The sequence below is a fragment of the Biomphalaria glabrata genome, chromosome 9 (genome assembly GCF_947242115.1).
Source record: "Biomphalaria glabrata chromosome 9, xgBioGlab47.1, whole genome shotgun sequence".
Lineage (NCBI taxonomy): Eukaryota > Metazoa > Mollusca > Gastropoda > Planorbidae > Biomphalaria > Biomphalaria glabrata.
This window is the reverse complement of record NC_074719.1, coordinates 36,651,680-36,795,858: the sequence shown is the minus strand read 5'-3', so window position 1 is coordinate 36,795,858 and position 144,179 is coordinate 36,651,680. Positions and strand designations below refer to the sequence as shown.

Genomic DNA, 144,179 nt, shown 5'->3' with positions numbered 1-144,179 from the left:
TCACTAAATGCATTAGAATCTAGGACAACTTCCTGAAATGTATGAAAATATGTTATGCTATGCTAAGCTTTGCTACGCTATGTTATGCTATGTTATAACAAATATGTAAATAGTGGGCTAAGCCAAGACTTAGCCGAGACCAATCATTATAGAAGGCCTGAACACTGACCTGCTACGTTGCAACCTGTAGGCAGTTTAGACCAATAGCTCGTTACCACGTCAAAGGTCCGACGTCACGAAGTGTGACGTGGCATCGCGCTATAAGTCTAAACTATCCACAGGTTGTGACGTCGTAGGTTAATAATTAGGTCTTCTATAACGATTGGTCTCGGCTAAGTAATAGTGTGTCTCATTTGAAACTGTGACGCGGTTAGGGGCGTATCATGTGAAAATATTGCGTGTTTATGCGGGGACATTATAGTGCCTACAACTATCTTCTTATCTTATCTTATATAATTTAGACGTTACTTCAAAATAGAAGATGATTACGTCCTACGCTTCATGCATTCAGTCATGCATATTAACCAATGACTTAAATTCTACCAAGTCACTGGTTTTCCTTGCTAGCTCAGGCAACCCATTCTATGCTTTAATAGCACTAGGGAAGAAGGAGTATTTGTACAAATTTATCCTAGCATATGGGATGAGGAATGTGCCTTTATCTTTGTGTCTTTCTGAGTATTTTAATAAATTTTGTTTTTTTGTATTTGAAGATTATGGTTCAGTGTTTTATGTATAATTGCTACTTTCAAAAGTAAAGTCTTCTGTCCTGAAGGATTTGTAAATTTAGTGATTTTACTAAAGGTGTTACTATAGTCAAATATGAATATTCGTTTGTTATGAATCTCACTGCTCTATTTGTGTCTGTTTCAGCTTCTTAATGTTTTCTTGAGTTGAGTGGCCCCAAACAGATGATGCATATTCTATTATTGGCCTAACTATGGTTAAATAACATTTTAGTTTTATGTTCTTATTTGATTTAATTTACAGAAATTTCTTTTAATAAATCCTAATGCTTTGTTTGATTTTTTGATAGCTTCATCAATATGGGGATTCAATGACAGTTTTTCATTTATTATAATACCTAGGTATTTTGCGTTTTTAGTCTGTGCTACTGGTTTACCATGAATAAGATAAATGGAATTAATTTGTTTTAGTTTTTTTGTTACTCTTAACAACTTACATTTTTCTGGGTGGAAAGACATGCTCCAATTTGATTCCCATTTCTGTAATTCATCTAATTCTCTTTGTAAAATTTCTGTATCTAGTGTTGTTTTATTGTTCTATATATTATGCAATCGTCTGCGAATAATCTGACTTTTGTTCCTTTACTAATGCAATTTGGTAAATCATTTATGGAAATCAAAAATAGTAGTGGACCTAAGACTGTTCCTTGGGGTACGCCTGATTTTACTGTTATTAGTTTGATTTAGATCCATTTATTACTACAGTTTGTTCTCTCCCTATAAGAAAATTTTTAATCCACTGATGCAGTGGACCATCAATGCCAAAATATTTTAATTTTTTAAGCAAACTATGGTGGTGAACTTTGTCAAAAGCTTTGGAAAAATCTAGTAAGATTTGCTAATTGTTATCTAAACCATTTTAACTCATCAATTAATCCTATTAGTTGTGTTTCACATGATTTATATTTCCTAAAGCCATGTTGGTATGGAGTAAGGACATTATGTTTATTTAAGTGGTTTATGATGTTGCTACATATTATGTGTTTTAGGATTTTACATGTGATGCTGGTAAGTGATACTGGTCTGTAGTTTCCTGGGTCTGATTTTTCTCCTTTTTTAAATAGAGGGGTGACATTAGCTTCTTTCCATTCCCTTGGTACTCTGCCTTGGTTAAGAGATGCCTGAAAAAGTATTTTCAACACAGGTGCTAGTTCTTTGAGTAAGCTAGCTGGAATACCATCAGGACCAGATGCTTTATTAGGTTTGATGTTTGCTAATAGTTTTTGGATTCCCTTTTCTTGTAATTCTATATCTCCTATGTTGTCTACTTGGTTCTAATTAAGAAAGATGCCTTTGTCTCCTGTAGCAGAGAATGCTGATGCAAAGTATTTGCTTTGGATGTTAGCTTAGTTTCATTATCATTATGTGTTTAGTTGTCTTCTCCTTTTAATGGCGCTATGCCTTTTGTTTCCATTTTCTTAGACTTGATGTATGACCATAGGTTTTTGTTATTATCTTTAGATATTACATTGTTTATGTATTCACTCTGCAGCTGTCTGCTTACTTTTTGGGTTAGGTGTTTAATTTTTATGTACTTTTTATAAACTCTTTCTGCCTTAGTTTCTTTAAATTTTCTATATAGGTTTTTTTTCTTTTTACAAAGCTTCTTTAATTTATTATTAAACCAGAATTTATTTATTTTATTTGATGTGTATTTAGTTGGTATATGATTTTCTATAATGTTTTTAAGATAGTTTTTTTAATGAAATTCCAGAGGTTATCGACTGGTTGGTTTATGTCTTTTTCTGATAAGAATGTTTGTTTAAAGTTTAATGCAGCTTGGTGTAGTTGTGTTATGTTACATTTATTCCAGAGTAAGATTTTTCTTTTGGGTTTTGTATTGGCTACTGCTTTTATCTGACTGTGTATTTTATGATCTCATGGTCTGATAGACCAGGGATAATATCATAATCTACTACTAATCCAGGTCTGTTGGTTAAGAAGAGATCTAATGTGTTGTTTAATCTAGTTGGCTTTTTAATGATTTGATCTAAACTTAGGTTGTGTAAAGTTTCTACGAAAAGCTCATTTATGTCGTTAAGGTTTAGGTGTTTATCTATGGTTAGTGTTTTCCAAATTTATATCAAGGCCTAAGAAGTGTTTCTGTATAATATATAATAGAGGTTTACGGACTGTTCGATTGAAGGATGAAAAAGATAAAACAAAGTGGACTGCTACAATTGGAGAGCTACAAAATTGTGTTAGCTGTTGGTTAGCCTTGTAGTGCTGGCAGTTTTATTGCGAAAGTTAAAAGGATTCGGGAAAAATAAACAGATATACAAACTATCAATTATATTTGACTAAAGGTTTCTTAATGAACTTGAATTTTGGAAATAACTGTAACTGATTGATATCAGGTGGATGCAAGAATAGATCCCTATGTAAGTTACATAAAACTATAGTACTTTTACTTTACACAAATAACGAATATTGTTATCAGAGATAACATTAATTTCACGTATTTTTTACCAAAAAGGAAAAGAGTGTTATAACGATATGTAAAAATTTAATTATTTATTTTTCTTTGAATAACTTAAATGGGCCTACTAAATTTAATTAAAAAAAAAACTATTTTTCACTTGGACAAAAAAATAAATAAAAAAAAGTACTTCTCTTTCCGTTAGTTCAGTTTTGGTTTGATCTCTCTTGTTCAATTCAGCACCAACAATGACACAAAACAGACACAGCAGAGATAGGGTTAAGATTGAAAGATTCATTCTGCTATGTAGTCTGAACACTGCTGGAAGAAAAGTTTATACATTTATATAACGTCACTCTTTATAAGTAAAACGAAGTTCGTTCTTTTTTTTTTTACAAAGCTTATATCAAATCACTCTGTCTGTCTGTCTGGCTGTCTGGCAAAAAGTTTGTACACGTTATTTCTCACATAACGAAGTCGAAATTTTGCACAATAGTTTCTTGTATCTGAAAAAAAAAACAAGAATCAATAATAAACACCTTACCTTTACCTTTACCTATCCCTTAGTCTGTTGGACCGTTGGGGCACCAGGCAAGATTTGTCGAGCGTCTTTCTCCATTCCTCCCTTTTTTTTTGCCTTGTTCAGAACCTCTCTCAATGGCAGGCCTGTCCATTCTTTAATGTTGTCCTCCCATCGCTTTTTCTGTCTGCCTCTTCTTCTTTTCCCTGGCACTGTTCCCTGAAGAAAGGTCTTTGCGAGCCCCGTAGATCTTGTAATGTGGCCAAAGGTTTTAAGCTTTCGTTTTTTCACAATAGTAAGCAGGTCGTCATGAGCTCCGATCGCTACAGTAACCCTGTCTCTGATTTCTTGGTTTGTGATGCGGTCTTTGAATGTGATGCCTAGGATCCTTCTGTAGCATCTCAATTCCATTGCTAGGATCCTCCTCTCAAGCTCTGCATTCAACGTCCACGACTCACAAGCATATAAAAATGTGGCCATGACCAGAGAGCGCATCAGTCTAAATTTGGTGCCGAGGGCTAAGCCCTTATCTTTCCATATTATTTTAAGTTTTGAAAGGGCTGCTGTGGACTGTGCTATTCGGGCCAATAATTCGGGTTTTGTTCCCTCATCTGAGACAATAGCTCCGAGGTATTTGAAGCTGTTAACACTAGTTAGCTTTTCACCTCCATTACTGATGCCTCTTTTAAAGCCCTGATGGCTATTGGTCATAATTTGAGTTTTTTCGGCATTTATTTGCATGCCATATGCTGCGGAAGTCTTGTCAATGCGCATCACCAGGTCAGCTAGTTTTTCTTCTGTCCCTGCTAGGCCGTCAATGTCATCTGCGAAGCGCAAGTTAGTAATTCTTCTTCCTCCAATGCTAACAGTACCTTCATAGCCCTCGAGGGCATCTTCCATTATCCTTTCAAGGAAGATATTGAAGAGTGTTGGTGACAGTAGGCAGCCTTGTCTTACTCCAACTGTGGTTTTGAACCAGTCCCCAATATTATTGTTGAAGTACACCGCACTGGTGGCCTCCTTGTAGAGGTTTTGGATAACTTTGATTATGTTTTTATTAATGTTGTACTTTTCCATTGTCGCCCAGAGTGCTCCGTGCCATACTCGATCGAAAGCTTTCTTGACACCCTGTTAGTTAATTAATTATTTGTAATTAATTCTTTTGTTTGGTATCGAACAAGGGAATGAAGTTGTTGTCGAAATAGGTGGCAGTATAAGTTGATTTAGTCCCCCTTATACACTGTGTAGAGAATTAGCTAGCCGCTTAAAAGTTAAAAACTAACAACAGAAAGCGTTGAAACCTTCTATTTTCATAAGCACTTCGCTGGCACAGTAGTTAATGTATTGGCTTAAGGAAGCTTGAGCCTTCGGGTTCAATTTTAAGTCGTACAATTTTCTTTTACATTTTTGTTTCCCCCAGATACTCCCTTCTTTTATCACCCTTTTCCAACTGGTCCAAACAAGTGATAGGATCATCGCGCATTGAGAAAGCTAAAAGTATTGGTAAAAATATTTCTAATGACACAGATTTATTATTTTTAAAAAAGTATTTTTGATTTTTTTTTTTTTTACATTTCTAATGTCGCTTAACGACTAATATCAGGTGACCGAGCCTTGCTCGGATGAATAATTTGTGAAGGAAGGATATATAGGCCTACCCGAAGTCATATTGGGAATATTTTTGTAATTACGAAAATGAACGATCTGGTAAAGACTATCAATCCGAAGAGTTGCTTTTTCGTTTTGTCAGTTCTTAATGTAATTGTACATGGCGATTAGAATAGAAAGTCCCCCCAACAGTAGGCCTATAGAAAACCACAGCTCACGTCTTAATGTTTTACATTGCTTCTTTCGTGTAAAACTATTGGGCTATTATAGGCTTGGAAGAAAGTATTTTAAGTATAACTTCTAAAATGGCTACTTTCTGACATTTAATATTGCAATTCATATATTCATTATGGCTCTTAGACATGGATACTATACACAAAACAACTAAGACTTCTTGAGTGCTTTCACCAAAGATGCTTGCACTCCATCATGGACATACGGTGGCAGGACCGCACTACAAACAGCGATGTCCTTGTCAACGTCGGTATGGACAGTATAGAGGGACTTCTTATGGTCCGACAGTTGCACTGAGTAGGGCACGTATCCCATATGGGAGACAAACGTATGCCAAAGGCAGTCTTTTTTTGGTGAGCTAAAAGGTGGTCAACGTAACAGAGGCGCCCCAAGGAAAAGCTTCAAAGACCAGCTAAGGCGTCAACTTTCCTTGACTGACATAGAAGAGAGCACCTGGTTGCATGCGGCCTAAGAACGAAACAGCTGGAGGTCACTCACGAAGGCCGCGGGATACACATTTGAGACCAAAAGAAAATACGCAGACGGCGAAAAGAAAATCTAAATCGACCACCTGCGGACAATGGTTATGCTTTCCCTGGATGTGGTAAAATATGTAGGTCACAGCTGGGGCTGCGCTGTCAGGGGGAAATACTGCATTACTCACTAATCTTCGGACTTGAAGACAAGCCATATTATTATGGCTTTAGTAAGAATCATCAAGTGATGCAAAATCTCTACATTATAGTGTAAAACGTGCACCTAGTAACAAAGTAAAATCGAGCATTTTTTTCTAATAGACTTAAAAACATCGCGTTAGTATTCTAAAGAAGCGTTATTGTGAGGCATCTCTGTTACTCCGACAACCTTTCAGCTTACTAAAAAAAAAGATTGCCAAAATATGTTCGTGTCCCATACGGAATAAATGCCCTGCAAAGCGTGACTGTCGGATTAAAAGAATTTCATACCATTTTGCAAGAATATCGCTGTTTGTATTGCGGTCTTTGGTGAAGTCGTTCAAGAGGTCTTAGTTGCTTTCTATAAAGTACTCATGTCTCAGATCCACATAGAGGGGTTGAAAGAATCACTGGTTGACACTGATTTTTGTAGACAGGCGGAGCTATTTATTTCGCCACACTCTCGCTTGGAGGCGTCCGAAAAGCACGACTATCCCTGATCACAGATCAACCTCTCTTTAAAGCAATGCGTCATTTGATACTATGCTTCCCAGATAATGTGAAGTTATCTACCACTTTAAGGGATGTCTATGCGCGGTGATCTTTAGGCTAAGTAAGTTTTATTGGGTGACTTCTGGAACATGACTTCTGTTTTAACGAGGTTTATAGGTTAACCAAAAAAAGCAGCAGCGTGATGAAAATTCGTTGACCGCGAGCTGGATATCATCAGGGCCAGCCTTAGGCCTATGCAGTGGACCCTGAAGCTCAAAAGCACCGCACTAATTCTAGGTGTAAATGATTAAATTAAACCATTATAATTTATAATAGGGTTCCCGTGGGCTCCTTGTTCTCAAGGAGCTCCTGGAAATCTCCTGAAACTCATAAAAATGTCCTTAAAAAAGACAAAATTATCATTTTGAGGTGTCAATCAATATGGTAAATGCCAGTCCTACGCGTGATATAAAAAAAATGACATCGTCAGCTTTCATTTAATAAAAATGTAATGCAAATACGAATTTATTTTCTAATACAAAATCTTTTATTTTACTTATTATCCTTATCCTTACCCTTACTGGTTAACGCGCAATCCATTTCACATAGGGCCCCGCAAATGTTAGGGCCGTCCCAGGTTTTGCAAGTAAGGCATAGATAAGCTGTGTTATGACCATTTCCTATGTTTCGGTATGGGACAGTAGACTTCGAAGCTTGAACACATTGCAATAATTCACCAGCAAAATAATAACAAAGTAAAAGCTACCTACTGGTGTACGCAATTAAAGTGTAAACAATTTATAAAGCCTTTAAAACACAATAACTAATCATACATAAAGATATTTAATTTCATTATTTTTCTTCCATAGTTTCATAATAAGATGGTGCGCAAATGTTTAATTACGCCAAATGAATCATTAAAACGTGTTCTTGTTTGCGAAGAAATGTCTTATTGTACTGCTGTGAGCCTAGTGACGTAAGCGGTGTCAAGTTTTTTTTTCCATTGACGTCATATAGAAAATTTCATTCATAAAACATTCCATCCAAAATTAATTTTTCGATAATGAGCCATTTTCAAACCGATATAACGGTCGACTTCGAGTTTTGCCGATGTGGCCAATGAGCTGAGATTTTTTTTCTCATCAATATACACGTACCTTGAAATTTTAAAGAAAATCGTTAAAGCCGTTTTCGAAATAAAATTTATATATATATAAATATATATACATACATACATACATACATACAAGAATTGCTCGCTTAAGAATATAGGATTATAAAGTACTACTATATAGCCTATAATAGATGAAAAGTTACAATGACTACGACAAAATAAATGTACCTTTAACTAAAAAGTATCAAACCTACCAGAAACCAATGGTTCTCTTAAGCTTGGTTGCTTTAGTCTGATGTTCTCTTACAATATAAATACTTTGAACCTGTGAAAACTAGGTGACAAAAGCAATTAGTTTCTGTCACATATGTGTCACGTGATCTGTGTCATCACGCAACAGGCACTGTAACAACATAACATTTCATCAGGTTCTGTAAGAAGAGTAGTGGTTTTGTAAGGTTATCGTAAGCAATGTCACACCTTTTTTTTTCCGAAAAAAATATATACAACAACAAGCACTAAAGCACGTAAACTAGGTCGCAATGTTTTACCTTAATCTGACTCGCAGTGTAAGCCCACCTCGTGGTACCCTCATTAAATTGCAATCTGCCTGAGAGCAGAAGCGTACTCACACCAAGTAGGTTTGTTGCCTCTAGTGAGTGGCTAACAGACGTGTTCGCTCTATGCTGGTAGAAGTGCGTTGTTCCACCTGACTTTCGAGATTCCGTAATCATATCCCTATACAAAAAGGGAGACAAGCCTAACTGCTCCAACTATCGAGGCATTACACTTCTGTCAGTAGCAGGAAAGATCTTTGCACGAGTTTTGCTTGACCGACTAACTCACTCTTTTGTGGACGAGTTGCTGAGATCCAATGTGGCTTTAGAGCCGGTAGAGGTACATGTGACATGATATTCGTTTTGCGACAATTACAAGAAAGATGCAAAGACCAGTGGCTTTTCTTTTGTCTAATGTATATGTATTGTTGTAACTTCGCTTCCGCGCCACGCTGATGGTGCGCACGAGAGCACCATTCAACACAAGTAGTAAAAGACATGTTGATACTAGGAAGAAGAACTAGACAAGACTACTTTGGATTGTGTCCCACCTTAAAGACCTCTGTCTATCGTCCATTGTGTACTAAGAAACTTCGAAGTTTGATAACTGCTACCAGGAGTTAAAAAAAACAAATGTACATGCAGTGCTTCACGGAGGGAATGCAAATGTCAAGAAACCCACCAACAGGGTCTGAAACCAGTGGACTTCTATACTTCTGTTTTCACCAGTGAGAGTAACATGGACGATGGTGAATTCATTTCAGCTGGACCCGATTCAACACCTTATGAACTTTTACACACTGAACATTGCAAGGGTGCTTCATGGGCCTACCTTAGTGACACGGCTGAGAATGACAATTTGTTTGCAACCATGGCTACGTGTGGTTCTACAAGTATGTCATGGGACGTCCATCGAGAGGGTCTGCTGAAGCGGCGTGCAGGACCAACTGCTCTGATGACAACTACATTGATCACCACTACCTCTGTACGTGTCAGAAGGCGAGCGTCTGTAACAACGGTCATGAAGAAGTCAACGCAACGATCACGACGTCGGCACCTGCAAAGAACAGTTCAGATGGATTCGTGGGGCTCCCCGCCGTCTGTGGCTCCCACAGACCGACCTCCACCTGCACTGACCAACGTCCACTACTTTGTAGTGCACCTGAATCTGTTAAGGACGATCAGAGCTTAGAAGAGGGCAATGTTGTAACTCCGCTCTCGCGCCACATTAATGATGCGCATGAGAGCACTATCAAGACAAGCAGTAGAATACATGTTGATACTAGGAAGAATGAATGTTGTAGATCCGGCTGGAGTGATCAGTAAGTTATTGGAGTCTGAGCTGTCTGTGATCAAGGGCCGTCCTTTGTGCTCTCTGTGAACTGTATTGAGGAACTTGGGCGGCACTGGGAAGTGTGTCGGTGGTCTGTACTGGTATTTAGATAGAAAAGGACTGCTGTCACTTAAGATAAGACACTCTGGGACTTGATGGTTGAAGTCCATGCCTGGTTGTTTATACTATCTGAAAATAAATACATCGGCTGTTATTACCTCCTTGCTTTCGTTGACTGCTTGCCTTAGATTTACAACAATATATATTTATATATATATATATATATATATATATATGTATATATATATATATATATATATATATATACTTATACTAAAAGTACTCCTATCAGATCTTGTGATATATTGTCATCTAGGTCATCTGTTTGTATGGTAGACGGTAAACTATGGTGTCATGTCGCAGAACAACGATCAACTGATTAACTTTCCCAATAAAAGTCAGGTGTCCATTATAGAATTTGGTGGATTCAGGGGCGACCTTAACCCCCCCCCCCCGCCCCCCCCCAAAAAAAAAAAAAAATTAAAAAAAATAAAATCAGAATCCAAGAGCTTTATCTCTTGAGGCTTATACGTTCAATAAAATCACCAATTACCCCCATTATAAAGTTTTCAATCCGCCTTTGATCAAAGCATAAGGACCAGGTAGTTATATTTAGTAGTAGTTTTAGCATCAAATAATAACATTAAAGTTTAAGTTGGCTTTACTTATTTAACATAAAGATCCATATCATTATGTTTTATAAAATTCGGTTTCTAGGCTTCAACTACTTTGAGACTTCCCATACAAACGAAAGAATTCTTCGTATTTTTTTCCAGTTATGGATGTAATGGATACTGTAGCATATTGCCGGATATTGGGTTCGTCGCCGTGCCTCTCTATAAAGTCACCCAAATGTCGCCGTGTTTCTCTACGAAGTTACCCAAATGTCCCCGTGTTGCCACGTTGACTTAGTGGCGTTACTTCTAATGGGACGTGTTTTTAACAGGCCCAAAGTTAATTAAGATCTAAGTTCACAGTCAGCAATAAACAAACAACAACCATTAGTGTCATGGCGGAGAATGATACTTTATTATATTGAACGCGTGCACCTTTGCGCACCATATCAACATTCCCTTTTCTTTAAAAAAAAATAAAAAAAATAAAACATTTCGCATAGTATCATAAAAAAAAAATAAAACAAAACCACAACATTGAATCTTGTCGGTTTCTTCAACTGATCCCTTGGTCGCAGGGAATGATCTCTTGATGAGTGAAGAAAGTGTTGATTACGAGTTCTATTGTCCTGTAAGTTGTCACCAGTATCGGGGAATATATCTTGTTCTTCTGTTTCTCTTTGCGGGTTGATATGCACTCTATTTCTTTGGTACACTGCACCATTGTCACCTCGAATAATGTAAGCTCTCTGATTGACTTGAGACTGGATTCTTCCACGTCTCCATGTAGGGTCATTAGGTGATTGGAAATAGACCGTCTGTCCAGTTCTCAGCTGACTTAAATTTCTTGACCTCTTATCATAAGATGTTTTTACACTCATATGACGTTTTTCTTTCCTTCTCATAATGTCCTCTTGACATGTAGAAATCTTAATGTTACTCCTTTTGCTTGGTATTAGTGTTCGAGTCATCCGACCAAAAAACATCTGAACTGGGCTTAGATTTGTGTCTTGCCTTGGAGTATTTCTAAATTCCAGAAGAGCTTCATAAGCATCTGACTTTGATTCTCTAGAATTCTTCATGATGTTCTTCAAAATTTTAACTGCTGACTCAGCCTTTCCATTGGATTGAAGCTGTCCTACGGAGGATTTCAAATGAGTCACTCCCTATTCCATCATAAATTTTGAAAAGTATTCCGATGTGAAGTGGGGTCCGCTATACAGACCTTGGGCACCCCATATCTTGCAAATAAAACTTTCAGTTTCTTTATAATTGCGAGTGTTGTTCTCAACCGCATGTTTTCTACCTCTTAGAAATGTTAATTATAAGTCCACTATGGCTAGACATTGTTGGTCACACATTTGGAATAAATCAATTCCAATCTTGTCCCACGGATTAGAACCTATTTCGTGCTGTATTAATTCTTCTATCTGATTCGCTGGTTTGTTTTTCTGACAAATGTAACATGAGTTGGCTATTTCCTTTATTCGAGCTGATAATCCAGGCCAGAAAACTGTTTCTTTTGCTCTTCTTTTCATTGAGTCTACTCCCAGATGTGCTGCATGTAGTTTTTCTTCTATTTCCTTGCGAAGTGATATCGGTATGATTATTTGTTCTCCCTTCAACAAGAGTTCATCTTCATATGTTAACATGTCTCTTAGTGAAAAAAAAATTGTTTGAGCTCAGTTAGACAATTATGTTTGTCTGGTCATCCATTTAGGATATACTGAATCAGTGTTTGTCTGGTCATCGATTGAGGATATACTGAATCAGTGTTTGCATCGATCTCTCTTTCTCGATTCTGACTTTCTCCAGCACTGCATCTGGTATTGCCAGTCCGACTGTATTGACACAAACATCAGGGATATCACTCTTTTCCTCTGATGGGTCTCTACTCAAAGTATCAGCTATGAACAAATTTTTGCCTTTGACATATTGAAACTGGATATCGTAACGATAAAGACGCATCATTAGACTTTGTAGCCTTCTCGGAGCAGAACTGAGTGGTTTTTGAAGGATGTTTTCCAGTCGATATTTTCATGGAAAGACCACCTTGGAACTCTGACAAAGAAAACAGCCCAGCGACTCTTTTTTCTATACAAACTCAACAGTTTTAAATTAAACAAGAAGATCCTTGAGACATTTTACGGCGCAACTGTACAAAATCTGCTAACATACGGAATAAGTTGTTGGCAAGGCAACGCCTCATCTAAACTGTTGCAACGTCTAGAAAACATCATTAATAAAGCATCAAAAATTACACTCACAACATTACCACATTTAAAAGAACTTTTTGAACAAACGTGCCTAAGAAAAATCGAAAAAATCTTGGAAGACAACGGCCACCCGCTCCATCAGAACTACGCCAGGTCGTCGCGAAGTGGGCGACTGCTGTCAATCAAAACAAGAACGGAGCGGTACAAAAACTCGTTCGTACCTCACTCGGTGAGACTCTATCACCGCCACTCATTGATCAGGGAACATGAAATGCACCAATATACCTGTGTGTAGTCGCTGAATGAACTCTTCATGTTGTCTGTTGTATTTATGTGTATGTTTCTGTTGTGTTGTATTTATATGAAAAACGAGTCCTTGTAATCACAACAAATTTCCTTAAGGATCATTAAAGCAGTCTTAGTCTTAGTCTTAGTCTTAGTCTTATCTTGATGAAAGCTCGTGTGCATTGATCAGACCAAACAAATGGTGTGTTCTTTCTGATCAACCATGATATGGGCTGTAAATCTGTCGACAAGTCTGGAACAAATCTTGCAAGATATTGAACCATGCCACAGAGTCTTCGGACCGATGAAATATCTTTTGGATATATATGTGGTCTTTGCAAGTGACACTTAGGATTTAACTATATCTTCATAACTATAATTCATTGAATATATATAAAGATTAACAATGCAATAATAATAACAGCGTGAAGTCTCCGTATCCAGCGGTATCAAGTCGTTAGTCGAGCTAACAATAAAACAGTATCGGTAACACTGCGACAAGAGTTTGTCCCTTCTTTTTGTATCAAAGGGGATAGGGTCGTAGTTGTTGATAGTTTGTAGTTCATAGTTTCTGTTATTCTATCTGAAAATATTGGAACATGCCTTTTTAACTGCCTGAGCGGACCACTTCGGGGGCTGATTCTGAGTTTGAGATTTCACACAAACTGTCTCTGTAAACTTTTTATATTTGTATTTTGAATAAGACGCGTCGTGACGGTTGAGGGGTAAATCTCTTGGCTTCCGAATCGAGAGGTTTCAGGTTTGAATCACGTTGAAGACTGGGATTTTCCATTTCATGATTTTGAGGACGCCCTTGAGGCCAACCAACTTTTAGAGAAATGTGAGAATAATTGGGAAAAATAAAGGCGGTAGATAATTGGGAAAAATAAAGGTGGTAGATAATTGGGAAAACCCTTGTTAGACGTCTGCCCTAGAAACAAGAAAATATTTACATCATCTGCCCTATAGATAGTAAGGTCAAAATTAAAACAAATACAACAATTCTGAAACAGATTGCTCTATAACAAGATAAGTTGACTGTCTCTGTTTTGTCATACTTATGGTGTTTTGAATATCGTAAGTCTAAAACTTTACTAATTGCTTTTTTTTTTTATTAAACAAAAAGTTTAAACCTAAATCGATTTTTGTAAGGGCCAATCACACACACTCATACACACAAACCGCACACACATACATTAAATCAAAACACGTTGACATGTTTTACCTTTATTCAAAATAATTGTGGGTGGGTGTGGGTGTGTGTGTGTGTGTCATAGTTCATACAAAAAAGTATTTTGGAGAATGCAAAATTAACTACTTTAACTAATGAGACAATATTAGCCTATAAGTAAGTTTTGCATAGTAGCGAATCCGTCGTGCACGTATTGACATTGCAGAGTTCAACTTTTAAAACTCTTTTATTGTAGTATTAAATAATTTCAAAATGGAAGAACCATTACACTTTCAATTTAACAAACAAATGAGCGACTAACTAGAAGTATCAAGGAAATTGGATAAGGAAATAAAGTGCCACGCATTGAGATTTTGTTAAAACTAGAGTTCAATTCTTTTTTAGTTGGTAACACTAAAGTTCAATTCTTTTTTAGTTGGTAACACTAAAGTTCAATTCTTTTTTAGTTGGTAACACTAAAGTTTAATTAGCGTCATTGACATTATGTAGTTTTCTTTTCGTAAAAATCTCCATTACTAGTGACAGTCTCAAATGATGTTTTAAAAACTACCAAATCTCTTTAAAATCCCTTCTATCGACTTGATATTCAGTGCCCGAGTAGAGGTCCTCCACATTCTCAGTGTCCCTCCCAATACGATCTAACCATTTGCAAATCTCTCGAGCACTATTTAACAACCAGTTAAAATTCCTTTTCTCTGGTTGATGTTCCTCTTCATCGATGACACTTTCAGGGCTCTGGATGTCTCTCTTACCAGCATTGATCACTCGGCAAAAATTTCTGACGTTATTCAGAATGTTGACAGCTGTATTAGCAGTGCAGATAACTTTACCAACAGTGACGAGGGTAGCAAGGGTCAAGGCTCTTTTATCGGTTTGAATCTCCTTCTTTTCGGTGAGATCAACATCAAGATCATCGCGGATACTTCGTCCACCAAATATTTTTAACAATTTACAAAATGACTCAACTACAAACTTCAGCGTTGCCATCAGAGCTTTCTTGTTCCTGGCCAGTGTGACATCGTCATTCACATTGTAAACTGTATCGATTTCTTGGAGTGCAGTCTGAAATATAATATAATATAATATAATATAATATAATATAATATAATATAATATAATATAATATAATATAATATAATATAATATAATATAATATAATATAATATAATATAATATAATATAATATAATATAATATAATATAATATAATATAATATAATATAATATAATATAATATAATATAATATAATATAATATAATATAATATAATATAATATAATATAATATAATATAATATAATATAATATAATATAATATAATATAATATAATATAATATAATATAATATAATATAATATAATATAATAATATTAAATAATATTTTTTTTTATTATTATTTATTATTTTTATTATTATTATTTATTATTTTTATTATTATTATTTATTATTTTTATTATTATTATTTATTATTTTTATTATTATTATTTATTTATTTATTTTTATTTTACTTTATTTTACTTTATTTTGTTGTTGGCTTCGTTCTAAAGTGGAATGACTTTGGCTTATCTCATAGAATGAAATGAAAGTTTGACCCTTGGCTATGGTCGGATCGTTGTCGCCTACACAGCAGCCCCCCCCCCCTTCTCTATCCATGTGGCTGTTCGTTTAAAGTAAAGTCAATAATTAATACTGTTTGGGATGGGCGGCATCGCAGGTTCTTCCAAAATGTACCTGTGTGTGCTACAAGCTGCTTAAGTATCAGCGGCTCCTGTTTTTTTCTTGGGGCTGACTCCGGAAGTATTTCTAGTTTGCATCCAGGATTGGATTTAGACTTTTCCTTCTCCCACGTGAGTAGCCAGCCGAGGCTAACGAAATTCTCTTTGTTGAAGTTTATTGGCTTAGGCGCCACTTGCTCGACTTCAACCCTATTGTCACTCATCGCAGTTCCACATGACCCAATATCTATTTAAGTTATGCCAGAAGGCCAGGAGTTAGACTTGTTGTCAGATGCTATTTGAGACACATGCCAGTGAAAGAATTTCATAGGTAGTAGAGTGTTTATACCTATTTCCAGTCTGGCAAAAACAACCTTACAGAACTTATATTAATTCATATTATATTATTTTATCTATGAACACAAAAGTCTTTGCATTATATTTTAAGTACGTTAAGGATTATTTCGATGAAAATTATAATTAATAAAGAAAATTACTGTGCCTAACCCATGTCTTTTTTACTAGCGGCAATGGCCAAAAATTGTAGGGGTGATAGTAAATTTTTTTGAAAAGGATAATCTGGAAGACTGCAACAAATGGATGACCACACTCTATTCAGTTGATCAGAGATGAAAGGCACAGGAAAGAGCATTGAAGCTCTCAAAAAAGGGAGATTATTTACTGAGTAGTTCTTCGTTCTGCGGAATCATCATAGAACGAAGTCTGGAATACCAAGAACGGAGAATGATCAGTTATGAAGACTTCAAAGAGTGTCCGCCGAGTTTCATTATAGGAAATAGAGAATATGGTATTTCTGAAACAAAATCTCTAAAGTCAATCTAGCTGTTGCATTTAAACAGAAGAAAGAAACAACCGAGTTCCTTCACATCGAAAGAGAAACAGGTATGCATGTTGTCTCCCTTCCTCTCCTTCCTAGCCATCAACTACAAAAGTGAGGAGAACAATGAACAAACTGCCTATGGAATTACATGGCGTGAACTGACTCTATTTAAGGACTTGGAACTTGCTGACGACGTTGCATTGCATACAAGACATGATGGTGACGCCAAGAAACCAAAGGCCAAATGATGTTACCCAGAGACGAATTTTAAGAGCCTTTTAGAGAGCTCGGCTCATAAATTTAAAAAATTATATGCCGAACGGGCACAGGAAAAGTTAATGGAGCTGTGACCGAGCATCGCTTGAGATTTGTGGGACATGTCCTCCGACAGAATGAATCGCGCATTCTAAGAGAAGCAAAGACTTGGAGGCTGATACTTGGTAAACGCAAACAGGGTCGCGCCTTTCGGGAAGACCCCAGGACAGTGGACCTCAACTGGAGGAGGTTGCTGAAATTGATCGACACCGATTTCTATAAAGACCTCTTGTAACGAATGGCGGCGGAGGATCTAAGTCTAAGTAAGTCTAATGTCCAGAAATAAATGTAAACTAAAACAGTCACTATTTACACTATCAAGCTTAATAATAAAGAAAACAATAATTACCGTTGGCGCTTCTTTCAATTCATTGCTAGTTTGCTCATTATCAGTTACATCGATGCCAGTAGCAAGACCATGAATAAGCAGCAGTAGAAGAGTCAACAAGTAAAGTGTCATTTTGAAATTAATTTTTCACCAACCAAAGGTTTGGAACTCCCTCCCCATTGATCTCAGACAGACAACATGCTATACCACTTTTAAGAAGAACATTAAGACCTACTTGTTTAAAACTTTTTTAGATTAACTGTTATTTCGGCAGTTGTGTTTATGTTTGTAATGTTGTTACAGCGCCTTGAGCCTACATTTTGTTTGTTAACAGCGCTTTATAAATAAAATTATTATTATTATTATTATTATGTATTAACATAATTTGTAATTCTGTTCATATGTGCAGTTCTTCCATCTTAATACGATGATGACCACTTTTGTTAAAGTTTCTCCACTTGTGGCTTGTGCGAGACCAATCGTCATTGAAGGCCTGAACACTGACCTGCACGGTCGTAACCTGTGGGCAGTGGAGACCAATAGCTCGTTGCCATGTCAAAACAACGTGCTACTGGTCTTAACTACCTACAGGTTATGACGTCGCAGGTCAGTTTTGAGGAATTTTCTAACGAATGGTCTCGGTTGGTGAGACATTTGTGAGACCAGACTATTCGGCTACACAATGTGCAAAGCTTTTCCAGCTGTAGCTGAAGCTGGAGCCAGGTGCCTTGATTTTCTTCCTCTGCCAAGCTGTTTTTTTCTCTACAGTTCTCACAGCGTGTCACCATAATACTCTGTCATGTGCTTGCATCTCCCAGGTGGCAAGGTCCATGTTAATTTTTCTCAAAGACATGTCCCTGAAATGTTTTCTTTGTCCACTTTGAGCTTGCCTTCCTTCCGTTTGCAGGTCGTAAAGGAGACTTTTAGGGACGCGGGAGATGACCATTCTTCAGACGTAGCTTGATTACGGCTGCATTTTGATTGTCTGATGTCCCCAAAAAACTAATAAAATACACACTAAAACCAAAAAGTTTTCAGAAAGAATTTAACTATTGTGTTTCGATTTCGCCTGCCCAGAATGCTAGATCTCAAGATGAAATAAGGCATTAAAATAGGTTTGTAAAAAAAATCAAAATTAAACTTATATAAACACAAACTACCACAACGAATACAAATGCAAATTAAAAACGAATAGAAAAATACAATTACTATTGAAATGATCAAAATAAAATATATTTCTTTAGTTATCATAAACCTGTTCCACTAAGTTAAAAAAAAAAACTAAAAAGAAAAACATTCAATTTTTCATTTAACTGATAATTTTAAAAAGTATAAATAATGAAGAAGATTGTTGTGAGCCGAAATGAAGAAATTTAAAGTCCATAATGATTTTGTCTTATCAGAGCAACAAGAGTATGCTACAAACTCAATCTCATATCTACAGATGAGATGCTTTGTAAGTTATATCTTAACGTAGTTTGACGTCTTTATACTACAGGGCAGCACGTGATGATGGTCTAAATCCTAGAACATCTCCAAGCTACCCCCCTCCCTCTTTGTTTTGTTGTTGTTAGGGTAGGGGGTGGAGAGGAACTAACGTATAGCCGTTCAAACTTGTTTTTTTTTCTTCTTACATTGCCATTTCTTACATGTTGTGTGAATTATAAGAAGATACACTTTATACTTTCAACTATTTTTGGAAATAGTCCAATGGGTAGTTCAAACAATGTACATAAGCTTATACAAATGTTTACAAAATTTGTAATCGACTTAATCTTATTAGTAATAATAAATAATGCAGGCGGACATTTGTTTAAGAACACACCATTAGAAAGGAAGCTATAATGTATGTGAAATGTAACGTTTTTAAAAAGTTCATGTTAATGTTTTTTAGAAAATATAAGAGTATTAAGCATTTACCACTTATCTCATGTGATTCTGATCTGACGATGGTATAGAATTTCCAGCCAGTTATATACAGTACATTTACAATATATTGCGTGCGAAGTACAATTACTATCTGATAAGCAATGTGTGAGACAATTAGCGTAACAACACTGCTTCAGTTTTATCTCTACATTATTTAGTGCCAGCGGTAAATCAAGAAAAGATAAGCTAGACAGAATTGGAATTATTAACATGGATATCGTTAGTTGGATTTTAGATAGAGAAATAGAGAAAGAAAGAGAGAGAGCATGATTGTTTTTTTAAATAAAAAGTTTATACAGACTCATTTTTTGTCAGTCTGGTACAAATTTTGTAAACTTGCTATTCTAGGATCAAGTTGAAACTTTGTGATATGCTAATCAATAGAAAAACAAATTAGTTAATTAGTTGATGGTAAATAATTTTTGTGGTTAGAAAAAGTGAGATAAATTTTGCAGCATTGATAGATATTATCGTTGTTTTGTCGTCTATAAATGTATTTTTTTTGTCTGTAAATCATTGTTTTGTTGTGTGTAAATCATTGTTTTGTTGTGTGTAAATCATAGCCTTGTTGTGTGTAAAGCACTGTTTTGTTGTGTGTAAAGCACTGTTTTGTTGTGTGTGAATAGTTGTTTGGTTATTTGTAATTCATTGTTTTGACATCTATAAATCATTGTTTTGTTATGTGTAAAGCATTGTTTTGTTGTCTATAAATTATTGTTTTGTTGCCTTTAAATTATTGTTTTGTTGTGTAAATCATTGTTTGGCTACATGTGTTTCTGGATATCAATGTAACAACGCATCACTTTATTAATGTATTACCTCCCCTAGTTTAATTCTTAAAAAGAAATCTGTTTCGCTCTTCTCTCGATCAAAATAAAAAAAAAAAGAAGATGTTTACAGTAGAAATTAGCTATTTATTCAAAATTCATTGCTAAAAATTAAACAACGTCTATGACAGGTTCTACTTACATAACATTTGCAAATAAAAATATGAACATAGAAGTGAAGCACATAAGCACATTTTTAAAGATGTTAAATGTCTATATTTTAAAAAAAGGGAAATTTACACGTAGAATTGTGTGAATTTTTCTCTAGTACAAAAAAGTACAATCTACTGTATACTTGATTTAAAGTTGGCAGCTCTAATGTCGCAATAGCCTCTCCCATTCTCTCTTATCTTCCTGACTCTGCCTCGTCGCTTTGCTCTTGAAAATTGGCCAAATCTCTACGGAAGTTGTTGACCACGGAACAAAATATTCTAGCAGCGTTCTCCAACAAGACATCCAAGAATCCTCTTCTGTTCACTTGGTGCGCATCAGTTAGATCATTCAGACTTTGGGTTTCTCGTTTGCCTACATTGTCGGAGCTGCAAAATGTTTGGGCAGCATTCAGCAACCCTTGACCATCAGTTGCCGCTTGGCAGACTGCCTTAGCATCTAGAAGAAGGGAGTTAAAGTCTCTTTTTTCTGTTTGCATTTCCTCGGTTATTTCCCTTTTAAAAGCGTTCACCACCTTACAGAATATGCTGGCAGCAGTTTGTAGAGTTTCCAACAAATCTTTTCGTTTTCTATCCAGCTCTGCATCTTCAGGTTGATCTTTGAATTCTTCTAACGTTTCGGCCACCTGAAAAAAAATTCCTCATGAAATGGTCACTTAATATTATTAAATCCTTACTTAGTACTATTAAATCATCACTTAATATTATTAATTAAACTGCACATAAAATAAGGGGAATTAAATCTTACCACAGAGAACTTTCTATTCTTACTGTTACGGTCGTAGCGCAGCACGGTGTGCATGAATAAAAGGTGCGAATTTGTGTAATGAATGGAAGGGATGTTAAAAGGGGAAGCCGGGAGAAATTGACAGGAAGAGAAATGAAATGTTCATGTTTATATAACTTGTAATATTAAAGTATTTTAAGAGTAATAACCTGAGAGAGTATTATTATTTCGAAGAGAGTCTTGTGTCGTAACAAGTGGCGCCCAACGGAAAAGGCAAGACCTGCGTTATATCGGTATCTAATTCCTGTCTACTGATGTATTACTATTACTATAAAGTGTAACAAAATTGCTAGATCTCTAGATCTACTAAGATTGAGAGAGTTAGGGTCATCTAGATCTATAAAGCTACGTACTAAACTCACTGGTAAACATAAACCTTTAGTTGAAACTAAACTAAAAACATTATAGCTGGATTAATCAATTGGATTAACATTAACATTTAAATCTAGATTTATATCATTATAATTATTATGACAGCCAATTCTCTACTTTATACTACATTCACCAATATTTGAATCTACTATGAATTTATTGGCTATAAAAAAATAAAAATCATGTCAGTGGATGCTGAAGTACATGTTCATTATTCTGACTGGTCATAGTTCTCAACAATAACCTTTAACATTCAATATTGATGGAAAATTGGTACAATTATTAGTACTGCTGTGGGCAACACTGGTGAATTTTGACTACGGTGGAGAACAGTGCCCATTTAGGACCAACGGATATACACTGACTACGGCATATAGACAAACAACGAAAGACTCATATCACCGGCGGAGAATATACACTGGCGTTGGAAGTTATACCGCAAGAAGAAGAGTATTCCGGTAAGTAGATATATATTTGTATTCGAATGACAGTAAACGTTTGTTTCATTACATTACATTTAGATATGAACATTGTTGGGTCCAGGCATTAAATATATGAGAATCAAATATATTTAATTGATATGGTCAGATAACTCTATAAAGAAAATTTACAAATGGCGGATAAAGCTGAAATAGTTTGTAAGAAGAAGGGAGACTATTGGAATTAGAAGGAGCAGAGCTGAGAAAATATGTACAAGAAAGATTAATAGAAAGAGAGAAACTAGCCATGGAAAAGGAAATAGAGAAAGAGAAGTTAGCCATGGAAAAAGAAAGAGAGAAAGAGAAGCTATCCATGGAAAAGGAAAGAGAGAAAGAGAAGTTAGCCATGGAAAAAGAAATAGAGAAAGAGAAGTTAACTATTGATAAAGATAAATTAGCTATGGATAAAGAAATAGAGAAAGAGAAGTTGGCTATCAGTAAAGAGAAATTAGTTACGGATAAAGAAATTGAAAAAGAGAAGCTAGCTATGGAGAAAGAAAGGTTAGCCATAGAGAAAGAAAAGTTGGAAATAAAAAAAGGAAAAGCTAAAGATGAAGGTAATGGAAAGAAAAATGACGTGTCTGGTAATAAATTGGCTAAATATAAAGGTACAATGTTTCATGTGAATAAAATAGACATAGATATTTTCTTAAAGAAGTTTGAAATTGAAATGAAGGAATTGGCTTTTCCTGAAGATAAATGGACATTTTTGTTATCGAAGTCATTTGCAGCAGAGGTACCGTCAAAGATTTGCATGAATCAGAATAATTACCAAATAGTAAAGGAGCAATTACTACGAACATTTGGAAAAACTGAGGCAACAATATCGTCAACAATATGTTAATTGCACCATTGAAACCAACGAGGATCCCCAAACATTTTTAAACAAGATGAATAGCTACTTTGACAATTGGACAGAGTCATCAAAAATAGAGAAAAAGTTTGATGGACTAAAGGTATTTCTTATGCTGGATAAAGTCATTTACGAGAGTGAGGACGAACTAAAAATATTCCTGTTGGAGAGAAAGCCAAAATCTGTAGATGAGATTGTAAAATTAATAAGGGCTTACAAAGTGGCACATCCGGAAAAAAAGTTAAACAGAGGTAGCGATATTGAAGAAATAGTAGCATTTAATAGAGCTAGAGAAACACAAGACAGTTATAGCAACAATAAAAGATTTAGATATGAAGGACAGAATAGGTTTAGAGGACAAGGAAGGAGCCAAAAAGATAGTAGACAAGGCCAGTATAATAGCTACAGAGGGAGATATCAAGGAAACAGACAGGGAAGATATGACGGCAGAAGAAATGGAAGAGATCAAAGTTTGTCGTTATTGTCGAGTTCAGGAAGTCTAGATTGTTTTCAAACATTGGTAGGAAATAAGGCCAACACTGGGAGCACTATTGTTGGAATAAACCGAAAATTGGTTGAAGATCATGAATATACTGGAAAAAGCAAAGCATGTATTATGTTTGATGGTAAAACAGTTCGATTACCCGTGGCCCGAGTGAACATTAAAACACCGTATTATACAGGGATCGTAGATGCATGTGTTATAGACCATGATCAAATTGATTTGATTATTGGCAATATTACAAACATAAAGAAGTGCACGGAAAAGGAGATAGAAGTTTGGAAAAATTGTTGTGGAATGGTCACTACTCGATCTTGTAGTAAAGATGTAGAGGAAGGAGATTTGGCAAAGTTGTTCGAGTTATCAACTAAGGAAAAAGAGCAAGATAAACAACTTGAAAACACAGAAACAATAGAAATCAAAGATATAGTATTTAACAAAGAAAAATTTATCACAAAAAAAAATTATCCAGAGTTACGTCAGTTGGCTCAGAAAGGAGGTAGAGGAGGAAGATTTTTTTATAGAAAGAGGAGCTCTTGTTAGAGAGATTGAATGGCATGGGGAAAAATAATCCAGCTTGTGGTACCTAGAGAATTTAGACAGCTTGTTAAGGAAAATGGGCACGATGTAGCGCACGCAGGACATATGGGAATACATAAAACGAAACAAAGAATATTCAAGGATTTCTATTTTCCATCTATTAGTAAGGACATCAAAAACTATGTGACTTCGTGCAGACTATGCCAAATAAAAGGGGCAAGAAAAATAAAAGCACCATTACAAAAGGTGGATATATCAGATAGACCTTTTAGTAAAATAGCAGTTGATTTGATTGGTCCAATGCCAGTAGTTTCGAATAGGGGTCACCGTTATATTTTAACTGTGATAGACGTGTGCTCAAGATGGCCAGATGCTATTCCACTCAAAAGAATTGAAGCCAGAGACATAGAACAAGCATTATATACGTTGTTTACAAGATTTGGATTTCCCAAAGAAATATTATCAGATAGGGGCACTCAATTCAACTGTCAGCTGACTACAACATTCTTGAACATGTTTGGGATTCAGTAAAGGTTTACAGTCCCTTATCACCCACATAGCAATGGTATTTGCGAACGCTTTAATGGTACGCTAAAGAAAGCTTTATCTAAAGTAGTGGATGATAAACCCAAAGAGTGGGATATGGCAATTCCGTCAATACTATTTGCATACAGAGAGAGTCGTAATGAAACAACAGGGTTTTCACCATTTCAAATGATTTATGGAGGAAATCCGCGAGGTCCAATGACAATATTGAAAGATTTGATAATCTCTCATGAACATGTAGGAACTAATGACAGTTATGATATTGTAACAGAAACTAGAAATCAGGTTATAAGGCATGCGAAGAAGTGGGTAGACAGGTGCTAGAGAAAAATAAATTAACACGTTCCAGAGTGAATGAACATAGAAAAATGACGGAATTAGAGGCAGGACAAGATGTTTTGGTCTTACTCAAGGATAAGAATAATGTACTGTTCACAAAATGGCTGGGACCGTACAAAATAACAAGGAAAATTAGCGATGTGGATTACGAAATAGACATTGATACGAAGCTCAAAATATTTCATGTAGATTTGTTAAAAGAGTTCAGACCAAGACAAAGAAGTGAAGAAAGGAATAAAGATGAGTCAATGACAATGAGTGCCTGTGTGACGGAAGAAATGGAGACAGAGGAAAGGTTTAGACCAATAGAGACAGTGGCAACAGAAAGTAGGCAAACGTGGAAGGATGTCACGGTGAATGGAGTTTCTCTTGATAGAGCTAAAGAAATCAAGGCACTAATTGAGGATTATAAGAATATTTTTACGGATTTACCCGGAAAAACAAGTATTATAGAACATGATATCAAGTTAACTGGCAAAGTACCGAATAAACAGCCACACTATACGATTCCATTACACCATAGAGAAACATTACAGAAGGAAATTGATGAGCTACTAACACTTGGAGTGATAGAACCATCTAGTTGACCATGGGCTGCACCAGTCGTGCTTGTAAAAAAAAAGTGTGGGAACTTAATATTGTGTGTGGATTATCGACAGTTGAATAAAGTCACACAATTTGATCTATTTCCAATGCCACAAGCAGAAGAAATGTTTACTAAGCAAAGATTTTTAGCACGTTGGATCTGTCTAGAGGATACTGGCAAGTACCTCTAAAACAAGAAGCTAAACCATTATCTGCATTTAAGACACCTTCGGGCATATATCAATGGAATGTGATGAGCTTTGGCTTGGTAAATGTTCCAGCCACGTTTAACAGAATGATGGCAAAATTATTCAGCCATAGAAGAGACACAATTTGTTATTTAGATGATATATGCATTTTCAGTGAGCAATGGGATGAGCATATACAAAGCCTTGGAGAGGTTTTTAAAGTTATTAAAGAAAACAATTTAACATTGAAACCAACAAAGAAAAAAATTGGTCTCAGTGAAATTTCATTTTTGGGGTATAAGATTAAAAATGAGTACATTACACCACTGGAAGAAACAGTATCAAAAATATTGGACATTAAGGTACCAAAGACAAAGAAGCAAATTAGAAGCCTTTTGGGTCTATGCAACTTTTATAGAAAATTTATTTCAAATTTTTCAGAAATAATTGAACCACTAACAAATCTGACAAAGAAAGGAAAACCTAACAATATAGTGTGGACGGAAGAATGTCAAGAAGCACTGGACATAATTAAAACTTTCTTTTCTGGGGCACCAATTTTGAAATTACCTGACAATACTAAGTAATTTATTTTGGCTACAGATGCATCAGCCATTGCAATAGGAGGCTGTCTAATGCAAAAATGGAATGATGTCCCACATCCTGTTTTATATGTGAGTAGAAAACTGACAGCATCTGAGTTGAAATATGTCACCATTAAAAAGGAAGGACTAGCCATTGTATGCTGTATAACAAAATTAGGGTTCTATCTACTGGGAGCTAAATTTGAACTATGGACGGATCACGCTCCTTTGGCCTTCATTAATACAAATAAACTAGGGAACAACAGAATAGCCAGGTGGGCATTGCAACTTATGGATTATAACTTTGAGGTCAGGACAAACCAGGGAAAGACAATGTGATAGCTGACACATTATCACGGTGTACCTAAGAAGGAAAAGAAATGGAAGTAAGGAAAGGATCTAGGCCACGTCAATTTTGTTTCTGTTGGTTGGTCAAAAGAATAATGTCAGTAAAATCATTTTGGTGAGAACACAATGAATAGCAGTGTAATGAATAGACATCTATAACAGATTGGAACATTTTGAAAATGTACACATATTACATGTATGTGTCATCGAAGACTGTATGGATTGACGAAGCTTTGTTACATGTGTGAGGTGTCGAGATATTAATATATAGTGTTATATTGAGAATTTGATGAAACTATTGTTAGATATTTAAAATATATTATTACAGTTAATTAGTTAATTATAGTTTATAATTGTGAATTATGAGATTCAATCTGATTGGTTCTTTGGGGAAGTCTAGACATTATACATTGTGATGGAAGTAATTTTGAACCTAAAATAATAATGTAGAGAATGGTGATATGTAATTTTGCTGTTGGAATTTTGTTTTGTTAATGTTGATTTTTACCTTGTTTAAAAGAATGAGAATTAATGAAGATAATATAATTATATTGAACAGTGGTTTATAATTTTATTTGATATTTAAAGGACGTTCGATGTACATCGAACTTGTCAAACAAGGGGGGTGTTACGGTCGTAGCGCAGCACGGTGTGCATGAATAAAAGGTGCGAATTTGTGTAATGAATAGAAGGGATGTTAAAAGGGGAAGCCGGGAGAAATTGACAGGAAGAGAAATGAAATGTTCATGTTTATATAACTTGTAATATTAAAGTATTTTAAGAGTAATAACCTGAGAGAGTATTATTATTTCGAAGAGAGTCTTGTGTCGTAACACTTACTTACTTAAGCCTCCTTGCAGTTTAAAAGAATGAAAATGCAGTCGAAAAGTAAAAAAATAAAATAAAAGTAAAGTCCCCTTTCAGACCTTGTGGTCTATAGGGCAGATGATGGAAAGGTCATCTATATCTATGGCCTACGGTTAACGAGGGTATCATGTGGCCAGTACAACGACCAACAGCCTTTACTTTTCACCAACTAATGTCAGGTACCCAATAGAGCTGGGTGGACAGAGGAGCCCCAAGATCTCTAAATTAAAAATCCCCAGTCTTCACCAGGATTTGAACCCCAAACCCTCGGTTCGGAAGCAAAGCTATTTACTGCTCTGTCACCATGCCTCCATAATGCAGTCAACTAAACGAAAAACAAAAACAAAGGTAACGCTGATGAGATATACTTTTTAAACTTAAATTTTTTTTTTACTAATCATTTGAAAGTTTTTAATTTTTTTCCCTCAAAATTTTAAATTATTATTATTAGGATTTTTTAAAATTTTATGTTTTATTGTTTTTTCTATGAGGAATTAACGGTGAAGACATCACGCTGGCTTTTGTCATAATAAACGGTGAAGACATCACGCTGGCTTTTGTCATAATAAACGGTGAAGACCTCACGCTGGCTTTTGTCAAAATAAACGGTGAAAATCTCAAAAAGCCGTTCCCATACCTAGACAATAGACTTGTATCATTCATTTACACACATCCTTATCAGAATAAAATATAGTAATAGTAATCTACTTTGTACTAACTATCGAGGCGTCAGAATACGCTCAAGACTTTGGACACAATGGAAAGATCCCTCTTTTATTTTTGCAACTCGGACGGACTGAGTTATCCTAGGTAATTTAAGAGACGAAAATAAATGACAATTTTCGACTATATATTTTAGGACATTTGTATGAGTTTTCAAAAGATTTTAATAATTTAGAGATATTTCCAGGACTTTTTCGTATATTTTGCAATTTCAGGAGATTTCCAGGACCTCATGTTAAATCGATAGGAGGCCGCGGAAAATCTGTTATAAGTTATAAAATTGTTTTTATTTAATAATTTATACATCTAAAATTAGCGAGGGTCCTTATAAAAGCGCGGGGCCCACTGCGGTCGCATACATTGCAGTGGTCTAAGGTTGGCCCTTCAAAATAGCGCGTATGCTACGCCGCCGGTCGACTAGTAGTAAATAATGTATTTATCTAATGAAATTGTAAGTTGTAACTAGCTATCTATATACACTAAGAGAATTAATTCTTTATTTTCTGACCTTTCTTAATTCCCTGTAAGTAACTTCTTGCTCATTCCTACTCAACTTTTCTCCCGCGGCTAGGCCATTGTGCAAACACAGGAGAAGAACTGGAAACACTTGAAGAAGCATGGTGATCGTACGTACATATATTAAAAACGGATTGGACAAAATAGATATAGTAGTATAGTTAATATTTTAGTTGATATATTTGATATACAAAGTAGTGGAATCTATTTTATGTTTTTAAGCATTTTCTGGATAATAATTCTAAAAAGAAAACATGTATAATATATGTCCCGAACCAGGGCTTGCCATAGGTAATTGGAGGCCCTAGTCGAAGTGAATTTGGAGGCCCCAAATAAAATAGAAAAATAAAAATGAACACCATAAAATTAAAAAAACAACAACAAAATCTCAATTGTTTGGTTAAAAAATTTAATGTTAATATTTAATAAAGCCCATCTTTGCATTCTCCGCTTTTCTTTTGCCTTTTGATGTATCAGACTCGAAATCACGTTTTCACATATTTACCATTGGAAATAAACAAGGTTGTTCTGACATAGGTAGTCTAACAAATAGATCTAAACACTCACGTATAGACCTTGAGCTATAGCATAGACTATATATATACAGGACTGCCAACACCAAGGGTAACTAAGCATAAGTTTCGTTCAACACCAAAATGTGAGATGAGGTACTTCTGGTAGAAACTTAATGTACAACAATCACGATGTTTGAATTATGATGCCAGCTTGGATAATATATTTTTTTTCTCTTTTCATCACAATTAACAATTACTTTTTACATTGTATACTAATTAGTATGAAATGAATACGCGATAAACGGAAGATAAACGGAAGAGTCAATACATTTTCGAGAGTGTCATTTTACTTATATACCAACTTTTATTTACACCTATACCTATTTTAAAAATTTATTTAGAGTTTGGTTTACAGAAAGTACGCATTATATATATTTTAATAGAGAATTAACCATTAAAAATAAAAAGCAATAATATATTTATGACTAAATGAAAAATATGCCTAAAAATTTGGCTCTCCAAATTATTATTTTTTTAACTAAATAAAATTCCAAATAACATCCTATTCTTCTAAACATAAATTAGCCAATGTTGTGGCTATGCGAGAATACAGAGAACTATTATGGAGTGTATGATTGTGTGTACTGGATAATTTTTAAAGGACTGCTGGCATGAGCAATGCGTATAAAGGGACTTAGAAAACAGTAGATTTGAAAATGAAGTGAATAGAAGTGATTTGAAAATTGAAAAATCTATCTTATCTTTTATAATACAAAAGTTACTTCAGGACAGAAGGCTCAAAAGTAAAGTAGCAATAATACATAAAACACTGAACCATAATCTTCAAATACAAAAACAAAATTTAATAAAATACTCTGAAAGACACAAAGATAAAGGCACATTCCTCGTCCCATATGCTAGGACAAATTTGTACAAATACTCCTTCTTCCCTAGTGCTATTAGAGCATGGAATGGGTTGCCTGAGCTAGCCAGGAAAACCAGTGACTTGGCAGAATTTAAGTCATTGGTTAATATGCATGACTAAATGCATGACGCGTAGGACGTAATCATCTTCTTTTTTGAAGTAACGTCTGTATTATATAAGATAAGATAAGATAAAAAGAAGATGATTACGTCTTAATAAGAAATATTTATTACCCTTTAAGCTGTATTTATTTTAATTTATCAGGAGATCAAAAGCATGTAGATATTTGTTACTTTAAATATGGCTTATGTTGCTTATAAAAGGATACACAAATAAGGGCCTACTTCATAATATTACTAATGTAAGAACATAAGCTATAATAAGTAGTATTACAATTTCATCATCATCATCATATGTTGTACAATCTGGCTTATTATGATTAGATCTCTAAGGTAAACAAACAACTCATTTTCCATTCATCATTTGGTGTAAAATTGATGGTTTCTTCATATAGTAAACTAATTCACCGGAAGTCATTCTTCTAACACTACACTGCAACCAAGGACGCCTCAGTGTATGGGACTTATGTAATTGAAAAATATAGGCGTGGTGCGCACAGTTGGCAGTCCTGTATGTATATAGTCTATGAGCTATAGTGAGACTTAGAGCTGTTATATTTGAGATTAGATCAAAGTTTTGCATTTTTTATATCAAGAATTTTTTTTTTTCTGTGCGAGGCTCTCATCAATCGGAGACCCTAGGCGGCCTGCCTTCTTGAACACGCTATAAACAGATTGAGTGCAGAATGAACAGTTTGGATACATTACTGAGGGGACTGGAGTGGAAATCCTAATGTGTGCAAGGGATTTTTAATTATAGATTTTACTTGATGCTTGGCGCATCATGAAAATTTCAAGCTAACAATTTCACAAGAGACTGTGCTAAAGCGCAAAGAACATACTTAATGGACCTCATTCACCAATCGTAAACAAACAACATTTAGTCACGTGATCTTATTGATAAAACAATGAAAAAAAACTGTCACGTGACAACCATCATGAATTAAACATGAGATCGTAAATTATATAGAAGAGATAGAGCACCACGTGCTAAATGTTGTTTGTTTACGATTGGTGAATGAGGTCCATTATCATGGAATAAACGTTTTAATAATTGTAATAATTCCACGTAAAACAGAGCACGTGACAAGTTCTTATAACATGTTGTAGAAAACAAAAAAACTGTCTAATGTAAAGGAAAATAAACAAAAACAGTAGAGTTCTTTTTTCAGACCTTGCAATCTATAGGGCAGATTATGTAAAGGTCATCTGTTTCTGATGCAAACGGTTAACGAGGGTTTCATGTAGCCAGCACAAAGACTTTCCCCCAACTAATGTCAGCGAAGTGGACTCAGAGCCGCGCTAGAGATCCCGATATAAAAATCCCAGTCTTTACCAATATTCGAACCCAGGACCCCTCGGCTTTACCACTCAGCCATGCTCTCTCTCTCTTTTCTCTCTATCTCTTTCTCTTTTAACTCTCTCTCTCTCTCTCTCAAGTATATTACCGTACGCCGTCTCGCCCTTTCGAGTCGTATGAAACCCGTCTTTGTATCCACTAGTTAATATACTGTAAACCTGTGAAAGGCTGGTGAGAGAATCAATTATTATCTCATCCTGCTTTTTCAATTCTAATCTCACTCTCAAGCTTAGGCTCTATTATAATCAGTAGAATAAAAAGCATGTCAGGAGTATCAAATGATTGGCATTATTTTAGGTTTCCCTTTTTTTAGGATAATGGCAATGTTAATGGCTATGACGGTATTAATGTCAGGGCTGTTCGTTTAGTGGGGTGTGGGCTTAACACAAGGAGGTTCTCGAGTCTATTGATCATCTGCTGTACTGGGATAGACCTATTTGGACCGACTAAACGGTATGTGTTAATCGCCTTGATCTTTTGTTCAATGATAAAAAATAAAAAAGCTACTATTATTGACTTCGCCGTACTACTGTCTCATAATTTAAGAAAAACTGAAATGGAAAAACAAAGAAAATAAGGGAACCTAGGCTTGGAGATTAAACATTTATTTAAGCTATTCAAAATAACTATATATCCCATTGTTATATAAACCGAGGGAATCATAACAATTGACGTCACAGATACCTTCGACAGAGATGCCTACATGCCAAAAATGAAATGCGTATTCCCAGACCTGGAAATGCGTATTTTGAGGGACAAATGCGTATTTTCCTAAATATCAAGAAATATACTCAGGAGAGACTAAAATTTAATCATTCAAGCACACAACTAAGATAACATATTGGAAAGGCAGTAATCTAAAAGTTAACACAGCATAAAGTTATATAAGACATTTTGAACAGAATATTTACACTTGTAGTCTTTGTCATAGACTTTTCTAGATTATGTCAGAATAAGAAAGATCCTGTCACTTGGCAATGATCTTATGATCATAATGATCTCTAGTGTATTTCACATTCCATAATAGCGGCAACAGAAAATTCATTCGAAATCATGGGAATTTGTGTTACAAGTGAAATTAGACTTAAACCAAATGTAATGGTTTGCTTAGCCCCATCAGTGATATCTAGTTTTATAAAATTAGTTTTGTTCATAGGAAATTTCTTTACAAGGTATCCAGACGGTGAAAATATTTTATATCACTCAGATTTTCTTCTTCCAGACTTTTTTTTTTGTAGAGTTAACAATGAAAGATTTAACACCCTCTACAGTGCCCGTGATTTCATTCTTTGAATTTAGTCGCTGGTGATTATAACAGTATCTACCACAGAAGATACATTCTGCAAGTTTATCATACTAGATCTAGATCTGATTGTGTAATCTAAATATATCTAGATTGTTCTAGATTTAGAAATAGATCTAGATCTAAGTATTTCTTCTATGAAAACCTCTGCTATTCTCTAGGATGAATATAGATCTGTAAGCAGCTTCATTAAAAGTTTTTTTTTATGTGCATCTAAAGGTATTTTAACAATTCCACAGAATTGTAGGCTCTATCGTCAATGTGAAATACTAGATCTAGACCTGTACAAAGTTAGCTTAGAACAGCCAATTTTGCACCATTTTAAATTTTAGATTCCATAAATGATAAGAAATTGCTGCGTTTGAGTAGACATAGATCTAGATCTAGTTACAGATATCTTGAGCCTACCACTTCTAGGCCTACTAGATTCTAGAGTGACTAGACCTAGACTCTACATCTAGCCAATAGTCTACATTAGTAAATCTAGGCCTATTACACACATGATCATATCTAAAATTAGAATGTAGACTAGAATTATATTTAGATCTAGAAAAGTGGAGGAAATATCGACATCAATAAAATAAAAAAATATTATTTTCTAACATTTTTTAAATATTTTTTTTTACTTTAATGAAAGTATATTAATTATTACCAACAAAGCCCAGTGGGTCACCTGTGGAACAAATCGAAAAAGTAGGTCACGGTCACATGACCTAAAAAATTATTATTGATATTGAATTAGGAGCATGTTATACATATGTATACCAAAGGAAATAATTTTAGAACCGCTGTAAGATAATGTGGGTCTCTGAGGGCTAGATCTATTTCTTAATCTAAAACAATCTAGATATTATATTTAGATTACACAATCAGATCTAGATATAGATCTAGTATCTAGATCTAAATCTGTATTTTAAATCTAAATCTAGATTTACGTAAATTCTATTATAGGTGCCTGACATATATTGTAAAATATCTCTGGTTCTAGATCTAGTCTAGGATGAATTAGAACTAATCAATCAATTAATTCCTAATTATTTTGAAGACTTCATATAAACTGACACATTGAAAGGAACTCAACTTTAATTAGATCAGTAAGATCTAGATCTAGTAAGTATTTAAATCTTCGCGCGAAAGCGCGCGCGATAAAAAAAAGCGATACTTTCTCGTGGTACATCTACTAGGATTAGTCCATTTCCAGGCATTGACGGACTGATCTATGATAATCAAAAACTCTTTTTTTTTAATTGATTAATTTTTTTTTAATTATTTTTTTTACTTTAGAGGGGAAAATGCATATTTTCAGATGTTAAAACGTACACGCGTATTTTGGCGTACTTGTAGGCAACTCTGCTTCAAGGCCCTTAACATTCCTAGGAACATTCTCGTTCCCTATCAGAGGGCGGTACTTCTGCAGACCTGCCACATCACCAGAATTTTCTCAGTGGACACTGATATAGGGATTACAATGAATTTTTGTCTTTTATTTTCCCTATACTGGTAAAATATTAAAATTCCTGACCCAGGGGTTGCTTTTTATCTTTTAGAGCAGTGATTCCCAAAGTGGTCTATATAGACCCCAAGGGGTCTACGAAAAAATCCAAGGGGTCTACGAAAGAGAAAAAGTTAATCGGGGGTCTATGAGATGACCATGGGGGTCTACTTAATTGTCTAAGTGCCTTTTTATCTTATCTTATCTTATATAATACAGACGTTACTTAAAAAAAAAAGAAGATTACGTCCTACGCGTCGTGCATTTAGTCATGCATATTAACCAATGACCTGAAATGCTAAGTCACTGGTTTTCCTGGCTAGCTCAGGCATCCCATTCCATGCACTAATAGCAAATGGAACGAGGAATGTGTCTTTCTGAGTATTTGATTAGATTTTGATTTTGTATTTGAAGATTATGGTTCAGTGTTTTATGTATAATTGCTCCTTTACATTTGAGTCTTCTATCCTTACCATATGAAACTAATAACATTAGAGGATTATTTGAGACGATGCAATCCTGATAAAAAGATAAAAGTATGAAAAAATTTCGAAAACTCAAAGATAAAGCTCAGAATAGACCAACAAAATCTCTCTTCAACATCATATAGAAAAGATGGTTTGTGAGCGTCTTACAAGATCTCTTTACCTATAGCCAATTACGGAAAACACTATAGATAAAACATTGATTTTACCACTCGTCGAAGTAGTTTTAAGACTGTTTTACACTAACCTACATCTGATATTATGCAAGGAATTTCTTTAAGCAACACTATATTTTAAGGAAACATTGGTGGGATAGTTCTAGCATTAAAGCTACAAACTGCCTAATGGTCGTCGGCTCCACATTTTTCCTCAGGGCTGACCCACGAACCTTTTCCACGTTTGCGTGTATATCTATTTTCTTTCGGCTAGGTGGGCTGCAAGCCAAGACTACTGAGTCCCTCCTGCCCGAAGCTTACCGATTAAGGCGCCAGTAACTCGTCTTTGACCCTTCTCATGTTAGTGAAAACAGTTTCGCTGACCCAATATTTGAGCAACACGTGAAAGATCAAGAAATACACGAGAAACTACTCTTTCGAAAACTTTTACAATGCTACTTAAGGCAAATTAATTAATTAATCTTTAATGTTTGAAGGACTACTTTATAGAACACAAAATTTCTATATGAAACATAGAATATATGTAGCAAAAAATGATAGGATGATGAACATGCGAAAATAATTTTTTTTTCAGTGTGTTTGGTAATTCCAGTAAAACATATTAATTGTTGTTTTAGTTGGTTTAAATAAGAATTTTATCAGTAAAAAAGACAGATCTCTCTAACTTTTGATGTAGCTTTAAATTACTTTTTTACTCTTTGACTCACTGCAGTTAGAAATTAGTTTAAAAATTGGAGTTTATAAATCTGCAAAAATGCAATATAAGTAGGGGGTCTACCGAAAACCAGAAAACATAGCAAGGGGTCTACGAGACAAAAAAGTATGGGAACCACAGTTTTAGAGCTTGTTAGATTTCTTATGAATTTCTCAAATAGATGTTCAAATGATGTTTCTTTGTTGCCAATGACCTCAATTGTAGCATTTAGAACTTTAGTAAGTTTATTCTTTTTTTTTTTTCATTTTAAGATTCCCAAACTAAGCAGTGATGTTGAAACTTAAAATACTGCCGTCGACTGTCGATGTGATCATGGTAAAACATTGACAAGCCTTTTTCCCTAACACTGAAGAGGACAGCTAACTTGATGTTTGTTTAGTTCTGTGTTTGCAGTGAAAATGAATTTATTGATTAATCGTCTACTACATTACCAACATGCTTAAATGTTTTAACTTTTTTTCAATATTCTCTCCAGCTATGGAAGCGATGTCTTTTTTCCTTCACCTTTTGCATGTCGATTGTCATTTCTTTAGGAGGGGGTCGAAATGTAGGCCTACTAGTTTAACAAAATCACACATACAATATTTTTGTAACTGGGAGTGTTATTTATGTGTGTCGTTAGATGTAGCATTTTTTTTACTCTAAATCTCTTAAAACTTCACGATCTCGTAGTGGGAAGCGTGAACAAGAGGCTAAGTACGCTTGAGCTTTGCTTAACTGCCTATGAGAGGGGCTCGAGGTTCGACACCCGACTCGAGCAGATTAATGTTCACTAAGCGCCTAAAGGCAGCACTGTAAACCTTCTCCTAAATACCCACAAATGTCCACAAATGAGATTTGAGATCGCTCTGAGATTTCTATAAATATGAATGTAGTGCTATATAAAAAGTTATATAAAAAGTTATATATATATATATATATATATATATATATATATATATATATATATATATATATATATATAAAAGTGCTTTTTTCTTTGTAAAAATAAAAATAGGTGCCAGTACTCAGTGATGGATTGCATAAATTTAAACTATTAATAAATTAATAATAAACGTCGTTAAATTGCAAGAAAAGTATATTTTCCCCCACATTGAAAAAGGTGCAAGCACCGTCACAAAAATAATATATATATAGTAATATCCTTCCATGCACACAGCCATCTAAAATAGCGCAAAAGATGCGCACTAGACTGAAACGGATGTTGACATAAGAAGGAAAAGTGGTTAGGGTTTAGGAGCTTATGCTAACAGTACTCCTTTCAGATCTTGCAATCTATTGCCATCTAGTTCATTTGTTTTTAAAGTAGACGGTTAACGAGGGTGTTATGTCGCCAGAACAATGATCATCCGATTAACTTTCCGCAATAAATGTCAGGTACCCATTAGAGCAGGGTGGAATTATCGGCTCTCTAAAAATCCCCAAAATAAAAATCCAATCTTCACCGAGATTCAAACCAGGACCCCTTGGTTCGGATTCTAGAGCTTTACCTCTTGGACCTTATGTTTTCAATAAAATCACCCATTGCCCCCATTAGAAAATAATGGATCAAAGCATTAGCACCAGGTAGTTATATTTAGTAGTAGTTTTAGCATCCAATAATAAACATTAAAGATTAAGTTGGCTTTACGTGTCTAACATTTAGATCCATATTTTTATTTTATCTTCTATAAAATTCGGTGTCTAGTCTTAAACTACTTTGAAACTTCCAATAGAAATGAAACAATTCTTCGTATTTTTTGTTTTCTCTTTAGTTATGGATGTAATGGAGACCGCAGCATATTGCCGGATATTGGATTCGTCGCCGTGCTTTTCTATACAGTCACCCAAATGTCCTCGTGTTGTCATGTTGACTTTGAGGTGTTACTTGTAATGGGATGCATTTTTAACAGGTCAAACTTTCCAAGATGTCGTCTCAGATCTGGATCAGTAGACCAATCATTGTTTAAACAAGAAAAAACATTTGAAAATACTTTTAAAAAAAAAGACAAATCTCTTTTATACAAATAATAGAGAGATTATTTTGCACTTAATAAATAATTAATGTTAGATTTAAAAAACAAAGAAACACAAGGTTGCAAAGACAGTTTGTGTGGAAACACAAACTCAAAATCGGCTCCCGAAGTGGTCCACCTAGAGTCTTCACCAGGATTCGAACACTGGATTTTCGGGTCCAAGTGCTTTATCCATCAGCCGCAGCTTCTACATATATTCATCTAGCGTAGACTTATATTTTTTAAAATAATAATTATTAATGAAGACGTCCATGACCTTTTAAAAAAAATTGCCATCCCTGAAGTTTTTCATTGAAAAGTGGTGTAATTGTTTTAAAAAATCCGCTTGCATAGATAATTTAAAAAATTAGATGGTTCACTTTCGGAAAAGAAAAAAAGTAGCCGCTGCATTAGAACTTTGAATGATCAATTTTCATTTTCTCTTATAGTTTCTGAGATCTAAACGGGACGGATACATGGACAGACAGGTCAAAACTATCGGGGGCCGCTAAAAATGAATCATTTTTACCTCCCCCCCCTCCTTTAAAACCGAGAAAAATCCTGGTTTAGGGAATGTATAGATCTAGTTGACTTTACAATATTCAGATGTTAAGCTTTAACATCTAGACTTAGAAGACGATGTGCACAATTTTCCTAAACATTAATTTATTTAACGCTTTAATGAATAATACATACATTCCGAAAACCCGAAGACGTGTAGTCCGTTCAAGATAAATAATGCCTCGTTCTCTAACCAATTTTTTTTTTTACTTTGAAAAAAATATAACAATCAAACTAGAGTTGTGGACCACGAGATAGTAACCCTTTTTCCAACGATACACAACAACTGTGAAAATTTGTAATACAAACCGAGGAACTGTTATCGAGATCTGTTTATAAACTTTTTAAACCCACCAATGAGTTAAATTAGAGTATTGTAATTACTTAAAAAACATTTAAAATACTTAGGCTAAAACAAAAAGACAATAACTCCTTATGCAACTTATAGAGAGATTGTTTTTCTTTTAATAGCTTATTGTATAAATAGGCCTATAAGGCTTGTCTTCAAGTTGAAGATTAGTGAGGGCAACAGTATTTCAGGTAACTGCACAGCCCCAGCTGTGACTTACATATTTTGCCACACCAGGGCAAGCATAACCATTGTCAGCACATGGTCGATTAAGATTTTCTTTTCGCCGTCTGCGTCTGTCCTTCCGTGGGGCACCTCTGTTACGTCGAACACCTTGCAGCTCACAAAAAAAGACTGCCTTTGGCATACGCTCGTCTTCCATACGGGATACGTGCCCTGCCCAGCGTAACTGTCGGACCAAAAGAAGTCCCTCCATACTGCCCATACCAGCGTTCGCAATGACATCGCTGTTTGCAGTGCGGTCTTGCCACCGTATTTCCATGATGGAGCGGTAATAAGTTAACATATATCAGTTAACGAGATTTTTAAATACAACAGTTTACTGAATCGATGATAGAATACGAATGATGAATAGGTACAGAATAACAATTACAAGTTAGGTAAATTACTCAACATAAATCTACCACACCTTTATCACCGTGCAACATTCCAACCTGGGCTCGCGCGATGCCCACACACCAATGCCATAGATGATAGCCAAGTAGGGTCAGTGGCGCAGCTAGGGTATGTGATGCCCAGTGCGGCAGCTCCTCGTGATGCCCCTAACCCTTTTAACAAAAAACGAAATAAAACCGCGAAATGACTTTTTTTATCGACTTAATGTGTATTTATTTTTGTTTCTATAGTTTTTTAAAAAATGAATCTATAACCATCTTAACGACTTCTCCTCTGGCGCTCCATGTTTGGGTCATTATCACCCAATTTAAGAATAAGTTCGTTTTTGTATTTGTGAAGGCATGTACGTGTTTGGTCTGAAACTAAGATTAGTTTGAAGCTTCTCTTTGGTGAAAGCGCTCAAGTAGTCTTAGTTGCTTTCTGTATAATACCCATGTGTCAGATCCATTGTTGATGGTCTGTTTTGTTGATGATTATAGATGTTGATGTTGCATGCGAGTTCGTTGAAGACACAACAACAAAATAACAATGCATATATTTGATAACGCAGGCTGATAACGTCAACAATTTAATGAACAATAAAAAGGGCACAGTCCTCTGTCGTCGCTAGCCTAGCGTCGTCCTCCAAGGCGTCTTGTCCGTTACTGTCTCTAGTTCGTATTCCTACTTTTTAATTACTCGTCACATCACTAAGGAAAAACCCGATTAAACTCAACTTCTACGCGTCTTGTGTCATTACACCATATACAAGGGTTGAGAGAACCACCGCTTGGTAGACCATGATTTTTGTAGGCAGGTGGAGCAATATACTCCGCCAAACTCTTTCCTGAAAGCGTCCAAAATTACTACTGGCCCTGGCCAGACGGTTATCTTCCCTTGAAAGGCAAAGAAAAAAACAATGACACATTTTTTAGTCCGACCCATTTCTCCCTTGCCCCTTGAGAAAAAAAGTTTGGCTTAGCGAATGTATCGATCTACTACAGTTTATAATAGTCCAATGCATTCTAGTAGCTAGGGATATGGGGGCACTGGGTGCTTGACTTTATTAGCGATCTCTGCATTTTGACATTAGACGTCATGACATGACATAATGTACTTAGTAAATATATGTCTTAATTCGTATTATTACAGCATATACGTAAAATTTAGAAAAAAATAATCAATAAGACTCTTTAATGAATAATACCGTTATTTAGTGGTGAGATAATGCACAAACTATCTGGGCTCTATCATATCCAACGATGCTATACTGGATAAAGACATTAACAACAGGAAAGCCAAAGCAATGGGCACCATGTCACGGTTTCAGAAAAGAGTGTGGGACAACATATTGCTGACTAACAGTACTAAAGCCCTACTCTACCGGACATGTGTGATAAGCACTTTGCTATACGGAAGTGAAACATGGTCAACCTACTCATGGCAGGAAAAAAGCTAAATGTCTTCCAACTCTGATGCTAAAGCGGATCTTTAAAATAAAGTGACAGATAAAATCAGCAATGAGGAAGAGCAGAGTGCCAGGACATCTGCTGTGTTATCAGCAACAGACGCCTTGGCTGGCTTGGCCACGTTCGTAGAATGCCAGTAGGTCGACTTCCACAGGACATTCTGTATGGCAATCTAAGAGAAGGCAGGAGAGCCGCTGGTATACGGATGTATACAAACGCGACATGAAGCTCTTCGAAATCGACACTTGCAGCTGGGGAAAAGTGGCACTGGATAGATCTACATGGAGAGAGAGCATAAAGGAAGGGTCTCGGATTACAGATGGCGTACACAACAGAAGCAGAAAAATGGTGATAATGCAACGGCGCCTGGTGATTATATATGCCCAACCAATGACAGCAGCTGTGTATCAAGGATTGGTCTCTTTAGTCACACAAGAAGTTGCAAAGGGAAAAGATCGTCTCTCGAGACGTAAAATGCCACAGAATGCTGTCTAATAGTTTTGACTCCACGCGAATAGAAGATTACATGGTGGTGTCCTAATATTTAATATTTAATTTTTAAAAAATTAAGACACTTTATTTGAGGGCCCCTCTCAAGTGTTTGCCAGGGACTTTTGAATTTGGATCCCTTCTTCTACCCTAGCCACTGTTCCAATGAAAGGCTTTTAGATCTAGACTTAGAAGACGATGCGCAAAATTTTCCTGAACATTAATTTATGAAACATTTCAATGAATGCGGAAATACCCGAAGACGTTTAAAGCGTCCAAGATATTTTATCGTTCTCTAGCCAAGCACAAAGTAAAGTTAATACATTTTTTTTACCATGAACAATTTTAAAGAATAAACTACAGTTTTTCCCAGTTTAGCCAACGAGCTAGTAATTTTTTCCCTAATGAATTACAGCAACTGTCAAATTTCAAGGAAAATCGTTAGAGCCGTTTTCGTGATCCGTGTCCACCCTCCCTGGTTTTAGTTTTTTGTTTCTGCAAAGATACGAATGGAATACTTGTATTGTAAAAAAGATGTATTTAATTGATTGTTTGTAAAACTCTTCATTCGTGATGTGGTCTTTGTAAGTGAAAACTTGGATTTAACTTTATCTTCATAACTATAATTCATTGAATATATATAAAGATTAACAATGCAATAATAATAACACTGGTAAGTCTCCGTATCCAGCGGTATCAAGTCGTTAGTCGAACTAACAATACAACAGTATCGGTAACACTGCGACAAGAGTTTGTCCCTTCTTTTTGTATCAAAGGGGATAGGGTTGTCGTTGTTGATAGTTTGTAGTTCATAGTTTCTTACATTCTATCTGAAAATATTGGAACATGCCTTTTTAACTGCCTGAGAGGACCACTTTGAGGGCCGATTTTGAGTTAGCGTTTTTACACAAACTGTCTCTGTAAACTTTTTATATTTGTATTTTGAATAAGACGCGGCGAGGCAGTTGAGTGGTAAATCGCTTGGCTTCCGATTCGAGGGGGGTCTCAGGTTTGAATCACGTTGAAGACTGGGATTTTCCATTTTAGGACGCCCTTGAGTCCAAACAACTTTTAGAGGAATGTGAGAATAATTTGGAAAAATAAAGACGGTTGGTCAATGTGCTGGCTTCATGACACCCTTGTTAGACGTCGGCCATAGAAACAAGACGATCTTTACATCATCTGCCCTACTATAGATTGCAAGTTTTAAATTTAAACAAACACATTCTGAAACAGAACTCTGTATAACACGATGCGTTGACTGTCTTTGTTTTTTTATATTTAAGGTGTTTTGAATATCTAAAGTCTAAAACTTTAAGAATTGTTTTTTTTTTTATTTAACAAAAGTTTAAACGAAAATCGATTTTTTTAGGGCCTATCGCAGACACTGATACACACAAACCACACACACATACAATAAATCAAAACACATTGACATGTTTCACCTTTATTAAAATTAATATTGTGTGTGTGTGTCATAGTTCATACAAAAAGGATTTTGGAAAACGCAAAATTAACTACTTTAACTACTGAGACAACATTAGCCTATAAGTAAGTTTGCATAAAAGCGAATTCGGAAATGAGTCCTTCGTAGTATAAAATAATTTCTTAGTGGAAGAATCATTACATTTTCAATTTAAATAAAAAAACAAATGAGGACTAACTAGAAGTATCGGGGAAATTGGATACGAAGATGAAGTGCCAAGCATTGATATATTATGAATACTACAACTCAATTCTTTTTAACTTAATTGGTAAAACCAAAGTTTAATTCTTTTTCAGTTGGTAACACTACAGTTCAATTCTTTTTTAGTTAGTAATACTAAAGTTCAATTCTTTTTTAGTTGGTAACACTAAAGTTCAATTCTTTTTTAGTTGGTAACACTAAAGTTCAATTATTGTCCTAGACATTGTGTAGTTTTCTTTTCGTAAAAATCTCCATTACTAGTGACAGTCTCAAATGATGTTTTAAAAACTACCAAATCTCTTTAAAATCCCTTCTATCGACTTGATATTCAGTGCCCGAGTAGAGTTCCTCCACTTTCTCAGTGTCCCTCCCATTACGATCTAACCATTTGCAAATCTCTCGAGCACTGTTTAACAACCAGTTAAAATTCCTTTTCTCTGGTTGATGTTCCTCTTCATCGATGACACTTTCAGGGCTCTGGATGTCTCTCTTACCAGCGTTGATCACTCGGCAAAAATTTCTGACGTTATTCAGAATGTTGACAGCTGTATTAGCAGTGCAAATAACTTTACCAACAGTGACAAGGGTAGCAAGGGTCAAGGCTCTTTTATCGGTTTGAATCTCCTTCTTTTCGGTGAGATCAACATCAAGATCATCGCGGATACTTCGTCCGCCAAATATTTTTAACAATTTACAAAATGAATCAACGACAACCTTCAGCGTTGCCATCAGAGCTTTCTTGTTCCTGGCCAGTGTGACGTCCTCATTCACATTGTAAACTGTATCGATTTCTTGGAGTGCAGTCTGAAATATTATATTATATTATATTATATTATATTATATTATATTATATTATATTATATTATATTATATTATATTATATTATATTATATTATATTATATTATATTATATTATATTTTATTATATTAGATTAGATTAGATTAGATCAGATTAGATTAGATTAGATTAGATTAGATTAGATTAGATTATTTAGTAGTTTTTTTTTAATTTAATTATTTTTTACTTTATATTGTTGTTGGCTTCGTTCTGAAGTGGAATGACTTTGGCTTATCTCATAGAATGAAATGAAAGTTTGAGCACTGGCTATGGTCGGATCGTTGTCGCCCACACAGCAGCCCCCCCCCCTTACTCGGCGGCGTCGAAGGTTCTTCCAAAGTGTACCTTTGTGTGCTACAACCTGCTTAAGTATCAGCGGCTCCTGTTTTTTCTTGGGGCTGACTCCCGAAGTCTTTCTCAAGTTTGAATCCAGGATTGGATTTTGACTTCCCCTTATCGTACGTCAGTAGCCAGCCGAGGCTAACGAAATTCTCTTGCCTGAAGTTTACCGGCTTAGGCTCGACTTCAACCCTTATGTCACTTGTCGCAGTTCCACATGACCCAATATCTATTTAAGTTATGCCAGAAGGCCAGGATGTGGACTGGTTGTCAGATGCTATTTGAAACACATGCCGGTGAAAGAATTTCATAGGTAATAGAGTGTTTATACCTATTTACGGTCTGGCAAAAACAACCTTACAGAAATTATATTAATTTATATTATTTTATATTATATTATTTTATCTATGAACACAAAAGTTATATTTTAAGTACCTTAAGGGTTATTTTAATGAAAATTAAAATCAGTAAAGAAAATTACCTTGCCTAACCCATGTCTTATTTACTAGCGGCAATGGCCAAAAATTGTAGGGGTGATAGCAAAATTTTCTGAAAAGGGTAATCTGAAAGACTGCAACAAATGGATGACCAAATGGATGACCACACTCTATTCAGTTGATTATGGATGAAAGACACAGGAAAGAGCATTGAGGCTCTCAAAAAAGAGAGATCATTTACTGAGTAGTTCTTCGTTCTGCGGAATCATCAAAGAACGAAGTCTGGAATACCAAGAACGGAGAATGATCAGTTTCGAATACTTCGAATAGTGTCCGCCGAGTTTCATTATAGGAAATAGAGAATATGGTATTTCTGAAACATTCGTCCAGAGTCTACACCATCTCTAAAGTCAATCTAGTTGTTGCATTACAACAGACGAAAGAAACAACCAAGTTCCTTCACATCGAGAGAGAAACAGGTATGCAAATTGTCTCCCTTCCACTTCCTTCTACCCTTCGACTGCAAAAGTGAGGAGAACAATGAACCAAACTGCCATCGGAATTCCATGGCGTGAACTGACTCTATTGAAGGACTTGAACCTTGCTGACGACGTTGCATTGCATACAAGACATGAAGGTGAGGCCAAGAAACCAAAGGCTAAATGATGTTACCCAGAGACGAATTTAAAGAGCCACTTAGCTCGGCTCATAAACTAAAAAAAAGTATATGCCGAACGGACACCCCAAATGTTAATGGAGCTGTGACCGAGCATTGCTTGAGATTTGTGGGACATGTCCTCCGACAGAATGAATCGCGCATTCTAAGAGAAGCAAAGACTTGGAGGCTGATACCTGGTAAACGCAAACAGGATCGCGCCTTTCGGAAAGACCCCGGGACAGTGGACCTCAGCTGGAAGATGCTGCAGAAATTGATCGACATCGATTTCTATAAAGACATGTTGCAACGAATGGCGGCAGAGGATCTAAGTCTAAGTAAGTCAAATGCTCAGAAATAAATGTGAACTAAAACAGTCACTATTTACACTATCAAGCTTAATAATAAAGAAAACACTAATTACCGTTGGCGCTTCCTTCAATTCATTGCTAGTTTGTTCATTATCAGTTACATCGATGCCAGTAGCAAGACCATGAATAAGCAGCAGTACAACAGTCAAAAAGTGAAGTGTCATTTTGAAATTAATATTTCACCACTCTGAAAGAGAAAGATCTTGATTTTTGTAATTATTTTGTTTATGTATTAACATAATATGTAATTCTGTTAATATGTGCAGTTCTTCCATCTTAATACGATGATGACCACTTTTGTTAATTAATGCTTTCTTGTGAGGCTGGTGAGAGACCAATCGTCATTGAAAGCCTGAACTTTCGAAGTCGATGACCATTCTCCAGACGTAGCTTGATTACGACTGCATTTGGATTGTGTGATGGCCCAAGAAACCTCATAGTGGCGGTATAAAATACACACTAAAAACAAAAAGTTTTCAGAAATAACTTTACTACTGTGTTTCGATTTAGCCTGCCCAGAATGCTAGAACTCAAGATGAAATAACGCATTCACAATAGCTTTGTAAAAAAAAAATTAAAATTAAACTTATATAAATACTAACTACATTAAGAATACAAATGCAAATTAAAAACGAATAGAATACAATCACTATTGAAATAATCAAAATAAAATTTATTTCTTTAATTATCATAAACCTGTTCCACTCAGTTAAAAAAAAATAAAAAAAAAAACATTCAATTTTTCATTTAACTGAAAATTTTAAAAAGTATAAATAATGAAGAAGATTGTTATGAGTCGAAATGAAAAATTTAAAGTCCATAATGATTTTGTCTTATCAGAGCAACAAGAGTATGCTACAAACTCAATCTCATATCTACAGATGAGATGCTTTGTAAGTTATATCTTAACGTAGTTTGACGTCTTTATACTACAGGGTAGCACGTGATGATGGTCTAAATCCTAGAACATCTCCAAGCTACCCCCCTCCCTCTTTGTTTTGTTGTTGTTGGTGTAGGGGGTGGAGAGGAACTCACGTATAGCCGTTCAAACTTGTTTTTTCTGACATTGCCATTTCTTACATGTTGTGTGAATTATAAGAAGATACAATTTATACTTTCAACTATTTTTGGAAATAGTCCAATGGGTAGTTCAAACAATGTACATAAGCTTATACAAATGTTTTAAAAATTTGTAATCGACTTAATCTTATTAGCAATGATAAATTATGTAAGCGGACGTTTGTTTAAGAACACGCCATTAGAAAGGAAGCTATAATGTAAGTGAAATGTAACGTTTTTAAAAAGTTCATATTAATGTTTTTAGAAAGTATAAGAGTATTAAGCATTTACCACTTATCTCATGTGATTCTGATCTGACGATAGTACAGAATTTCCAGTCAGTTATATACTGTACATTTACAATATATTGCGTGCGAAGTACAATTACTATCTGATAAGCAATGTGTGAGACAATTACCGTAACAACACTGCTTCAGTTTTATCTCTACATTATTTAGTGTCAGCGGTAAATCAGGAAAAGATAAGCTAGACAGAATTGGAATTATTAACATGGATATCGTTAGTTGGATTTTTAGATAAGAGAAATAGAGAAAGAAAGAGAGAGAGCATGTTTTTTTTTCAATAAAAAAGCTTATACAGACTCATTTTTTGTCAGTCTGGTACAAATTTTGTAAACTTGCTATTCTAGGATCAAGTTGAAACTTTGTGATATGCTAATCAATAGAAAAACAAATTAGTTAATTAGTTAATGGAAAATAATTTTAGTGGTTAGAAAAAGTGAGATAAATTTTGCAGCGTTGATAGATATTATCGTTGTTCTGTCGTCTATAAATTTATTTTTTTTGTCTGTAAATCATTGTCTTGCTGTGTGTAACTCCATTGTTTCATTGTCTGTAAACCATTGTTTTATTGTGTGTAAAGCACTTTTTTTGTGTGTGTGAATAGTTGTTTGGTTATTTGTAATTCATTGTTTTGACATCTATAAATCATTGTTTTGTTTTGTGTAAAGCATTGTTTTGTCGTCTATAAATCATTGTTTTGTTGCCTTTAAATTATTGTTTTGTTGTGTAAATCATTGTTTGGCTACATGTGTTGCTGGATATCAATGTAACAGCGCATCACTTTATTAATGTATTACCTCCCCTAGTTTAATTCTTAAAAAGAAATATGTTTCGCTCTTCTCTCGATCAAAATAATAAAAAAGAAAATGTTTACAGTAGAAATTAGCTATTTATTCAAAATTCATTGCTAAAAATTAAACAACGTCTATGACAGGTTCTTCTTACATAACATTTGCAAATAAAAATATGAACATAGAAGTGAAGCACATAAGCACATTTTTAAAGATGTTAAATGTCTATATTTTAAAAAAAGGGAAATTTACACGTAGAATTGTGTGCATTTTTCTCTAGAACAAAAAGTACAATCTACTGTATACTTGATTTAAAGTTGGCAGCTCTAATGTCGCAATAGCCTCTCCCATTCTCTCTTATCTTCCTGACTCTGCCTCGTCGCTTTGCTCTTGTAAATTGGCCAAATCTCTACGGAAGTTGTTGACCACGGAACAAAATATTCTAGCAGCGTTCTCCACCAAGAAGTCCCAGAATCCTCTTCTGTTCACTTGGTGCGCATCAGTTAGATCATTCAGACTTTGGGTTTCTCGTTTGCCTACATTGTTGGAGCTGCAAAGTGACTTCGCAGCATTCAGCAACGCTTGACCAACAGTTGGCGCTTGGCAGACTGCCTTAGCAGCTTGAAGAAGGGAGTTAAAGTCTCTTTTTTCTGTTTGCATTTCCTCGGTTATTTCCCTTTTAAAAGCGTTCACCACCTTACAGAATATGCTGGCAGCAGTTTGTAGAGTTTCCAACAAATCTTTTCGTTTTTTCTCCAGCTCTGCATCTTCTGGTTGATCTTTGAATTCTTCTAACGTTTCGGCCACCTGAAAAAAAAATCCCTCATGAAATGGTCACTTAATATTATTAAATTCTCACTTAATACTATTAAATCATCACTTAATATTATTAATTAAATTGCACACAAAATAAGGGGAATTAAATCTTACCACAGAGAACTTTCTATTCTTACTTACTTTCGCCTCCTTGCAGTTTTAAAGAATGAAAGTCCCCTTTCAGACCTTGTGGTCTATAGGACAGATGATGGAAAGGTTATCTACATCTATGGCCTACGGTTTACGAGGGTTTCATGTGGCCAGCACAAAGACCAACCGCCATTACTTTTCACTAACTAATGTCAGGTACCCATTACAGCTGGGTAGACTCATAGGAGCCCCAAGATCCCGAAATTAAAAATCCCCAGTCTTCACCCTTGGTTCGGAAGCAAGGCCCTTTACCGATCAGTCACCATGCAGTCAGCTTAACAAAAAACAAAAACAAAAGTAACGCTGATGAGATACACGTTTTAAACTAAATTCGTAATTTTTTGCTAATCATTTGAAAGTTTTTAATTTTTTCCCCTCAAAAATTTAAATTATTATGATTTTTTTTTAAGTTTTATTTTTTATTGTTTTTTCTTTTGTCAATAAACGGTGAAGACCTCAAAAAGCTGCCTGGTCATGCGGTTTGCGCGCTGGACTGTCGTTCGGATTTATCGACGGTCGAGGATTCAAACCCTGCCCGCTCCCATCCCCCGTCGTCCTGAGGGAGGTTTGGACTAGGAAGTAAACTATCTTCAACTCTGAAGGAACATCCGAAACATGTCAAACATTTGACAAACAAACAAGCTGTTCCCATACCTAGACAATAGACTTATATCCTTCATTTACACAAATCCGTATCCAAATAAAATATAGTAATTGTCGTATAGGTTTCTGTGGCCTATGGCCGGCCCTGCAAAATAGCGGCGTAGACTACGCCGCCGGTCGACTAGTAGTAATTAATGTATTTATCTACTTCAATTGTAAGTTGTAACTAGCTAGCTATATACACTAAGGGAATTAATTCTTTATTTTCTGACCTTTCTTAACTCCCTGTAAGCCTCAATAACTTCTTGCTCATTCCTACTCAACTTTTCTCCCGCGACTAGTCCACTGAGCAAACACAGTAGAAGAACTGGAAATACTTGAAGAAGCATGGTGATCTTATCAGCTTTCTCTCTTCGTAGTTTGCTGTCTTCGAAACACAAGAAACGTGACTAGAACTGAAAAAGTACGTACACATATTAAAAACGGATTGGACTAAATAGATATAGTAGTATAGTTAATATTTTAGTTGATATAATTGATATACAAAGTAGTGGAATCTATTTTATGTTTTAAGCATTTTCTGGATAGTAAATCCTAAAAAGAAAAAACTTTGACATATGTATCAAACCAATGCCTGCCTTAGGTAATTGGAGGCCTTAGGGCCTAGGCGAAGCTAATTTGGAGGCCCCAAATAAAATAGAAAAATAAAAATTAACACCATAAAATTAAAAAGAAAACGCAATATAATTGTTTAGTTAAAAAAATCAATGGTGATATATAATAAAACCCCTCTTTGCAGTCTCACACTTTTCTTTTGCCTTTTGATGTAACAGACTCGGAATCACGTTTTCACATATTTACTATTGGAAATAAACAAGGTTGGTCTGACATAGGTAGTGTAACAAGTAGACCAAAACAGTCACGTAGACCTTGAGCTAGAGTGAGACTTACAACTGTTATATTTGAGATTTGATCCAAGTTTTACATTTTTGATATCAAGAATTATTTTTTTTTCTGTGCGAGGCTCTGATCAATTGGAGACTCTAGGCGGCCGGCCTTCTTGAACACGCTAAGAAATACGTAATAATATAAACGTATAAATTTGTTTCTCTTGACATTCAATGCTGTAGAAGGCGTCTCCTGCAGCACTCTGTTATATATAGTGTGCCCTCTTCCTACCTAGTCATGTCTTACACACTTTATAAGCTCAAATAAGTACAACAATAAAGGTCAACTAGTTTGTGCATACACAGGCACTAGTGACTCAAAACAAAAAAAACTTATCTAATATGATACAGATGTTACTACAAAAAAGATGATGGTTACGTCCTACGCGTCATGCATTCAGTCATGCATGTATAACAAATGGCCTAATTTCTGCCAAGTCACTGGTTTTCCAGGCTAGCTCAGGCAAACCTTTCCATGCTCTAATAGCGCTAGGAAAGAAAGAGCATTTGTACAACTTTAGTCTAGTATATGGAAAGAGGAATGTGCTGTTATCTTATTGTCTTTTTGAGTATTTTATTAAATTTTGTTTTTGTATTTGAAGATTATGGTTCAGTGTTTTATGTATAATTGCTACTTTACTTTTGAGTCTTCTGTCCTGAAGGCTTTCTAAATTTAGTGATTTTACAGTTTGAACAGTTTGGATACATTACTGAGGGGACTCGAGTGGAAATCCTAATGTGTGCAAGGTATTTTTAATTATAAATTTTACTGGATGCTAGGCGCACCATGAACATTTCAAGCTAACAATTTCACAAGAGACTGTACTATAGCGCAAAGAACTTGATTGATTATCATGGAAGAAACGTTTTAATAATTATAATAATTCAAAGTACAACAGAGCACATGACAAGTTCTTATCATATATTGTAGAAAACAAAAAACTGTCTAATGTAAAGGGTTCCAGCCTTTACTTTTCCCCAACTAATGTCAGGTAACCACTAAAGCGAGGTGGACTCAGAGCCACGCTAGACATAACGATATGAAAAATCCCAGTCTCCAGCAATGTTCGAAACCAGGACCCCTCGGCTTTACCACTCAGCCATGCTCTCTCTCTCTCTTTTTTTTTCTTTCTCCTTCTTTTATAACTCTCTCTCTCTCTCTCTCTCTCTCTCTCTCTTTCAAATATATTACCGTACGCCGTCTTGTCCTTTCGAGTCGTATGAAACCCGTCTTTGTATCCACTAGTTAATATACTGTAAACCTGTGAAAGGCTGGTGAGAGAATCAATTATTATCTCATCCTGCTTTTTCAATTCTAATCTCACTCTCAAGCTTAGGGTCTATTATAATCAGCAGGATAAAATGCATGTCCGGAGTATCAAATGATTGGCATTATTTTAGGTTTCTCTTTTTCAGGAAAATGGCAATGTTAATGGCTATGGCGGTATTAATGTCAGGGCCGTTCGTTTAGTGGGGTGTTGGTTTAACACAAGGAGGTTCTCGAGTCTATTGATCATCTGCTGTACTGGGATAGGCATATTTTGACCGACTAAACGGTATGTGTTAATCGCCCTGATCTTTTGTTCATTGATAAAAAAGAAAAAAAACGCTACTATTTTTGACATCGCCATACCACCGTCTCATGATTTAAGAAAAACTGAAATGGAAAAACAAAGAAAATAAGGGAACCTAGGCTTGGAGATTAAACATTTATGGAAGTTATCCAAAAAAACGATAATAACAATTGACGTCACAGATATCTTCAAGGCCCTTAACATTTCTAGTAACATTCTCGTTCCCTATCAAATGGCGGTACTCCTGCCGACCTGCAACATCACCAGAATTTTCTCAGTGGACACTTATATAGGGATTACAATGAATTTTTTTTATTTATCTTTCCTGTACTGGCAAAATGTTAAAATTCCTGACCCAGGGGTTGCTTTTTATCTTTTAGAGCTTGTTAGATTTCTTATGAATTTCTCAAATAGATGTTCAAATGATGTTTCTTTGTTGTCAATGACCTCAATTGTAGCATTTAGAACTTTAGTAAGTTTATACTTTTTTTTTTCATTTTAAGATTCCCAAACTAAGCAGTGATGTTGAAACTTAAAATACTGCCGTCGACTGTCGATGTGATCATGGTAAAACATTGACAAGCCTTTTTCGCTAACACTAAAGAGCTACGGAAGCAATACCATTTTCCTTCACCTTTTGCATGTCAATTGTCATTTCTTTAGGAGGGGGTCGAAATGTAGGCCTACTATTGAACAAAATCACACATACAGTATTTTTTAAACTGGGCGTGTTATTTATGTGTGTCGTTAGATGTAGCATTTTTTTTACTCTAAATCTCTTAAACCTTCACGATCTCATAGTGGGAAGCGTGGTCGAGAGGCTAAGTACGCTGGAACTTGGCTTAACTCTATGAGAGGGGCTCGAAGTTCGACACCCGACTCGAGCAGATTAATGCGTCTAAAGGCAGCACGGTAAACCTTCTCCCCAATACCCACAAATGTCCACAAATGAGATTTGAGATCGCTCTGAGATTGCTATAAACATGAAACTAGTGCTATATAGAAAGCTATAATTATTAATTATTATTTCAATAAGAATGTGACTTTGAAAGCAGATGAGAAATGAATGAAGAGCAATCGTGTGTAAGTGTTGGGATGGCCTATGTATTTGTAGATACTATTTAAAATGGCATTGCCTACACATTTACCGCTCTGGTAAGCAAATTGTAACAAGTAAAACTTTGTACAAATATCATTCATTAAAACATCTGCTCAAGAAATATAAATATCTCTTTAGCACATAGCGAGTTTAAAATACAGATATCCCATGTTTATATAATGTTACCTTTTTTTAAAGATCTATTTAATGCATTAAAATCTTTATTTAAATATATGAAATTATGAAGCAAGCAGAGTGAACAACATGAAAAATAAAATAGTCATTTTTTAAACAAAATCAACAAAACTATTTTTTTTTTAGTTTTCAGAAAATTAATTTTTGTCGGTAAATGATAAAAATTTTAAATTCTCAACTTAAACAAATATCGCTCTATTGCTTAAAAATTTTCCATATCCATACCTTATTTATGTGCCTCTGAAATAATATAATAAAATATTTTTTATTATTCAGTCATGTTTCGAATTTTTATCATTTTGTATAATCAGTTTTTGAAAATTCATTTATTTAAAAAAAAAATTCCTTCTATCTTAAACATTCTGTCCGATGCCCTGGAAACTAGTCTGCTAAATATAAAAGCCAACAGTTAATTAGTAACTTAGTAATTAATGCTAAAAATTATAGTTTATTTTCAGTAAATGTGGTGGCCATATTGGAGCCAAATTTGCATACATTTTTTAAATTTTAATTTATAATATAACCTAACCCTTACCCTAATTCTTCATCAAAACATTTCATATAGAAATAAATATTTAGAGTTTGATTCTAGTTCGCATTGCACATCTCTTGGTGTACGTTTGTGGTGCGGTGTTCAATTTCATAATTTGTTTAACGAATACTTTTTTCAGTCGCATTATGTAAAAAGGCATACCCTAATATAACGAAAATTCACTTTCGGAAATAGCGAATAATGGAGTAGATGATGTAAAGGTCATCTGTTTCTATGGCCAACGCTAATCGAAGGTATCACGTGGTCAGCATAGTGACCAACAACATATGTCAGGCACCCATTAGAGTTTGGTGGACTTCTAAGGATTCCGAAGTTTGAGATCCTAGAGCTAGAACCCCTCGGCATGCCTCAAAAAGGGTTAAAGGAATTGAAATTAAGACCAGTGTGATGTTGCTAGTTCAAGCTGTCTTGAAGTCAACCAATTACTCTGCAATCGTTTGGGTGTAATTGTTCGGGTGTATTACGTGCAGTTGAACGACAATCCAAACAAGGACTATACAACATCTATTTTAACAAGTGAAGAGATGTAGTCAACTCTGATGAACAATTGTACATGGATTTATTCTGATAAAAGGCCACAGTAGAAGTCTCTGTCACTAAACACGTCGTTACCCTGGAGTGTTCTATCGCTAACTGATTTTTCAGTCTCTAACCCAACATATCCCAAACGTCACTAGTCCCGTTCAATATGCGTCTTCTATGGTGCGTCGCTAAATAACTAACCTATATAAATAAGGTGTCTAACAGATTCCTCCCCCCCTTGAAAAAAAAATATGTCAATATTTTTCCACTACTGTCAAGTCTTACAAGGGCATTTTCAATTTAAGGGGAAGACAAACAAACATAAAATCTTGACATCTTCATCTTGACTTCTTCATCCTAACTTGACAGTTCCTCATATTCAATGTCAATGTTCATAACATTCCAGAATCATCTTCATTGGTACACAGTTCATCATGTAGGAAAATGTGGCATCTTATGGACACGTCATACACTCACAAAAAATGTTCTTCACTGGCAGTAATCTGATAAAATACAATATTTCAAAAAACAATTATAGACTTTATTTACACATTCAATAAATTTTTTTTTCTTACCACCCTTTTATACGCTTTTGTCCATTTTTCTTTTATACTCACCCTTTTCCATAGAACTAACTTTCGTCAATGGTATATGAAATGATTCACAAAAAAAAAAATATCCATACTTACTTTTAAATGCTTAACATCAAATTTACTTATCTTCCTTTTTCATAACATATAAATGGTGTCAATATATTAATATATATTACATACTCAATATAATCATAGTTTATTTACAAAATTATTTCACTTCAATGTCATTCTAGACAATAGATCAGCTACAATATTCACAGATCCACTAATAGCTTTCACTTCAAATTTATATTCCTGTAGTGCTAAGAACCATCTATAAACACGACTGTTTTTCATGCTCTTTTGCTGTATATACTGAATAGGTTTATGATCAGTTAATAAAATGAATTTCCTTCCTATTAAATAGCTCTCTAGCTTAGTAATTACCCATATTACAGCTAAGGCTTCTCTTTCAATGACACTATATTTTTTCTCTGCCTCTGACAATTTTCTACTTACATATAATATAGGATGTAAGTTATCATAGTTCTGCATTAAACAACCACCAATAGCATTACCAGATGCATCAGTTGTGACATAAAATATTTTGTCTTTATCAGGTAGTCTTAATATTAATTCATGACTAAAAACATCTTTAATTCTGTCAATAGCTTTCACACATTCCTCATTACAAACTACTTTTTGAGGTTTTCCTTTTTTAAGTAAGTCATTTAGTGGATTCACTATTTCTGCTAAGTTCTTTATAAACTTTCTGTAATAATTTACTATTCCCAATATGCTTTTAATTTGTCTTTTTGTTGTAGGTATTTCAATATTAAGTACTTTCTTTATGTTATCTTCAATAGGGCTAATCATGTTGTTATTTACTTTATGTCCTAAGAAAATTATTTCCTCCAATCCTATTTCTACTTTTTCTGCTTGAATTGTAAGTCCACTTTCTTTTATTATTTTGAACACTTCTTTTACATCTACCAAATGTTCCTCCCAACTATTATTAAAAATACATATGTCATCCAAATAGCAAATAACATTTTCTTTGTTTCCAATTATCATGTTCATCATTCTATTAAATGTGGCAGGTGCATTTACTAATCCAAAACTCATATAATTCCATTGAAAAATACCATATGGTGTTACAAATGCTGTGTAAGGTTTTGCATTTTCTGTTAAAGGTATTTGCCAATAACCTTTAGTTAAATCCAATTTAGTAAAAAATTTTGCTCCATTTAATTTATGTAAAATATCCTCTATATTTGGCATTGGATATGGGTCAAATTCTGTGATGTTGTTAAGTTTCCTATAATCAATACATAATCTTATATCTCCATTCTTCTTTTTGGCTATCACAATTGGTGAAGCATAAGGAGATGTTGATGGCTCAATTATACCTGATTCTAGTAAATTGTCTATTTCTTTCTTTACTTTGTCTTGTAAATGTAGCGGTATTCTATATGGCTTAAGCTTGATAGGTTTTGGATCTGTTACTTTAATGTCATGTTTAATAATATTTGTTTTTCCTGGTATGCTGGAAAAAATTTCTTTGTATTCCTGTATTATTTTAGTTATGTCTTTTGACTTTTCCTTAGTTAAATTATTAAGATTAATCTTTTGCCAAGTTTGATTCTCTTTTGTTTCTATTACAGGTATTTCCTTAATATCATTTTCATTGTGATTTTCATTTGTTATTATCATTAAGCATTCTTCTCTTTCTGAAAATGTATTTTCTATTTCCTCCTGAATGTTTTGTATTAACTCATCTTCTCTATCATAATACAGTTTCAAATTATTTATGTGATATGTTTTAATTTTCCCATTTATTTCAATTTGATAATTCACATCATTAATTTGTTTTATCACCTTAAATGGACCTTTCCATTGTTTACCAATTTTATTTTTCAGGTCATTTATCAATATTAATACATTGTTTCCTACTTCTAGTGTTTTCAATTGCCTTTTCTTATTTATATTCTCATGAGCACTTTGTTTGTACTTCTTATTGTTGTTATATGCTTGAGTCCATATTTCTTTCAATTCTGTTGTGATTGTTGTTTCACTGTCATTATTTAATTTATTCTCATTGTTTATTAGATTTTCTTTGAAAACATCTAATTCATCTCTAGGTTTTCTTCCATGTATTACTTCATATGGTGAAAATTGTGTTGCTTCATGGATGTTGTTTCTATGAGCAAATAGTACATAGTTAATGTAATGATCCCACTTGTTCTGATTATTCTGAATTATTTTTGTTAGTGATCTTTTTAATGAACCACCATATCGTTCACATAAACCGTTACTCTCCGGGTGGTAAACCGAAGAGTATATGTGTTGTATATTGTATTGTTTAGGCCATTTCTTAAATTGTTCTGACTTAAACTGAGATCCCTGATCACTCAATATAATTTTAGGTATACCATGTCTTGTAATTACTTTTTGAGTTATGGCATTAATGATATTCTCTGCACTTGTATTTGATAATGGGATTGCCTCTGGGTATCTACTAAACATGTCTATTACTGTTAGAATGTATTTGTTATTATTTTCAGTTTGAATTAAAGGTCCTATTAAATCAATAGATACTTTCTGAAATGGTTCTGTAGGTTCATCCATTTCTTGAATGGGTGCTTTATTCACTAAGCTTTTGTTAGATCTCTTTTGACATATGTCACATGAGTTTATGTATTTGTTGATTGTTGCTTTCATTTTGGGCCAAAATACTTGTTTTGACAAATTCCTATAACATTTCTTTACTCCCCTATGTGCTGCTAAATTATTATCATGTGTCATGATTAAAACATCTTTCCAATATTTCTGTGGTAAGACAAGTTGTTTTATTTTCTTGTTATCATTACTTGTTTGTCTAAATAATATTTTATTCTCTATACAAAATTTCTCCATTGGATTATTATTGTTTTATCTGATATTCTTGAATAAATTTTCCCAATAATATTGTCATTCATTTGTTCTAATGCAAATGTGGGTGTTGTTTCTTTTTCACTTTGAAATATTTGTGTTTCAAGACTATTTTGTGTTTCATTTTCTATCTCTCTTTCCTTAACATCTGTATTTTCTATTTGTATTACATTACTGGTTTCTTTTTCTTTATCATTACTTATTACATTTATTGTATTTTCCTGTTTCTTATCTTGTTTATCCATTGATCTTGTTATTACCATACTTGTTATATTTTGTGTTTCTATGTTTTCATGATTTTGTCTTATGTTTTTGTATTTGTTTTGCCAGTCTTCTAATTCTTTTCTTGAACATTCTTTAACTCCTTTTATGTTTCCTACTAACATATCATATCTCATTTCTGGTATTGCAATGCCATCACAATAACCAGTGAAAAATGGAGTTTCAATGTACACCCTTATAGCTTTAAATTCCCTTACCGTGCCATCTGCTAATTCTACTTTCTTAGTAAACCCTTTATACCAATGAGGTTTGACAAATTTAGTTTTTACTGCCAAAGTGTTACAACCTGAATCCCTGATTAATTCCACAGGAATTCTATCTACAAACCCTGGGTACACTGCAAAATTGTTCCTATTTCCTTCCATGAAATATACCCTATCTGTACCTTTATTTTTGTATTCCCTACTGTAACTCCTATATCTATAATTTCCCCTGTCATTCCTATCTCTACTCCTATATCTACTGTTATTTTGTTCATTGTATCTATTTCTACTTCCAGACCTGCTATTCCCTCTTCTACAGTTAGCTGCTATATGACCTTTTCCTTGACATTTAAAACAGGTTATTTCACTATATTTTCTATTTCCACTATTTGATCTGTTTCTATTTCTACTTCTATCAACATTTTCTTTGGTGTATCCTATTAAATCTACTTTGCTCTTATCTCTATCAGAAAATGGTTTATTTGGATATGCATTTTTGTAAACTCTCATTATTTCTGTTATTTCATCTATAGTTTTTGGATTTCTTTCTCTAATAAAAGATTGTAATTGAGGATCACATTTATTTACAAAGTTGTCCACTAGAATAAAATTTTTTAATCCCTCATACGAACTATTCACTTTTTCTAATTTTACTCACTTATTGAAAAAATCCTTTTCATATTAATAGTAGTTTGGGGTTCTATTCCTAATGATGGTATATTGTCAAAGTATTTCTTTCTGAAAGTTGTAGCATTATGACCATATGCGTTCAATAACTCTCTTTTTAAGACCTGATAGCTATCATCAATATGATGGTCATGATTTTGGCATATTGTTAGAGCTTGACCATGAACAAAGTCTATCAGTATTTCAGACCATTCTTCTTCAGGCACATTAAATGTAGACATTTTTGCCTCATATCTTTTCAAAAAATCACCAATGTCATCCTTCTGTTCATCAAAACTTTGTATCTTCCTTTTTAGCCATGTCTGCGAATTAGGGTTGTCTCTTTGAGTGGTATAATTATTTGAGTTATTTGTGTTATTTCCTTGTTCAGTTTGGGCTCTGGCTTGTGCTGCGTCCAATCTCATCTTCTCCATTTTAGCTTCATGTTCTCTCTGCCTTTCTTGGTCCTCTTTTTGCTTCTCATATTCTTCCTTTCTGATCCTATCTTGTCTCTCTATCTCTTGTCTTTTTTCTTCTTTCTGTCTCTCTATCTCTTGTCTTTGACGTTCCGTTTCTTCCTTCACAACTTGCTGTACATAAGCTGCTAAATCCTTTCCTTTTAACTCCATGGCCTTTCCATCCTGTATACCTGTTTCCTTAACCTCCTTAAGGTCCACATATGATGATGTAGCCATTGTATTTTATATTTTATATATATTTTTACTTAGCCTATATTGGTTATGGCTATACTTTGTACTTATTTTATATTTAAGTTTTTACAAACTTTTATATAAGTTTAAGTCTCTATCTATAGATTTAGTAAATGAGTAAATCTAGTCTGAGTTATATTCAAATCTGCATATTAGATCTAGTATCACACAAATTTAAATTTAGTATATTATAGTATGTATAATAATACCATTTAGATCTAGTTATCAAGAGCACTATAACTTTTAGATCTAGTATGAATAACTATGATCACTTTTAAAACCTGGTATGACTGAAGTTACAGTGAAGTGTTTAGAGTAAATTCAAAGACTATCTAGAGTCTAGATCTAGAGTAGATTATGGTTCTATTTAACCATACGAAACAAATATGTGTATACAATGTCAAATATATCTTCAACAAGATATATATATCTAGAATGTACTACCTTCATTCATTTTTCAATTCATAATATTTCAAATTAGAGTCTAGATAATCAAATGTACCAAAGAGATGTACAAAATTTGTAGATCTATATTTAGCCAGACGACAGTGTTTGACTACATAGCCAGTTTCGGCATTATTCTCATGGCAAAATCATATTTGATTTTAACCGCTCAAACTAAAATTATTTTAGTCTGATTCACAGTAAAAGAATCCTACCCGCACTTTCTATCATTAAGTGAAAAAAAAAATACAGATCTAATTAAATTAATAAAAATAAATAATTTAAAATAATATAAACAAATGAAATAATTAAATGAGACTATCGCTATGGGTTGGGATATGACAATATGGCACACAATGATAACGTCACGAAGTAACTAGGCAACAACGGATATGACGTTTACACAAACAAAACAAATTACAACCCTAACCGTATAATATAGTTTTTCATCTAAATTATGTCTTTACCCCGAACGGGTTTAAGGCTTCAGCACCACCTGATTTTACTCAGGCTAACATACCAAATTTAGACAAAATCTATTTCTAAGGGCAATCTAAACATATACTAATAAGAAAAATGGCACTTAGCTTTTGATAAGAAAGATCCCTTTGTTCGGACTCCCGAATATGCTAGATCACAACAAATTCCACTGCCTCTCTTCCAGTTCTGACTCTGTTCTCCGGTGCTACCCGTATCCCACGTAATGCCACAGATGTCCTGATATGTCACAGCAAAATGTCCCAGTTTCTTCGATGACTGTTGATGACCGTATGTGTAGTTCCGACGACTTTGTGTACACAGTTACTGACGAATAGGTTAACGGTTCTTCTGGCGATGACTTGACTTGTGTAGGCGACTACTGACAAATAACAGTCTCTTGACGGCAACTTGATCTGGACGACTGACGAATAACGAATTTCTTGACGATGACTTGATCTGGGTTGACGAATAACGGCTTTCTTGACGATGACTTGATCTGGGCTGACGAATAACGGTTCTCTAAAATAGTTCACTGCTTCTGCTGCTACTCTGGTAGTACGACGAAGTTTTCTGTTGTACTCTGCTTCACTAGACCAAACTGTCCAATGTAGACTAGGTGAAACCAAGGTCACCTCCGACGACGTTCCGTTAGACGACTAACGGTTTTCAACGAAATTAAGTGGATGTAGCTGTTTCCACAACTTCACTGCTAACAAGTCTAGATATGGTCTAGACCGACGAATACTATATATATCAATGTTCAGTACTGATAAAGATTACTTCACTAACCTTCCAAAGGTTAAACACAGTGACCGTTATAAACGTGGTAAGCAACCGGTTCAATGAGCAAACTGCTCCACAAGAATCTCTCCAAGGGTAAGACGACAGAGCGATTTCGATTTAGTTAGCTACCAAACTTGTAGTACTCACAATACTTCTGACAGCGGGCAAACTGTCCTTCTCGAACTGACGAGGTAAAACTTGATACTCGATGTGGCTCCTATGACGAAGAAAAAAATATGTCCAACAGGTTCACCAACGATCTCTCACCCGTTATGAATGAACGGTTTCTCTGGTTGTAGGTCGATTCAGCATATGAAGATCAGGCGTTGATAATATACTGGTTAAGTAGACCAGACGTTGCGATGATTACGGTCCTGACGAAGGTCACCCTGAGTTAACGGCTCGTTGAACGTGCGATCAAACAGGCGACGACTGCATGTAGATCTAGAACAAAGTCACTCTGCGATGATTCTGTGTTCAGCCGTACTCCGATGAAATCTTATAACTTCGAGTGCACGACCCTCACCTGAGTAAACGTTCTGCTTCGAGGTCCGGTTCGATGTTCGGCTTCATCAGGGGTCCGGCTTCGAGGTTCGGGGTCGCCACTGTGATGTTGCTAGTTCAAGCTGTCTTGAAGTCAACCAATTACTCTGCAATCGTTTGGGTGTAATTGTTCGGGTGTATTACGTGCAGTTGAACGACAATCCAAACAAGGACTATACAACATCTATTTTAACAAGTGAAGAGATGTAGTCAACTCTGATGAACAATTGTACATGGATTTATTCTGATAAAAGGCCACAGTAGAAGTCTCTGTCACTAAACACGTCGTTACCCTGGAGTGTTCTATCGCTAACTGATTTTTCAGTCTCTAACCCAACATATCCCAAACGTCACTAGTCCCGTTCAATATGCGTCTCCTATGGTGCGTCGCTAAATAACTAACCTATATAAATAAGGTGTCTAACACCAGTTTAGTCCGGCATTTTAACTCGGGACACTTTGTTTTGGAATCCAGGCTCTTTACCACTCGGTCACCACTCCCTATCTCAGAGAGAGGGGGGGGGGGTGAAGATGATGCAAAGGTCATCCATTGATATGACCAACGGTTAACATTGGTGTTCAGTGCCTTGTACATGACCAACTGCCTTTAACTTCCTTAACGTATGCAAGGTTCCCATTAGCTCTAGGTTGGGGGTTCTCAACCTGTGGGTCGCGACCCCCTTGGGGGTCGATTGACCATTTGCCAGGGGTCGCTTAAGACCATCGAAAATATGGATTGTTATTGCCTACTCTTCTATTGCTGTATGTGTGTGTCGGGGGGGGGGGTCGCGGCAGAGTGGGGGGTTGTAAAAAGCTTAAAAGGTTGAGAATCGCTGCTCTAGGTGGACTCGGGGGACTCCCGAAGTTTAAACTTTGCATTTAAGACACACATTGCAGTCAGCAGCACAAGCTAGAAAAACTCAAAACGATCAAAGGTTTCATTGCTTTAGTAAACATCCAAGCCATTAACGTTTAATGACATCGAAGCGATTGGAGATTTTATGATAATTTTAGCTTTTATGACTTGAAAAGTGTTCTACCTACTTCTGTATTTGAATGCAAACAAAATACATTAACTAATTGTCCTTAATAAGAATACAGCGCGGAACTGGTCATTCACAAATACCACAAAAACTGTGACTAAAGAAATAGGTTGCTACATAGGTCTTCTTCAGTCGTGGGTCGTCTGGTAGAGCCATTGCAATGATTCATTCTAGGTTGTAAAACATTCATTTACTAGTCATAGATTAATCATAAGCTAATGCAAGACTGTACTTCTGCATTATTATTTATTTTAAAGATTTATTCAAAGAAATATAAACAAGCAAACGATGATTTCGTTTATTCTTTATATCTTTTTTAATGCAATTTCTACTGTATAGAGCCGACGGTGGTGTACCATATCTCATTCTATTTGTTTCTTATATTGAAAGGAGTCTTTCCAGTAAGTTAGGGGCAATTAAGTTCTTCTTTTAACAGCCCTGCTAATTATTTCGTTAAAAAGAAAGACGCTTCTCATGAAGGTCTGTTCATTTATTGGACTCTTCACTGAATACAAAGAAACACTTGAGAGGAATGCAGAAATTCCCGCTCAAACCATGTTTTAAAAAAAGTAGCCAATTTTAATTTTAAGATGATTATATTTTGAACACTTATAACGAAAAGAGCTCTTCTTCTGTTGTCAATTTGTTTGGTTTTTTTTTGTTGTTTTTTTTTGTTTTGTTTTTTTATGTTAGAGCCATTTTCAAAATACCCATCCCAGTTTCCAGCCAGTTTCCAATGTTTGATTTTTTATAAAATACAAATTTAAAGGAGAGATAGGGATTTTTATTGTACCCCAATTGAACTAAATTTTAAACCAATTTAACGCATATTTACTTTTTTTTATGCATGAGAAGGGCATCGGTATATGCGTAAGAGATGCCTCGTTCACGATTTTCACCCGTGAGTCGGTCAGTTCTGCAAAATATCACATTGGCATATCATGTAGTAACTACTATACAGGTTTCGCGAGGCTTGTAATTCAAGTCTTTCCCCACTGTGACATAAGGGGGATGCACAGTGAGAAAACATAGATTTAGGTCAAAAATATCGATATTTTAAAATTAATTGATTTTAATAGTTTAAAATGTCTAGAATACGAATTCCCTATCAGAATACTAAAAAAAATACGTTTTATACATCAATTTTGTATTTTAAATGTAGATATATAAGCAAAATTTTGATGTTTTGGTGAAAAATCAACATTTTGTAAGCTATAGTTGATAAGCTAATGTACGCTCACATCCCTAACAGATGGTATCGATACAAAGGTCTACTTTTCTAGTTCCGATTATGTGCATGGTTTCTCATTCTATAAATAAATAGTACTGCAATAAACTTTCAAAATACGTCACTACCTCTTTTTTTTCCCTATATCCTCATATACACACCCACAAAGCCATATTTACGCATGCGCACCATCAAAGCTTCTCTGGTTACTGTACATACACGCATGCGCACTGAAAAAGCTTCCGTAACAACAAGTATGCACGCATGCGCACATGACGTGAACCGGTCCTTCTTCTGTAAACTTTCATCACATCAACAATCGATTCATTATTGAAACTCAGAAATGCCAACAAAAGGTTATATGTTTGGAAAGAAAAAACGTTACTGTAAGCCCAGAGGACGACATGCTTCAAAGACAAATGCACAATTACAAAGGTAAGTCTAGATCTAGAGTTTGCTTTTTTTTTTATTTACTAGACAAGCGTGTGCTGACACATAAAATAATGAAACCTTGGCTCTTTGAGTTCGACAACGTGTTTATCCAATGAATCACATCTAGATCTAGAATCTAGATTCTATAGACATTAAATAAATATCATGAAAATGATTGCAAACATAGAGATCTATCCTTTTATAGATCTAGTCTATATTAGGAGCATAGATCACATTAGAACTAGATAATCTCTAGAGATTAGATTATCATGTATGATGATGTATTGAACAGTATTGTAGGACTTCAACTTCAACTCAAGTCTTGGTCTTAGTTGGTTTTTTTTAGATCTTGTACATATTGTCATATATAGATCTACATTACATGTAACATGTCTCTATACATTCTTTACTTTTTATGATTAATACAATATATGATTTCTAAAATGCATTATAAAATTTAAAATAATCTTCATGTTGTGATAGATGTGACGTGTACTTTCATACTATTGAATTTTTTTTAAAGACCCTCTAATTTATTTTTTATTTGTTTGCAGCTCTGTTTTGGATACAGCTGGATCTGAAGCAGCAACAACACAGCCTGCAAGTGCAGCTGAGCGAAAAATATCCCTAACTGCAGTTACTAACGCTGATAACACCAATAAGAGGCTGCCTGAAGATTTCATATACGTCATGATGAATTCAATGCAATTGACCACAATGGTCTCCTTGTTGTGCTGTCCACATTGCTTTGACAACAAATTAACATTAACTATGTGCATCACACAATCAAAAGGCATGGCTCATTTGATTAAAATCAAATGCCTAAATTGTGAAACATATTTGTGGTCCGACTGGACCTCAAAAAAAAAGTAGTGATGTTCATCTGGATATTAATGTCCGCGCTGTCGCTGCATTAAAAGAATCTGGAATCTCGCATTCTAAATTTGATAGGTTTTGTGGACTTATGAGTATGCCCTGCATGCACAGAAATACTTATAACAATCTAGCTAACATAGTCAATACTGCTATAATTGAAGCTGGTGAAGAATGTATGATTAGGGCATCTGCTGTTGTGCATGGAAGAAACATTTCACAACCTCTAACTACAGATGAAAGAATAAGTTCAACAGGCTGTCCTGTTATTACAGTTTCTTTCGATGGGACTTGGCATAAAAGGGGCCATTCATCTCATTCAGGAATTGGCACAGTTATTGATTTTGATACTGGACTCGTCGTCGACACCGAAGTCCTATCAAATTATTGCCATGTTTGTGATTCAAACTCTGCAGAACTAAACTTTGATGCCTCTAAGCATATGTGTCAAAAAAACTTCAGTGGCTCAGCAAATGCAATGGAGGCCGCAGCAGCATCCAAAATCTTTTCGCGCTCTGTGGCATCCAGAAAACTTGTTTATAATAATAATTTTATTTATAAAGCGCTGTTAACAAACAAAATGTAGGCTCAAGGCGCTGTAATAACATTACAAACAAAAACACGAGAGCTAAAATGACAGTTAATCTAAAAAAGTTTTAAACAGATAGGTCTTATTGTTCTTCTTAAAAGTGGTGTAGCATGTTGTCTGTCTGAGATCAATGGGGAGTGAGTTCCAAACCTTTGGTCCGTGAACTGAAAAAGCACGCAGACCGTAGCTTTTGAGGGAGAAACGTGGCACTACTAAAAGCGTTGAGTCCATTGAGCGCAGGGTTCTCTGGGGGACATATGGAGTAATCAGTTCGCTAAGGTACAAGGGCATCTCAATGTTATATATACACTGATGACAAAGTGTGGCGACCTTGAATCGATTCTCGCTTTCACGGGAAGCCAATGGAGCGTGCGCAAGAGCGTAGTAGCAGAATCTTGTCTAGTTTTTTTAAGGACTATTCGAGCGGCGTTGTTCTGTATACGTTGCAGTTTGGCTATTTTGTCATCAGGTATACCTGCTAGCACGGCGTTGCAGTAGTCAAGGCGGGAGAGTATGAATGCCACAGCTAGCGTTTTTGTTGACTCCGTTGTTAAATATGGTCGGATTTGGCCTAATCTGCGCAGCTGCAGATAAAGACCTTTGCAGAGCTGATTTATGTGTGGGTCGAAAGATAGTGTTGAGTCGAAGAAAACTCCAAGATTCCGCACTACATGGACAAAAGGAACATGGCAGTTAGTGATAAAGAGAGAATCTGTGCTTTCAACTTTTGAGACATTGTTCCTAGTGCCAATCTTAATTATTTCTGTCTTGTCTTCGTTCATCTTGAGTTTATTTTCAACCATCCAATCGCTCACCCTTGCAACGGTACTACTGATTTTCTCTGCCAGATGCGACACCTCTGAGGGTACTGATGAATCGTATAACTGTGAGTCATCGGCAAAGAAATGGTAAAAGATGCCGGTTGGCCGTATGACACCGCTGAGTGGATATGTGTACATAGTGAACAGTACTGGGCCTAGAACTGATCCTTGGGGTACTCCGTACTTCAAAAGTAAGCTTGTTGATTCCGTCCCGCTAACAACGACACTTTGGGTGCGTTCCGTCAGGTAGGATCCAAGCCACTTTAGGACGACTCCTGCTAAACCAAAAGTTGCATAGAATCTGGCCATCATAATTTCATGGTCTAGCGTATCAAAGGCTGCGGACAAGTCCAGCATGGAAAGAATTGATATGAGGCCTTTGTCGGAATTGTGAAGTAAGTCGTTTAGTACCCTGACCACTGCTGTCTCTGTGCTACGGCACTTCCTATATGCAGATTGAAATTCTTCCAAGAGACAGTACTGTTCAAGATGAGAAAGAATTTGCGCTAACACGATGCGCTCCAGAAGCTTTGACAGGAAGGGAAGATTTGATACCGGGCGATAGTTTTTTAGACATTCCGGGTCAAGACTGGATTTCTTTAATAAGGGCCTGACAAGTGCATGCTTAAATTGCTGTGGTACAATGCCTGAAGTCAGTGAAGAGTTCACAATGTTGGTAATTGTAGGTACAAGCTCATCTAAACATTCAAGGAGCAAGGAGGTTGGAATGGGATCAAGGTCACATGACTTATTTGGCATCTTTAAAATAGTACTTTTGACATAATCTTCAGATACACGCTGAAACTCGCAAAAAGGAGTATTTTGAAAAATTGGAGAGTGGTCAAGCTGTGATGAGAGGGATGGCATGTCATTTCTAATCTGCTCAATCTTCCCAATGAAGAATCTATTGAAGGAATCAGGAAGTTCAGATACTGGGATAGATGACGGCAAACGTTCGTTATTTGCTCCCCCTAACATTTCAGCGGTGATCCTGAATAGCTCCTTTGAAGAATCAGAATTTTCGATTTTTTGTCGAATATGACTAGCTTTTGCGTCTCTAATCATACGGTTAACCTTGTTTTTTTCTCGTATGTATATTTGTCGATGTATCGTCAGACCTGTCTTTTGAAATCTACGTTCGGCACGTCGGCGAATAAGTTTGGCAGTCTTTATGTCTTCCGTCAACCAGGGCAGATGGCCTAACTGAGACTGTACGAGTGACAAGAGGTGCATGGCTGTCCAGCAACTTTTTCAAGCAAGAATTGTAATTGCTGAGAACGTCTGTGTTGCTTTGTTGCAACAGCAAAGAGGTCACGTCCATTTTGAAGGAGGCAATATCTATGGCTTTAAGTTTACGGGAAGTCACGTTTTTCTTTGGCTTTTTTGCTTTTGATAGGCGCATTTCAAAGTGTACAAGAAAATGATCTGATAAGCCGCGGTCTGAGACATTGAGTTTGGCTATAAGCTCACTTGCATTTGTAACAATACAGTCAAGAGTATGGCCTTTGACGTGTGTCGGAACATTTATCAGTTGGTCTAAGTTGCGATCCTTTAGCGCATTTTTCAGCGACACCGCGTATGTCTCATTTTCACTGTCAAAATGCAAGTTCACATCGCCTATGACAAATAGAACTTTTGTTGATAATGACTGTCAAGGAGGTCTTGAAATTCTTCGATGAAAACTTTTGTTGTCAATTTATTTCTCTTGCTTATGGCACGATGCTGTGTGATGGCGATAGTAAATCGCATTCATCTGCCATTACCAACTCAGGATATGATGTAGAAATCTTAAAAGAGGACTGCATTAACCACATCTCAAAAAGAATGTTTAATGCTTTGAACAATTTAAAAATGTCTAACAAAAAAGAACTAAATTATAGGCTTACAAAGCCAAAAATTGAAAAAATTACAAATTACTATTCCAAAGCTCTGCGCCAAAATGCTCCCGACATTCAAAAAATGAAGCTGGCTGTTATGGGCTCATTTTTTCATATGATGAGCTCAGACCTAGATCATAACCACAGGTTGTGTCCTGATGGCGCTACATCTTGTTGTCACTTTATGAGATCAGAGGCACTAAAACAGCCATATAAAAAACACAATCAGACCATCACATCAGAAATAGGTAAACTGTTATTTCCTATAATGAAAAGACTAACAGACACAGATCTGTTAAAAAGATGTTCTAGAATGGGAACACAAAACGCCAATGAATCTTTTCATTCCCTCATTTGGCAAAGATGCCCCAAAACAGAATTCGCAACATTAAAAACGGTAAGGGCTGCGACATACCTTGCTGTTTTAGCCTTCAATAATGGACCTTTTGGCATCAGATCAGTTTTTGACATATTAGGCATTCCCTGGACACTAAAGAACATTTCTTCTAGTGAGAAAAAGCAAAATGTCAAACTACAGCTTGTTAGAAAAAGAAAATCAATCGCATTAGTGTCCAGGAGAAAAAACTTGAAAAAACAAAGAATTGAGCATGAGCACCGGGCAGAGGTTCTAGAAGGTCCAACCTATCAATCAGGCCATTTTAATGAATAGTTTTTTTGTTTTTTTTATTATCTATTATGTTGTTTTATGTTAATATTCCCTTTTTTTTCATTTTTATGGTTACAATAAATATTTTATATCATTTTAAAAACTTTAAATGCGTTTTTCTCAAAATGTATTTTTAGGTGCATGTTGTCCACAAGAATCTCAAAATCTTTAGTTCTGTATAAGTTAGACTAATAATTTTTCACATGTAGTTTATTGATAGTATATCATAGGTAATAGGCTGCAAAAATTTTCAATATGTATAATAAATTTCATTAAAAAATAAAAATAATGATGTGACCTCAGATGAAAAATGGGGTCGGAAAAAAATAAAAATTTTAAAAATTCATAAAAATTAAACCAGTAATAATTTTCAAAACAAAATTAGCCAGTTACCTATGGGATTCAAATATCTATCAGGTGCAATCAAAAAATTTAAAAAATTTTGAGTACTTTAGAATATTTTAAGAATTTTGTAAACATTGTTTATTTTCAAGATGGCCGCCATTTCCATAGCAACCCAAAAGGCTACACTCATAAAATGTGTATGGTTACTCATGTCTCTATATGTTCTATCAAGTCATGCATAAAGCTTTTCTATTTATCTGTAAATTACAAAAATTGAAATTTCATTGTGCATCCCCCATAACAATTGATACGTAACAGCACATATCAATTACTATTCAAACGATTGCCTCATACACTAAAATGTCAACAACGCTGTATTCATTGTATCTGTCAAGGGATATATAACAAAGCAATCAACCTTACATCCTGGTTTTATAGTACACTGTCAAAAATATTCATATTTATTATATAAAGCAGAGTGTAAAGGATATGATTGTGTGTATGTCTGTAAAGTCGCTTTTGGTAAATTTAACCGCCGCGGTTTCGATCAGGAAATATTCTAGAAACACGAGAAATAATAACATGTTAAATTTTCGTGTTTTTTTTCGTCCACAGCAAGTGGAAAAATGAGTGATAGGTAAGCCGGGTAATCATTCAACCAATCAGGGCCCGTATAAATATAATATAGGTTACTGTTTTAGACAAGCGCTTTTAGTATGCTCAGTGCTCTATGGTCCAAACATTTTTGTGAACCAGATAGGGGTGGGGGTGGAAAGGGGAGGTTGTCTGGAAGAATGTTTCCATGCTGCATTTTCAAAAAAAAAAACAACATTTTTTCAATAAAAAGTAGCTCAGTCTAATTTCAAACTCGAGGTCTCAAGTCTACATGATGGAGAGCAGAAATGCTAAGGAGGTACTTATAAAAAAACAACAACAAAGTTTAATAAATATTTTTAAGAAGTTTCAAATTTTTAGCAAACAACTAATTCTGTATGCTAGGCTTGTCTCCTTTAGTTAGTATTATCTCTATATAAAACAAAATTACTTATTTACTACTAACTGATCAAATAATAATTGGTCAGGTCAATTTCTCGATTGATTCGATAATAGTATTAGGTCTGTGCTTGTTTGACAGGGTTCACTTTGGGGGGGAGAGCACCGTTCAATCGCTATTATATTGTTATAAACTTGGTGGTGGCACAGAGAGGGGTAGTGGTGTGTGTGTAGTCAGCCGACGCAAATCGCCCCAGGCCAGCGCTAGACGAGCGGTCAACCGTGACGAGCTAAGACGGTCAGCCGAGTCGAGTGTCAACAGGACAGTTCGGGAAAGATCGCCGTCGTGAACAAGAGCTCAGGAGCGTCACGAGAGTTGTAGTCATCTGACCACCTAGAAACGTCGAGCGGCGTTCTGTCCGGTTCGAGAAGGCCAGTAGGGACCCTATATAAGAGCGGAGGCGACGCAGTCAAGACGGTTCGGAAAGCGAGTTGACGACAGGAGTTCAGAACACGGTCGACTACAGCACAGTTCAACGGTGTGGTTCTGTACAGAGCATTACGACGGTTCAGTGCGGAGTACTGTCAAGTACAATTGAGACGAACGGCGTCTTGATCTTGGTCTGTGATCGAGTCCGACACAACTTTCCGATCTACAGTTCGTTACAACGGCTCAGTACAAGTCCGAGACGAGACAGAGAGACCAGGCAAGAGTTGATACGGCGGAGAGATATTTGTACAGTCTTGTGTTACGTGCTGCCAATTGTACAGTGTTTGGCTGTTATTTATTGACATTAAACTATTACGTTACTTTGAAGCCCAGAGTTGTCAAGTTCTTTAAGTTGTTGGTGTCGTTTGGTGCCATTTGCAGCGAACCTGGATAGGGAGATTCGTAACAATATCCTTCATTATGACAAGGCTTATCTGCCCATGGCTTAGTGATTTCTGCATAAACACTTATTAATTACAACTAGTTGATTAACGTGATGGTTACATTTTTGATCCTTCATGTTTGTCTTCGACAATGAATAAATAAGAAATAAAAGGAAATAAACAAATGAAGTTTCAGCTTGATCTGAGTATATGGGAAGTGGGATAAACCAGGTATAAAACATTTTGAGGGACAGACTGAGTAAGGGGATATAAGCTCGGTCAAGCGCTTAAGCAGATCTATCTTTGGTTTCACAAACTCTGAGTATAGGTCATTGCGACATGATAGCTGACTTATGGTCGCAGCTTCAAACATCAAAGATCTGTAATGTTAAACAAACAGATTTAATAAGACAAAGAGACACAAACACTATTTTGTTCCCCTGGCAATCAAATCATTAGAAACAATCTGTTATAAACTTTTCACTTGTAATCTATGAGTGAGTCTGGTGTGAATGCACATTTTTTTTTTTTAAATAGTTACAATGATTTGTTTGGTGTGATGCACAAACTGTAAGACAAATCCCTTACGGACAATAAAGAATCCCAGCTGCTAGTGTTCATTTTGAAGAGCTTCATGTCGCGTTTACCGTATACCGTAAAAGTGGACGACCAGCGGCTCTCCTGCCTTCTGTTAGAATGTTTTGTGTCGACCTACTGGCATTCTATGAACGTGGCCAAGCCAGTCAAGGCGTCTGCTGCTGATAACACAGTGGATATCCTGACACCCAGCTCTTCGTATCACTTCCTCATTGGTTATTTTATTTAGCCACCTTGTTCTAAACATCTGCCTTTGGCATCAGAGGTGGAAGATATTTAGCTTTTTTTCAAAAAAATGAGTAAAGCAGGGCCGGCCCTAGCTATTGCGGGGCCCTATGTGAAACGGATTGGAGTAGGACTTATATTTATGTATCTTTTGTTCCCTTTGCAATCAAATCATTAAATAGAAACAATTTGATATAAACTTTTCACATGTAAATTATGAGTGAGTCAGGTGTGAATGTACATTTTGCTTTTTTTATAGTTACAATGTTTTGTTTGATGTAATGCACAAATTGTAAGACAAATTTCCTTAAGGACAATAAAGATTATTATTATTATTATTATTATGTTAGAAAAGGACGAGTATTCATTCTCTGGCGCAGCCAGGGTCGAGTTTCGTTAAAGGGAAACAGAATTCGTCGTAGTCCCTTTATTAGTTTCCACCGAGGAATTTTCTGTTGATGTGGCAGGTCTGCAGTAGTACCACCAACGAGAATGTTCCTAGGAATGCCAAGGGCCTTGAAGGTATCTGTGAGGTCGGTTGTTATTATCCCCTCGGTTGATATAGCAATCGGGTATAATGTTGTTTTAGATAATTTCCATAGACGCTTAATCTCCAAGCCAAGGTTCCCATATTTTCTTTGTTTTTCTATCTCTGTTTTCTAAATTATGCGACAGCGGTACGGCGATATCGATATTGGTAGCGGCTTTTTCTTTTTGCTCGATCAGAAGCAGATTAGGGCGATTAAAATCTACCGTTTTGTCGATCAAGATAGGCCTGTCCAGTACAGCAAATGATCAGTACACTCGAGAACCTCCTGCGGCAAGTATTTATAATAAGGAGGAGTTTCCATACCGATCAATTTATGTGTCGAAGCCAAGTGCTGGTGTATTAGCTTTGCAACTTTGTCATGGCAGCCTAGGTAGGCAGATTCCGATAGGGCTGAACATCCTGCCATTATGTGTTCCATTAACTCACACACATTTCCAAATTTTCGACATTCTTAGCCTTTATAAACAAACATAAGTGTTTTCTTTTAATTTTAGCAGCTAGGTAACCAGAAAAAAAACTTTAACTAATATTTACATATGTTGTGAAAATGTCTTTTACATTTGATACATATATTTGATTTAGTGATACTGAAAATACACTAAGCATTTGCCCTTCTTTGTTAACATATTAGAACATTGTCTCCCTAACATTTACGTAATTGTTCTAGAATTGGTTTATTTTTATGAAAAAATCGCTTTAATTAATTAATTTTATAGATTAAACGGTCTGCTTTTAGAAAACCAAAAGTAGCCGTTGCACATAAACTTTTCAAGCCGCATCGCATGGTGAAATAATATTTTTCATATCTCTTCTAGTTTTCGAGATCTAAGTGTGACAGACGGACAGACGGACATTTTGCACAAACCTAATAGCGGTTTTTCCCCTTACGGGGGCCGCTAAAAAAAAGGAGCAGAAAATCAGTAACAAAAACTATTGCTAGAATCCTGTGCAAAAAATGTAGTAAAATTATTAATATTTTCTCGCAAGCACAAGATATTTACCAACTTTATGATGACAGCATTTACGAATGAACAGGCTTAACGTCATAAGAAACACTAGTGCTAAGGTGACAAAGTTATTGACTGAAGTCGAAATATAAAGAGGCTTTGCTAAAATATGAGATTATCTTGGCAGCATTTGTTTTACTGAACGTAAGGATATTAAAAACACGTGGACATTTTCTGTTGTGTGTGTGTAGCCATCTTTAAGATGCAGTCAAACTAGGTTTCTGAGTTATTGAGAAAACTGTACATGTGAGTAAAGTAAAGTTCTCTTTCAGACATTGCGATCTATAGGGCAGAAAATGTTAAGGTCTTCTGTTTCTTTGCCAATGGCTAACGAACAGGGTGTCATGTGGCCAGCAGAACGACTAACAGCGTTTACATTCTCAGCTGAAGTCAGATACCAGTTAAAGTTGGGTGGACCCAGGGAAGCCCTAAAAATCCCGAAATTCAAAATCCTAGTCTTCACCGAGATTCAAACCCAGAACCCCAGGTTCGGAAGCGCTTAACCACACAGCCACCGCTCCCCCTTGACCATGTGAGATGGGCAGTTAAATAATGGAGGATTAAGAGTTGTATTTGTAAACTGAAGTCCATATGTCTGAGAAAATGGCGAGGAGTGAAACTGAATCATAAACAGTATGTTCGCTGATGGAGAATTTTCAGATGCCTTGACTGGAAATGCTAATGTATATGGTAGCTAGAATTTTCCACTACAAGAGATTCCCCATTCCGAGTGTTATACTTAATTCATTTTGTAGTATAGATTACCAGTTTCAAAATTATCTAATAAATTATTCCTATACTAACTACTTTCGATGCATTATTAAACTTTACACAATACTTTTGAGAACAGCTAGGATTTGACGCTCATCATGTGGCATACAATCTGTGGGTCGGATTGCGTAAAAATGTCCGGGCCGGTTTTGAAACCCAGTCCGCCCCCTGTTTAGGGAAATATGTATCCATAAACATGTATCCACCGTCTGAGCTCTAGACAATTGTTATAAAGGATTTTGTTGAATTATTAATTCTGTTCGGAACTGTTTTGTTTTCTTTCGTCAAGTCTGCAGTCAAAGTTTTGTGGATTGGTTTAGAAGTGAAGTAGCCTATCAGGATCTAGTGTTGTGTGGGTTTTTAACGACATGGTTTCAATGCAAAATGTGAAACACCTGTTTATCACAATATTAATTTACAATGTTTTCAACTCATGTTGAAAGCTTGAAATGTTTTCATTGTATTTGAAATTATTTATAATTACTGTTGAAAGACATGTGGCCAGATAAATCTTCTCAACGGGTCGGACTCTGCCCATCACTGGATTTACCGGTGTTATTAATTAAACGGATTCGACTGTACCTTACTTAGTCCATTTATTCAGATGCTTAAACACCAAGCTATTGTTTTTGATTACAAAACATATATTTAGAGAAACTGTTCCCCGGTTGATTATCACTCATAATGTAACTATATTAAGCTGTAGGTTATGAGTAATACTTGTGAATTATGATAACTTACAAATAAAAACATTTAAAAAAAAGCCCACAAAAGAGGCAAGATGGCCCATAAAAGAGGCACATAAAGCCCAAGAAAAGAGGCCTTAGGCCCAAGGATTCCTATGATGATAAAGCTAAAACTGAATAGCGCAAATTCTGAGATTTCCTTTAAAAAAAAAAAAGTAAAATGATATTAACAGAGTCATTGTGTTAATGGATTCAGGATTTTCTAATAGGGAGCGATTAAACTATATTATTATATGGTTCATAATCAACACACATAATATTAAGCTCAGATGTACCTCAAGGAACAGTCTTAGGCTCACTACTGTTTCTACTTTACATAAATGATTAACAGGCATGACTAGATTCCCACAGGAAATTCCTAGAATGTAATTATCTTCTTTTTGAAGCAACGTCTGTAATATATAAAGTAAGATAAGATCGAGTACCTAAACTCTTCTAATGAGTCTCTGATAACGATATAACAACTTGTATCGATTATATAATGATTTGGGCAATGCAATCTTTTCCAAATACTGAATAAGAAAAATTAAATTAAATTATTAAATTATCTCAGTATCGTCTGTTAACTTCCATGCATGCTAATGTGCAGTTCTGATTACTTAATTTAGATCATCAGTAGGTCCTTTGTGTGTTCAATGTTGGCATAAGGGGGAAGAACCCTATCTGCTGAGTTCACTCGTGAAGAAATGTAATGCTGGTAATATTAGCTTATCAATTTATTTCTTTTGATTAATCAATATCCATACCGATTAAACTCTTATATTTCATAGTACTATAAAAAGATAGAGAGGGAGAGAGAGAGAGAGACAAAGATAAAGAAAGGGAGAAAAAGGAAGAGAGAGAGGGATATGCTAAGGTTATCTAGTTTGATGTTATGATATATATTATATTATATATTATAATGTTTTGTTTGTATTAATCCATGTGTATATGATTATAATGTATAGTGTGTATGCGTTTCTCAAACTGGGCGGTCTGTCCCCATATGGGGCACGAGGGGAAGCCGATCAAACTATTTTACAAGAAACAAAATTATTATAAATATAATCAATGTTTCAAAAAAAAAAGTTTAGGAAAGAGATGTCAGTTTACAGTAGATTTAAATTGTATACCATCCTAGCGAAAGGTGCCTGTAACAAAATCGACTCTTAACCGGTGTGCTTTGTAAGTGGTACTGTCCCCTTAACCGGTCCATGGCCGTTACTTCTGGAGGCCCTAGGACAGAGCTTGTGATGAAAAGTTCCCGGTTCAAGCCTTTCGTTCAATTAAGGTCTTTCCCACGATCAACGGGATAATAGCGACTTCGGCGCCGATCCCCTACTGGAGTTTATCGAAGGTTGATCGGTTTTATTGGCTTCCTTGCCCAAATCTAACCGAACGTAAAATACTAAACATAGTAATATGAGGTATCTAATATCTAGAAGTTGATCTACTTTGACATGGAGTTTGGTGATATTAATGATGGGGCTCAGTCATCAAGATTATACTACGCTATGATGTAATAAACTAGACATGAACAAAATAATCTTACTTTCAAAGCTTTATTTAATGTGAGGAAAAAATCCATCTAACTTTTGATGTTATAGACATCTCATTAGAGTCACTTTCCCAAAGTGTTTATTTCCTGTTGGAGAAATGACAAACTCCAAAGTATGTTCACAATGTAATTTAAACAAACACTCGACTATCAGTAAATATCGTATTTTCCCAGATTTGGCGTTAGCTTTCTGTTTGTTTTACAAACTGTTCTAAGACCAATCATCGGTATGAAAAAAAAAGGGGAAAGCTTCCGTGGTAGTGGAGTTGTCCAGTAAGCCTTGCTTCTTTGTACATTGCTTGTGAGAATCGCCTGTGTACTACTTAAGATCGGAAGTGTGTAGAAAGAAAAGCCACTAGATCTAGCTTGCTGTGAAGTGTTGATTCTAGGAATACTTCCATAAAGTGAGACTTCCTGTAAGAACAGAATGAGGTAAAGAAATAGTTTGAAATATTTAGATTCTGTTTTTCTCACGTCGAGGAAATTCTTGCAGTTCTAAATACAATCTAAAAAACAACAATATCTTGACTTTGGACCTACGTTCTTTAATTAGAAACTCCACCAAGCCCGGCTGAGAAAGAAGGAAAGTTGTGCGTAGGGCTAGCTACCCGACCCTGTAGAAAAACCACTAGCTACAGAAACACCAAACAGCAAATCAACAGAAGTCATATACCTGGGAGAAGATGGACCTGGGGATAATTAGAGAGACTTGCCCAGAACCGAGACACCTGGGTGAAGTTTGTTTTGGCCTATGCGACTATTCCATTTTTGGGGCCGCTAAAAATATTTTTAACATAATAAGTAGAACTTCAATTTTACTTATTTACTTTAAAGTCACTATTATAACCACTCATTCCTTAAATGGTCTTGGACATGTTTTTTTCTGAAACTGGCGTCATTAATGGAGACGTTGAATCACTATCAATTATCCCTAAGTCTGTTTAACTACTGCAGTGCCACAAATAATCTGTGCACAGTCTTTCTCCATTCCTCTGTGCCTTTTGCATTAAGTAGAATCTTCTCCAGTGACAGACCTCTCCACTCTTTGATTATGTCTTCCCATCGCTTTCAGTGTCTGTCTCTTCAGAATTCACTACATGCAGAAAGTTATACATCAAATTACATATTTCTGATTAACATATCGATAGCAGGGTTGTTGTGGACGGACGTTGACTTGTAGCAACAAATTGCTGGAAGACAACGAAACTCCTGTATACATATACTACTCATAAAACTTGAAATAACATGAATGTGAGCAATATAATCTAAAAATATAAAACTTTAATTACGATATAGATACATTTTAACTTGAGATCAAATAAATGTAGTAGACTTTAATATTATCATAACATGTTTTTTTGTTAACAAGATCAAACTACATTTCTTCTTCTTCCTTGTTCTTATTTTTATGTTTAAGCGTTCAGATGACTAGACCACTATATAAGAGGAACTGCGCAGTGGTTTCCAAAGCAGGGAGATCTCCATATAGTTTTCTTTCAAATTGGGGTGTTTTGGGGCCAGTGTCTTGTATGGGCCTCATAGTAAAGAGAACAATTTTGAAAGACATGTTCAACATTCTCTGGTGACACTCCACATGGGCAGATTTCACTGGTTCCAATTTTGAGCTTCCGGAGAGTTACCAACTTCTGCCAAGCGCATCCCCAGGTGGCGAATATGGGAAGGACCCTTAGATATAAGGGTTAGCTGTGAATACCAATTAAACATCCGCGGAACAATTGGTTTGCAGTCATGGAGGATGAGGTGGAGTATTCCTGTGGTTAGAATATTTGCTAAAAACATCTCAGAAATCCAGAGAAATGATTGCAAAAAGCGAGTATAGGGCGCTCTAGCTCTAAACCCGGGTAGATGAACCTCGTTAGCTAGGGATAGCAGTTCATCTAGGAGAGAAAACTCCGAAAATAAACAACTGCTGCCTTGCAGATGATCTTGGATGATCAAAGGCTATGGGAGCACACCCAGAAAGAAAAGCAGGCTGAAGTCGGAGTCAATGGGCCTCATGGCACATAACACATTGACACGCAACCTCATCTATGTGGCTAACTACAAAACACGTCTTTTCAGTCTGGCTTTCTGGAGTCGTCTGTCCTCCTTAAAACAGCTGACAACAATGCCGCATATCTTGCATCATTCACAACGAATCGCTAACTTATTCCCTCAGTCAACATAGAAACACACACACACGCTGCAAATCAAGAGTGCTAAAACAGATTTGACGTCCTAAGGACTAGCCTAGGGTTATCAGATATTGCGCATTCCGTAGAAAACAAAAACTTTTAACTCTTTCTCTCCCAATTGACAATGCCAACTTTGATTTGACTCCCCTTAAACAAAATTAATTTTTGGATTTATAAACTTTAACTTGTGTTGTGTAAAAAGAGCATGTATTCTCATATAATCGAATACCAAATATAACATTTCCTGATAACAATCAAATAAGTTATTGAAGTTTAATCAGAACAAGATAGTGAAATACAAATGAGCAAGACGAAAAATACTATCGGAAAGAGAAAAATAATTACGGAGAGAAAGAGTTAAAGCAATACAGTTGGAGTTAATATAGGTTATTTTCTTATCTTATTGTTAAAATGTTTTTTTAAAAAAAGAAATTCTTATGAAAGAGGAGAAAGAAATAAAAAAACAAATAAAAAAGTTAACTTTAAAAAACAAACTTAAAATGAAGTATGTCGTAAGTCAAAGCTATAAACCTTAAGTACCCTATTAATCAGTCAAGGGAATTTCGAAAGGAGACATGGACCACTTGTCGAATGGAGTTCTTTCTGAGTTAATGGAGAGTCTATTTCTCATTTCTACACTCTGCGTTTTGTTGACTAAATCATTTCCGAAGACGCTTCCGAAACATATACAGTTAAAAAAACATTCTCTGGGCACCAGATGGAAAGAGCATTTGGATAACGCCCATGATCGCTCTCTGTGGAAAGAACATTTGGAATTCGCCCATAATCGCTCTCTGCGGAAAGAGCTTGAAGTCCTATGCGCCGAGTTACAAAACGCGTTTCAAAATTAATAATCTATTCTATAAACAAGCAAAATAGAAAAAATAACACATTTTAAAAAACAAAGCTTATACAAAGTGTATCAATTAGTTTGGATCGCTCATGTATTAAATTTGTAATAAGTCTCACACGACAATCTATAAACGGGACTAATTCAGCTTATACCACCTCTTCGGTCAAGCACTATTCTTTTTCCCTTGGAAAGGGGACTAATTCAGCTTTTACCACAAGTACTATTTTTTTCCTTGTTTGAGATACCAAACAAAGTAATTTATTACCAATTAACTAACTTTTTTTTTTTTTTCATTTTTTTGTGTTGTCATGTAAAAGAAATAATTGTGCGAAATTTCAGCTTGATCAGATTTTGGGTGTGGTAGAAATAACGTGTACAAACTTTGCCACACAGACAGAAATACTGGGTGAGTTGATATAACCTTTGCAAAAACAAACTGATTTCCAAGAAGCCAAATTTATTTAAAACTCTTTATCTATTGGATTCCTTTGAATACTGACGTAATTAATTTTTGTTTTTCAATAAAATGACCAATTGCTGAACCATTGAAAACGTAGATAATTGATGACTCACCAAAGACAGATTAAGTTTATTACGTATTGAGAGGAAGCTGGTCAATCCTCTCTTATTTTTTTTTTCCTTGTGTTACTTTATCGTCGCAAGGATTTTCCCCACTGGAGATGTTTGGCGTAATGTGTCATCATTTCTTCGGTGTCATTTGTACACATTTCATTTATTTAAAGATGTCATCCCAATTTAAATTTAAAAGGATTAATATTGCTTTAAAAATTGTAACGGTAAAACCAGAGTTTTCATAGCGTAACCAATTCGCTATTTTCCCCTAAAATATGCATAAACTGATACATTTTAATGGGAAATCTTCAGATCCTTGAGATAAAAAATTATTTTATATACATTATTTTTTGTCCTTTAAATGTTTTGCATTCACCCACTCTAGCAGCACTAGTAGTCAAACGGAATTTCCATTTGATTGGACCAATAAAAGTTATCTTATCTTATCTTATCCAGGCTAGCAGAAGGGATTGTAATCAGAAAGAATGTCTTTATTTTGTACAGCTCAAAGGTCAGAATCGACAAGGAACAGTTTGAAATTCAAGATGTCAAAACCCAGAATGTCGTTTACGCACAAGTGGTCAAGAAGAAACCTAAGCCTGGTGTTAAGCCAACTAAACCATCGCCCTTTATCGACGATGGTCCACCGCCGTTGTTGCTAGATGGTGGGTATGTTTGCTACTCTGCATTTTGTTTACATTAATGCCAACATTCTTTAAATATTATGAAGGTGAAAGGAATACAAAATGAAGAACTCAGTCCTTTTAATTCCTTAAGAAAGAAAGCAAATGATGCGGTATCATGCGGCTCTCTTTTCCCTGTTTTCAGAGAGCTCAAACCAGTGGCGTAGCTAGAGGGGATTTGAAAATTCAATTAAGGGGGACCCCAAATGAGTGTTTTTTACTTTAAATATTAAATATTACTCAAAATGAAGGGGTCTCCAAAGAAGTCAAGCCACCCATGCCTCACTAAATGATGGCAAACTCCTACCTACGCCCCTGGCTCAAACTATTCAACTATTTCAAAGAAATAACCAAAAATTGAAAACAAGAAAAACAAGTAAATAAACATACCTTTCAAAAAAAAAATTATTATATTAAGTGTAATTGTTACAATTAGTTTGGATCAGTTATATTATAGTATTCAACTCCGACCTATACATACTTTAACTGTGCGATTAGAGATATTTTTTACCAATGGACCTCATTCACCAATCGTAAACAAACAACATTTAACCACGTGATAATATTGATATAACAATGAAAAAAAACGTATCACGTGACAGCCTTTATGGGTTAAGTAATTTGCATAGAAAAGATAGAGAACCACGTGGCTAAATGTTGTTTGTTTACGATTGGTGAATGAGGTCCATTGTTTCGTTTAGCTCGTACATTTCTCAATACTCTACGATCCTGTCCCTTGTTTGGACCAGTTGTGAAAAGGGGGGGGGGGGGTATCTTTGTGAATGTTTGCATGATGGTTTCATTGCCAATAGTTAATTAAATTGATTCTTGTGTTGTCAGATCAAAGAAATAATTGTGCGAAATGTTAGCTTGATTCGAGATAAGAGTGTGGGAGAAATAGCGTGTACAAACGTTTTGCCATTCAGACAGACAAACAGACAGACAGAGTGAGTTAATATAAGCTTTGTAAAAAAAAATAAAAAAATTCAGTAATAATATTTTTTTAGTCCATCATCATCATCATCTGTCCCTTGACTTTCGTGGTAGCGGTGCTGTGACAGCTGGCGTGACCAAATCCCTTCTACTTTTCCTGGTCAGCAGGTGAACGATCTGGCAAGGATTTCAATAGTTTTGTCTTTGTCATGGCATTTTATTGGGTTTAAAAAGTCTTGGTGGCACCCATCTCCTCTCCAAGACCATTTTTCCTTGAAAAACTCCCGAAGATGGAAAACACATTGTAACAGTCTAAACTTTACTCTCGGCACTGTCTTAATCAATAAATATAACATCACTGCACACAGATTGTGTTACCAAAACAAAAGCACAGATTAAGATTACTTAGGTAAATTTTCTCCTGTAGTTTGCGAGGGAGAGTCTTAAACTGATTTACCATGCTCAAAGCTACAGCAATTTAATTTCCAACATCTCTATCAGTTGTGTAGCTAGGAATTTCCCATCATTTGGGGGTTCGGGGGGCTTGACCTCTTTGAGGATCCATGCATTTTTCGTAATATTTAATATTTAAAGTAAAAAAACACCCATTTGGGGCCACCCTCAAGTGGGGGCCCGAAGGGGTTCAAATTCTCCTCTCTCCTCCCCCCACCCTAGCTACGCCACTGATTTCTATTTGCTTTGGGAATCTGAACATTAGAAATAAAACTAAAATTTATAAAATTCTAAATGCTGCTAGTAAGATCATTAACAACAAACTAATCGACATTGGACACCTGTTCGAGAATTAAATTTTTAAGAAATAGCACAAAGTTTTAACACGACTTTAACACTTTATCATCACAAGAGAAATATAAGTCATTGATCACAAGTAGAAACCATCACTATTTTAACCTCACTTATTCATATCTAGTATATTGATGTACAATTTGTAATGTTTAAGAGAAACTGTAGTATGGACGTGTGCTTTGATAAACTTGGTTTTCTTTTTTACAATACCTCTATTCAAGTCAAAACTTCTTAGAACCTGGAACCAGTCAGGAACCTTCATTTACAGCGGATCTCAAAAATAGCTCTAACGATTTTCTAATGAATTTAACATTTGATGTATATCGCTGAGAAAAGAATTATTAACTGTTTGCATCACTGAGAAAACTCTAGTCTGACCGTTATCATGTTTCAAGTAAAAAATTTAATAAATTCAAATTTAGAGATTTAGATATAGGTCTAAGTGCTAGATCGGTTTTCAAAGGCTATGGCGTTAAAAGGACTATTGACTTCTGAAATTTCCGAATGTAAGGCTTGATTGATTCAAGAATTTAATAATAAATGTTTAGGAAAATTTTGCGCATTGTCTTGATCTAAATGCATAGAATATTAAAAGGTGTTTTATATCTATACATTCTTTAACCAGGATTCTTTTTCTGGGAGAGGGGGAGGGGCGGGGTAAAAAATTGTTCCAGTGATTTTAGAGACTCCCTAAAGGGGAATAGATGCTAAAAGTTTTGTTTGGTCTGTTTGTCTGTCCGTCCGTCCGTCCCGTTTAGATCTCGTAAACTAGAAAAGATATTGAAAATTTGAAATCATGATATATTAGACCATTTAAAATTCTGATGCAACGTCTATTTTTTTACTTTTCTGAAAGCGAAAAAATTAGTTTTTAAAATCCACTATGCAAGAAGTTTTTTTTTTCATAAAAACAAAAGTTTTTTTACAACTATTCACTATTAACATTAACAAACACAGGAGACTATTTAGTAAAGGATAAAACTATTTACAACATTTTTAACAAATTTATGCAAACGGTTTTAGATTATCTGTTGTTTTTTTTTAATTGTATTACTTAGTTAAGTAGTCTCAGTCCTAAAACTACCTATGCCTACAAAAAAATTTTAACTTTTATTTTTAGGAGAAAAAATCTGTTTAATATGCATACAAGTGGAATATAATTTAAAACAACAATTAATAAGTAGGGTTTTACACGTGAACTGCATGTACATAAAGTGCAACGCACATATTACAAAGAGAAAAGTTTTTTTGTTGTTTTTTTTTAAAGATAAACGTTTTATTTATTGAGGTTTTGATTTAGAGAATCCCCCTTTACAAAACAATTAGATATATTAGATACTCGTTCAATAACATCAGTTAGGCCAGGATCACATTTAGCTTCATCTTCACCTATCCCTTAGTCTGATGGACCAATGGGGCACCACACAAGATCTGCCTACCGCCTTTCTCCTTTTCTCTATGTCCTTTGCCTTTAATACAATTGTATTCACTGTCCATCACTATCTCTGTCTTCATCTTCTTCCTGGTACTGTTCCCCGACGAAAGGTCTTTGCGAAGCTTATAGCAATGTCTTCAATTCCAAAGATAAAGGATAATTACAGTCTGTTACATGGCAATGCAAACTAATCTACGACCTACAGTCGACGCAGACAAAGTCGTTGTATATAATAATCATATAATATTATCCTTAGGGAAATTTATCTTACACTTGTGCAATAAAAATAACAATACCATACTACAAGAAAAATATTTAAAATATTATTATAGAAATTTATTTTTTACAAAGGTTATATCAGCTCACTCTTCCTGTCTGGTAAAACTTTTGTACACGTTATTTCTTCCACACGCAATCTCGGATCAAGCTTAAATTGTGCACAATAGTTTCTTTTATCTTATAACACAAGAATCAATAAAAAAATAAACAAAGTATATAATTAACTATTTGTAATTAATAATTTTCTTTGAAATCATGAACAAGGGAAAGAAATCGTATTTGAGAGATCTGGTGGTATACGTTTAAGTAGTCCCCTTGAGGACTCTAGCCGTAATCGATCATTGTTTATGTATTTAAAAAAAAAGATCATGCAAACCTTTACAAAGATACCCCCTTTCAGAACTGGTCCAGATAAGGGATAGGATCATAGATCATTGAGAAATCTTAATGCTAAACAAAAAAAATTTATAAAAAATATTTCTAATCTCACTGTTTAGAATTTATAGGTCGGTATTGAATACTATAATATGACTAATCCAAACTAAAGTAGATGCACTGATGACAATGTGTGGCCATCTTCGAGAGCAAGTCATATAGGAAATAGGCTAGCGAGTCTCCAATCTCTCAGTTATGTCTCAGGAAGATTTTATTCACTTTGATCGAGTATCAAGGGTGCCTTGACTCTTGACTCTCTCTCTCTCTCTCTGTCTCTCTTTCTCTCTCAAAAGAATACTTAGCTACAAGGATGGCAATTAAGATATAACAAATAACTCTGCTTATTAAATGTTCTTTCAAAAAGGCGTGTCATTTTGTGCATAAAATATACATTTGCTTTAAAAAAAATTAGGTAAATAGAAGCTACCAAAAGAACATACGAATTAGTATTATATAACATTATTTTTACACTCAAAGCCATGCAACATGATGTATAATTAAAAATAGAAACTGACATATGGGTTAGCCTTTGTTACTATTGATAAAATTTTTGTTCTTTAAGTCTTCTATCTTTTGTTAAAAATAGTTTATTTTGATTTAAAAAAAAGAATTTTTAATTTAGCAAATGAAGGGGATTTCTTTAGGCAGACGTCAGATAGTAGTCTTTGTACCTAAACTTAGCAACTATAAAAGATTATAAAATCGAATGTTTTAATAGATTTTCTAGTTATTGAGATCTAGACAAGAGAGATAGACATTTTCGCACTAACCTAATAAGATATTTTGGGGTGACGCTAAAATAGAAAAAAAAAAGATATAATCGTTTAAGAAAATGTTAAGATAATCCAGAAAGCAAATTGTTAATTATTCAATAATATCACATAGAGTTCCATAATCTGCAAAGAAGAGAAGTTCATTTTTATCAATGGTTGTTGGCATTGCTCCTAAATGTTTATTACATTTATGAAAATTGTCTTGAAACTCTCTACTCATAGAAATTGTTCTATTCAATAAAAGTTTCGATCTATTTGAACAGGATGTTCGCCATAGGTCTATCGGTGAAGACATTGCACATTAAAACACTCGCTACGTGTACAGCTGGGCCTAAGGGAGGCCACTTATGCTAGATATAATCCATCCCTCTGTTCATTCTATTTTAGCAGCCGGTAATATTCATGTCTATTTGTTGATTGAAGCTTAACTAAACGCTCACAAAAGCTCGCTATTCAAGAACACAGATTGATTTAAGTAAGACATGGAAAGGCGCCAGTATCTAACACAATGTTCTCCGAACACGACTATAAAAATAATCGAAGAGTTTCAAATAGGAACAGTTGAGTTATCTTAGCATATAGTCTAGATGCGATATAAAAACTATCTGAGTTCATTGTTTGACATGGATCTTCTTCCCTTGTTTCTCGCTCTGGACTGTTGGGCAGACGTAGCTGCTGACGATCAGGGATAAGGAGGTGACCATGTGCTTGTGGTTGTTGCTGACCTCTTGGAGCTCTTTTAAAACGCTCATGAGCTGTCCGCCCAGGTGGTCAGCCGTTTCCGTGAACTGGTCATGAACGCTGAGCGCAAACTTCTCCTGCTGGTCGATGGATTTTTGAACGCTCATTTGGAGCTGCTCCGTGACGATATGCAAGGCTTTAACAGTGTCAACTGAAATTTTCTGGTGATGTGGTGTTAAGAAGTGTGTCTGTATCTTTGGTTGTTTCTAAGGTGAGGATGGGAAGAAGTTAGCGATTGGTTCCGAATGATGCAAGATTGGTGGCATTGTCTTCATCGGTCTTAGTTAGGACAGATGACTCCAAAACGCCTGACTGAAATGAAGTGTTATTGTAGTGAGTTAGATTTTGTATATAATAGCATTTATATCATTACAAAAGTCTACCATATTTATTTCATATATAAGATAATATATCTTTCTATTTATCTGTACTCTTTTTTTTGTTAATTAGAGACAAATGGCAACGCCTTTCCCACTGGAAGTCTGGTCAAAGAATCTATTTTTAAACTGGTGGACGACGGCTATAGAAAATTTATTTCATCTCAGGTAATGGATGAATGTAAACTAGTTTTAGAGAATCTGGAACTATCGATATCTAAGCGTACAAACTGAGAGCAGGTAGTGAAACTAACAGTAACTATCATTAGAATTAATACAGGTGATAGAATGAATACAAACTAGTTGTATTGTACCAATAGGGGCTCTGAACGTAAATGTTTAGAGCAGGTAATTAGGGCAATGTTAGAATTAATACAGTTAATGGAATGAATGCAAACTAGCTTTAGTTATTTGCTGTAAATACCAAATAAGATCAAATGTCATAAGTTTACTTCCGTCGGAATGTTTACCGAGCGTAATTTTTATTTGAATAAAATGTTTGAAAGACTAATTTATTTCGTATACTTTTAGTAAAAGTAAAGTAAAGTTTCCCTTTCAGACCTTGCGATCTATGGGGCAGATGATGTTAAGGTCATCTTGCAGGGTGTTATGTGGGCAGCACAACGACCAACCGCCTTTACTTTCCCCCACAAAAGTCATGTACCCATTAGAGTTGCGTGGACTAAGGGGCGCACTAAAAATTCCGAAATTGAGATTCGAACCCAGGACCTCAGGTTTGGAAGCCAAGCGCTTAACCATTCGACCACCCCACCACCCTGCATACATTTAGGGTGGATAAAAATGCAAAATAAAATATTTTATATTATCAAGGAATATACGGTACCTTAGTTTGAAGTTTGCGTAAAAGACTTTTGTATCTCCAATAGGTTAATATTTTTTAAAATCATTTTTCTTTCTAACAACCAAGGGTACATCTCATTTCGAAAAGTATTGTTAGTGTTTATATTGATATCAATTTTGAAGAACATTTTTAGGACTTATTGTTTGTCGTTAAACACACCCTACTGCAAAAACATTCTCGACATAGTAAAGTTACGTAACTTAAGTGCTCCTTTCAGGCCTTACGATCTTTTGGATGCCATACTCATCTGTTTCTATGACCGACAGTTAACAAGGGTGTCATGTGGCTATTAAAACGGCCAAGGGTCTTTACTTTCTCCAATTAATGACAGGTAGCCATTATGTTGGAGGGACTCAGGGGGAGTCCTAAAAATCCCGAAATTTAAAATCGGAGCTTTACCGTGATTCGAGATTTCGGTATAATTAATCCTAAAGATTTCCTTCATTTTAAAATGAGAACATCTCCAAACACTGAAATATTATTTCTAGAAGGAAAATACTATAAAAGTTTTATCAAATGTTTTTTACAATACCTCATTTCAACTCGTACCTTTCTGGAAATAAAAAAAAAATGAACACGGATCTCGAAAAAGGCTCTAACGATTTTCCTATCAATTTGACAGTTGATTTATATCACTTAGAAAAGAATCACAGACTCCTTTGCCCCTTGCAAAATATAGTTTGACCGATATAATTTTTCAAAGTAAAAAAAAAAAAGAAAAATTTAAATTTGGCCAGAGAACTAGAAAATAATTATCTTCATATAATTGTATGTCTTTTTCTGCATTTATTCAAGAGTTTAATAAATTAATGTTTAGGCTCATTTTGTGCATCATCTTCCGAGTCTAGATCCAAGGACCTATCATTTAAATAGTACAAAGTGTAGTAGATCTATACATTCGCATTTCCAGTATTCTTACTCGGGGGGTGGGAGCGTGGCGGGCTTAAAATGTTTATTTTTTTTCTTTTTAAACCTAAGATTCATTAAGTACTGAGAGAAAAACAATCGCTCTATAAGTTCTATAAAGGAGCTATTGTATTTTATGGATCTAGGCCATGTTTACAATGTTGACATGAGAAAAGATCCAAAGGATTTAGATCTAGATCTAATTTTAAGAACTAAACTTTGCGCTTATCGTTTTTTTTGTTTTTTTTTTGACATATGAAAATACAAAATATAGTTTACATATTTTATTATTTAATAAAATTAACCTTCAAATTTGTGTTTCAAAAGCATTTTTACATTAATTCGTTATTTATATCTGCGAATTTAGATATCCCGATGCACATTCTTTCATTAGACATTACCAAATGGTTACACATTAACACATCTCTCTACTGAGTCTATTCCTAGGCCTAGGTCTAAAACTCTTATTGGACTCTAAGAGGATAAAACTTCTTTTCGCAAAGATAGTTTTATGCTTTAACACATGAACTTACTAATTATAGTCCATTCATTTCATATTTTAATCAAATTAACATTCAAATTTGTTTTTTTAAAGCATTTTAAATACATGAGTTCGCTGTTCGCTAAAACTGCGTAGCCGTGTTGAGATAGGCCTATATTCATTCATGTTTTAATATAAATATTTTTTTACATTTTTTTTGTTTTTATTTCAATTTGTAGCTTAAAAAAGCTGATGACGTGCATCAAAGACTTGCTACACTGGAACAGACCCAGTCCAAGCTCAGCACAGACTTCACTGACTTCAAAGAGCAAGTGCTGAAAGACATGCAAGCCTTGCACATCGTCACGGAGCAGCTCCAAATGAGCGTTCAAAAATCCATCGACCAGCAGGAGAAGTTTGCGCTCAGCGTTCATGACCAGTTCACGGAAACGGCTGATCACCTGGGCGGACAGCTCATGGGCGTTTTAAAAGAGCTCCAAGAGGTCAGCAACAACCACAAGCACATGGTCACCTCCTTATCCCTGATCGTCAGCAGTTACGTCTGCCCAACAGTCCAGAGCGAGAAACAAGGGAAGAAGATCCATGTCAAACAATGAACCCAGATAGACGATTAATGTATTGCATCTAGACTATATGCTTACATAACTCAACGGTTCCTATTTGAAACTCTTCGATTATTTTTATAGTCGTGTTCGGAGAACATTGTGTTAGATAGTGGCGCCTTTCCACGTCTTACTTAAATCATTCTGTGTTCTTGAATAGTGACCTTTTATGAGCGATTATTGACGCTTCTATCAACAAATGTACATGAATATTAAAATAGAATGAATAGAATTAGTCCCAGCCGTACACGTAGCGAGTGTTTTAATGTGCCATTTCTTCACCTATAGACCTATGGCGAATATTAATTTATCCTGTTCAAATGGATCGAAACTTTTATTGAATAGAACAATTTTAATGAGTAAAGAGTTTCAAGACAATTTTTATAAACGTAATACACATTTAGGAGCAATGCCAACAACCAATGAAAAAAAATGAACTTCTCTTCTTTGCATATTATGGTACTCTATGTGATAATTGTGATATTATTGAATAATTAACAATTTGCTTTCTGGATTATCTTAACATTTTCTTAGACGATTCTAGTGCGGAAATGTCCACCTGTCAAGACGTCTACTGTGTCTAGATCTCAATACCTAGAAAATCTATTGAAATATTCGATTTTATAATGTTTTTTAAGTTGTATAATGACTACTATCTGACGCCGGCTGAATAAAACCCTCTTCATTTTCTAAATTAAAAGTTAAATCTTTTTAAAAATTAAAATGAACTAATTTAAACAATAAGTAAAAGACTTCAAAGTAAAAAACAAAGTTACTATTAATAGTAATAAAGGCTAACCTATAAGTAGGTATGTGTATGTGTAAACAGATGGGAGCACATAGTTTTGAGTGTATATTACTAATTCGTATGTTCTTTTGGTAGCTTCTATTTACCTAAAAGTTTTTTTAAGCAAATGTACATTCTATGCACATAATGACACGCTTTTTTTAAAAGAACATTTAGTAAGCAGTTATTTGTTATATCTTGTTATCCTTAAACTAAAGCATTCATTTGAGAGAGAAAGAGACAGAGAGAGAGAGAGAGAGAGAGAGAGAGAGAGAAAGAGAGAGAGTCAAGTCACGTTGTCATCAGTGCATCTACAAGAAAGAAATAATCTCGAGCCTTAGTGAGCATATCACTCCATATGTGTCCCTCCCCCACCCCAAGTGCGCTTCTGCATATTCGTCTAGTTCCTATTTTGGGTGCCTCCAAGCAACCTATGCGGCCGCAGTGGGCCCCGCACTTTCATAGGCCCCGCGCGATGCGAATTCTAGGTGTAAATTATTAAATTAAAGCATTTAACTTATTATTAAAAGGTTCCAGGAATTCTCCTAACGAAGAGTCTTTGAGCATGAAAGATTGTAAAGTTATCTATTGTTTCTATTTCATGTTTGTGTTCACCAAGCCTCACACGACAATCTATAAAGGGGACTAATTCAGCTTATACCACCACTTCAGTCAATTACTATTTCCTTCCCTTGTTTTAGATTCCAAACAAAATAATTTATAACCAATAGTTAATTAACTAATTGTTGCTATTTTTTTTTTAATTCATTCTCGTATTGTCAGGTAAAAGAAAAAAATTGTGCAAAATTTTAGCTTGATCCTAGATTGAGTGTCGGAGAAATAGCGTGTACAAACATTTGGCCAGGCGGACAGACAGAGTGTGCTTTGTAAAAACATTAAACAAACAATGTTTTAATTCTTTAAAAAAAAATCATTGTGCGCTGGGGCAGGAAAAATTTTATCGGATCTATGCTCATTACGAATTAGGACTTTCAATGTTATTTTCCTCAGGCAAACAGAACATTCTACAACATCACTGTATAACTCTATAACAATTACTAGCCGGCAAAATGTCTTGCTATAATTTAACCGTTCTCTTCTCGCGGTATCTACTCTCTTGGATCAGCATAAGTAATTCATAATTGGGTATTTCGTACAAGTTATACTTCCTCATTACAGTCAAAGCGTTTGTTGTTCTCTTGTGTGTAGTCATTGTTTGGTTTTACATTGAGTATACAATTATTTTTTTGTTGTTATTATTAGCTTCTTTATAAGCCTTCCATCTCAAGCTAAGTTAATCTCAACAGAGCACTCGCTAACCCCCTCGAGCTGAGTATCTAAAGGATACTTCCTCCAATGTTCTAATTAATTCTCTATGGTCCACTTAATACACTCAAGCTGTTAGTTTCAATAGACAATGTATAAAGAGAACAGAGCCTGTATATGACCTGGCTTCTGCTTCTCTTTTACAAAGCATATATTAGCTCACTCTGTCTGTCTGATAAAAACGTTGGTACATGTTATTTCTCCGACACCCAATCTCACATCAAACTGAAATTTTGCAAATTTTCTTTTACCTGACGAAACAAGAATCAATAAAAAAACAAAACAATTATTATTTAACTATTAATAATTAATTATTTTGAATTGTATCTCGAACAAGAAATTATAGTTGACTAAGTCGGTGGTATAAGCTGAATTAGTCCCCTTATGGATCACCGCTTCAAAGCAAGTTTGAAACAAACAATAGATAACTATACAATCTGTGCTTGGTAAGCACTTCACTAGCAGAGTGGTTATTTTATCGGCTTAGGGAGACCTTAGACAAGAATTCGAATTCAGGTCGTCAACCCACCCCTTTTGTTTTTTTTAAATAAATGTTTCCCCAGATATCCCTTTCGTTATCCCCTTCCCTCATTTTCCTAAAGGTACAGATAAAAAGCTAAAAGCATGAAATAGCGTTTAACGGCAGCAGTTGGAAAAAATATTTCTAAATCTCACATTATTGTTGTTGGTCTTAATTAATTGATACAATTACCCTTCGATTAAGAATTGTTGTTGTTTTTTTTTTAAGTATTTTTCATGTTTTTCTTGTATTTGTCCTTAGAGTTGAATCTAAGACTCTTGGAGCTCCAGGCCAATGGAGCATGCTACCCTGCCTCATTTAGGGTGGAAACGATCGTAGGAGGAAACGATAAGCCAAAGGGTAGAAAAAGAAGACTCCCGTGGGTTTGCCTAAGGGGATGCGAGAGCATCCTCATTGCACTGTGCGGGGTTGTAAAAGTTATTGTCACAATCCAGGCGCCGTTCATCAAAGGGCCGTTTCATAAATGGCGTGTCCCATACGGTTAGCCTGGTACAGAAAAGGAAAATGGCGGGGTCCCAGTGAACGCGGCCTCTGTCCGTAAGTCTGACCTCCCCGGTCAGGCCGGTGAGAGGGAGCTCTTGTTCACTTTTGCTGGCCTAGAGTTCCAACAGCCGAAGGCTCAACTCTACCTGACAGTTTCAAGAAGACAAGAACTTGTAGAGCTTAAGACAAGACTCCCTGTGACGTGATAGCTGAAGTCTATGTCTCACTGTTTATTGTATAACTGTAAATAAAGACATCGTCTATTATTACCTCCTTTCGTTGAGTGCTTGCCTTGGATTCACTACAATATTTTGATAATAATAACTATAATAATAATAATAGTAATAATATAACAAATACAATTATATCGGGTGAAATTGTGGTTTGTGACTGCTGCATTATGAGGCACACTATAGAAGAAAACAGCGTTGGATCTACATTTTAAAGATTAAATAAAATGAATTCACTTTCAGTATAAAACCCTGAGACTTACATTCTCCATACGAATAGAACCAGAACACATTAGAAGAACAATTCTTAACTGTAATTATACTAGTACACGTTATTATACATGCGTCCCTAAATAATAAAAATTAAACATTCCTTGACATCTCCAATCCCAAGATCATAGGACCAACGAATTTCGAGCTACGACATTCAGAAAGCAGTACAATAAACTAACTTACCCAATACTGGGGAAGAAAACACCCAAGAACGCAACTCAGCCAAGTCAGCACAACCCCAACAAAGGCAATGACGTAATGACAACAAAGCGCACCCTTAGGAACAGAAACTCACGAAACCTTATGGTGCTCAAAAGAAAATACCAAGCAAGATGAGCACGACACTCTCTTTCTATTTCAACTATAAACTCAAACTTTCGTCATTGTCAAAATTTAAATTATTTATTTTGACCTTTTCTCTCTGTCCTATCAATTTTTAATTTTTTTTTTCATCTTTTTTATTGTAAAAGCTATGGGATTCAAGGGAACTCATAATTGCTCCACACATATCTTACTACTGAGTATTAGTAATAACCCTTTAGCATATGGTCGCCCCCCAGGCAAAGGTAATATATATTATTGGTACATAAAGTAGGAATGGATATATCTTATGTACATCAATTTATTACTAGTTTTAAATCGAAGTATCACTGCAGACATTGGCTCACAGTCCAGTAGAAAAATTATGAAAATGGCTTCCCCTGGTTAATCATGGAGTTAAGATTTACTTTCAGTTTCAACCAGTAACGTAATAATGAACTATTAAATCAACCTTCGTACCACAACGTATCAAACAGGAAGTCATATCCATGACATAAACAGCCGATAGTCTGTTCGAATGGCTTGTAGTCCTCCACCTCTGCTTTAATATGCACAACGTTCAACTTGTTAAGTAGGCCTTGGACCAGATAGTTTGTTTTTTTTAACGTCGAGTTCTCAAGCGCGTTAAGTGTCGGCGTTTTCCCGTAACCTACTTACCAAAGTGTATAGATCAGGTTCGAGCTAGAAGGTTAAAGTTATTTTATAAAGTATACACACTTCTAAGAAAACAACTTATAAGAAGGACAGTATTTTTTTTTCAATTAAATACAGTTTTTAAATTTTAATGGACATGTAGTGGTTGGAGACTGTTTATCAAGAGTCAAGTTATTTCGCTTGATGGTATATCTGCAAAGGTAGGATTAGCGTTGTCTAGAATTATAATGTTAATATATAATTGGACTTGTATATATGTTTAAGCGCTTTTGCTTAAGCAATTGTGTTAAGCGCTTGCTTATGTGGTTATGAGTGTATTTTTTTCTTTTTTCCTTGTCTTTAGAGACAATAGGAGCCCTATATTTATATATATATATATATATATATATATATATATATATATATATATATATATATATATAAATGTGAGCAGGTCAGGCAGGCGCGAGTGTATAGATCTATTATCTGCTGCTCAACATTAAAATTTACCAACAGTAGGCAGATGTTAGCGCTACTGGATGGGCTCAATCTGTGACACCTCAGTCCACGACCGAGGGGCTAAAGTCGCCTAAGTAACCAGACAACTAACTATACTAACTTAACTAAATGAAATCAAGATAACAAACTTTAGTTTACGATAAATAAAACAAAAAGAAACTTTATTTACATACAAAAATAAATCAATAATAAAATATAATATATACACTAACTTGACTAATCACTACTACTGAACCGATCAACTAACTAAAACCCTCTAAATCTACACCACTACAAACACTAACAAACTAACCAAAGCAACTATCTAACACAAACTGATCAAAACAACTATCTAACTAAAGAGAACTAAATCACTACAAGACAACTACTATACTAGACCTAGATCTACACAAACACACTACAATAAACTAATCTAGATCTACAATATCCTACTACTACAAACAACTCATACCTAAAACTAAAACAAGAACATCTTAGTATTCACTAAGAACAGAACAAGACTATAACTAAGCCACTAAGCTAAGACTACACTACAAAAACAAAATAACACTTGTCTAGATCTACAGCAACACTAACAACACTACAATACTAGATCTATCAATAGCTGTTTAGAGCAGAAACAAAATTAGAAAATAACACTAGATTCCCTAGAATTAGAATAGATCTACAACAGCAATTATAGCAGCAATATTAGATACAGTAGCATGTATTTCAGCAGTAATATTCATCAGTAATATTCAGCAGTAATAATAGCAGGCCGTCCCAGGTACAGAATAATAAAATAATTAGACGACAGACCACAAAGATCTTCGGCTGTCACACAGACATACTATACAGACCACTGGTCAACTGTACACTGAACTGTTTTAAGACAGCATGTAGTACATTACTTTTATACTATCCCGCACTAACCTATATAAATATGCGGAAGTACAATTATAAAATCTGACACTAACCTATAAAAATAAAATATATAAAAATAGATCTAACCTATACAACAAAAATACATTTAAAAAATAGCCAAAATTGCATATAAAACTAGCTCTGGGAGCGCAAGCTCATATATATATAAAACATATAGAGAGACAGAGAAAAAGAGAGGAGAGAGAAAGAGAGAGAGAGAGAGAGAGAGAAAGACGTGTGTGTGTGTGACTGTGTTTACGTAGGATACGTACTTTAAAAAAAAAATTTGAAACCACCCTGAAGTAATAACGTCTTCAAATCAATTTTTTTAACCAATATTTACTATAGAAACGAAAATCAGTCTGTTAAAACATTGAATGGTACATTTAGGAAAGTAAACATTTGGCTACTAGGGTGTAAGTGTGTCATCGAGAACAAGAAAGCTTGATATATATAAAACTTGACCCTTGGCCTGATACCTTATACGAGTTTGTGAATGTTAATTAAGGAATTAAAATCTGCCAAGTTGTGGGTTTTCCCTGTCTGATTCACGCAATCCATTCCTTGCTCTAATACCACTTGGTAAGAAGGAGCGCTTGTACAAGTTAGTCCTAGCAAATGGAATAAGAAATGTGCCTCTATTATTTTGTCTTTCTGAGTATTTTTTTTTGTTGTTTTTTTTTCTATTTGTAAATTAAGGTTCAATCTTTTAAGTATTACTGCTACTTTACTTTTGAGTCTTCTAGCCTGAAGGGTCTCTTAGTGATTTTACTGAAGGTGTTACTCTAATCAAATCTGAATATACATGTATTATGAATCTCACAGTTCTATTATAGCATCCTAGTTTCCCTGATTTAGGGGTTCCCAGATAACTGTATAAGCTAATATTGGTCTAGTTTAGGTTAAATAGCATTTTAGTTTTATATTCTTGTTTGAATTGTAGAAATTTACATTAAGAAGATCTAATCATTTTATTGTCAATTTGGGGATTCCATGATAACTTTTCATTTATTATAACTCTTTCGTATTTGGAGGTTTTAGTTTTTGTAAGCACGTAACCGTGACTCACGGAAGTAGTTTTCATTTGTTTTAGCTTTTGTGTTACTCTCATAGACATAAATAAATATAGACTGGCCGATTAAAGAGTTTTATGAAACGAAAATTTGTGACTTGCAATTTTGTGTACTTTATTATACAGCATTTATAAGCAGTATAAAAGTTAAGTATTCATATCTATTTCAGCCATAACCTATATAAGTATTACAATATTTTCACTAGTGTTTTTTTTTTAAATCTCTAAGAATGAAGATCATGTAATTTTTCATAATTCGGAAATCCGAATACAATAGATATACACGTTTTTAAGTTACATGAAGTTACTTCCTTCGGCCAGTCTATATTTCTTTATGTCTATGGTTACTCTTTATAATTGGCATTTTTCTGGTTGGAAAGACATATGTCAATTCGATTCCCATTTCTGTAATTCATCTAATTCTCTTTGTAACAGTTCAGTATCTTCAGGATATATAGTGCATTAGTTTGCAAATGATAAAACTTTTTCTCCAGACCTAATGTAGTTTGGTAGGTCAAAATGTGAATTTGAAAGAGTAGCGGACCTAAGATTTTTACTTGAGGTAAACCAAAGTTTTCTAGTATTCGTGTTGATTTGGAACAATTTATTTTTACAGTTTGTCTTCTCCCTTTAGTAACAATAATATTAATTTAATTTATAGAGCGCTGTTAACAAATAAAATGTAGACTCAAGTACCGTCACTCAAGGCATTGTGATAACATTACAAACATAAACACGAGACCTAAAATGACAAATAAATCTAAAAAAGTTTTAACCAGATAGGCCTTAATGTTCTTCCTGAATGTAGTGTAGCAGGTTGTCCTCTCTTAGATCAATGGGGAATGAGTTCCAAACCTATGGTCCGTGCACTGAGAAAGCCCGCGGACCTTAGCTTTTGTGAGAGAAACGTGGCACTACTAGAAGCATTGAGACAATTCAGCGCAGGGCTCTCTGTGGGACATATGGAGTGATCAGCTCGCTAAGGTACAAGGGCATTTCTTTATAATAGATACACTGATGACAAAGTGTGGTCATCTTTCGCAATTCATGTGTGTTTTGACTCTTTTGAGTCTCTTTTTGATTGCTTCAGCCTCATGTCGTTTTGTTTACAGGAAATCCTGAATCCATTGATTTAGTGAACCGGTTGTACAGAAATATTGTAACTTTTTAAGCAAGCTATGGTGAGATGAACTTTGTGTTATGCTGTAGAAAAGTCCATAAAATAACATCTATATGGCTCATTATTATCTTAGCCTTATGACAAATCATGTGAGTTTCACATGACCTATATTTCCTAAAGCTATGTTGTTATGGGGTAAGGACTTTTTGTTTGTCTAAGGGGTTTATAATTTTGCTACTTATTATGTGTTCTGGGATTTTACATGTCATAATGAATAGTGATAAGGTCTGTAGATCAGATTTATCTCATTTTTTAAATAGTGAAGTGACAGTAGCTTTTTGGTACTCTGCCCTGATTAAGAGATGCCTGAAAACGTTTTTTAACACTAGTGCTCGCTCATGGCTTAGTTCTTTGAGCAATCTGGCTGTAATACTATCGGGTCCAAATGCTTTATTTGTTAGCTAATAGTTTTAGGATCTCCTTTTCTTGTAAATCTATTTATCCTATGATTTCGACTTGGGTTAAAATAAGTCCTTGTTTTTTAGGGGCTGAAAATGATGGTGCAAAGAATCTATTTACAAGGTTGATTTTAGTTTCATTATCATTATGTGTTATGTTCTCTTCTCCTTTAAGGGGGGCTACACCCGCTGTTTCTATATCTTAGATTTAATGTATGACAACATAGGTTGTTATTTTTTTTTCACTTACGTATTCGCTCTGCAGCTGTCTGCCAACGTTTGGGGTTAGGTTCTTAATTTTAAGATACTTTTTTTATGAACTTTTTTGCCTTTAAACTTTTATCATAGGTTTTCATTCTGCACATTTTTTATTTGTAATTAAACAAGCAGTTCCCCATTCTGTTAGGTATTAGATTTTCTATTATGTTTTTAAGATGGCTTTTAATGCAATTGTAGAAGTCGTCATCTGGTTGGTTAGTGTTCTTTTCCGCGAACCAGGACGTTTTGGCGACGCCGTTTTGGCATTAAGTATGTAGAAACATAATGTAAATTAAATTAGATTTTTTTTTTCAAAAGATTCATCCATGTTTTCCTTGTCTACTTGTCTATCTGTTACAGGAATGTGTGTTTGTAGGTGTAAGAGTTTAAATTGTATTTTGTTGTATTATTGGTTCATTCCTCCATGTCAACATTTTTTATGAAGATTTTCATTTTTGTATCTTGGTATAATTGAATTAGGTTGCTTTTATTTGAAAGTTATGCGTCCCTTTTGGTTTTAGATTGATTACTGCTTTTATTTGATTATTTATTGTAACAATATCATGGTCAATTAGTCCTGGGATAATGTCATAATCTTCCACTAATCAAGGGCTGTTAGTTAAGAGGAGATCTAATTCTAATGGATTGTTTTATCTAGTTCTTTTGTTTTTATAGTCCTTTTAGGGACTTTTACTATGAGTGTAGATATTCTGCCTCTTTTTGGTTAATCCAGCCTCATACTGTTTATTTTTAGTTTATTACCTAGGTTGGGGGTTTATTGAATTAGTTGTTTTTTTAATAATGTGATATACACTTACATTGTGAAATGTTTCTATACACTTCCTTTATATCCTTAAGGTTTTGATTTGATCAATAGTTAATATATCCAATGATATATATTGGAGATCAAAGTCCTACATAATCAATTAAATATGTATCATATCAAACAATATTTATACACATTGAATATAGCGTGCTGGTATCAAAAGAAAACATGTTTAAAAACTACATCACGTGACTTCTTCACGTTGTCTTTTAATACATTAAGTTTTAAAGAAAAAAAGAAAGATTATATAAAAGACTGTCCTTGAATCGCGCTATAAAGGTCATATTTGAAAACAAATTATTTGACTATTTAAGACACTTTTGGAGTTCGGAAAGTTTTTTTACTTCCTGGACCGGCTAAATTTGAAACTCTTGCGCAAGCCAACACCTGGCATGTCCTTGTCAACCCCTTCCCCAATTCTTTTATTCTTTTGTAACACACGCTACCCTCTGGCTGATAGTGACATATATTAAATATAGTTGAAAGATAAGGTACATTTAAATCGTTTTCATTCCTGCATGAGTTACGTCACATGCCCAAAGCAAACGCTTGATTCATGTCGACAGTGTAGTGTGTTCTTATCATATGCGTTTTTTTTAATAGGAAAAAGTCCTCTGTAGACACTTCTGGCTGTGAAAAGCTAGTTTCTGACAAACGGTTAAAAAGATTTTTTTTTCCAAACATACATTGCATTTGTGTCGGTGTTTTTTCATCTGCATGGGTATGAAGCTCGTTCTTCTTTATTATGCAAACCCTTGGTATTTTTGTTTCATTGCGTCTTTACTTACATCTCAAAGCTCTGGCGGATCCAGGGGGGGGGGGGGGGCGATCGCCCCTACCGCCCTCCCCCCCACTCGGCCACACACACCCCCCCGAAGGGGGGGGGGCGGACGAATTTTAGTATAGAATTCACACAATTTGTATACGAATTTATTACTTATGTTAAAGATATATACTAATTATTTATATTTCAACCTATTTTTAGATTATTTCGCCGCCCCCTTTCTAGTATTATTGCCGATTTGGTAGGGTCGGGAGGGGGCGATGGCATCAATCCACCCCCCCACCATAAACTTTCGAGTGGAAGGGGGCGGTCCTATTTATTTGTAGAAATCACAGCTTGCTAACAAAATCAATTAAATATCTTTATGATTAAAACTTGTTATTGGTATTTTAAACGGTCTTTATATTATGTCGTTCACCTGTTGGCCGATTGGATATGGGGGAGCGAATACCTCTACTGCCCTTCCCATCTAAACCCTTTGAGGGGGAAGTCCTACTTTTATGGAGAAATCATAGTATGTGAACAAAATTAGTCGAATATCTATATAATATAAACAGGTAGAAGTGCGATACATGCAATCACCTTCCAACCCCCCCCCCCCCCATCGGACAAACCAATACTTTTTTCTTTTTGTATTATAGTAAGAAATTACAAAATTTAAAAAATCTATCACTAATAAAATTTATATATGCTATAAAGTAAATTCTTATATCGAGTCGCCCAACCCCTATTCTTTAATGCAAAATGCAATCATTAGCAGAAATTATAAAAAGCGAGGATTAATCGTTTTCATTTTACCGCCATTCCCATTTCCATACAGAGTTTGTGTAATTTCACATGAATTTATCATAACTATTTTAAGAAAGACTTTGCTTTGGAAAAGTTATAATTCAAATGAAATTTCCAATATAACAGTCACGGTTGAGATGAGTTCAAAAGCCAGATAATCTTTTCCTAGTCGACTTTTTCCAACCTTTACTCTATCTCATATTTTTCTAGTTAAATAAATTTAGGACACAATTTATGCTTGAATTATATCGAATATTATTAATAATTTTTTTTTTCGGTGGCGATCCTGAAAGCCTTAATCTAAATATGTGGGGTATCTTATCTTTTCAAAGAACAAATCGGTTGTATTTGCAATGTATTAAGGGACTATAAATTCATATTAGAATATTTTTCCACATTATTCAAAAGGTCCTTTAAAATAGAATGAATAATGAGCTGTATGTCAGGAGAATGCGTTACTGCAGTGAAGAATGCCAGAAAACGCTTTTAGCGTCGGGGCTTCGCCCCGAACCACAGTGATAAATAATGAGCTGTAGATGTCAGGAGAATGCGTTTCTGCAGTGAATAATGCAAGAAAACGCTTTTGGTGTCGGGGCTTCGCCCCGAACCCCTCTAATAAGTAATGAGGTGTAGATATCAGGAGAATGCGTTTCAACCGTGAAAAATGCAAGAAAGCGCTTTTGGCGTCGGGGCTTCGCCCCGAACCCCTCTAATTAGTAATGGGCTTTAGATATCAGGAGAATGCGTTTCAGCCGTGAAAAATGCAAGACAATGCTTTTGGGGTCGGGGCTTCGGCCCGAACCTTACTGAGGAAGCTTACAGCGCTCTCCCAGACCCCCAAGCTTGCAAATAAAAGAGCCTCAACATGACTGTTTTTTTTTCTTTTTTTTTTCGCCGAAGATTGAGAAACAGTCTTATTTTATTCTCATATATCGAACAAAAAAATATATATATTAATATATATATATATATATATATATATATATATATATATATATATATATATATATATATGTTGTACGCACGTTTATGCATAGGGTTAGGGTTTACTGGGCGATAGGGTTAGGGTTTGGAAAAAAAATCGCCCCCCCCCAACTCCAAAGTTCTGGATCCGCCAGTGTCTCAAAGTGGTAACGAACAAGCAATAACGGAAATTACAAAATTGACATTAGTTGAAACTGGAATTTGAAAAAGAAACGAAACTAAATAGAACAATGTAATGGTATAAAATGTACATTATTGATAAAAAAGTTACCCCTTTCAAACATAAAAGTCTTCTGTTTCTGTGGCCTACGATTAACGATGGTGTCATACGGCCAGCACAATGACCAACCGCGTTTACCTTTCCACAACTTATGTCAGGTCCCCATTAGAGCTGGGTGGACTCGGAGGCTCAGAGATCTAATACAAGAAAAATTTCAGCCTGATCCGAGATTGGGTGTAGGAGAAATAAAGTGTACAAACTTTTGGCCAGACAGACAGACAGACAGAGTGAGTTGATAAAAGATTTGTAAAAAAAAAAAAAATGGGATGTGAATGTTCTAAAATACATCTGTTTAATTCTTTTGCTTGAGTATGAGTCGGATGAACTTAGGTGACAGCTTAGTTGACAGATGAAAAGAATCTTTCTTATTCTCTACTTCTAACTGCCCCTTTACCCCAATCGAGACCAATCGTCAACACTGACCTGCGACCATGATACATGTGGGCAGTGGAGACCAATAGCTCGTTGGTACAGGCCTGTCACGTGGCAACAAACTATTGGTCTCCACAGCCCACAGGATGTGACGTTGCAGGTCAGTGTTAAGGCTTCTAGGACGATTGGTCTCGTTCAAATCCGTTCCGCATCGTTTACAAGCGCTTTCAAATTTAACATTTTTTTTTTGCTTCACCATCTTTACCTCAATCTTTACCTCAATCTTTACCCCAAACTTTTACTCCCAATCGTTACCTCAATCTTCACACCTCAATCTTACCTCAATCTTTATCTAAATCTGAAACGAAGCTTGTATATAACTAACAGAGTGTTTCTGATTGATTTAATAAATTATCTTGACAGAGGAACTATAACCTAGTTATGTATTTGATATAATATGTTTATAACATTTATTTAGAAAATACTGTCTTATATTAGAATACAATTGTATCTTGTGATCAATAACTTTTTTTTTCTCATTACTTTGTTTCAGATGTCGCAGCTGAAGTATTTGAATAAAGAAATTAGCACTGTAAGTATGGGGTACATCATATTAATATTACTAAAGCTAATCTTTAAAGCTTTAGGAGGCACCAATGTTGCGCCTACCACGTATTTTGTCCATTTATCCCTGTGACGTTGTAGGTCTGCCTCTACATCCTCAAGCCACCGAACTCGTAGTCTGCCTTTGGAGCGCCTGTCTTTTTGTTTTTTAGGACAATCTTAGCTCCTCTGTTCTCTGGCATTCGTCCGAGGTGACCTGTCCCCAACGTCATGTGTTCCCTTATTATTTCCGTCACTATAGAGGGGTCTTCATAGAGCTGGTAGATTTCCTGGTTGGTGCGAATCCTCCATCCTACCACTTCTCAGCTTACCAAAAAAGAACTGCCTTTGGCATACGATCGCCCCTCATACAGGATTTGTGCACTGCCCAGCGTAGCTGTCGAACTTAGAAGTCCCTCAATACTGTCCATTCAGTGCAGTCTTGCCACCATATCCCCATAATAGAAAGCATGCACATTTGATGTACTTTTAAAAATGTAAATAGTGACAACATTATTTAAATTGAAAACAGTAATGGATGAAACGAGAATGTCACGAACGCATGTTTAAATGTTTAAAAAAAGCGAAAGTTTTAAATGTTTTCGAAAAGAAAGATAATCCATCATTGGGTTTCAAAAGTGAAGGAAAATTTGGTGTTGGGGGGGGGGGGGATTAAGAAAAATAGTTTGCTGAAATGATGGCTCCAAAATATCAAATTAAAATATTATACAAGAGAATATACTGCAACAAAATATTTCAAATGTTTGAAGCTTTAAAAGTAAAAATGTCCGCGTTCAGATCTTTTGCGATGTATATCTTATATCTTAAAGTGCTTTAAACAAAAAGAAAATTCTACTCTCTTGAATCCGCTCTGTTCCCCCCCCCCTTTTTTTTTAAAGTTAACTTTCACTGGGTTTACTAGACAAATCACTTGGTCACATGACATCAGCGTTTAGCAATAGCCACGAATACATGTGAACTTTAGCACCTCCGTTTTATTGACATTTATGCAACAGGGAACTTTGCACAATTCTTTAGCACCTCCGTTTTATTGACATTTACGCATCAGGGAACTTTGCACAATTCTTTAGCACCTCCGTTTTATTGACATTTACGCATCAGGGAACTTTGCACAATTCTTTAGCACCTCCGTTTTATTGACATTTACGCATCAGGGAACTTTGCACAATACTAAACATACGAAAACATTTGGGGCGAGGCGCTCTAAGAAGCAAGGTATATTCTTAGACATACCAGAGTACCCAGCTTTGTTTTTCTGGTTACACTACCTCTATTCAAATCAGAACTTTATGGAACCTAGAACAAGTAATCTTGAACCAGGAACCTTTATGGACGCTGATCTCACAAAATGGCTCTAACGTTTTTCATTAAATTTAACAGTTGATGTCTATTGCCGAGAATAGCATTACTAGCTCGTTGGCCACACGGGGAAACTCTAGTTTGACCGTTTTAATTTTCAAAGTTAAAAAAAAAATTTGGCTATAAAGCTTGACCGACATCTAGATCCCGCATTGGTTTTGAAAGGACCATCGCTTTCGGGCATTTCCAAGGGTAAGGCTTAATTGATTACAGAATTTAATAAAATGGTATTCATATAAATTTTGCGCATCGTCTTCTAGGTTTAGATTTAAAGGCCTATCACTGAAATCGGAATTATTGAAATTGAAAAAAAAACCTTGGCGTAGTAAGCAGTATTTTCGTTCGATATATTTTAAGACGAATTGGTACTGAAGGGAAAGTACATACAAAATATAACATCCTTATTTATATAAACTTTGTTTCAAAATGACATGCTCAGATGATGTCATGTGTTAGTCTGTCATTTAATTAAAAAAAAAGCATTTATTTTTACAATTCCTCTTATCAGTTAGCCTTTTTTTCATGGAAACCAAAAAAAAAAAAAAAAACAGCACCAAAAACTCAAAACTGGAACCTGGGTGGACGCTTATCTCAAAAGTGACAGTAACTAGACTGTTCATATATATGTTTGGGACAAGAATTTCCAGATCATCGGCCACGCTGTGAAAACTCTGGTTTGGCCGTTATAATTTTTCAAAATATAATCTTCTTAAATTTATATTTGGTCTGGTAGTCTAGACAACCTTTATCTTAAACACTTCTACGTCAGCGGGTATTCCCGCACGTATTCATTCAAAAATGCACTAAATAGACGCTCAGGAACATTTTGCGCACAGTTTTCAAAGTCTGGATCTATAGGCCTAGCATCAAACTTGAATCTTCTTCATCTTATATCTAGATCCAGTATTCTAGTCTGCAATAGGCTGCATGGTCGTGCGTTAAGCCGAGACCAGTTGTCATAGAAGGCCTGAACGGTAACCTGTAACGTCGCAACGTGTGGGCAGTTTAGACCAATAGCTCGTTGCCATGTCGTAGAGACCTGTGACATGGCAACGAGCTATAGGTCTAAGCTGCCCACATATTGCGACGTCGCAACTTAGTGTTTAGGCCTTCTATGACCAATAGTCTCGGTTAAACACGCTGGACTGTCGTTCGATCGTCTTGGTGTTCCTGGGCTCATACCCATCCCTCTGCGATCCCCCGTAGATGTAGTTCATCTTCAATTCCGGAAGAACATCTGAAACATATAAAACAAGATTTTTTTTACTGTCTTTTCATTTTGCCTTGTCGGGATCTGCATCACTAAACTAGAATTGTATGTGATCTGTGTACACGCGATTAACCAGGATTGTATTCGTGGAAGGGAGGAGGGGGGTCTTCATTTTTTTTTTAAATCTATCATTCATTTGTTATTAATAGCTAAGTAATCAGCTCTTACAAAAAGTTACTTTAGCAGTTTTATCTCGATGACGTGACAAACCAAGCTTCAATTTCTTTTTCTTTTTTTTTTTTCACAGAACAAGACGATAAGAAAAGATCCTCCACCCCCACCTGTAGCGATCACATCACAGAAAGGTAAACACACCTCTGGTAGTTACAGGCTTACACACTAGAACAGTAGACGGTTTCCTATTGGCTGATAATGAGACGAACTTGACATTTGATATCAAAACTCATAGAGGCAGCAGTTTATTTGGGTTTTTTTTTGTTTGTTTTATTTTGTGTTAACTTCTTTTAGATTTTCAATCATCATTTTTTACTTCCTCTTTCCCCTTTATGTCTTTTAAGTTTTTTTTCCTCAGGAAATGTACCTTCAAGTTGTAAGGGATTTATGGGTCATTGTCTTTTTTTTTTGTTTCTTTGAGGTATGGCTGGTCTACCAGTATGAAAGTAGTAAATAAAGTATCCCTTTAAGACCTTGCGATTTATAGGGCCAATGATCTAAAGGTCATCTGTTTCTGTGCCTTGCGGTTAACGAGGGTGTCAAGTGGACAACACAATGATCGACCGTCTTTGCTAAACCTAACTAATGTCAGGTACACAAGTGAGTTGGATGCACTCAGGGGCATCATAAAAAACCTGAATTTCAAAATACAGTCTCTGTCGAGATTCGAACCCGAGAAACACTCAGCCACCATGCCTCCAACTAAAGCGAGATTTCTCAAAAATATATTTTAAAATATTTTATGTTGTATGTTGTTTTTTTTCACAATACCTCTTTTAAACTCGTAACTTCCAGAAAACTTCTGGACGGGGAAAACTTTCTGGGTGGAACCTGGACACGGAACTTCGATGACGGCTCTAATGATTTTCTAGAAATTTGATAATTGTTGTATATCGTAGAATTACTAGCTCGTTAGCCAAAGTGGGTAAATATACTAGTTTAAATACTTAGAACGTGCAAACAGAAAGGGATGGGACACAGACCTATATATATATATTATACCTAGACAGGATATGGAAATCTCTTTTCAATATGTTCAAAATTTAAAAAGATGTTAAACAGTAACGAATCAATTGCTCCATTTAAATTTTTTTAAAAATAAGATCTAGCCTACTTCATGTCACATTACTCAATTACTCTTGTGTTTTAATTATCATTATTGTTGGTTGGGGAAGAAGTTGAAATATTTGTGTCAATAATCAGAGACAAGTATCTGACTTATTCGTATTTTAAGGACATTTTCACAATTTTTCTCTCCCACTCCACCCCCCTTCTTAGCTAAAGCCCAACAATCTAGAAATCGTTTCTAAAATTTATTAAATAGGCATTTTGTCAAAAAAAGGAGGCTGGCATGTCTTTTTATGTTTATAAATACCCCCCACCCGCTCACGGCTCTAATATGAACAGTATGAGAAAAATGGGGGGGGAGAGGTAACTCTTGGGGTTGGAGGCTGTAGATGCAGGTCTCAAAAGAGTCTAGAATTCATATTGAATTGAATTAGAAGTACTAATAGTTTTTTTTGTACAAAGCTTATATCATCTCACTGTCTATCTGTATGGTAAAAAAGTTTGAAGATGTTATTTCTCCCACACCCAATCTCGGATTCAACTGATATTTTGCACAAATATTTCCCTTACCTGACAACACAAGAATCAATTTAAAAAATTACCAATTGGTTAATTAACTATTGCCAATGAATTATATTGTTTGGTATCTTGAGCAAGGGAAAGAAATCGTACTTGACAGATGGGGTGGAATAAGTTGAATTAGCCCCCCTTGAGGACTCGAGCCCTAAGTGAACATTTTTTTATACATTAAAAAAAAAATGATCATATATACCACATTCTCCCCTTCCCCTATCACAACTGGTCCAGACAAGTGATAGGATCATATCGCAGTTGAAAAGCTAAAAGCGAAACAAAAATAATGGACCTCATTTACCAATCGTAAACAAACAACATTGAGTCACGTGCTTCTCTTCTATACAAATTACAATCCTATTTTACTTTAATCAACAATGACATCACGTGACAGTTTTTTTCCCGTTGTTTGAACAATATTATCCCGTGACCGTTCGTTTATGTGAAAGAGATCCATTTGTAAAAATATTTCTAATCGCACATATTTATTATGTTTAGGATGTACATAACTGATACAAATAACACTTTTTATAAGCTTTGTTGTTGTTTTTTTTTAAAGAATTTTTTAAAATGGTTGTCTTGTCAGTCATTTGATTCGCTGTCAGGTGTATGAAATTATTTCGCTATATTTAACAAGAAAGAGACTGCACCTTATTAGAATTACAGACCTTCATGCAGATAAGACAATTGGTATTCCTTTAAATATATCATTTACAACTACTTCCCTTTTGGTTGTCGAGATTTAAATACACTTGTTTAAATCACATATTTTTTTAAAAATCTCTTTCTCGTAGACTACATACGTTCCTTTAAAAACAAAAGGATGTATCGATGATTGAACATAATTATTTTTTCCCCGACCCAATAATGAGTGGCCGTCATAGTTACATGAGCAGGAACTTCTTTGAAACCTGTGAGTCTTTCAACGTCTGATGTCAAAATTGCTCAATAAGAACATTATTGGTTTTGATCTTTGACCTTTTAAAAATTTCCGACGTACTTCCTGTCTCTAAGCCCCTCCCCATGTATTACTACACTATGACGTCATTTCCTGATTGCGTATTTCATAACATAGATTCGCCTATTTAAATTATTTTTTTCTTCCTTTTGTTGATTATTTTTCGCTAAAAAAATATAACAACATATTTATATTTGTTCTAATGTTCAGATGAGCATCGCTATGAAGAAGTGGCCGTTGGTCAGAAAGAAGAAAACCTGTACGATAAGCTGGTCTACACTGAGGTAAGTAAGGTTGAATCTGTAAGATGTTTACAAAATGCACTAATATATTGGTGTGCCTGTAAGATGTGTATAATAATAACACTAGGGCTTGTCTTCGAGTCCGAAGATTAGTGAGGAAAGCAGTATTTCCCGTGGCTGAGCAGCCCCAGCTGTGACCTACATATTTTGCCACATCCAGGGCAAGCACAACCATTGAGTCTGTAAGACGCGTACAAAATGTACTAAAACCTATGTTGTTGTTACCTTTCGTTATCTTGTAGCAACAATACTGCTGGTAGACACCTAATCCGTCGTAGACATAATATATCGTAATCTTAACTAATAAATTTGAATTGACTTGAGTAACTTTCTTGAGAACAATACTAAAATACTAAATAGAAATTTTATTAAAATATAGTCAAAATAAACTTGTGATAAAATGAAATAAATGTACTAGGCTTTTGATATGGTACTTATTTTACAAAATTTAAATCGCTACAATAACACAATCTTTCATTCTCTCGTTCTGGAGTCGTCTGTCCTAACTAAGACCAAATGAAGAGAATGCCACCTATGTTAAGACCAAATGATGAGAATGCCACCTATGTTAAGACCAATGTCGAGAATGCCACCTATGTTAAAACCCCATGACGAGAATGCCACCTATGTCAAGACCAAATGAGGAGAATGCCACCTATGTTAAGACCAAATGACGAAAATGCCACCTAAGTTAAGACCAAATGAGGAGAAAGAAGGAGAACTTCTTTTTAGTACATGTGGAGGCAACGAGAATCTGGGAGAATATTTTAGTGTTTTATTTAGGCATGCGGCAAACCGAGACCATCCGTAATAGAAGGCCTCAGCACTGACCTGCTACGTCACTACCTGTGGGCAATGCAGATCAATAGCTCGTTGCCACGTCGTACAGACCCCGCTCAAGGACTTGTGTGATAGGTATCATATGTTAGGACTTATGTAATAGGACCCGTGTGATAGGACCTGTGTGATAGGACTTGTGTGATAGGACCTGTGTGATATGACCCGCGTGATAGTACCTGTGTGACAGGACCCGTGTGATAGGACCTTTAGGATAGGACTTGTGTGATAGGATCTGTGTGATATGACCCGTGTGATAGTACCCGTGTGATAGGACCCGTGTGATAGGACCTGTGTGAAGGGAGCTGGGAATAGGACCTGTGTGATATGACCCGTCACCCGTGTGATAAGACTTATGTGATAGGACCTGTGTGATATGACCCGTCACCCGTGTGATAAGACTTATGTGATAGGACCTGTGTGATATGACCCGTGTGATAGGAACTGTGAAAGCGTATGAAATGTCTGAGTTTAAAAAACAACTGAAATAAAGTTTTACTTTTAAAAATGTATTATAACCACTTGCTTTTAAGTTAAATTACTATCATGTCCTACCGTCATTTTTTTTTTCTTTCTAGCTTTAAAATTAAAGAGTCTAGAATCCTCAAAAAGATTTGGAATTCAATTATGTTCATCTCTTCTTTTTTTTTTCCCCCATAATGTCAAACTAATAATTAGTCAAAAATGAAAACATGTTACTGAATAGGCTTTTCAAATTACTTTCCTATGACCTACTTTAGTTTAAACATGATCTGCTGTTCTGAAAGAATACATATAAGTCAATACCGCTTTAAGAATAGAACTCTTTTTAGTTTTCACTTTTATTTATATCAGTAAAAGCTCCTCTCTAATACAGACACGTATCTCTTCAAATGTCAAGTGAAATTGCTTATTGTAAAAAAAGAGAGAGAGAGAGAGAGATACAATAAATGAAGAGGGTATCCTACCCTGGCCTCTTTTTCTTTCAACCCGTCTGAATCAAAACTACTAAGTCATTATAAAACACTAAAGTATATTTTGAGACTTTATATACTTGATCAATAGAATAGCAATAAAAGACCAAATTCAAACTTTATGGCTGTATATATGAGTATATAAAAATATGAATAATGAAATAGAAAAAAACATTTTAAAACATGTAAACAAATTTGTTTCCTAAAAGCATTTCATTCTCAATTTTTAGTGGTAACGAATTGGTTTCCGTATTTCCCCAGGATGCTAAAGAAATCAGTACCAGACTTCAGTCTATCGAAGACAATCAGGAAAAAATGGCAGCTGAATTCCGAAGTCATTATCAATTTCTTATTTCTGAGATTAAGAAGCTACAGGACGCCCTCGAGGGAGTCAAAACCAGCAACATTAAGCTACAAAAGTCCCTGGTGGAGTCGTCCACGGTGGTACAGGAAAGTGTCGAGTCACTCAAGTCACAGTTCCTGGAAACGTCTGACCATCTAGGTCAGCACGTCCTACAAGTCAGGAAGGACATCGTCGCCCTATCAAAGAGAGACCCCAATTCCCCGCCGCCTATAAGCGGGTTTGAGTCGCCTAGTCACCACGGGGCCACCGACACTAGGGTCAAGCACATGTTTGAGTGGGATATTCAAAGCGTGGACAACCTGGTCAAAACACAAGGCCACGTGTCCAGTCACTCATACCACATCGGCGATCTGAACTACAAGGTCCTGGGAGGTGCGGAATTCCTCAAAGATAGCATCATGTCAGTTCGCATTTATGGGGAGTCTACTCATCCTTCGGGAACGGACCACCTGACTAAATCCGGACGCTTCGAGTGCAAAGTGATGGTGATTGACCGGTCCGGTGCAATGACGGACTGGCTGATAGGCAAAGTGGTTGGCAATTTCTTCAAAGAAAAAATGTGGATGGTTGGAAATGTTAGTGTACCAGAACTGAAGAAGAAAAACTATTTAGCTCAAAACAAAACCCTAAAGTTGAAATTTACCATTGACATTTTCAAATAAAATTCACACAGATCACACAATCATTTATATATATATATATATATATATATATATATATATATATATAAGGCATCACTGCCTTACTACATTGCAAAGCCAATTTATTCATTCTCTATTTATATTATTTTGACATATGCCTTGTTATTCACTATAAGCCTACATTAAAATAAAAATCCTGGCAACAGAGAACTAAAAATATGTTTATACAATATACATTATATAATTTTAGCACAGTTGAACTTTGCCACTAGAACAGAGAACTTAACAACTAAAATGTGAAATGTTCTTATTTATTTGATTATTTGTGTGCCAAAGAAATATTACAGATTTTATTCATCAATAATCTTCATAGTGTTGAGATTTTTAAAAAAAGTAAAGTTCCCTGTTCAGACCTTGCTATCCGAAAAATTAGAGATCGTATATCTGTAAATATTTTTTAAATAATTATTATTTAAGCACCTATATTAAAATCACAACTTTATGGAGGGTGGAATCTTCTGGGTGGGTGGAACATGAACACGGATCTCGAAAACGTCTGTAACTATTTTCTTAGAAATAGAACTCCTTCACTCCTAATCGACGGTACTATCTGTGACAGGTGGGGAAATGTGACGTGTGTTTGGCACGTTTTATGTCTAGGGGATGATTATTTTTAAAGCTATCACACCCCCACTTATCAGCATATGAATCGGGAGCAGACACGCAACGAGACAAAGCAATGAAAGATGGATACAAAAGTTAAAATAAAGGATATTTATTTACATAAATATACATATAATAATAAAAGGAGGGAGGGTTTGCATCTATCTCTAGTATATTCTACGTTTAATCATCACTCTTGCACATAATAAGAGAGTATGTCACTTTGTCCTCTGACTTAGCTGGTATTCCTGTTGATGTCGCAGCTGGCTGTGTCCTGGCTTGAGGTTCTGCAGCTGGAGGTGGCGCTCTAGCGGATAGAGGGACGCCGGCGATATAGTTCTTGTGGAGTCTCAATCCCCAAAATCTATTATCTGTAGTGGGCACAGTAGGGCGAGTGGCCGGCTACCGTGGGCACAAGGTTACTGCGGGCAGAGCGGATCTGCCGTGGGCAGCGTAGTTGACAGGATATGTCCAGTGAGTTGCAGAGGGTTGGCGTAGCTATGACGTCTCACACAGACCTGAGCCCATAGGGACGTCGCACCTAATAGCTTGACAGGTGGGCTGTCGAATAGGCGGGCAATGCCGATAGCGCCAAGTAGTAGAGTTGAGTAGTGTCGTGTAGACACTGAACAGCAACAGCAAATAAATAGGCAGACACCTGAGGGAGGCTGCGGATAAACAAAGACAAGTTAGGACATGTCTCTCATGCATCTTATCGATGCCCTCCACTGAGGTGCATTCGTCAGATTGGTAAAATTGCTTTAGAGCATAATTGGGAGAAGATGACAAATGGGGTTTGGAATAATAGATGGCTGATAGTAGCAATATAAAATGTACATAAAAGGGAAAGTATAATATAAGAATGTACATAGAAGGGGAAATAATAATCTCAAATAAACAACACAGGTGGATAGAGAAAGAAACAAGGGGGGGGGGGTTGAATTGGGCGATGGTCAGCGACCCAGATGATTGTTTACATATGACCGTGGGTCGAGAACAATGGAGCGTGCTTGAATGTTCCTTCAAGCGGCGCAACTCTCATTAGAGTAAAATGAGTAAAGGGGAGACAATTCAATACAGGGGAGATAACTCATATCTCCTTTCTAAGCGCAGTATTAGTGCGATAGTAAAATCATCAAGGCGATCAACCGAGATAAAGGAAATAAACTAAGATGTACAAATATATACATGGTTGCATCAACGATCAATTGAGCAACGTAGCATTAATAGATTAACGCAATACATAAATAAATACATAGGACATGTTCATGTTTTCTACTTACGCCAGTGAGAAATACACCATGCACTAATTAAATATAAATGAACTAAGCAAAATACACATGATAAAATCCAATGGAAATATACACAGAGTAATTAAGATGGAACTTGTGATTAAGTTCGGCTTACCACCAGGTATTCCTCTAGGAGGGAGAATAAATGATATAGTCCAGACTCGATAGCTCAGCTCGAATGAGAAAGAGAGGGTCTGACTTTATTTAATCTTCTTATATATGCCTGGGAAATGTGGGCGGGCACAGGAAACGTCCTAGGCTAAGAATTAGCTTACACGTGGGTGAAGTCCGACAAGAGCCGCACCTTGGAGTATCACGCGGTATGTTGACCCGCGTAATCTCTTAGATCAAAGAGAGACGTGGGGGGAAGAGTGACCTACATTTCACCCAAGGGGGGGGGATCAATCGCGGCGGACATCCGCGGATAAGACTAAAGAGAACGTGTCTATCTTTGCCCCGGTCAAGGGCAGATAAATGAAAGGACTGGCCTAATTTTCTCCAAGGTGGTGGACTAAGTCTAGCCTGGTAGAGAGGAAAAGGTGGGGCGGGTGGAGAATTCAGGGGTAGGATGGGGAAATAATTAAAATAAAATAAATAAATAATGAAAAATAATAATTAATGCTGTGATAATTTAGAGTGACTCTGACGGCGAGTTTTTGACTTGTCACACTATCTTTGATTCAACAACATTAGATTATATTTTTGGTTTTATAAATATCATTTCGTATTATTTAAATAGTCTATAGCAAATAAAATATGTTCTGGTTATTAAGTTATGGAAGTTTATTCACAACAGGAAAGTAAGCTGCCAATTAGCAAAAAGAATAATTTCGTCGGATCATGGAAAATAATTACGGAAAGAATAAGTTAATTGTATATCGCTGAGAAAATAATTGCTAGCTCGTTGGCCACACAGGGAAAACCGTTACATTTTGTCAAACTAAAAAAGGAAATAAATTCAAATTTGGCAAGAGAAATAGGCTTAGATCTAGATTCAACATAGGTTTTGAAAGGACAAGCGCGATGCAATGTAAAACGGTATGATGGAAGTTACTTTTTTTTTCTAGTCTGTATCGGCACTTAAAGAGACTTTCTATTCTTATCGCTATGTACAATGTCATTGAGAACTAAAAGAACACAAAAGCAACTCTTTGGATTGGCAGTCTTTACTCGAACGCTTTCTTTCGTTATTATAAAAAATGTTTCTAAATTGAGTTCGTCTAAATATCTTTCCTTAACAAATCATCTAACCGAGTGAGGCTCGGTCGCCTGGTACAGTAGGGCATTAGTGATTCATGAGTTTAATAAATTAATTTTTGTGAAAATTGTACGCATCGTCTTCTAAGTCTATATATAAAGTCTAGTAGATATACATCAAATGTTTCAGTGTGAATTTGTACAAAGTGTAGAACTCTATAGTCTTGTTATTTGTTGATGATATTTATGCTTTAATTTCGCTTGATTCTGCTGATCATAAATGTTTCATTATTCAAGTTTTTTGTTGATTGTTTTCTGGATGCGCATGTCTACACAAGTGTCTGAGTGAAAGTGATTTCCAAAGTGGTCTAAATAGACCCCAATGCAGGGCCGGACTAAGGGCACTGCAACCTATGCGGCCACAGTTGGCCCCGCACTTTCATATGCCCCGCGCTAATTCTAGTTGTAAATTATTTAAAAAAAAAACGCATTGTCAGCTTTCATAGATCTAAATCTATCTGGATCTCTTTAAAAATATCAAAAGCGATATTTTGGTAGTCGAGAGTAAATCTAAAAGGCAGATCTGAATGTTTATCGACTTTATGTTGGAAATCTACCTTCTAGTGTAGATGCTCGTAAAACTAATTTGACCGTTATTTTGCACCTAATAAAGTACGAATAAAATGCAAAGACGAATTTATTTTCTAACAAAAATTCTTAATTTTCACTTATTATCCTTATCCCTACCCAGACTACGCCCCGCGCTATCCGTTTCGCATAGGACCCCGCAATCTGTAGGACCGGCCCTGCCCCCAGGGGTCTACGAGGACTTCCAAGGGGCCTACGGAAGTGAAAAAATAAATTGGGGGTCTATGACCTGTATATGCGGGTATACGATAGTGGAACTCATTTAAGTTAAGCATGTACAGACTTTATAAATTTTCTCATTAATGATATGTAGGCCTACCTTAGCTAATTCTTTGAATTGTAATCCTGTCGAATGGCGGGGTTACAATGATTTTTTTTTTTAATTCTTATTTTAAATATTTACTTTTGTCTACATGAAAGTAATATTGTACATGGCCGAGTCTACAAAGAACTGTAGAAAGTACAGCTTTAGGTATAAGAAACAGGGTAGAAGAATAAAAAGTGAGGTAGCAATAATACATAAAACGCTAAACCATAATTTTCAAATACAAAAACAAAACCTAATAAAAGACTCAGATAGACACAAATACTAGAACAAATGTACTATTAGATCATGGAGTGGAATGACTGAGCTAGCCAGGAAAACCAGTGGCTTGTCAGAATTTAAGTCATTGGTTAACATATACATGACTAGATGCATAACTCATAGGACGTAATCATCTTCTTTTTTTTTTTTTTTAGGTAACGTCTGTATTTTATAACATAAGATAAGACATTTTTCTTCATTCATTCCTTGTCGAACAAGCCGTTTCATTTGTGCTTTTTATGTAATAAAGTTTTAAGATAAGTCGCTATGAAACCATCTAAGCTGGAACATCATTTGAGACAATGCTAACATGAAAAATTAGATTTAGATTTGAAATACTTAACAACACTTTAAGTTCAGAATAGAGCCACAGTAGAAAAAATGTTTGATTTAACACCACAAAAGAGAAGAGAGTCTTACAATATATTTTCACTATATTTTCACTATATTTTCACTATATTTTCACTATATTTTCACTATATTTTCACTATATTTTCACTATATTTTCACTATATTTTCACAGATGATTACGTCCTACGAGGGTTAGGGTTAGGGTTAGGGTTAGTCGTTATTGTTACCTGCTGTGATACGGACGTGATTTAATAAGTAAAGTTATATGTATCCATTCCTGACGACTTAGTATATTGGAGATGCTTGATACCGCTGTTATACGGGCTTGGCTGTATTTCTATGCATTGGAAAATTGATTTTCCAGCCATTGAAGAGGTTTTAAAACCTGTTTTACACATTGCCATATCTGATATCATGACAACAATGCCTCTAAGCAACAATACAGTTCAAATCTGTAATTTTAAGATGACTTAGGACACTGAAAGGTTCTTATTTATTTACTTGTAAACGACATACTTCTAAACAAAAAAGCTGGACTAGTTAACCTTGCCTGATAATATAGTGTTATTATCAAGTTCTCGTTTTGTTGTGAACAAAGAAATCAATAAAGATCTGCTCTTTGCCTGAAACTTGTATCAGTCGCTCCTTAACACTCTGAAGTTTGATCATTGTCGAAAGGCTTATGTTTGACAATATTTTTTCTGAGTCTTGGGCGCTAGAGATCCATATTTAGTGGCAATCGGATATAGACTATTTAACAGACTTGTTTAATACATTACATGATGTTAACTAGCAGCTACAAGGTGATAACCTAAATTGGATCGAAACGGAGGCATACTTTCAACATTTCTTGTCAGAATTACTGTAATTAAGCATACAATGCACGGGATGAATTTTCCCAATTTTCAAATTTAAGACAGACAAACTCAAACATCATCTAATCGAGAAGTTCTAATATTAACCCAACTAAATTGAAGTCCAATATTGACATTTTATTTTCAAAGCTGCCTACCAATAGGTGTTTTATTTATTTATTTTTTTTATTATATTTGTCAATTTCTGTAATTCACATTACATTTAATTCTGCTTCGTTTTAATTTAAAGTTCATAAATGTATGTACATGGTCTAGAAATCAGTGAGAAAAAAACGCATTTTAAGTTGATGAATCTTAAAAAAAAAAGCAGGGGGGTCTACCGAAAACTGGAAACATGGCAAGGGGTCTACGAGACAAAAAAAAGTTTGGGAACCTCTGGTGGAAGAGATCGAGACTCTGGTGTGCACTAGTTTAAATTGAAATGTAATTCGTATTTTATGCAATTTTTTAAAAGTTATTAAGTGATTTTTGTGTTGCTTATTAAAGTTTCTCATCAAGCAATTTCTATTAGTTGGTACTTTAATCAGATTTAAAAGTTGCATCTAAATTTAAAAAAAAAATAAAAAAATATAGTGATTCCTAAAGTTAGAGATGAAAATGTCTAGGTCTAAATTAGCTCTCATTCAAGAAAACATAATTTTTTACTTTTACACATGAACATACACATAAGTGTCTATTCATTTCATTATTTAATGAAAATTAACCTACAAATTTGAGTTTACTAAACATTTTTTACATAAAATCGTTCGCTCTAAATGTAAATAGCTTTAAACGTCTTGACGTACTTTTCCGTAAGTCGAGGCACCGTTACATGAACCGCGTAGTGATACAAATGAAATAAACGTCAGAGGTCATAATTTCGCCCATTATAAAGCATATTATTAAACTAATAAACTTCTTACAAAATACAATTTACTTTCCAATGTGTTTTTTAAAGCATTTAAGCCTACAGTTACTGGTTCGGTTTTAATTTGAAGTCTTTATTTTCAATTTACTTTTTTCTTTAATATTTACTAATGCGCTTTTATACCTCCTAACAACATAGCTACATATATACGAAAAAATTCATTCATCATGTCGTCCTAGATAGAGTGTAGCTAGATCTAGGTCAACACAAGCCATTTACTAGGCTCAAAGTCTTATGTTATTGACTAGACTACTATGGCATTCTAATTGTTTTAGATTTTTCATCTATACCTACATTAAATTAAACTGACAATGTTATTTTAACAGTTACATTCACATGATCACTTTAATGATAAAATATATTTGACATCAAGCCCTTCTAAATACACAAGCCAATGTTTTCATAATGGACCTCATTCACCAATCGTGAACAAACACCCCTTAAGTCACGTGACCACCATATTCCACATAGGTTTAATCTAGACACAAACATGGAATCTATTGTTAGAGAACCACTCTTGCTTGTCGACAATATTACTGAGCGCCTAAAGGCAGCACGGGAAAACCTTCTCCTAGATACCCCCTCCCCCCCCCCCCCCCGCTGGTCCACAACTGAGTTTGGACCAAAACGCTCTGAGCATGCTATAAGCATGAGATAAGCTCTATATAAAAGCCATAATTTATAATTTATATAAATTATTATCATATTATTATATGTAATCCCATGTTAGAAAACTTCGAAATTTAAGTTCACCAATAGAGAATTTTAGATACATGACAGTTGCATTGACTCTTCTAATGATTCCAGGATTTCTCGTTTCAATTCTTTCTTGAAGATCTTGTATTTATGAATTTTCAGCATTCGGTCATTCGGATGATCATTATAATGTTTCTTTCCCTATGTAATGTTTTAATCTTTTTGAAAAGACAAAATTATAATTCTTGAATTCGGATTGGCTTCTTTTTGGATTTCTTATTATTATTATATTTAATCTTCCATGTTTTGTATATGTTTAATAGTTAATAAGTTAAACAAAAATAAAGCTTGTCTCCGCAACTTCATATTAGGTCTAGTGGAGATAATGATGTTAGATAAGCATTCTATGCTAGTAATTCACTTCTATCGACTTTTTTTTTTTAATTCAATTAGTTATATTCTATAAGTTGTAACTTTCAATCCTAGCTGTATCCAGACCAGTCATTATAGTAACTTATAGTAGGTCTCAAAACTGACCTGCGATGTCGCAGCCTGTGGCCTGGTGCCACGCCGTGCAGACCTGTGACATGGTAGAGGGCTATTGGTCTCCACACATAGGTTGCGAAGTTGGAAGTCAGTATTCTGACTGTCTATGACGATTAGACTCGGCTGTATAGATAATGGCTCATATAAAGTCCTCTGGAGTGGGTTTTTATAAACCCCTCTTGGCTACGCTCATAAAATCTGGTGACTGTTTTATGCTTTAGTTATATATTGAATAGGGGGTTTTGTCGTACAAAAAATAATTTTTTGAGGGGGTTTTAAACTCCAAATTCACTAGGCTACAATCATGGAATTAGGTGACTGTAGTTAGCATTTTTTTTATAGAAGAAGGGGATTTTAACCTCAAAACTACCTTGAGGGGGATTTTAAACTCAAAACCACCTTGACTGCGCTGGAGCAAGTGATGGTTTAACAAAATCTAATCTAAAATAAACAAAACAAAAGCAAAAAATCAGTCACAAAATTCCACATGCCCCCACCGGGGGTGATTTCATTTAGAGGAGGGGTTTGAACCCCAAGAACCCCCCCCCCCACACCACCACCCGTTACGCACATGAATTTAAATAAAACATTAGTATATCTTATTAAAAAAATTTTATAAACGAAGTGTTTTTAGCATAAAATTTTCTCGTAGTATATTATTAAATATTTCATATTAAACATTGGTCAACTCTTATGTAACTAAAATCATCAACTAAAAAGTTTACCATTAAACCTGCACTGACAGTGGGATATGTATTTTATATGAGAGTCAATAGTTGATGCTGAGATTTTCTTGGTACTGGCATAACGACACCGCGAGGACTTCCACCATATTTCACTGACTTCTAATAACAGGAAGTGAATTGCTAAGAACGTAATGTACTAAAATAAATAATTCTATGCATTTATAAATGGAAATGAACTAGTCTGTGTGTTCAAACAGAGGGACTAAGATGTTCATGGTATAAGATTGTATAGCCCTAGCCTTAAAAAAAGAGACTCTTTATCTTTACCTAAGGAGTGTATTATTTACTTTAAGCAAGGTAGTCTACAGTCGAGTTCACATGAATTTAAATGGCAGGCTGTACAAGTTTTCTCTTTATACAAAGCTTATATATATATATATCAAGTCACTCTGTCTATTTGTCTGTCTGGCCAAAAGTTGTACACTTTATTTTTTCATACACCCAATCTCGGATCAAGCTGAAATTTTGCACAATTATTTCTTTTTGATGCGAGAATTGGCATTACGCAGAAGAAACATGCAAGAAGTTCTCCTCTATTGATGTGTAGAAGTAAAAATGTGACAACCGTTACTCCAACGCTACCCAACTACCACTACTCATAAATACCGCTACCTCAACTACCGCTACCCAACTACCGCTACCCAACCATCGCTACCCATAAATACCGCTACACAACTACCGCTACCCTTAACTACCGCTACCCTTAACTACCGCTACCTAACTACCACTACCCATTATTACCACTACAGTAACTACCGCTTCCGCTTTTTAACAAGAAAAAAACCTTCCTAACCAGACAGTATGAAAATGTGAATGTGTTAATGTTGTGGATTTAATGACCATATTAACTGCACCTGAATAGAGGCTTACAATTGACAGTATGAATGTGCATAAGACTTAGCATTGCATGTCTCTTTACTTAAACAACTTGATGACAAATATTTTTTTTTAAATTGTTGCGCTTCAGAAAGTTTTACTCCCTAGCAATCATCATCTTCTATTTTTGTTTTTATCTCTAGGTCCCATAACTTTTGAAAGACACTCAGCATGCGATAAGTGTGCATAATTTAAGTGTCAAGAGTTGCTTCCCATGCAAAATATAATTTTATGCGTTTGATGGCATTCCCATTTGTTTTTGCTCCTTCCCTCACTGCGCTCCTCCAGTATCCTTAGCTGTCAATGACGGTGTGTACTGTCTTTCCATTAACTAAAGGAATATATATACGAAGGGGGGTAGAAAAAAAAACTTCCCCAACCGAAAAAATCCTGGCTACGCCCATGATATGACATGCCATTTGTGGGCCGATTTATATGATATTGCTTGGGCCTTTTTCGATACCCAGTCCGCCCCTGGTGCTAACCCCCTTGCAGAGCCTGCGACGGCGCTGACCCGGTACTTCATGCCCCTGCGAGGAGAGGGGGAACTGATGTTTGCGCGACATGGTTCTGACCATAGCAAATTCCAAGGCATTCATCTCATTTCCATGAAATGATCCACAGACGCTTCGCAACTAAAGGAGGCCATAGTTATTATTTATCTTGAATATGTAAGACTACTCCAATTTCTTTCAAAGACCATCTGCTGAGTATTTTATTAGGTTTTGTTTTTGTATTTGAAGCATGGGCGTAGCCAGGATTTTTTTTCGGGGGGGGGGGGGGGGTTTTGGGGGGTGAATTTTTTTCTTCCCCCCCCCGACACCCCCCCCCCCCCCCCCGGCGAAAAAAAAATTATATGTATTTATGTGTGTGTGTGTGTACATAATCTTTATTACATTCTGACCCTTCATTCTTTCGGAAGACGTTTATTGTGCCCTAGAATAGGTTCTTCCATGAGTTAGTGAAAAAATTGTAGATTCCCCGACACTACTAGCAAAGGGGTCTGGGGGAGCGCTAGGAGCTCCCCCAGCGCGGGGCGAAGCCCCGCCGCCGAGCACTATTTCTGATATTGAAAACCAACAAAATGCATATTCTGAGGTATCTACAGTGCATTTTCCTGCTATTAAAAAGTTTTATTTCAAAAACCTAATGTGCTATTCTTACTGACTTAGACCCTCCCACGCCGTTCGGAGCATTTGACGTCAAGCAGTTTCCATAAAAATCTGTCACTGGTAATGTCTGAAGCCTCTTCCCACCTACCATGAGGACCTCCATGAATGAGTGGCGTCAAGTTGTACTAGGATATCATTGCAACTCTTCTTATGCGTAATTCAATTGTTCGGAGAACATGTCCCGCAAACCTCATGCGACGTTCTCTCACAATCTTACTAAGGGGTCGACTCCCTTTCGGCATTGGATTTCCTTGATTTAGATCCGATCTCTATAACTGACTCCTGAAATCTGTCTTAGCCATCTTTGTTGAGCTATATTTAGTGTTTTTCGATTTTGGTAGATGACTATTCACTGCAGTTTATTAATGGAGCCCTGCCACTGGTAAAAATGTGTAACCTCTCTTGAATACGCTCTTGGAATTAAGTGACTGAAGTTTGCTTTAGATTTTATATCGAAAAGAGAAGTTTTATCGTCAAAATCTTCTGTTGGGGGTTTTCCACCTCAAAATGCTCTGTAGGGGGATCTTAGACTCAAAACCATCTGGAGGGGTTTTAAACTTTAAAAAAAAAAGCCATCTGTAGAAGAAACTCAAAACCCCCGATTGGCTTGGCTACGCTCAAATAATTAAGTATGTAATTTGATTTTTTTATATTGAAGATGTATTTTTAGCACCAAACCCCTCTGAATGGGGGTTTAAACTCAAAACCCCTTTCGGCAACGCTCATAGCATTTTGAGTGCGTTATTTGCTTTTTTTTCTTACACTAAAGATGGCGGGGGGTTTAAACTCAAAACCCCTTTGACTACGCTCATAGATTTTAGAGTAGGCCTAAGTAATTTTCTTTTATTTATATTGAAGAGGTACTTTTTAGCTTCAAACTCCACTGGAGGGGAGTTTAAACTCAAAACCCCATAGACTACACTCATAACATTTTTAGTGTATAATTTGCTTTTTTTTTATTATTAAAGAGGTATTTTTTACCTTCAAACCCCACTGAAGTGGGGTTTAAACTCAAAACTGAGTCAAAACCCATTTAGCTACGCTCATAACATTTTGAGTGCGTAATTAGCTTTTTTTATATTTAAGAGGGGGTTTATCGTAAATTTTAGAGGGGGTTTTAAAATCAAAATCTTCCTTAACTGTGCTCTTGGAATTAGGGGATTTTCGTTTGCATTTTTTTTGTTTTGTTTTATAGAAGAGGGGGAGTTAACTGCAAAAACCCCAGGTAGGGGGTTTAAAACTCAAAACCCCTGGTAGGGGGTTTTAAACTCAAAACCCCTAGTAGGGGTTTTTAAACTCGAACCGCTCTGGTAGGGGTTTTTAAACTCGAACCCCACTGGTAGGGGGTTTTAAACTCAAAACCCCTTTGGTTGTGCTAGGGCAAGTGATGGTTTAGTATTAAAATCTCACCTAAAATAAACAAAATCAAAGCAAAAAATCAGTCACTAAATTCCGACTCCCCCCCCCCATGGGGGGGATTTCATTTCGGGGGGGGGTTTGAACCCCAAGAACCCCCCCCCCTGGCTACGCCCATGATTTGAAGATTATGGTTCATTGTCTTATGTATAATTGCTACTTTACTTTTAAGTCTTCTATCCTGAAGGCTTTCTAAATTTAGTGATTTTACTAAAGGTGTTACTCTAGTCAAATGTGAATATTCGTTTGTTATGAATCTCACTGCTCTATTTTGTGTCTGTTCCAGTTTCTTAATGCTTTCTTGAGTTGAGGGGTCCCAAACAAAGGATGCATACTCTATTGTTGGCCTAACCAAGGTTAAATGACATTTTAGTTTTATGTTCTTATTTGATTTATAGAAATTTCTTTTAATAAACCCTAATGTTTTGTTTGATTTTTTTTATAGACTCATCAATATGTGGATTCCATGACAGTTTTTCATTTATTATAACACTTTGGTATTTTCGTTTTTAGTCTGTGTTACTGGTTTTCCATGACTAAGATAAGTGGAATTAATTTGTTTTAGTTTTTTTGTTACTCTTAATAACTGACAGTTTTCTGGGTGGAAAGATATGCTCAAATTTGATTCCCATTTCTGTAATTCTTCTGTGAGACAGCAACTGTCATGTAATACAAGAACTCTTCTGTGAGACAGCAACTGTCTTGTAATACAAGAACTCTTCTGTGAGACAGCAACTGTCATGTAATACAAGAACTCTTCTGTGAGACAGCAACTGTCTTGTAATACAAGAACCTTCTGTGAGACAAGACCTACGAGGGTCGGGAAACATGCTCCACATCTGGAGCTCATTTTGAACAAATTGTGTACTTGGACTTTGTTCCTCAAATTCTTTTCCAGTTTTTTTTATTCGAGATAGTGTCGATGAGGAATACGACACACCATCCTCCACCCCGTTCCTAGTGTCGATGAGGATTGCGACACACCATCCTCTACCCCGTTCCTAGTGTCGATGAGGAATGCGACACACCATCCTCCACCCCGTTCCTAGTGTCGTTGAGGAATACGACACACCATCCTCCACCCCGTTCCTAGTGTCGATGAGGATTGCGACACACCCTCCTCCACCCCGTTCCTAGTGTCGATGAGGAATACGACACACCATCCTCCACCCCGTTCCTAGTGTCGATGAGGATTGCGACACACCCTCCTCCACCCCGTTCCTAGTGTCGATGAGGATTGCGACACACCCTCCTCCGTCCTTTTCCCTCCTATTTTCTTTCACCATACTTTCTCATACACCAACACGAACGCGCACATACCAAGAACTGACCCCAATGACGAACACTTGTTATACTGTGTGACCTATATAACCAAGTTGGATAACTCGCTACTAGAAACGAAAATGCAAACAACAGATAAGAAGACTGTAAAAAAAAAACCATAAATAGCACAGTGTCACGTGATTTCTGCCTTTTTAGATAAAAAAAAAATAAATGAAGGATTAGGCACTTGGAAGAGGGCGTTATATGTAATCGGTCAAATTATTAAGCCGAACTTTTTGCCTACGTCAGTGTGTGATGTCACTGTTGTTATTTGAAACGCATCTGTGTTGTTAGATATAATTGTAAAGGAACTTGTAGTTTGTATATCATACACGGCCGAGTTGATTTTATTATCTTCTTTACACTCGCATGTTTCAGGTGAGTAGACTCTGCGTAAATTTCCTCTCTCTAAAGTCTTTGTTTTTAAACGTGGTGGCCAGTTTGTGAGATTGGAATAGCCAGGGGCGGACTGGGTGTCAGAATCGGCCCGAGCATTTCTATTTCATCCTGCCCATAAATTGTAAGTTAAATGATGGACAACCATCTAGGTCTACCTGTCCTATAAAAATCATTATGTTAAGTTTGATAATGTATCGATAGCTGTACACATGCGTACAGTGAATATAGATACGTCGCTCAGAGAATACTACAAAAGCTTTAACAATTTAATACGTGCCCTACTGACATCCATGCGGTTCTTATCTCATAAAATATAGACCTAATGCCCATATAGCCAGTCCGCCCATGGGAATTGATATCAGAAATGTAGATTTCCCTTTAATAGGCCACTGACACTATAATATTAAAAACAACGCAAGATACTGAAATCTTATAAAGAGAATTAGAAGAATTGCAGAAATGACAATCAAATTGGAGCGTGTCTTTCCACCAAAATGTCAATATTTCTCTCAATATGAAAAAGCTAAAACAATCACAACTAGCAAACAATAGCAGAGTATTTTATTTTATTTACATTTTTTCTTTGTCTTTTAAACATTCTAATAATTATTATGTTTAATTATTATTATTGTTATGATATAAAACGGTGGCACGGCCATTGCCAAAATTTATTTTAGGTTAAAAAAATCATGTTATCTACCCTAGGAAGTGGTAATGGATATAAGCATTCCACTACCTATAAAATGCTTCCTAATGGCATGCGTCTAAATAGCTTCTATCAACCAGTCCAACAGCTGACCTTGTCTTGTGGTTCAAATATTGAGTCCTAGTCCTGGTCTTCACGTGTGGCTCAGATATTGAGTCCGGCGGAACTGTTGTCACTAAGAGGCCAAATCGAGGAACTGGCGCCTAAACCAGTAAGTTTCGGGCTTTTGGGGCTCGTTAGCCATTGCTACTAACTACTAACCACCTAGATAAAAAAAGCTGTGAATTCGAACTTCTGCTGCCTTTCAGCTATATCCAATAATTGGAAAGGCTTTGAGAATCAACCCTGAGGAAACATCAGGAACCGGCGACCATTAAGCAGTTAGCAGCACCCAGTGCTACACCCTGGCAGAACCTGCGATGTCGCTGACCCCAAACTATATCCGCACTTGCCATTCCTTTGCATACATCCGCTGAGTGAAGAGAAAAAGAACTGATGTGCGGACGACATCGTTCTGACCACAGCTAATGCCAAGGCGTTTCCATGAGATGATCCACTGAAGGAGGCTATAATTATTTTTTGCTAATTTGAATATGTTTGGTTTTCCTGTCCTGATGAAGGACGCAGCTAATTCCACTCAGCTTTAAGACGCAGATATCAACAATAAGTAAAGTGAAACGGGCAGGCTTCTGCCAGTCACTTGTGTTCAGCTTTGATTCACCTGGCCCCCTAAACACAAGAGGTTAGGAATAATAAAAGACTAAGGCTTTAAGTTCACAAGTGACGTAACTGGAATGTCAACGTAATTGAAAACCACGGGTATAAGTTGACTGTAGAAGATATTTAGCTTCAGTTCGATGGTTGGGGCTGCTCTGACAGCAGTGTTATAAACACGTTAGACTGAAACATTACACCCAGTTTCAAAGTCAAGCAACACACATAACAAAAAGGACATGAACACTTGGCTAGAACTACCTGTAGAACTTAATTGTCAGGTGAGAGGATATGCAAATATAGTACATGCCCTGATGTCTCTCTCGTTCCCTTCTCTATTTGGTTTAACGACTATGGTGAGACTTTGTATAGTTCTACTTCTGTGCCCTTGTTTTCTATTAACTGCCAAAATTAGTTTGTGTGTTTGTGATGTTGTGTGTGTGTTTGTGTGTGCGTGTGTGTTTATCGAGGTTAGCTTTTAGACTGAATCACATTGATTTTGTGGTCCACGATATTTTTGTTATTATTTTACTGTTAGGTGTCTGCGTTAGAAGATCGAGCAGTGCCTTTAAAAAAAAAAAACTATTCTATATTAATATAATTACTAGCACGTTTTGATTCACGTTCCTTGTTCATATTTCTTTGTAATGTGTCAGCCAGAGTGCTGAGCAGAAATGAAACCTTTGAACAGAGAGCTGCCTCCGACCCCCAAGAACGACACGGACAAAGGTAAGATGGCGTAAGAAAGTTTTCTGCCTAGTTGTTTCTTGAATATCTACATAAAATACTTCTTAAACATAAGGGTTTCGTTATTGAATACATTACCAAATCTTCTTTGATTCAAATATTGTTTCTTTGATTTAAATCTTGTTTGATTCAAATCTTGTTTGATTTGAATCTTGTTTGATTAGAATCTTGCTTGATCTACATCTTGATTGAATCAACTATCGTTTCTTTGATTTGGGTCGTGTTCGATTTAAATCTTCTTTCTTTGTGTTGAATTTTGTTTGATTTAAATATTGGTTCTCTAATTTGAATTTTGTTTGATTCAAATCTTTTAATACTATTGTGGATTTTGTTTGATTTAAATCTTGTTTCTCTAGTAACAATTTTGTTTGATTTAAATCTTGTTTCTGTGGTATGAATTTTGTTTCATTTAAATTTTGTTTCTTTGACATGAATTTTGTTTGATTTAAATCTTGTTTCTTTGATTTGAACCTTGTTTCATAGGAATCATATTTGATTTGAATGTATTAACTTACTTCAATCACATACCTGTGGAGTCATAGCAAAGTAAAACTGCATTAAGCAATACCGGTAATTGTGGAATCTGGTGAAAGAAGCTTCTCGCGCCTCAATTTAATAAAGAATTACTTGAAGTCAACAATTCTCGTAGATAGATTGAAACATTATATATATATATTATTTTTTTACGGTCCCAAATCCCAAAATATGAGTGGCGTATGTGTAAGGCTTGCATTACGGGTATGCATAATGCCGTGTTTTTTTTTTTTTATCGCGCGTAGAATTGGTGTTTTCCATATTGAATGACACCCTAAAATGATAATTATTGACTATATATTTCACCAAAATATGATAGGTACAGTGCAATTCAACGGTGCCAGCTCTGAAAGTTTCAGTATAAACAGTGTAGTTAAACAAGGATATGTCCTGGCCCAAACCCTCTTTGGAATACTATTTTCACTGCTAATCCACAACGCGTTTAACAAATCCACTGAAGACATCTATCTCAATTCCAGATTTGATGGCAAACTCCTAAATATTGCCAGACTGAGGGCCAAAACTAAAATCAGAGCCACCCTCGTAAGAGATATGCTATTCGCGGATGACGCAGCGGTAGTGGCACACACGCAAGAGGAACTTCAGTCACTAATGTCCCGCTTCTCTCAGGCCTGTAAAGAATATGGCTTGACTATTAGCACGAAGAAAACAAATGTTATGGGACCATCTGCTACAGCACCACCCTCCATCCTCATAGACGACAACAAGCTGGACGCCGTAAACGAATTCTGCTATCTGGGATCCACAATTACAGATGACCTGTCTCTAGAAGAGGAAATGAAAAAACGCATAGGGAAGGCTGCCTCGACATTCGCTAGACTCAGACCAAGAGTTTGGGAAAACCATAAGCTAACTACGGTGACCAAAATGGAAGTCTACAAGGCATGCGTTATGAGCACACTCCTGTATGGCAGTGAATCATGGACCACCTACGCAAAGCAAGAGAGAAAACTGAACTCATTCCATTTGAGATGTCTCCGTAGGATATTGAATGTCACATGGAAAGAAAAAGTGTGCAATACTGAGATCCTTGCGCGATCAGGTATTCCCAGCATCTTTACAGCCCTCAGACAACGCCGTTTGCGCTGGCTTGGACATGTTCGCCGGATGGAGGACAAGCGCATCCCGAAAGTCATCCTCTATGGTCAACTCGCGACTTGCACAAGAAAAGCTGGTCGCCCCCACCTCCGTTACATAGATGTAATAAAACGTGACCTCAAATCAGTGAACATCAATACTGACAATTGGGAATACATAGCTCTAGACCGCAACAGGTGGAGAGAGACAGTGACCAAAAAGCTATGGACAGTGAAAGTACATGGGTCTCAGCCCAGGAAGAAAAACGCACAATCCGAAAAACGGCCAGCTCCTCTACCACCGAAGCAAAAGCCACCTTAACCTGCGCTATCTGTGGACGGGAGTGTCTCTCCAAAATAGGGCTCCACAGCCACATGAGGAAGTGTGCTCTGAGATGAACCATAGTCGTTCTACGACTGAAGGAGGCCAATGATATATTTCAGGAGATTTGTATGAGTTTTCAAAATATTTTAATAATTTCCGGATATTTCCAGGACTTTTTCGTATATTTTGCAATTTCAGGAGATTTCCAGGAGCTCCTGCTAAATCAGGAGGCCTCGGGGAAATCTGTTATAAGTTATAAAATTGTTTAATTTAAGCATTTAAACCTAGAATTAGCGCGGGTCCTATGAAAGTGCCAGGCTCACTGCCGTCGCATAGGTTGCAGTGGCTTAGGCCGGCTCTGCAAAATAGCGGCTTAAGCTACGCCGTGGGTCCACTAGTAGTGTCTAATAGGCCTATTTACTTGTCGCCTCCCCTCCCCCCCCCCCCTCCTTTCGACAGTTTAAGAGATCTCGTTATGAATGAGTCAGTCAGTGGTATTTGACAAATATATGATAGATTACATGCAATGTTTGCAAATTTGGCCAACTCATCATCCCGGGAAGAAGAATTCCACACACACAACATGTCCGAGCTACAGGGGAGGATGTTGCTAAAGCTGCGAAGGTCTCTCGGAATTTTCACACCTACCCTCCTTATATAAGGCTTCTACGGGTCATCCTCCTCACAGTAGGATTATCCACGTCGACGCTAGAAAACTGACCATCCAAAAAGGGAGTGGGTTTAAAATGAGGTGATAAGAAAGAGGTATTGGTAAATTGGGCTTCTTGGTGTAAACAAACTGCATGAGTGAATGTTAATCTTCAGTTAAGGTCGAAAAGTCTGACGAGGGATGGGTGGGATATCACAGGTGTTACACAGCAAGATATAAAAGTTAGGGCATGTGTGTAATTGAGTGAAGGCTGTATGTGTTTGTTCAGCAGACATTTTCTCACAGTCTTGTCTAAGTATTTGTTCCTTGAATCTCATACGACAATCGTTCTCCGCTTCCTGTAGTGGCCAAGTTCCCTAGTGTGGCCAGATTTCAATCTTAGAGATATGCTCTGAGTTTGTTGTTTGTTGGTTACAGTATCCTATTCAGCCATCGATGCTTAGTCTTGTTTTAACTTTTAGGGATATGTTCTTCGTCTTGCAAAACTTAGTGGCAATGAATAAGGAGGTGGAATTAGGTCCCCAAAGCGAAAATTAATGTGTTTACCCAGATAAGCCGTTGTTTTGAATAGCACAAACGTACACATTAAAAGTATTTAACATAGTGATGAGCTAGCCCTTAAAACGATTTAACGCTATTTAACATTTTATCTAGCTCATTTTTTCGCCTTATAATTGCACGTATTTAGAACTAAAACTAAAGTAAACATTAGATAGCCGCCACATCTCTTTCCCTTTCTAAGTCCCATGTCTAGATAACATGGACTCAATCAGTACACTAGCCGCCACATCTCCTTCCTTTCTAAGTCCCATGTCTAGATAACATGGACTCAATCAGTACACCCTGGGAGAGAAATACGTTTCCCCTGACTATGATTTATTAATAGTGACAGCCAGGAGTTGAATTTTAATAGGAAATGAAACGTGCGCACTGACAAGTGATTCATCGAACTAGAGCGAAAAGGAAAACTACATCTCGGACCAAGAACCATATACTTTGAATGACAGCTATACATTAATTAGACAAGCACTACAGTCTACAGGCGAACAGAGCCTATAAAGAGACCTGTGTTATTTATTCTATAGGCGAGCATAGCCTATAAAGAAACTCTATTGTTCATTCTACAGTCGAGCATAGCCTATAAAGAAACTCAATTCTATATTCTACAGTCGAGCATAGCCTAAACAAATTTTGAAAATTGAAAAAAAAAATAACCCCGCCTTATTCCCCTCCCCTTTCCCTTGAGAAATAATCTTGGTTAAGCGAATGTAGGCCTATAGATCTACTGCACTTTATAATATTCCAGTGATAGGCCTTTACAACTCGATTTAGAAGAGTATGTGCAAAACGTTCATTAACATTAATGTATTCAACTCTTGAATCAATAACAGGCACTTATAAATGTAACTTCCCTACCGGCTACGCCTACTTTGTTTATAACATCATTCATTTTTTTTCCTTCTTTGATTGAAAATATCACTGGAACCTTTTTCAGGTGGGCCAAGAAATTTGAGTCCTAAACTAAAGGTTATGTTACCTAGAGGGGAATTCAGCATTACCAACATGATATGTTCTTTTTTATTCGCCACTTTGGGTAGTTCTTCATGCAATGGCTATGGGAAAAAAATTGATCCACTAGGACAACGGCGTTGTTTGCATTTAAATGGGCAAAATATATGGGTCGCAAGTCAGTTTGCTTAGCCATGTGAAAAAAATGCACTCATCCCTACTCTTCGGAATTGAAACATTAAACATTATATATTGATAAATTATAAATGAAGATTCTAAGACGTGAATGTACATTCACCTTCACTTTCTTCACATATCCCTTAGTTTGTTTGACCGTTGGGGCACGGCACAAGATCTATTGACCGTCTTTCATCATTCCTCTCTGTCTTTTGCCTTGGATAGAATTTCTTACAATGTCAGGCCAGTCCATTCTTGCTGTCTTCCTATCGCTTTCTGCCTGGTACTGTTTAATAAAGTAAGGCTTATGGGAGCGAGCATCGAGGTCCTTGTGGGAAACGTGGTCGAGAGGCCAAGTACGCTTGAACTTGGCTTGACTATCTTTGAAGGGGGTTTGAGGTTCGACACTCGACTCTAGCAGAGGCAGCACGGAAAACCTTCTCCCAGATACCGCTTCCCCCACTGGTCCACAAATGAAATTGGACCAGAGCGCTCTGAGCATGCTATAAGCATGAAAGTAGCGCTACAAAAAAAGCCATAATTTATTTATTTTATGGCCGTAGACAGGGCCGGTCTTAGGCCACTGCAACCTATGCTGTCGCAGTGGGCCCCGCACTTTCATAGATGCGAATTCTAGGTGTAAATCATTAAATTAAATCATTTTAACTTATTATTAAAGGGTTCCTGGAATTCTCCTGAAATTATAAAATATAAGAAAAAGTCATGAAAATGTCCTGAAATTATTAAAATCTTCTGAAAACAGATGCAAATCTTAAAACAGACAAAATAATCATTTCGATGTGTCATTCAATATGGAAAACGCCAATCCTACTCGCGATAAAAAAAATGGCATTGTCAGCTTTCATTTAATAGAAATGTAACAAAAAGACGAATTTTAATCAAAACAAGAACTTCAAATACTTAATTTACTTCAATAGTCAAGTCACTGGCATATGAATATAGATCAAAATCTATCTCGACCTCTTAAAAAAAAAGCGATATTTTGCGAGTCGATAGTAGGCCTAAATCTAAAAGGCAGATCTGAATGTTTATCGGCTTTTTGTTGAAAAACTACCATCTATTGTAGATGGCTCGTAAAGTTAATTTAACAGTGATTTTGTACTTAGTAAAGATGAATAAAATGCAAAGACGAATTTATTTTCTAATACAAAATCTTAATTTTCACTTATTATCCTTTTCACAACCCATATTAGGCCCCGCGCAATCAGTTTCGCATAGGGCCCAGCAACCTGTAGGACCGGCCCTGGCCGTAGAGTTTTAGTTTGCGTTTTGTGACAGTAGCTAGCTGATCATCGTGTGATCTGACCTCTGAACTAATCCTGTCTCTGATCTCTTCTTTTGTGATGCGATCTTTGTTTGTGATATGTAGCATCCTTCTGTAGCATCTCATTTCCATTGCTAGGATCCTTCTGTAGCATCTCATTTCCATTGCTAGCATCCTTCTGTAGCATCTCATTTCCATTGCTAGCATCCTTCTGTAGCATCTCATTTCCATTGCTAGGATCCTTCTGTAGCATCTCATTTCCATTGCTAGGATCCTTCTGTAGCATCTCATTTCCATTGCTAGGATCCTTCTGTGGCATCTCATTTCCATTGCTAGGGTCCTCCTCTCTAGCTCTGCAGCGTCCAAGACTCACAAGCATAGAAGGATGTGAGCAAGACCAGGGGCGGATCAGTCTGATTTTGATGTCGAGGGCTTTGCCTTTGTCTTTCTTTGTTGTTTTGAGTTTTGCAAGTGTTGCTATGTACTGTGCATTATCTCTATCGAAATGATCTTTAGTAAAGTACACTAAGAGACGCGTCTTTATTGTTGAGTGAAAAAAAAAGCAATTTTAAACAACATTAAGAAATCATTTGACAAATCCAAACTCAATGTGAGTAGAAATATTTAAACATGCGACTTTAAATTATCGAAAGAAAATTATAGAAAAATATTTTAGACATATTTTATAAGTCTTTTTGTTACACATAATAAACAAAACTATAATTTATTTACGACAAAAAGAATTGAAATAAATAGTCAGGTTACAGTATACGAGCTGACTGCATTGTTTTGTTTCTTTACACAGATACCAGCATCTTAGAGCAAGGATATTCCAAAATCTCAGAAGTAGATAAACATGACGGTAACTTGTATGACGCATTGGTTTATCAAGAGGTAAGTGTAACCAAAATAACAACAGTTATATATATATTCGTTGTTGTGGCTTTATTTGATGCTATATTATCAAATTTTTAGCGGACCACGAAACCGATATTATTTTTCCTCTGAAGTCCGTTCACCAAGTCCCATGTCTGTTGGTCAACCATCCATAAGGTGGTCATTCAATCCCATTCGTCAGATTATACTCAAGCAAAACAATGCTGAATACCCAAGAATATAAACAACGTAATACTATAATATAATTGCAACGTCAAATAGCCAAATAATACAACAGTGTCGGCAACACTTTCACTGCGCTATCAAATATATAAATTAATTGTAAGATGTATGTATGTATGTGTATATGTTTTGAATAGTAATGAAAACCAGTAGACTAATTTCGATAAAACTTGGCATAAATGTTCATTAGATTTTAGTGGTGAACTAAGATACACCAATTATTACAAAGCTTATATTACCTCCCTCTGTCTGTCTATCTGTCTGTCTGGTAAAAAAATGTAACACGTTTATTCTCCAACAACCATTCTCGAATCAAGCTGAAACGTTGCACAATTATTTATTGTACCTAACCAATTATTCAATTAATCATTGGTAGTTAATTATTTAGTTTGATATTGAATAGGGGAAATAAATTCTATATTTTTGAGATATAGTTTTAGATATGGCTTTCTTCGTCGTAGATAATCTCTTTTTTTTTAAGGTATATTTTATAATTGCTTGTTATCTTTCAATCTTTCTAGTTATAAAATTTAAACCACTTTTAAGTTTCTTTGGATTTTGTTTTAAATGTCAATGTTTTCAGACTACATAATGGGACTTTTGTAGGGCACAGTAAGCGGGGTTACTAAATGGATCTGAAAACATTCCTCGCATTGTCAAGAGGCGATTTGCCCCGTAAATTATGGATCTCCTTATTGTTTATGTTCACTAATGACTCTCTGCATCCGCTGTGACGTAATTTTAAAAAATAAGGATCGAGAATAGATAGGAAATAAAAGATAATTGATAGTATAGTGTCTTGTTTGGCAGTTCCACTACAGCAGTGAAAAAAATCTGGATTTGCCTGATCAGTACAATTCAATTTACCACACCTAACATATAACATGTAAACAACCAGGCTTATGTCTCTATGACTTTAAGGAGGCGCAGAGGCTGAGCGGAAAAGCACTTGGCCTCTGAACCGAGGTTCCGGGATCGAATTCTGCTGAAAAATAAAATTTTTAATTTCGAGATGCTTGGGCGCCCCTGAGTCCACCCAGCTTTAATGGGCTGGTCGTTGTGCTGGCCACATGATACCCTCGTCAACCGTGGGCCACAGAAACAGATAAGCTTTACATCATGTCTTATAGATCGTAGTATCTGATAGGGAAACTTGACTATGACTTTAAGCTTATTAAAAAACAAACAGGCCACTAACTAGCTGTTAGAAATAGGAGACTTGATTCGAAGATCAACTGCGACGAATCGGTGTATTTGTCAAATGATAGCTCAATTCTTGTTTGTTTGGTTCACAAGTTCAACTAATCGTCCTTGACGATGATAAGCTTATCGTGAAATCCTCCGACAAGCACAACCAAAGGGGTGCAACCAGTGTAGCGGTCACAGAGTGCACAGTCATTCAATAGTGCGTCGTGCGCACTCTACCGTGACAATGGAGCTGAAAAGATAGAACGTTAATTGTCCTTGGTGTGTTTTCATCCGCTAAATAGATAAACAAGATCTCTCTCTCTCTCTCTCTCTCTTTCCATATATATATATATATATATATATATATATATATATATATATATATATATATATATATATATATATATATATGCAGTGCTTTTTTGTGACGGTAAGCACAAGTACGGCGTACCGGCACCTTTTTCAATGTTGGAAAGAAAAAAGTACTTTTCTTGTATTTTAACGTTTATTATTAATTTGTTAGTAGTTAAAAGTCAGGCAATCCATCACTGAGTTTATATATAGATATGAGACATGGACACTATATAAAAAACAACTAAGACTTCTTGAGCGCTTGTGGTCTATTTAAGTGTTCTTTCAAACTTCTTCGCCTGTCTTCAATAATAGCTTTTCTTTGAGTCTTAAACGTTTGTCCCGCAGCCTTTGTGAGAGCTCTCCAACTGTGTCAGGGGTCATCTGCTGCCAGCTACTTTCCTCTATGTCAGTGAGGGTGAAGTGGCGCCTGAGTTGATCTTTATAGCGCTTACGTGAGGCACTTCTGTTACTCCGTCCTCCTCTAAGAGGACCTCCTTTTGCATGCCGTCGTCTTTCATGCCGGATAAGTGGCCAACCCTGCGCAACTGTCTAATGGTAATTAGAGTCTCTATACTGTCCACATCAGCTTTCAGCAGAATATAGTTATTTGTAATGTAGTCTTGCCAGCTTAAGCCCATCATGAGGCGAACAGTGGCGTGGAATCCATGGCGCGAGGTGGTTTAATTAGGAGCCCACAGCCTATAGCGTAGCAGCAGTGGTGCGAAAGTGTTCCTTGCGCTTGGGTCCATGACTCTTCACCAGTCGGGGCCCACATGAGAGCTTCGGATGACACCGAAGTGAACAAAAAAATGAAACACCTTTAAGTCTTTTAATTCTATGAAGAAGTTGAAGGCCTACAAATATTGACTTTTAAAACACAATTACTTTTGCCCTAACTGAATCAAACGATATGACATTGTTTCTTATAAAAAAGTACACTACTTGCACTGGAATTTCTTTTGGTAAATGTGTCGATACTTTCAGATAACTTAATTTGTTTCGTCACTCACTACCACAAATTCCTTTCATTGATGAAAGAAGGCCCATTAAGAAATTCCTGAGCCCGCGCCCTCGGGTACCTTGCTACGCCACTGGAGGCGAAGGCACATTAGTTGTAAGCGTTCGAGAAGCCTTAAATGACTTCGATAGAGCGCCCAGGTCTCAGGGCCATACAAGTGTCTAGTGAGAACTACTGCTTTAAAAACATTGATTTTTGTGAAGAAACAAAATTCCGCCATACTCACAGGTTGTCTATTTCTGCGGACAGTGACGTATCGTTGGTCACTGTGTGCTGTCATTTGATTTCATCATTTTCGAATATATAGGGTGGTCGCTAGAAAAGCGAAATATTTGTCAAAAAGCTATCTATTTATTTTACAAAGAACCCGATTTTAAAGGCATGTGTAATCTAACACTCATATACGCTCGAAATGTCGTCAGTGCATTTTAGCGCACCGTCTTCACCTAGAAATCCAAGCTCGCTTAGTGTTGTGAAGGGTAATCTATGAGATATCGTTTGAAGGGTAACTTATGAGATATCGTTTGAAGGGTAACTTATGAGATATCGTTTGAAGGGTAACTTATGAGATATCGTTTGAAGGGTAACTTATGAGATATCGTTTGAAGGGTAATTTATGAGATATCGTTTGAAGCTCTTCCCAATCCCGTTTTGAAATCGTCTCTAGAGTTTATGTCTCGTCAACAATTATGAAGAATCTCTTTTAATAACAAGCTCCAAAGACAGTAATTCATGACATTTAGTCTGGACTTTTGGACTTCATTCTTCATGATCTCATCTGATCCTCTAATTTTCCGGTTCCATTCTGTATATCTAGGGCCTACTATAACGAGACACAATCTTACCTTAGTGCCATATGTGCCTTGGAGAACTTTCCCTCAAAAGACTCAAGTTCAATTTGTGCCGCGTTTTTTTTTTCCCTCAAAACTCACGGTTTGCTGGCGTTTTCAGTAGAAAAAACAAAAGTTTTGAACTCGACTTACCACATTCTTTACTGCATCCATAAGAAATATGAATAAAGGCGTTGTTTTAGATTTACGAAGATTAAGGAAAAGTGCAGGATGAATATCAATACTAACCTGTTTAAAACTGATCAGACTTATTACTAACTCTTTTTTAGTGTCTGAATCGCATTACTTACTTATTTACTTAGGCGTAAATTCTTTCACACCGTTTAACACATTGGGCGGCAAGCTGCCTCCATAATGATCTGTCAGTGACAATGTCTAAAGCTTCTTCCGACATGGTGTCTACTACTCTGAGGTGGGAAGGGCATTGGATCTGGTGTCCACTACTTTGAGGTGGGAAGGGCATTGGGTCTAGTGTCCACTACTCTGAGGTGGGAAGGGCATTGGGTCTGGTGTCCACTACTCTGAGGTGGGAAGGGCATTGGGTCTGGTGTCCACTACTTTGAGGTGGGAAGGGCATTGGGTCTGGTGTCCACTACTCTGAGGTGGGAAGGGCATTGGGTCTGGTGTCCACTACTTTGAGGTGGGAAGGGCATTGGGTCTGGTGTCCACTACTCTGAGGTGGGAAGGACATTAGGTCAACATAATATTAGCCAAAATCGGTACTTAAATTTAAATATTAATAATACATTTATTTTACTTTTTCAGAACACTAGAGATACGAATCAGAGACTTCAGAAAATAGAAGAAGCACAAAAGAGTCTATCCCAGGAATTGAAACTCAGTTTCCAGAGCCTAGTACTAGAGATCCAGAAACTCCATAAAACTGTGGAGGATATCAAAACTCTGAATGTCAGTGTACAGAAACAAATTATAACCTCGACCTCCGTGACAGTAAATCAAGTGGCATTATTAAAGAAACAATTCTTGGACACGTCTGATCACCTGAAAGAGAACATTTCCAAGATTAGATCTTCCTCCGCGCTGAAACAAATAGGATTCGAATCTTTTGAGCCAGAAAAATATGAGCCCAAAACGAGGCATACTTTCAGCTGGGACATTCAGCGCGTGGACAATCTGCTGAAGTCCCAGGGCCAAGTCTCGAGCCAGTCGTACCTGATAGGAAACATTAACTACAAAGTGCTGGGAGGGGTCAATTTCATGAAAGACGGAAGTTTGTCCGTGTACCTCGTTGGCGAGTCCATTCATCCACACGACGACGTCCAGATGTCAACGCGAGGGCGGTTCAGTTGCACGGTGTCCGTGACGGATCGTACTGGGACTATGATGGATTGGATAGTTGGCAAAATTTCCGGGAATTTTTTCAAGGCAAAGATGTGGATAGTTGGCAGCGTCCACAAAAATGACCTAAAGAATAAAGGTTATATGATGCAGGGGAAACACATCAAATTAATATTTACAATTGATTTATTGAACTAAACAGAGTTCTAACACTTATGTATAGATATATGTGTGTGTGTGTGTAACGAGAGAAAAAGAGAAAAGAGAGAAAAAGAAAAAGAGATTGAATTAAGGATAAACTGCATTTAGATTTTTCGGCAATTCGTATATTTTTGTAATAAAGCCGTAGTTATCAGAAGTGTTCATTTGTTATATTTCACACATTAGATATATGTTTAGTTCACAGGGGCATGCATAGGACGTAGTCGTCTTCTCTTTTGAAGTAACGTCTGTAACTTATAAGATAAGATATCTTGTACTAAACTCGTCGACAACGAACGTAAAAGCTTAATCTGTTTCTTTTTTTTGTTTTTAAGATTTTGACTTAAATTACTCTATAGTCAGAATCGCTTTACTTCTGACGAGGCATCCGCCAATGACATAAAATTAATAAAAAAAGAATGTAAGCCTTTTATATATGTATATCAGTTTGCTACATATTGGAAATCAAGGGTTTGTGTAGTATAACCAATTCCCTTTATGCTATTGATATCGAAAGCAGAATGAAATGAACGAATTAAAGTCATCGCCTTATTAAGTGAGCACAAGTTGGTTAGAGGCTGTGGAAGTCACCAGTCACCGATCTCTGTGGAGAGAGCTCACCCGAGACCAATCGTCAATGCCAGAACGTCACAACCTGTGGGCAGTTTACACCAATAGCGTGTTGCCACGTCACAGGCCTATGCGACGTGGCATAGAGCTATTGGTCTTCACAGCCCACAGGTTAGGACGACGCAGGCCAGTGGTAAGGCTTTTTGTAACGAATGGTCTCAACTTACCACCCTTTGCATCGAATAGCGCTGAATGACCTAAGTCTAAATGACGAGTCCGTTTGTATAGAAGTTTTGTGACTGTTGTTATTACTGTCCTTTTTGGTTTCTTGTTACGTTTCCTGATCATAAGCTTTCCACTAACTCAAGTCGAGTCTTCATAGAAACCACCTAATGATGGCAGGGTATTGTTATGGGTCCTCTTGGGCAGTAGATCCAGACAGTTAATCCAGCTTGTAAGCTTATTACATAACTTTCGCACAAATCTGGGGTAAATCTAAAAACATTATTTATCAAACGAAGTAAACTTTACCTTTTTTTTTGTACTAAATACATACAGCTATAAGTGTTCTTTCAGTGTAAAGCAGTACAGCGGTAAAATTGAAATTACAAGATTTTGAATTATGAAATAATAATTTAATGATCAACCCCCTTCTAGAAAAATATATAGTGTTTTCTGCAGTTATATCACATAACGATCACCGTTGTTTATACTAGTACATACGAATTTAATTTAAAAATAAATAATTTTTAGGCTCCATGTATTTCTGATGTCCATCCATGCAGAGCTGCCTGGTCGTGAGATATGCGCGCTAGAGACCGCTAGACTATCGTTCGGTTATCTCGGTGGTCCCGGATTCATACCCAGCCCGCTGTAACCCCCCGTCGTTCTGCGGGAGGTTTGAACAAGGAAGTAGATTATCTTCTACTCTGAAGGAACATCCGAGAAATATTTCGAACATTTTACAAACATTTTACAATATAATTTTAAAAAAATAATACTAAAGGCAGAGTCAAAGCATATCATTTGCTTGCATAAGGGTTAAAATTATTTTTCTGTTGTTATTGCTCTTATTGTAGTAAATCATAGTACTTTGTTTTGCTCTTTTTTATATCATTAATTTTATTTATTAATGCCTGAACGAAAGCAGAATGAAGATATCTTAATCTGTTTCTTTTTTGTTTTTAAAACTTGATGATCACTTGATTGTCCATTGTCCTCTGTTGTAGATGAACGAAGTCCTTGATATTCCTTTTGATTTTATTGGTGCGTTTACCAGCAGATAGATCAGCTAGAATTCCTACAGCTTTTTTGTTTTTTAGCATTTGTTATTGTTATTGGTGGGAAGCGTGGTCGAGAGGCTAAGTGCGCTTGAACTTGGCTTGTCTTGGCTACCTAGAAGGGGGCTCGAGGTTCGAGACCGGACTCGGGCAGAGTTGCGTTTACTGAGCGCCTAAAGGCAGCACGGAAAACCAACTCCTAGATACCCCCTCCCCCCCGCCGGTCCAAAAATGAGATTGGACCAAAGCGCTCTGAGCATGCTATAAGCATGAAAGTAGCGCTATATAAAAGATATAATAATAATAATATAATAATAATAATTGTTACTATTTTTATTGTTATATATCGAAAGATTTTTGATTATTTAATAGTTGAGATCGCACAATTTTCTTATACTGGACTGGGCAGTGCATTTAGAAGTTACCTATTTATCTGAACAATCAAATAGTGTAAGACTCAATGGACCCTTGACACTCACAGAAGGCAAGGCGACGAAGCGCTAATCAGCGTTTCTCAAAGCCACCTACAGTGGCGTATGGAAGGCTTGAACACCAACCAGCAGGCGTTGGCTTGGAAGATTAGTTGCGATGGCAAGGATGTGCTGGTGTGTGTGTATATATCAACAGAAGTGTTTAAAATGTTTTCAGGCAAAGTTGGAAACAACTTCACCTTTTTCTGCTTTGCCTAGGCATTGGATAGAATGTCTTCGTACTCAATTAAATTATCAGATTTACATTAAGTAATTTAGAAAGTGACATGTCTTGAACAATATTTATAAATATAATATGGGTTAATGAGTCGACCAAAAATAGAGCATTTAAAAATAGTTTTTAAAAAAGACAATACCTCCCTTTTTAGTCCTCTCATAGGAGCCATTGCACTTACTAACTAATTAAAGTTAATATTTAATGAAAAAAAAATGAATGTCAAATTCTAAAAAAAAAAAAAATTTTTAAACAACCCGTGTCCCACCCACCCTCCTTTTGAGAAAAAATGCTGGTTAAGCAAATGTATAAATCTACTAGACCTTATACGTTTCTAATGATAAACCTTTAGATCTAGACTTAGAAGACGGTGCACAGAATGTTCATGGACATTAATTTATTACACCCCTTAATCGTCATCCCAACTGCAACATATGCACGTGAGACATGGAAGTCATTTGTCAAAATTGAGAAAAGACTAAATGTGGCTCAACAAAAAATGGCTGAGACTGATATTGGGAGTCAGTTACACAGATCGGGTCTCAAACAAGGAAATCCCATGCCGAACTGGGAGTCGACCACTTAGTGAGGTTGTGGCAGAGCGTCACATGAGGTTTGCGGGACATGTTTTACGACAAAATGAACTACGCTTACCAAGAGTAGCGATGACATGGAGGCCTCACGTTGCGGATAAGACGTGAAATAAAAAATTACGTAACTCCTTAAAACAACGAGCATTTTAATGAAAGTCATACAAATTTGTTTCAAATATCTTGTTTCGTATTCTTTTAACAAGCCCACCATCAGAAATTAAAGGATGCAGAAACACTTGGTACCTTGACGGTAGCATAAGGGCAGCGACTGACAAATGCAAAGGACGAATGCGTAATACGTTTGATGAAAGGAAGAAATTAGCAGAGAGGATCTCGCGTTCAAGACATGTACATACTTGAAAATAGATCATTGTCAAGTGTTTTTTATACAGCCTAGTACTTTTTTTTAAGGAAACTTCAGCATTTACGCTATTCAATTTTAGCTTTGTCATCATAGGAATCCTTGGACCTTAGGCCTCTTTTCTTTGACTCTTTTTTTGGGGCTTTATATGCGTGCATTATAAATAGACTATCAACCGAGTCCATCACCTGGACCTGCGCGTGTTCCTTGAAGTTCTGAATCTTGCAAAATGGCTTTTGACGAACTGATGATGGACCGGGGATGGACCTCTTTTTTTTTTTTTTTTTGGTCCTCCTGCCTAGATTTTTTTTTAAATTTATATTACACAATTTAATTGGTTAAAAATACTAAAGCCTCAGTAACATTGCCTTAATATTCTCGTAACACACGCTCAGCCCTTGACTTTGGGATCTCTATTTCTTGGACAATATTATCCACATCATCTTTATTGATCCTGACCTTTTTTTTTATTGAATATCTTTATTCAGTACTGAAGAGATTACATTGCCAACCACACATATGAATAAAAAAAAGGGAGGTTCCCGGTTTACATAACAATTACGGTCAACATTGTTTAGAAGTGGTGTAATGCACAAATTGTGAGACAAATTTCCTTACGGATAATAAAGATTATTATTATTATTATTATTATTAAACTTGACGATCACTAGATTCTCCATTGTCCTCTGTTGTAGACGAACGAAGTCCTTGATATTCCTATTGCTTTGATGTTTTTTTGTAAGGCTGGGCTAATCAACAATGTTCCTGGACATCGCACAGTCATCCTCACGTTGCGGATAAGACGTACGCTCGGCGCCATTGTATACAGGTCCAAAGGGACATTATTAGTCTGACCGTTTCTCCACATCACCATCGGAGAAACACTTAGTAGGCCGAACTGCACCGGCTTCCGAAGTTAACCTTTCATCCAACCAAACATTAAAGCCAGACAGCATTGCAGTGCGCTCATGAGGAATTTAGTAGACTAGATCTTTGTAGATTATGAATACAAGCTTGTCTGGTCTAGCAATAATTTCTCCCCCAATGAATCCCCGGGACAACTACTGACACCGAGAGGTCCTGGAGTTCTGTTAGAATCACCACAGACTGAAAAGATAAAATATAATATCTGTGAGTAATCATTTTTTCTATTAATAGTCTAAGAACAAACAAAGCTCCACTTGCAACTTTAACCTTGCTAATAAATCTCACACAAAACACAATTTAAAAATATAACTTAGAATCATGCGTCATATGTAATTAAATTCCTTACTTAACGAAATAATAATAATAATGTTACGTCTCACTATCCAGGCTCTCTGCAAACTGCACCATACACCACCAACTTAAAGAACTTGACAACTCAGGGCTCCAAAGTAACGTAACACTTTAATAGTTGAATAAGTAACAGCCAATACTGTACAATTGGCAACACG

At 35.8% G+C, this 144,179-nt stretch overlaps 9 protein-coding genes across 17 annotated transcripts in view; 4 read left to right on the top strand and 5 right to left on the bottom strand.

Moving 5' to 3' along the window:
- Positions 1 to 8,203, bottom strand: part of LOC106050807 (uncharacterized) — an 8,862-nt gene extending 659 nt beyond the window's left edge. The window contains exons 1-3 of one of the 4 annotated variants that reach the window (XM_056042508.1): positions 8,062 to 8,203; positions 3,356 to 3,483; positions 1 to 32 (exon numbers count right to left, since the gene is read on the bottom strand). The exon at positions 1 to 32 is cut by the window's left edge and continues 659 nt beyond it. In XM_056042508.1, the coding sequence (XP_055898483.1) occupies positions 1 to 32; positions 3,356 to 3,463 (140 nt within the window). In that variant the 5' untranslated portion in view covers positions 3,464 to 3,483; positions 8,062 to 8,203. Of the gene's footprint in view, positions 33 to 3,355; positions 3,487 to 8,035 lie in introns of all 4 variants that reach the window. The other 3 variants (XM_056042504.1, XM_056042505.1, XM_056042507.1) reach the window with 3 other exon arrangements.
- Positions 8,204 to 14,083: 5,880 nt separating this feature from the next.
- LOC129928352 (uncharacterized) lies at positions 14,084 to 17,408 on the bottom strand. Its single transcript, XM_056042503.1, has 2 exons — positions 17,283 to 17,408; positions 14,084 to 15,126 (listed from the first exon to the last, which is right to left on the bottom strand). Exons 1-2 carry the CDS (start codon positions 17,391 to 17,393, stop codon positions 14,611 to 14,613), a joined length of 627 nt encoding a protein of 208 aa, XP_055898478.1. The 5' UTR covers positions 17,394 to 17,408; the 3' UTR covers positions 14,084 to 14,610.
- A 2,675-nt stretch (positions 17,409 to 20,083) lies between these two features.
- On the bottom strand, positions 20,084 to 28,523 carry LOC129928353 (uncharacterized). The gene is made up of 2 exons (XM_056042510.1): positions 28,409 to 28,523; positions 20,084 to 20,813 (listed from the first exon to the last, which is right to left on the bottom strand). Exons 1-2 carry the CDS (start codon positions 28,517 to 28,519, stop codon positions 20,364 to 20,366), a joined length of 561 nt encoding a protein of 186 aa, XP_055898485.1. The 5' UTR covers positions 28,520 to 28,523; the 3' UTR covers positions 20,084 to 20,363.
- A 13,891-nt stretch (positions 28,524 to 42,414) lies between these two features.
- On the bottom strand, positions 42,415 to 46,900 carry LOC129928351 (uncharacterized). Its single transcript, XM_056042502.1, has 3 exons — positions 46,661 to 46,900; positions 45,364 to 45,497; positions 42,415 to 43,474 (listed from the first exon to the last, which is right to left on the bottom strand). The coding sequence occupies exons 2-3, from the start codon at positions 45,472 to 45,474 to the stop codon at positions 42,959 to 42,961; spliced, it is 627 nt and encodes a 208-aa protein (XP_055898477.1). The 5' UTR covers positions 45,475 to 45,497; positions 46,661 to 46,900; the 3' UTR covers positions 42,415 to 42,958.
- A 640-nt stretch (positions 46,901 to 47,540) lies between these two features.
- On the bottom strand, positions 47,541 to 51,320 carry LOC106050805 (uncharacterized). Its single transcript, XM_013205849.2, has 3 exons — positions 51,171 to 51,320; positions 49,304 to 49,486; positions 47,541 to 48,269 (listed from the first exon to the last, which is right to left on the bottom strand). The coding sequence occupies exons 2-3, from the start codon at positions 49,418 to 49,420 to the stop codon at positions 47,820 to 47,822; spliced, it is 567 nt and encodes a 188-aa protein (XP_013061303.2). The 5' UTR covers positions 49,421 to 49,486; positions 51,171 to 51,320; the 3' UTR covers positions 47,541 to 47,819.
- A 12,764-nt stretch (positions 51,321 to 64,084) lies between these two features.
- Positions 64,085 to 65,111, top strand: LOC129928393 (uncharacterized). The gene is made up of 2 exons (XM_056042622.1): positions 64,085 to 64,241; positions 64,793 to 65,111. Exons 1-2 carry the CDS (start codon positions 64,150 to 64,152, stop codon positions 65,109 to 65,111), a joined length of 411 nt encoding a protein of 136 aa, XP_055898597.1. The 5' UTR covers positions 64,085 to 64,149.
- A 5,108-nt stretch (positions 65,112 to 70,219) lies between these two features.
- On the top strand, positions 70,220 to 93,071 carry LOC106065485 (uncharacterized). Of its 3 annotated transcripts, XM_056042501.1 has the most exons (5): positions 75,791 to 75,869; positions 76,884 to 77,141; positions 80,835 to 80,995; positions 86,867 to 86,961; positions 89,282 to 93,071. In XM_056042501.1, the coding sequence occupies exons 2-5, from the start codon at positions 77,137 to 77,139 to the stop codon at positions 89,657 to 89,659; spliced, it is 639 nt and encodes a 212-aa protein (XP_055898476.1). In that variant the 5' UTR covers positions 75,791 to 75,869; positions 76,884 to 77,136; the 3' UTR covers positions 89,660 to 93,071. The 3 variants fall into 3 exon arrangements, with proteins under 3 accessions (XP_055898474.1, XP_055898476.1, XP_055898475.1); XM_056042499.1 differs by lacking the exons at positions 75,791 to 75,869; positions 76,884 to 77,141 and adding an exon at positions 70,220 to 70,323; XM_056042500.1 differs by lacking the exon at positions 75,791 to 75,869 and having other exon boundaries at positions 76,772 to 77,141.
- A 1,072-nt stretch (positions 93,072 to 94,143) lies between these two features.
- LOC106065484 (uncharacterized) lies at positions 94,144 to 111,819 on the top strand. Its single transcript, XM_013224318.2, has 5 exons — positions 94,144 to 94,480; positions 103,178 to 103,216; positions 106,125 to 106,182; positions 108,861 to 108,934; positions 111,004 to 111,819. Exons 2-5 carry the CDS (start codon positions 103,178 to 103,180, stop codon positions 111,766 to 111,768), a joined length of 936 nt encoding a protein of 311 aa, XP_013079772.2. The 5' UTR covers positions 94,144 to 94,480; the 3' UTR covers positions 111,769 to 111,819.
- Positions 111,820 to 125,197: 13,378 nt separating this feature from the next.
- Positions 125,198 to 139,391, top strand: LOC129928299 (uncharacterized). Of its 4 annotated transcripts, none has more exons than XM_056042086.1 (4): positions 125,198 to 125,419; positions 127,517 to 127,589; positions 134,010 to 134,098; positions 138,500 to 139,391. In XM_056042086.1, exons 2-4 carry the CDS (start codon positions 127,535 to 127,537, stop codon positions 139,229 to 139,231), a joined length of 876 nt encoding a protein of 291 aa, XP_055898061.1. In that variant the 5' UTR covers positions 125,198 to 125,419; positions 127,517 to 127,534; the 3' UTR covers positions 139,232 to 139,391. The 4 variants fall into 4 exon arrangements, with proteins under 4 accessions (XP_055898061.1, XP_055898060.1, XP_055898062.1 ...); XM_056042085.1 differs by having other exon boundaries at positions 125,199 to 125,419; positions 127,521 to 127,589; XM_056042087.1 differs by lacking the exon at positions 125,198 to 125,419 and adding an exon at positions 126,746 to 127,141 and having other exon boundaries at positions 127,521 to 127,589.
- Positions 139,392 to 144,179: the final 4,788 nt, after the last annotated feature.

Coding starts and splice junctions, on each gene's coding strand:
- LOC106065484 (XM_013224318.2), top strand. CDS start 103,178: ATGTCGCAGCTGAAGTATTTGAATAAAGAAATTAGCACT. Junction 106,183..108,860: donor AGCGATCACATCACAGAAAG/GTAAACACACCT, acceptor TCTAATGTTCAG/ATGAGCATCGCTATGAAGAA. Junction 108,935..111,003: donor ATAAGCTGGTCTACACTGAG/GTAAGTAAGGTT, acceptor GTATTTCCCCAG/GATGCTAAAGAAATCAGTAC.
- LOC129928352 (XM_056042503.1), bottom strand. CDS start 17,393: ATGACACTTTACTTGTTGACTCTTCTACTGCTGCTTATTCATGGTCTT. Junction 15,127..17,282: donor AATTGAAAGAAGCGCCAACG/GTAATTATTGTT, acceptor ATTATATTTCAG/ACTGCACTCCAAGAAATCGA.
- LOC106050805 (XM_013205849.2), bottom strand. CDS start 49,420: ATGCTTCTTCAAGTATTTCCAGTTCTTCTACTGTGTTTGCTCAGTGGA. Junction 48,270..49,303: donor CTTACAGGGAGTTAAGAAAG/GTCAGAAAATAA, acceptor TTTTTTTTTCAG/GTGGCCGAAACGTTAGAAGA.
- LOC129928353 (XM_056042510.1), bottom strand. CDS start 28,519: ATGCTTCTTCAAGTGTTTCCAGTTCTTCTCCTGTGTTTGCACAATGGC. Junction 20,814..28,408: donor CTTACAGGGAATTAAGAAAG/GTCAGAAAATAA, acceptor ATTTTTTTTCAG/GTGGCCGAAACGTTAGAAGA.
- LOC129928299 (XM_056042086.1), top strand. CDS start 127,535: ATGAAACCTTTGAACAGAGAGCTGCCTCCGACCCCCAAGAACGACACG. Junction 127,590..134,009: donor CAAGAACGACACGGACAAAG/GTAAGATGGCGT, acceptor TTCTTTACACAG/ATACCAGCATCTTAGAGCAA. Junction 134,099..138,499: donor ACGCATTGGTTTATCAAGAG/GTAAGTGTAACC, acceptor TTACTTTTTCAG/AACACTAGAGATACGAATCA.
- LOC106065485 (XM_056042499.1), top strand. Junction 80,996..86,866: donor ACCGCCGTTGTTGCTAGATG/GTGGGTATGTTT, acceptor TTTGTTAATTAG/AGACAAATGGCAACGCCTTT. Junction 86,962..89,281: donor GAAAATTTATTTCATCTCAG/GTAATGGATGAA, acceptor TTCAATTTGTAG/CTTAAAAAAGCTGATGACGT.
- LOC129928351 (XM_056042502.1), bottom strand. CDS start 45,474: ATGACACTTCACTTTTTGACTGTTGTACTGCTGCTTATTCATGGTCTT. Junction 43,475..45,363: donor AATTGAAGGAAGCGCCAACG/GTAATTAGTGTT, acceptor ATAATATTTCAG/ACTGCACTCCAAGAAATCGA.
- LOC129928393 (XM_056042622.1), top strand. CDS start 64,150: ATGCCAACAAAAGGTTATATGTTTGGAAAGAAAAAACGTTACTGTAAG. Junction 64,242..64,792: donor ACAAATGCACAATTACAAAG/GTAAGTCTAGAT, acceptor ATTTGTTTGCAG/CTCTGTTTTGGATACAGCTG.